This window comes from Microcaecilia unicolor, chromosome 11 (assembly GCF_901765095.1).
Source record: "Microcaecilia unicolor chromosome 11, aMicUni1.1, whole genome shotgun sequence".
Taxonomy (NCBI): Eukaryota; Metazoa; Chordata; class Amphibia; order Gymnophiona; family Siphonopidae; genus Microcaecilia; species Microcaecilia unicolor.
In genome coordinates, this window is record NC_044041.1 from 202,264,416 (window position 1) to 202,391,295 (window position 126,880).

The 126,880-nt window shown below is 43.9% G+C and overlaps 1 protein-coding gene across 3 annotated transcripts; it reads right to left on the reverse strand.

Annotated features, from left to right (window-relative positions):
* Positions 1-10,907: 10,907 nt before the first annotated feature.
* LOC115479927 (angiopoietin-2-like) lies at positions 10,908-87,213 on the reverse strand. Of its 3 annotated transcripts, none has more exons than XM_030218258.1 (9): positions 86,819-87,213; positions 53,264-53,419; positions 52,045-52,166; positions 40,558-40,790; positions 38,206-38,309; positions 33,783-33,884; positions 20,781-20,947; positions 16,939-17,069; positions 10,908-12,743 (listed from the first exon to the last, which is right to left on the reverse strand). In XM_030218258.1, the coding sequence occupies exons 1-9, from the start codon at positions 87,107-87,109 to the stop codon at positions 12,583-12,585; spliced, it is 1,467 nt and encodes a 488-aa protein (XP_030074118.1). In that variant the 5' UTR covers positions 87,110-87,213; the 3' UTR covers positions 10,908-12,582. The 3 variants fall into 3 exon arrangements, with proteins under 3 accessions (XP_030074118.1, XP_030074117.1, XP_030074120.1); XM_030218257.1 differs by having other exon boundaries at positions 10,909-12,743; positions 38,206-38,330; positions 86,819-87,212; XM_030218260.1 differs by lacking the exon at positions 86,819-87,213 and adding an exon at positions 65,958-65,974 and having other exon boundaries at positions 10,909-12,743; positions 38,206-38,330.
* Positions 87,214-126,880: the final 39,667 nt, after the last annotated feature.

Here is a 126,880-nt window from a genome sequence, read left to right on the forward strand (position 1 = left end):
CAGGTCTTTGACCCTTTCAAACTTTGGTTCCCAAAGTTGTCTAAGGCTCAGTCCAAATCTGAGCCTTAAGGTGGCCCTGACACTGTGAGGGAGTATGCTTAAGAAAAAGGGTACAGGCATCCCTTAGACCCTCACAGGTCAATTATTTGACCCTTTCAAACTTTGGTTCCCAAAGTTGTCTAAGGCTCAGTCCAAATCTGAGCCTTAAGGTGGCCCTGACACTGTGAGGGAGTATGCTTAAGAAAAAGGGTACAGGCATCCTTTAGACCCTCACAGGTCAATTATTTGACCCTTTCAAACTTTGGTTCCCAAAGTTGTCTAAGGCTCAGTCCAAATCTGAGCCTTAAGGTGGCTCTGACACTGTGAGGGAGTATGCTTAAGAAAAAGGGTACAGGCATCCTTTAGACCCTCACAGGTCAATTATTTGACCCTTTCAAACTTTGGTTCCCAAAGTTGTCTAAGGTTCAGTCCAAATCTGAGCCTTAAGGTGGCCCTGACACTGTGAGGGAGTATGCTTAAGAAAAAGGGTACAGGCATCCTTTAGTCCCTCACAGGTCAATTATTTGATCCTTTCAAACTTTGGTTCCCAAAGTTGTCTAAGGCTCAGTCCAAATCTGAGCCTTAAGGTGGCCCTGACACTGTGAGGGAGTATGCTTAAGAAAAAGGGTACAGGCATCCTTTAGACCCTCACAGGTCAATTATTTGACCCTTTCAAACTTTGGTTCCCAAAGTTGTCTAAGGCTCAGTCCAAATCTGAGCCTTAAGGTGGCTCTGACACTGTGAGGGAGTATGCTTAAGAAAAAGGGTACAGGCATCCTTTAGACCCTCACAGGTCAATTATTTGACCCTTTCAAACTTTGGTTCCCAAAGTTGTCTAAGGCTCAGTCCAAATCTGAGCCTTAAGGTGGCTCTGACACTGTGAGGGAGTATGCTTAAGAAAAAGGGTACAGGCATCCTTTAGACCTTCACAGGTCAATTATTTGACCCTTTCAAACTTTGGTTCCCAAAGTTGTCTAAGGCTCAGTCTAAATCTGAGCCTTAAGGTGGCCCTGACACTGTGAGGGAGTATGCTTAAGAAAAAGGGTACAGGCATCCTTTAGACCCTCACAGGTCAATTATTTGACCCTTTCAAACTTTGGTTCCCAAAGTTGTATACGGCTCAGTCCAAGTCTGCCTGTAGGTATAATTCAGTGTGCAGAGATCTGAAGCAAGTTCAGATCTGAGGACTCCTACCAAAGGCTTCTTTCTGTAAGATAACCAGAGTGAGAGCAGCTTGTGCAGCTACAGCCCTAGCTGGGACAGGTTCAGATTAAGCTGGAAGTCCCAAGAAGCAGGAGATGAAGCCAGGGAAAATAAGGAGTATGATAATTGAGAAATAGTTTTCTTTAAAATCCTGATTAGAAACAGGCTAAGATATAATCATTGTCTGTCCTCCAGTAGCTGGAAAGGATATCACCAGTGAGCTTAAAGAATGTTTTTTTGGGTGCCGAGCTGTTTTCTCTGTGTGGGGATAAACAAAAGCCCTTTTTCCGAGGACTTACTCTCAGTGTTCATGGTTGAAACGTTTGCCACATGAACATCAATAACAGGCCTTCTCCATCTCTCAGGATGGTTTCCTTCACACTGACTTCAGGACTTTTAGAGGAAATGGTGGGTGGCGAGGGGAGTCATCACTTCATGGAGGGTTTCTATATCAGCGTAACGCGCATGGGCTTTAAAAAGTTCATTTATTGACTATTGCTCCAGTCTCTGTGTGTCTATTCACATCTGAATTATCCTAAGCTCAGCTGTGTACATTCAACACAATTATTCATTTACAAATCAAGCTGTTCTTGTAAGAAGTCAGAATCCTTCAGGAGGTGTGATCAGATGTAAGCCTTAAATGCATCTCTTTTTGAATGGCAGTTACTGTTTTATCTTCTCACCATACTGACAATAATAACTGATTTAGAGAAGTCATCCCATGCACGGTGTTGTTAATGGGAATCTACATTCACTGAGAGACATCATCCCATGTACAGTGTTAATATGAACCTGTACTCATTGAGAGAAAATGGATTTGGCTTTGAGGAAACCTCCTGCCTGTTCTGTGGCCTAAAGCCAGGTGCTGATCTTGGGCAATGGATTCTTTGAGGGAACTCCTGGAACTGAGTTCTAACTGTGAGGTCCTGTTTGCTTTCAGCATTCTCATATGTTAATAATTTTAGCTGACACCAGCACCAAGGAGTGGCCTAGTGGTTAGGGTGGTGGACTTTGGTCCTGAGGAACTGAGTTCGATTCCCCACTTCAGGCACAGGCAGCTCCTTGTGACTCTGGGCAAGTCACTTAACCCTCCATTGCCCCATGTAAGCCGCATTGAGCCTGCCGTGAGTGGGAAAGCGCAGGGTACAAATGTAACAAAAATAAAATAGATACTATTGGAGATTCTACATGGAATGTTGCTACTATTGGAGATTCTACATGGAATGTTGCTATTCCACTTGAACAAAGAAAAGAAGCAACAAAGAAGGAGGAAGATAACATCTATGCAGCCTTAACCCTTGTTCCTGAGGAAAGTGATTGAAACCCCGTGGAGTCGGGCAGTTCCAGGGGAAGGCAACTGATAAATGTTTTAACAAGGCAAGACAGTTCTGCCTGGGAGGCAAGAACTCAAAAGATAAGTGCACAGTTTTCACCTAGTATATACTATTTTAAAAGTTACAAGTGATTTTATAGCACTGTGGTGATTGGGATGCATAAAAAAATGAGCATATGTTGCTCTCCCCAAAAAATTGTCAGAGTTACCCAATGAAAGAAGTGCTATGCCACTTTTTAGCAGCATTATTGACTGCAGTTACAGTGGTTTATATCTGAGGGTACTCTATACATATAAATTATAGATCTGCCACATTATACTGGTGTGAACTGTTTTGCTAGCACTTTCTTGAAGTTGGTGGCTAAGAGTCCTGGTTTGTGTATACAAGCTATTCCACTAGCAACATTCCATGTAGAAGGCTGCGCAGGCTTCTGTTTCTGTGAGTCTGACGTCCTGCACGTACGTGCAGGACGTCAGACTCACAGAAGCAGAAGCCTGCGCGGCCACATTGGTGATCTGCAAGGGCCGACTTCTACATGGAATGTTGCTAGTGGAATAGCAACATTCCATGTAGAATCTCAAATAGTAGCAACAGTGGAGGAGTGGCCTAGTGGTTAGGGTGGTGGACTTTGGTCCTGAGGAACTGAGTTTGATTCCCGGCACAGGCAGCTCCTTGTGACTCTGGGCAAGTCACTTAACCCTCCATTGCCTGCCGCATTGAGCCTGCCATGAGTGGGAAAGCGCAGGGTACAAATGTAATAAACAAAAAAAAAACAAAGACCAACCTCTTACGCCTTCTTTCTGTACAGAGTCGTGGGGGGAGGCGGGGCTAGTGCTGGGCAGACTTATACGGTCTGTGCCCTGACAATGGCAGATACAAATCAAGGTAAGGTATACACAAAAAGTAGCACACGTGAAATTATCTTGTTGGGCGGACTGTGCAGGTCTTTTTCTGCTGTCATCTACTATGTTACTTGTTATGGGATAAATTGTCCCCAAGTGTTTTCAGCGCACATTGGTTCTGTGGTAATGAGATAACTTCCTCTTAATGAAAATCCTGTGTTTCTTTTAGCTATGATAGATACAGGACTGTAAATATGGACATAGGTAATATTTGTCCACATTTATTTCATTAATATATGCTGGAATCGGAGATTTTGAGATGAGCAAATCTACCGTCAAGTAAGAAATAAAGCTCAGAAAACACTGCACGGTTTTAAGACCACTATCAATACTCTAGGGAAAGAAATAATTTCAGCATATTAATAGTCATTCTAACAGTTCTGGAGACTGAGAAGGTAGGGACGGAGCGAGATGGGTCTTTACGCAGTTTGCAGACTGACATTACAACGGGATTTAAGAGTCAGCAAGTTAATACATGTTCTAGATTCTCTGTGGAGCACTACTTGACTTTGATTAATAATATGAAGAACCAGGCAACCCCTGTAGAGAAACCACAGTGAAGGAGAAGCAGCCAAAGGCTTTGTTGAATGTTAACACTCCTCTTAATGGGGTCATGGCTGCTGCCTGTACTTCATTATACAGTAAACGACACACAAAATACTCCTGGAACAGGGACCAAACTATTTTCTGATTCCCAGAGTTCACGTTTTGGCAAAGGTGCTCTCTGGTGAACTTATGAGATTTTGAGTTTCCCGGTAACTCTCACCCGACGTTTTCTCCTTTCACCCCCTCACCTTCGGTCCACCCCCACCACAGCCTCCTGCTTTCCCAGATGAAAGTAGGAAATGTTATTGCACTGAAACTGGGAGAAATATGATTCGATTCGGTTACAAACGCCTTTCAGGTTAGAGCTCAGCTAGGAGTTCATCAGAGACTTTCATCAGGTCTACGCCCTGATCGTGACTGAATAAATATGGATGGGCTTGAGTGTAAATATTAAGGGGCTTCAACGTTAGCTTCAGAACGTTTAGTACAAGAACAGTGCTGGGCAGACTTCTACAGTCTGTGCCCTGAGAATGGCAAGGACAAATCAAACTTGGGTATACATATAAAGTATCACATAACATGTAAATGAATTTATCTTGTTGGACAGACTGGATGGACCGTACAGGTCTTTATCTGCCGTCATTTACTATATTACTATGTTACAATGTTACTCTTTGGGGTTCTACATGGAATGTTGCTACTAATTGGGATTCTGGAGTCTTGTAACTCTTTAGGATTCCAGAATCTTCAGAACTTTTCGTACAAGAACAGTGCTGGGAAGACTTCTACGGTCTGTGCCCTGAGAATGGCAAGGACAAATCAAACTTGAGTATATATATAAACTATTGCATATCAAGTAAAATGAGTTTATCTTGTTGGGCAGACTGGATAGAGGTCTTTATCTGCCGTCATTTACTGTTACTCTTTGGGGTTCTACATGGAATGTTGCTACTAATTGGGATTCCAGAATCTTCAGAACCTTCAGTACAAGAACAGTGCTGGTCATACTTCTACGGTCTGTGCCCTGAGAATGGCAAGGACAAATCAGTTTCGGGTATAAAGTATCACATACCATGTAAAATGAGCTTATCTTGTTGGGCAGACTGGATGGACCGTACAGGTCTTTATCTGTCGTCATTTACTACACGTTACTATGTTACTTTCTTGAGATATTTTTGTCTTGATGGAACCTGCTCCCATGTCAAGAATGCCATTGTATACAACCCAAACGTCAGGAGTGGGCAGTATTTTGCTTCTTAAAAAATAGGATGTCTGAAATTGTATTGTGTGTTGGAACTTTCTAACACATCTGATAGTATTTTAAGAAACTTTTATTAAACTTTTAGCCTTTACAGTCTTCTGTGTGCGTGAGTGATTCTGAGGAAGGCAGTTGATCCAAACAGACCCCACATTACCCATAAAGGGTAAGAATCCATGTGGAGCAGATGTTTGTTTGGAAAATGATAAAAATTTAAATAAAAATCAAGAAAAAATGGGATGAACTGATGTAATTTTTATATTTTTTTTACATTGCAGTGGGATTTTTAAACATTCTGGCAGGGTTCAGAGAGAAAGAGAGAGAGAAGCGTCAATTTGGAAAAAAGGAGATGCGAGTTCTCCTGTAAACACTGTTTGGCTGCAACCTCAGCCTGATAGAGAGAAAATCAAATGTATTAAAAGAATAATGTTTATTCTCGTGGAAATAACCCTCTGAGTTTAATAGTCTGCAAGATCAGACCTTCACTGCATCACACAAAGAGCAATCTCTGGAGAGCTGCCAGAAATCTGTTAAGGTACCGCAACGAGTCCAAAAACAAGATATTCGGATGGTTCCAGCCTATTTCACCCCCCCCCCCCCCCACCTCCTTCCCATCAGAGGCCACATGCAGACCCCCAGATAAACCCCAGTATTGTTTCTAAGGCTTTGATGGATGTTTTTGAAGGAGAACGAGCCAAATTTTCCCCAAGTGAGTGATGTAGTATAAAGGAATCATTTCAAATTATTTTTCAAACAAAAAGAAAAGACAGAGCCTTGCAGTAGAAGAGCCAGTATAGACTGTTTAAGAAGTAAGGTTTTGTTCCTTGGGTTGGAGATGAAGATGGGGCTTTAGTTTTGCCACTGAGACAGGGTTGTAGATTATTCATGGTTTATATGTTCAGTAGTAAAAGAGGCCCGTTTCAGAGCAAATGAAACGGGCGCTAGCAAGGTTTTCGTCGCCACCCCCCTCCCTCCCTGGCCAACCCCTTTGTTGTTCTGCCATTGCTCCGCCCCCAACGTCATGATGTTTGACACGAGGGCGGGGCCCGGAGCGATTTCCACCCCGCCTCCCTCCCTCCCTGCCAACCCCTTTCGTTGTTGTGCCATTGCTCCGCCCTCGAGGGCAGGGCCTGGAGCGATTTTGGTGGCTTTACCACCACGAACCTTCGAACCTTTTTGAAGGAAGTCAGGGCTTGGCTTCACTGACATCAGTGTCCTCAGAACATTGAGGGTGAGTTTTATTATAGTAGATAACTTTTGATTTGTATTTGATTATGCTGTGAATTATAATTTTTATTGCTCTTTCTAACTTGATGTGTCCAGTTCTTTTGGATTAGGATACTATAGATATGTGAAGTGAAATGAAATTTTACTCTGGAATTAAATGTGGCTGTTATCAGTGCTGTCTACATTTGTTTTGCTGGCCTCATGTGATAAAAGTATCTGCACACCCTTTGACCTGTTGCATCCCTAGAGTGAGTATTTATCACAGGGTCATGCCCTCAGAGGTAAATAGTGAAGGATTTTTAGGAACCAGCTATAATGAAACATCTGGATTTGAGTAATGTGAGTTGGAGGGTGATTGGCCTGGGTAGATTTCTTGTGTACTGGTTTCAGCTCTTTCTGCAGAGACCAAAGGAAGGAAAGTTAACTTACATTTTGAACCCACTAGGGGCAGAGAAAGTATTTGCATATATAATATACGTAAACCACTTTGGTTGTACCCGTTAAATACAATCTCACCCTTAAATAGAGGAAGAATCAGCTTGTGTGGTCTGGAAAGTTCATGTCCTCTAATTTCAAATTGTGTTGGTCTGTTAAAGGGTGTCCCAGTCTGCAAACATTTCCATTATAAATATAGTTATCCAACAGACAGAAAAATCATCACTGGAACACATGAGCCAGCTGCCTCATCAGCACTTCTGATGTTGAATGCCATTTAAAAGTATTAAATGTCCTCACATGGTTATTGGACAGAAAGCAGAGGGTAGGGTTAAATGTCCATTTCTCTCAATGGAGGAGGGTGAATAGTGGAGTGCCACAGGGATCTGTACTGAGACCGGTGCTATTTACCATATTTATAAATGATCTGGAAATCGGAACGACGAGTGAGGTGATTAAACTTGCAGATGACACAAAACTATTCAAGGTTGTTAAAACACATGTGAACTGTGAAATATTGCAGGAAGACCTTAGGAAATTTGAAGACTGGGCATCCAGACGGCAGATGAAATTTAATGTGGACAAATGCAAAGTGACGCACATTGGGAAGAATAATCCGAATCATAGTTACCTGATGCTAGGGTCCACCTTGGGTGTCAGCACCCAATAAAAAGATCTAGACGTTGCATTGGCAGCCAAAAAAAGCAAACAGGTTTTGAATTATCTTGTACAATCCTGTAGACATATTCTTCATGGAAAGGGCGACAGATACATGGAAGAGTCCCCTGGAGACAGGATCAGACCCAGGGCAAGCACAGAGGAACTTCGGTTGTGAAGAAGGAAAGGTGAATCTGGAGATCAAGTGGACCTACCAAATGGTCCTTATGGGTTTTTCTTTGCTGTCATATTCTGGCTGTGGGTTGTAATGCCAACACTACTCAACTTTAAAAGAGAGTGAAAAGTAACATTGATAATGTTTCACTTTCTGCTCACATTTTGGTTCCCCTTAATAATACCATGTATGGCATAACCATGTTGCAGGCTTCCACCTTGGCCAGTGGCATCCTGAAGAAAATCTTCAACAATGCAGAGCATGTGTGAGAGTCAAGCAAGTTCATATTACAGTCGAAATGCCACTGCTGGAGCCCCTCAGGACACAGAGAAGAAGCTGTTATTTATTCTAAAGACAGTGAAGAAGCCGAGAAAGCAAAGCACAAAAATGGCATCTGGAACATTTGACTTCCAATGCCTAACATATGTTTGTGACAGATTCTTGAAATTCTGGACATGTGCTTCAACCACCAATCAGTTCTGAAGGAAAGTGCTCCCATCATGAACTAATGTCATCAAACTGAAATAATCCTGTACTTGTTAAGGGTTTAACACCAAACTGACTCCAAGTACTTGCCCAGTCGTAGTCCCTTCCTTATCTTTTACCTCTGCAGCAGCAAGACCTTGGCTGGCCTTGAAACTTGACCTAAGTTTCAAGGTCAGCCAAGCTTGCTAGATCAAGGTGAGAAACTGTAGCTACAACACTTTGGACCTCAGCTCTTGCTCTTCAGTGCTCAAAAACACAGTATCATGCACCTATCTTGCAAAAGTCATCACTTGCACATCCCGTTGACACAAGCACAGGTATCCTAACTAGAACCCTCTATGCGACTCCCCTGTCCTGACTTTTCTTACAAATATCATCAGCCATACGTCGGTCTCCCAACAATGATCATCATGCTTCATATTACCTACCAATGATTTTAATCTGCTTTATGGAGTAACTTCTCTGACCAGGATCTGTCTGCAGATAACCTATGTTCAAGGAATTGAAATTGAAAGAAAAATAAACAACAGCTCAGTGTTCAAAACCATTTATATGGATAAGTGCTATTTGCTGAGGCTATCTGGTAATATTCCAGGAGTGGAAGAGTGGCCTAATGGTAGTGCAACAGGTTGTGGACCTGGGGAACTGGGCTGGATTCATCACAGCAGCTGAGCAACCAACTCATATGACACAGGGCCATTTCTACTTTTTCATTTCCCATCCCCAGGATTATGGGAATTGTAGTCCTTGGTTTCGGTTTCATTAAGAAGGATTATGGAGCTCTTTTACTAATGATTAGCACGTTATCTGCCACAGGGTCCATTTGATTCCTACGAACCCTGCTGCAATTAACATGCACTAATCATTGGTAAAAGACCCCCTATATTCCCATATACCCCAAGATAAGGCCCAAATAAAAAAAACTGGCCTCACATCACATGGCTGGACCAAGGTCAAGTAGCAGAAGGTATGTGGGGCTTTCGTACTTGTCATATTACCAGAGACGTTGTGCAGTTGTGTGGAAAAGAGAAGCTCTTCCATGTTGTTGGGCTTGGTACAAGGAGAAAGACACCCACCAAAGGTGGAGGTATACTCAATCCCTACGATAATCAGTCAAGCAGGAAAAATAACAAGGGAGACATAATATCTTTATTGCAAGATACCAAAACGACTCGACACTGCTGCTGTGTTTCGGCACCGGAGCACCTGCCTCAGGAGTCTGATGGTCTTATCGGATGATGTTTTCTTGTTTCTGGTTGTTTAATGCAAGTTGTATTGGTATCTTGCAATCAAGATTTGGACTCATAGATATGTCTCCCTCGCTGTTTGGAAAGAGCCAGCTTGTCTTACTCCTTTTTCCTGTTGAACTTGGTATACCTCATTTTGTGTCCTCCAAATCTGGTGTGAGAGGTTGAAGGACAGTCACTGTAGCCTATTAGGGCCACAATAAGCAGATTCCTCATTGTGTCCTGGGAGGACAGATCACACTATGGACTAAGGACAAAGAGTCAAGCTCACTGGAAGGCAGACAGTGCAGGGGCATAGCCAGACAACAGATTGTGGGTGGGCCTAGGCAAGAAGTGGGTGGGCACCAAGTGTTCCCCCCCCACCACCACCACCACCACTATTACCACCACCACCAAAAAAAATATCTAAGCGGGCAGGAAAATGCTTCTTTCCACCTTGGCAGTCTGCAAAGGCATGCGCTGAAAACTGAGCATGCGCAGGTTCCGGTATCATTGAGAGTAGCGCTTTTATTACCATTAGGCGGACGTCTTCAGCTGGCGGAGCTTGAGATCCCCACCAGCAACTGATAAACGTGTGCTACTGTTGGGTGGGCCTAAGCCCTAAGTGGGTGGGCCCTGGCCCACCCAGGCCCACCTGTGGCTACGCCACTGAGACACTGGCACACGAAGCTCATACACCCCATTCTCACTCCCACTGTCAGCTTTTTGCTTTTCTTTTTTTCAAATTCCCCAGGTTGTGCCTAATTAATTTTATGAAGAATCCTGTGTGTTCAGACATCTCATTCTACTGTTACTGTTACTCAAGAGCCGGTTTGCAAAAAAGCTCGGAATCCTGCCTTTATGGCAATCCCAGAGAAAATGGACACTAAGCTGTAGCTATTTCTTCTGTGCTCTCTCCTCTGTCATTTCCTGAGCTTAGAGCACTACTATTCCAAAAATGCATGAACTGGTCAGGAGTTGTTTCAACAAACGTAAATGTTTATTTAACACAGTGCGTGTCCTGATTTATATAGAGATCAACGATGGATGGAGGGGAGGGGAGGGCCTCACTCTATTTCCACTCACTTTCTGCCACACCAGAGTTCATTTATGTGGAAATTCTGGGGCTTCCTTGTCACCTTCACACAACAGGCTTCCCCCCTAGTGCACAGTTCAGTAAAGATAGTCGAAGAATGGCAAAATTCTGGGGATCATATGCAGCTCTATGAAATTCTCCAGTTCACTGAGAATAAGAGAACACAGTAGAGCAAAGATTATAATAAAACGAAAGAAATGACATATCCTATGGTATGTTTTAAAAAAATAGAATATAAGGTGATACCTTTTTATCGAACTAACTTAATCCTTTTTTTGATTAGCTTCCAGAGGTTAAAACCTCCTTCCTCAAGTCATTTCATTTTTAAAACAGGAAACCAGAAAAATTCCAGAAATTTCCAGAGGGGGTGGGGTTTCATTGTCATAAGTAATTTGCACTATTCTTAGTAAGCAAGCTCTCCATAAGAATGGCACATGATAATAAACAAAAGAATACTCGAAACAAACCAATTTTTTTAATGTGCAACCCCTAGGGAATAAAAACCTGGAGCTGAGAGTCCTGCAGTCTCAGGATCCATCGCTCAGTACTGAGCTGACACCATCATGTGATGATGTCACCTCTATGTGACTGCCCTTATCCTGCTTGTCCATGGAGAAATTCAGGTAAATCTATGCATTGATGTTTTGATGATAGGAAGGTCGATGTCTCCCCTCACAGAACAATCTGTGGAGAAAGTGTTCCGCTATCTAACGAGTGATGACACACTGGCCCAATTTCAGAACGATTCACACGGCTGCTTCCTCCTGCCCTCCTAGTCCATAATTTTTAATGATTGCAGGATTCTACTCAACACACTAGGATTGCAATTATTTCGCAAAGAACAGAGCCCAGTAGATACTGGAGGCAGTGAAATGATTATTCATTTAAACATCATAATCACAATATACAATTCTGATACCTGTAACATTTTCACGTGAATGATTTTCTATTTCATGGGGAAAATCTTGCCAAACGATTATCTTTTCACATTTTGTTAATTTTGAATATTATTTCTCAGTGGGGTTGTTTGAAATGATTTTGAAGTTGTCAGATGATGAGGGCAGTCACTTCACTGTTTAAACCCACATGATTAGGTAGCTGTATCTAAGGTAGAAGTAAGAAAGATTCTTGCAGAATTGTTGATAGATCTAGGTTTTATTGTCTGGATGGTATTCCTCCAAGAATGGTTTTTTTTTAAAGTGCATAAAAATAGCATGAATTTTTTTTAAAAACCTGCATAATTGTTAGCAGTTCTTTCCACAGTGTGTATCAGCTTCTGGACACTTGATAACTACGAGGACCTTACAGAAAGAGCCTGGGTTCGTCTGAGTAAGTTCATCCTAGCCTGGCTGTTATACTTGGGGAAATCTAATAAATGTCCAACTAGTGAAACCAAATGTAGTGTCCCAAGAATCTTCTTTCTTTATGAAATCCTGAAATCCAAACCAATTGTTTTGCTCCTTCTTCGTTAAGTCACTGAAGTGTGTCATTCTTGAATACACTCCAAGACTCCAGTATGTTCACATCCTAGCATTAAGCTTCCAGAAAACCCAACAGACCTTCTGATAAGCTCCAAGAAGCACAGGAGGATATAGATTTAGGAAATTGCTTATTTTTCCTTTGTCCTATCTACTTCTTCAGTTCAACAAAAAGATAAAGTTGTCAAGCAACATGACAAGAGAGGATTTACCTCCATAATGAGTCTGTCTGGCCAGCTTAGCACCCATCAACAGTGGTAAAGAGAAGTCAACTTGGTCTATGGAGTACAAAGACCTAACTCTAGAAAGTCACAGGGCAAAGCTCAAGCCCAGGGCAATTTGGCAACTCATAGACCTCTCTAGCCCCAGTATTCCACAAGCCGGAATTCCTTTTGAGAGGTCCAAATGCCGAACCATTTGCTGTTTGCTGGTTCTTCTGTTTCTGTTTTTAACTAAAACAATGCCCCTTTGAGTTCTGGTCAGAGACTTTGGTGATGTCACTCTTAGCCCACAGCACCTCCTAGGGGTCAGCAGGCCTAATCATCATGCTGACAGCCTTGAGACCATGAGTAGGTCCTTTCCAGTAGTGCCACTTAATTCCATTGTATTTGATGGTACTGAGACCACCAGGATAGTAAATTCCATTCAGGTTGGAGGGGCCACAAGCCTCAAACCACCAACCTACAAAAGAGAGGAGAAAGGGTATATTACTGCAGGAAGTCTAACAAAATAAAACATGGAAAAGAAAATAAGATGATACCTTTTTTATTGGACATAACTTAATACATTTCTTGATTAGCTTTCGAAGGTTGCCCTTCTTCCTCAGATCGGAAATAAGCAAATGTGCTAGCTGACAGTGTATATAAGTGAAAACATTCAAGCATTACTATGACAGTAAAATAGATACTATTGGAGATTCTACATAGAATGTTGCTACTATTGGACATTCTACATGGAATGTTGCTATTCCACTAGCAACATTCCTGCGCAGGCTTCTGTTTCTGTGAGTCTGACGTCCTGCACGTACGTGCAGGACGTCAGACTCACAGAAGCAGAAGCCTGCGCGGCCACATTGGTGATCTACAAGGGCCGACTTCTACATGGAATGTTGCTACTATTGGAGATTCTGTTGCTACTATTGGAGATTCTACATGGAATGTTGCTACTATTGGAGATTCTACATGGAATGTTGCTATTCCACTAGCAACATTCCATGTAGAAGGCTGCGCAGGCTTCTGTTTCTGTGAGTCTGACGTCCTGCACGGAATGTTGCTATTCCACTAGCAACATTCCTGCGCAGGCTTCTGTTTCTGTGAGTCTGACTCACAGAAGCAGAAGCCTGCGCGGCCACATTGGTGATCTACAAGGGCCGACTTCTACATGGAATGTTGCTACTATTGGAGATTCTGTTGCTACTATTGGAGATTCTACATGGAATGTTGCTACTATTGGAGATTCTACATGGAATGTTGCTATTCCACTAGCAACATTCCATGTAGAAGGCTGCGCAGGCTTCTGTTTCTGTGAGTCTGACGTCCTGCACGGAATGTTGCTATTCCACTAGCAACATTCCTGCGCAGGCTTCTGTTTCTGTGAGTCTGACTCACAGAAGCAGAAGCCTGCGCGGCCACATTGGTGATCTACAAGGGCCGACTTCTACATGGAATGTTGCTACTATTGGAGATTCTGTTGCTACTATTGGAGATTCTACATGGAATGTTGCTACTATTGGAGATTCTACATGGAATGTTGCTATTCCACTAGCAACATTCCATGTAGAAGGCTGCGCAGGCTTCTGTTTCTGTGAGTCTGACGTCCTGCACGGAATGTTGCTATTCCACTAGCAACATTCCTGCGCAGGCTTCTGTTTCTGTGAGTCTGACTCACAGAAGCAGAAGCCTGCGCGGCCACATTGGTGATCTACAAGGGCCGACTTCTACATGGAATGTTGCTACTATTGGAGATTCTGTTGCTACTATTGGAGATTCTACATGGAATGTTGCTACTATTGGAGATTCTACATGGAATGTTGCTATTCCACTAGCAACATTCCATGTAGAAGGCTGCGCAGGCTTCTGTTTCTGTGAGTCTGACGTCCTGCACGTACGTGCAGGACATCAGACTCACAGAAGCAGAAGCCTGCGCGGCCACATTGGTGATCTGCAAGGGCCGACTTCTACATGGAATGTTGCTAGTGGAATAGCAACATTCCATGTAGAATCTATAGAAATAAAACATGGAAAAGAAAATAAGATGATACCTTTTTTATTGGACATAATACATTTCTTGATTAGCTTTTGAAGGTTGCCCTTCGTCAGATCGGAAATAAGCAAATGTGTTAGCAGGAAGTCTGAAAGTGAGAAGCTAAACTCCCAGAGGAGTATGACTATAACTCTTAGTGCCATTTAAGTTCTCCTATCTTTTAGTTATATCATGGGCCTTCCCAAGTGATGGTGGGATCTAGGGGGGGGGGGGGGGGGGATTAAGTCTAGGAAGCAAAGTTGAACAGACAAATAGGAGGTTTAATCTAGTAAGGGTTTGTCTGACCGTTTGCAGACAATGAAAGGGAAGCCCGTACTAAATTACTGTAGACATTTTTTTTTGCCAAAATATTATTGAAAAATTAACCCTGTAGATTGAACAAAAATGGATGAGTTACTATAACTGAAATATAACGGTGTCTTGCAAACAAGGATGAACACAAGTGGGAAACTGAAATAAGATTTGTGTTTAACAAGGGAAGGGATTGGGGATTTGGCTCAGGCTTTTTTTTGTCAGTTGTAGCTCAAGGCAGGGGCTTAGCCAGACCTTGCCAGGAGGGGGGGCCAGAGCCCGAGATGGGGGGGCACTGTTAAGCCGCCTCCCCCCCTCCGGCAACCCCCCTTCCCCCGCTCAATCGCGCCGACACTCTTAAACTCCCCCCCCCTCCCGCCACCAACCCTCCCTCACCATCGCCGCCAGCCCCGCTACCGCATGATTTACCTTGATTGCTGGCGGGGATGCCCAAACCCCGCCAGCCAAGAGTGTTCTTCAGCGCTGGAGTTAGTAAACTCCGGCGCCTTCATTCAAGAAAGTTCGTCTGAAGGATCAGCTGGTTTTGACGCCTTACGTCCTGCACCGTGCATGTAGCCCCGTGCAGGACGTAAATGCGTCAAAACCAGCTGAAATTTCAGACGAACTTCCTTGAATGAGGGCGCCGGAGTTTACTAACTCCAGCGCTGAAGAACACTCTTGGCTGGCGGGGTTTGGGCATCCCCGCCAGCAATCAAGGTAAATCATGCGGTAGCGGGGCTGGCGGCGATGGTGGGGGAGGGTTGGTGGCAGGAGGGGGGTCGTCGGCAGGGGGCCAGGGGTGAATCTGCGGGGGCCCGGGCCCCCTCAGGCCCCACGTAGCTACGCCACTGGCTCAAGGTGAGTTACGTTCAGGTACATTAGATTGGTGCTTCTGAATCCAGTCCCTGGGGCATACCCAGCCAGGGTTTTCAAGATATCCACAATGAATATTGTAGTGGTCAGGAGGAGGGAGGGGAAAAAGACGTGAAGGGGCATAATCGAACGGAAACGTCTATCTCCATGGGCGTTTATCTCCGAGAACGGGTCCGTGAAGGGGCGGACCGAATTTTCGAAAAACATGGACGTTTATCTTTTTTTGAGCTGGGCGTTTTTGTTTTTCAGCGATAATGGAAACCGAAAGCGCCCAGCTCAAAAACGAATAACTCCAAGACATTTATTCGTGGGAGGGGCCAGGATTCGTAGTGCACTGGTCCCCCTCACATGCCAGGACACCAACCGGTCACCCTAGGGGGCACTTTCACAAAAAAAAAAAAAAAGGTAAAACAGCTCCCAGGTGCATAGCACCCTTCCCTTGGGTGTTGAGCCCCCCAAATCCCCCTCAAAACCCACTGCCCACAAGTCTACACCATTACTATAGCCCTAAGGGGTGAAGGGGGGCACCTACATGTGGGTACAGTGGGTTTGGGGGGTTGGACGACTAATAAGCATTAAGCAGCACAATTGTAACAGGTAGGGGAGGGATGGGCCTGGGTCCACCTGCCTGAAGTCCACTGCACCCCCTAATAACTGCTCCATTGACCTGCATACTGCTGCCAGGGAGGTGGGTATGACATTTGAGGGTGAAAATAAACAGTTGTGAAACGTCATATTTTGTGGTGGGAGGGGGTTAGTGACCACTGGGAGAGTCAGGGGAGGTCATCCCCGATTCCCTCCAGTGGTCATCTGGTCATTTAGGGCACTTTTTGGGGCCATATTCGTGGAAAAACAGGGTCCAGGAAAAGTGCCCTAAATTCTCGCTAAAAACGCATATTTTTTTTCCATTATCGGCGAAAGGCGCCCATCTCTGATCGCCCGATAACCACACCCCAGTTCCGCCTTCACCACACCTTCGACACGCCCCCATAAACTTTGTCCACATCCGCGACGGAGTGCAGTTGAAAACGTCCAAATTTGGCTTTTGATTATACCGCTTTATTTGTTTTTGTGAGACAAACGTCTATCTCCCGATTTGGGTCACAATATAGGCGTTTTTCTATTTCGATTATAAGCAGGACAGTGACTGAGTTTTCCCTTCCTCAGAGATGTATTCCACAATATGCATGAGAGACCAAGGAGGCAGTGTATGCAGATCTATTCATGCATATTCATTGTGGATATCCTGAAAGCCCGACTGGCTGGGAATGCCTCGAGGACTGGATTGAGAAACACTATCTCTGGAGGGTTTACAATCTGTTTGTATCTCAGGCAATGCCCAAGATCACAAGGAGCAGCAATGAGTTGCTTGTGGTGTGGCACCATCCGAAAGGAAGTGTCTTTAAGCCCCACCTCCATCCTACCCTGCTCTTCCTCCCTTCTACCTTACCTCCTGTTGCCATCTGGGAACATCTGCAGCTGCATTTGTCATTATCGGCATCCTTGGTACTGAAGTCAGTTCCTGATGGGCTGAAGCTGCTTGTCCTTCCTGCTGTTCCACTGTATCCTTGCACATGGAGCCTGTTAGGAACCAGACATGATCAATGAGACACATTTGACGGTAGGTCTGTGATTGATATCACAGAAAAAGATCCATGACAGTGCAGTCTACAAGATAAAGGGAACCCTGACTTCTTGTCTTTGGATAAGAGGAGACGTTTCTCTGGGGGAAGGCAGAAGATAGAAGCAGATTTAGGCCTTCTCTCCCTTGCCCCTCCGCCATCTCTAAATCTTATCCTGGTTGCCAGAGTTTACCAGTGTGCACATCTGCAGAGAGAAACTTGAGTCATATTTATTTGGATTTTGCTCACACTTTTTTCAGTAGTAGCTCAAGGTGAATTGCATTCAGGTACCACTGGGTAGTTCTCTGTCCCTGGAGGGCTCACAATCTAATTTTGTACTTGAGGCAATGGAGGGTTAACTGACTTGCCCAAGACCACAAAGAGCAGCAGTGGGATTTGAACCAACCACTTTGGGATGTCAAGACTGATTCTCTGACCACTAGGCTACTCCTTCACTTCAATAAAAGTCCTACCACTTCATTTCACCTTTATCAGAATTTGTATTAATGTGGATGAATTGCTCTAACATCTGAAATGTTTCCAGATAAAGGTGAATATGAGAATTTGGGAGTTACAGTTCAGTTATCCCACCTCTTCCTGCTCCATCAAAAGTGGAGTGATATGATCCCATTTCCGTGCACCTTTAAGAAGCCTGATGTTCATATACTGCAACAATCGAAGATGACGAATTTTAGTAAAACAAATACCTTTTAACAAAGAATTACAATAGTCTGTATTACTCAAAGCTGTAGAAATAATGATTAGTCTCAGAGCATCAGTAGTAAAAAGAGACCTAACAGACCTGATCGTGCATAATTTAACCGGACAGAAGAAGTTCCTGGTCAGTTAAATCACCTATGTGGGGCTATCCAGGAACACACAGTGGTGTTTAATCGGATAATTCTGCTGACTATCCTCTCTAGTTGCCTGTGCCAAAACTGGCTGTCTTGTTGGTGGTCTGGAGATAGAGTCAGAGCAGGGTCAGCACTTATGCAGTTCAGCTATTAACCGCATAAAGTAACCAGACCATAAAACACAGTCCTATCTTTGTCCAGTTTCACCTATCTGGTTAAAGGCTGAATATTGGCCTAGCTAGGTAAGTGTCAGCTGTCCACTCATACTCGGATAGTCAGTGCTGATGACTGGACATGCCTGGCATTGAATATCTGTATATAAAGCCACCAGTGTCTAAAGAAATCACTCAGCAATGCCGGATGAATATTTACTCCTCTGTTTCTTAGATGTCTGGGTATTTATCTTGGAAGGGGGCAAACAAGCACTTGCTGTATACATTACCCCAGCAGAGAGCGGAGCAGCAGATACCTCACAAGGCTGCATTGCATTCCGAAGGCAAGAGCACTCAATTCCCCAGTGCAGAGCTGGAAAAAAAGCAATATTCTTTCAGGGAGAATGGAATAAAGATTTCTGCAATATTTAAGGAGCAACTTCACCGGAGATCAGCTGCTCCTATTGCTTGTGGAAGGTTCTCTGTTTTGGATGTGATTCAGAATGACCAGCCTTGCGTTCGGTGCATGGACATTTCCCCGACAGGGTCACAGAGCAACCAGCAAGGTCCCCAGGACCCAAGATCGCAGGAGTCCCTGTGTTCCAGATGCAGCTCCCTCACTGCCCCTGTCTCACATCAGCAGTTTGAAATATTTCAAGAGTGTGTACATTTCTTGGAAAGCATCATGACTTCAAGTTTCTGGTTTCTGTCCAACAAATGTCACTCTTGGGTCTCATTAGAGAAGCTGCTCTGCTTGTAAAATGCATTTTGGAGAACAAGCCTGAAATTGCCAAGGGGATCTCTGAAGCTTATCTAATCCCAAACACCACATAAAATCACATTTATTGTCATTTCCAGACCACCTAACTAATTGAGGGTCATGAGAAACAGAACAAGCAGGTGTGTTTAATAACTGTTATCTCTTTGCATGCTGGGACTTTGGTAGAGATTTCTTAATTCTGGAAAAGACTCTGTTACATCTACCATATTGTACTGGTGCTGCAAAGAAAGAAAGAAAAACTTATGTTCAGCCATGCTGTTTGGCCGAAAGCAGCTGGTCACCCAAAAATGTAGTTTTTTACTTTTCTCATTTTAGCATAAGGGAAATTAGTTTGTCTTCTGAACACATTTCTGTCCACGTACACCCCTCTCTCCTGTAGAACCGTAAAATCCTGTCTTGTAACTAGAGTGAGTAACGTGATACTGCGTTAACAGGCGCTAGTGCCGTTAGTGCGTTATTTTACTGCAGGTCCGGTTTTAAGCAATGGGGCTTAACAGGCGTTAATGGCACTTGCATGTGTTGACATGCTAACGCACCTCAGTAGCTCTAGGCTTTAGTTTGAAATCAGACCAAACCCCTGCACCACCAAATCTCAATCACAAGAACAAAGGAACCAGTTTTCCTACAACTGCTGACATCACTGATCAGGGAAATCAAGGCAGCAAAATAACGTATAAAGTCATCTCCTGTGCCACAATCCAGTCCTTTTGTGGCTGAGTAATTCTTCAGCTTTAAACAAGCAATGATAGCGGGTGACCGAGCAGCCACTAAAGCCTACACATTATGGCAGGACCACTGAGAGACTGGGCCCAGGCTGCTGCGCCCCCGGCCCCCCCAGGACTGCAGCTGTCACCCCCCCCCCCAGACCGCTGCGTAGCCAGACTGCAAAAATGGAGGGGGGCAGATCAGTACTTCTGACGTATCAGACAAGCATTATAGCCATATATAGAATCCAGGGGTAGGTCCGCCTGCTTGTGGCACCGAGTCTAGTCTTGGTTGTTGCCAGCTGGCCTGACACTGCTCAGCTACAGGTACCACGGGTGGCCTTGAGTAGGAAATGTTAAGAGATGAAAAAGAAAAGCAGTGGGCACTGGGGACGGAGGATGGAGTAGCAGAAAAGACGTTGATTAAGATATGGGTTCTACTGCTTTCGTGACACAACTCTTCATTCCACAGGAACAAGGGAGAAATGGCAAAACAACCATTCCAACCCACAGATCCCTTTCCAAATGCAGCACCGCTGGTGGAACAATGGTCAACAACGAGATCTTATTAGAGGACTTGTGAAGCTGACATGGCTCCCGTCTCCTGTTTCTATTGTGCCAGTGATGGCTTGTTTGGAAGTAGAGGGAGGAACAGCGTTCCCTGCATTGTAAGCATTCAGCTGTTGGGCTGCCAGACACAGATCGCTGCTTGGGTGGTACCAGCTCCTTTGTACTTTGTGGCATGTTGTTTGTTGGCCTGGGGCAGATTAAGAGCATTGCGTCATTGTTGGCATCTCTGGCGATATAATCCATCAGTGGAAAATGTGCACAAGATTAAAGCAACAGGGCCAACAGAAAGGCCGATTACACCTCATAATTGTGAATTTTAATATATTGTGTACATCAGTGGTTCCCCAACCTGGTCCTGGAGGCACCCCAGACAGTCAGGTTTTTAGGATATCCACAATGAATATTCATTATGCAAATCTCCCTCATGAATATTCATTGTGGATATCCTGAAAACCTGACTGACTGGGGTGCCTCCAGGACCAGGTTTGGGAACCACTGGTGTACACGAATGGCACAGAACATTTGAAGCTGTTTGTAAGAGTTTCCTCATTCTGTGCCCACAGTAAGAAATTTGGAAAACAGGGATCAGGTTACATCTGTGCGACTCACCGGTAATTTTGCTCTTCACTGCCTACGGAAAACTGGTCATAGTGTGAGTAAGCTTCTTGGTTCTCCCAGTCCTTCAGCTGGATCCGAAGATTGTACGTGCCCTGCGAAGTTAACTTGTGAACATACTCGTTTCCCAGCCAGTATTCTCCTGAAGGGGAGCCGAAACCCTGCAAAGGACAAACACATCACAGCCGGTAAGAAGCAGGGTTCTGGGGTAGCTCCGGGGACATGCTGAGCCGGGCCTGGTTTTACCCCAGGCCATCTATGAGTTTGTAGTTCTGGATTTCCTGTGATGAGTACGACCTACTGGACAATTCGATGTTTCTAATGAGCGTGAAAACAGAACTGACTCATGGGCTGAAATAATAGGGTGTTGTAGGCTTTGTGTACCGCTTCTGTGCACAACTGATGCACAATCATGTGTAACAGAAATCGTCCTGATAAACCATAGTGAACTCTCATCTCAACTCTTTTTGAGCTAGGAGTTTGCTGTGGTTTCACAGGAAGATTACTGTTATGCACTGGATCCACATCTGTGCGTATTAACCTTTTGATACTGTCAAATGTTTTATGCCTGCTGCAGGCATCTGCCAAAAAGTGAGCCATGAACAGCTTTCTGAGCTTTGTTTAATAAATAAATTATTTCACCGTACTACAGTTTCCTGTTTGGCCATCCTGGTGTCTGCTGACCAGGTTGTATTCCCCGGGATTCTATATATCACGCCACGATTTCCACACAGAAGTCGAAGTGTATTCCATAACAACGTGCATAACTTAATTAGTTAACAAGCTAATCAGTGCTGATAATTGGATGTTAACAACCAATTATCAGCACTAATTGGCATTAATTAGAATTTACAAGCACTACTTGCTAAGCGTATTCTGTAACGTGGTGTGAGTAAATATAAGTTGCATAGTTGAAAAGTGGGTGTGGTTATGGGCGTGGGCATGGAATGGACAGGTCATGGGCTGTTATAGAATACACCCGCTCCGCACCTAATTTAGGCGTTGGGATGTACACAAGGTTTTACTTGACATAATTGACCGCAACTAAATTTAGTCAATTGGACTGGTGCTCAGTGTATTCTATAAACCACGCGGCTTATTCTATGAAGTACGCCTAAGCGAATTTCATTTTGGTGCCAAATTTTTGGATGCTAGTCCCTTGTCTTTTAATGACCAATATTTGGTCCAACAGAGCATCAGCAACTAGAGAGCTTTGGTGCAGGGCTGATCTGCATTCACCAGGTAGACTGGGATGTATTCGTACCATGCACCATATACATTCTATAGATACACAGAGACCAGAAAGTCTGGCTCTTCTCCCAAGCCTTTAATTCATAGGGCGACTGGCTATACACTCATTCTGCACCTGGACTAGTTTGATACACCCACTGTAACTTAGAGCAGCTCCTTATATCTTGATCAACTTTACAAAGAATTTCTCTTGAATTAGCCACCCATCTATTTATCCCAATTGACTCTGTACCACCCATCTTGTTCCCATCATATATCTGCTCTTGGTCCCTCAGCTATATGGTAAACTGTATTGTAGAAAAACATTGGCATCATATCCATGTTAGTTGAATGTTCTAATGCATACTTATTAGATATTTAATTAATATTATGTTGACATTGTATTATATATCTCTTATTTGGATTTCAGTGCTGTTAAATGTGTATATTTTTGATCTAGTTTCATGGTAGTCCTATTACTAGGTTTTAATTTGCTGTTCTCATGTTTACCTCATTTATGTTTATATGTAGTCATTTTTACTATTGTTATTCTGTTAACAAAATTGTAGGTTTTATGTTAAACTCTGCCAGCTGTAGACCGCCTTGGGTGAATCTCTTCATAAAGGGAGTTAATAAATCCCAATAAATAAATAAAACCTATAGGTTTCAGAGACAGGGAATTTCTTCCTCTTTGCTTTAAAAATGTTGAACTGGTTGTACCCAAAGGGGTAAAAAAAAAAATAGCTTAAGGACTCTTAAAACCAGCTAGTAGTAACTAATGTTAATGGAGCTGTTCCTATAAAAAGTGCAGATTCATTTGCCATGTTTCTGTTTACCGCCCTGTTTTTGGCATGTGGCACACTGTGACCAGGACTGAATGTTCTTTGCTGATGTTGACTTTTCTTGGTCACGATTTATGTTCTACATTTCCCATTGGTCATTAGAATGTAGTGAAGGCTCGGCCACTTGGATCTGATTGTAATTATTTTGCAAAGACAATGAGGCATATTTTCAAAGCACTTTGGGAGGCTAAGTTCCATAGGTTTCTATGGAACTTTGGGAGGCTAAGTGCTTTGAAAATGAGCCTGATAGTCTATGAAATCCACTTTCACCAAACTCATCTTAAGTAGAGGGGTGTGGTAGCTGTGTTAGTCCACTCTTAAAGGTTATCAATAGAAATCAAACAAAATAAAACATGGAAAAGAAAATAAGATGATACCTTTTTTATTGGACATAACTTAATACATTTCTTGATTAGCTTTGATGTCCCCATGCATACCCCCACCCTCCCACTCTGTCAGACTGTCAAAGTAATGCTTTGATGTTTTTCTTATATATATTATCTGCTAACACATTTGCTTATTTCCGATCTGAGGAAGAAGGGCAACCTTCGAAAGCTAATCAAGAAATGTATTAAGTTATGTCCAATAAAAAAGGTATCATCTTATTTTCTTTTCCATGTTTTATTTTGTTTGATTTCTATTGGTAACCAAACTCATCAAAACAGCTCTTGCTTATTAAAGCCACGGACACAGAAGGAAAGAAGTGCCATGTCCCACCAGAGAGTGGTCTTATTAGACTAACACATGGGTGATAAAATGTCTGAGGGAACTTCTCTCATTTCAATTACAATTGCTTATATAGTTATACATAGGGATTTATTTTCTCCAAAGTATTCTATCAACATCAGCTTTCCCCAGTTGTAAGGGATAAACCCAGTGACCTACGGTTCACTTTGCTAAGTACTCCAGATGACATCTCATAAATGATTTATCCAGGGAAATTATCACTTCCTTTTTCTACTCTCTGCACCCTAATATTCCCCTGGCTCTGGACACTGCCTTATCACAATTGTTCTGAGTGCCTCAAATATGATCCCTTTCCTGGTATGGAACACATTAGTATTTCACCCGCACTCATGAATTTTGGCACCTGAATGTACAGCTTTACATTGCTTTTGCATTAAAATCTAACTGCCAAATTCTTGACCATTTCCCATGCTTTGCCAGGTCACCGATACTATAATTTCATGCTACATCTGGGATGTTAATATCAACTGCATAAAGAGAGCTTTCCTTTTAATGCTTCTGAAGTATCAAATATTGAGCAGAATGATCCCTGAGATGCTTCACTGGTAACCTGCTGGTTGCAGGATGCATTTTTACTGTGGTAGCCCCTCCCAGAACTAATCCCTCAGACACTTCCCTAATAACCCCATTCCTTGGAGCGGAATCCACTTATTTCACATGCCAGAATCAGTCAGTAATTTGCTTGCTTTTATGAAATGTATCCAGTAGCTTCTTGACCTAGTCCCTTGTAAAGAGTCCCATGTTGGTACCACATGGTTAGAACCACCACATGTGCATTTTGGGGTGTTCGTCAAAGAGGGGACCCACTTTTTATTTATTTATTGCATTTGTATCCCACATTTTCAAACCTATTTGCAGGCTCAATGTGGCTTACATAGTTTTGTTATGACATTGTCATTTCAGGATATCAGATACAATTATTAGTATGCAGAGATTGAGTAAGGAAGGAAGGAAGTAATTAGGGTTAGGTATAGAAGGTGGACTTTCATAACTGGGTAGTTTGGCGAGGTAGATTGTGAGGCTATAGGTTCTCTTTGTAGGCCTTGTTGAAGAAAAATGTCTTCAGAGTTTTGCGAAAGTTAGTTATTTCGTTGATTGTTTTCAGGTCAGCAACACTGAAGTGGTGATATGCAAAGATAGCATAGATCAATTCAAAATCTTTTCTTTTGGGGGGGCGGGGCACAATTTTCTGCTAGATGACAGGAAGCACTGAGGTTCCATTGATGAGACTGTATTTAGCCGGAAAAAGCTTAAGGCATCCCTTGTACAATTGCTTGGCCTGGTCGGGTTTACTATGAACATATCAAGATGTCTTTTGGCAGTTTCTATATAACGTAAGTGAAAGAGAGCTAAGTACACACGTTGCCTATTTAGTGGCTATCAATTGAAGCCACTTAAAAAAATACTATTTACAATAACGTATCAAAGTCTAGACATCAAGAATCCAAGACACTGCTTAATATCCATTTCCTCGCTGTTCATTTTATTACAGCACATTAGTCAGCCAACAGCTCTGCAACTTCCAAACAAATCTCCAACATGCACTGAGGGTTAGTTAGTTTGAATGCTACAGTAAACCATAAAAGGAAAACATGGCATCTTAATCCATCCTCCAGCTCTAAAAGTAAATCAGAAAAAAATCTTGCTCCAATTAAGTTCATTTATTAATTACTGGCACCTACAAAGCCAGGCTTACAAGAGATAATTCGGGGCCTCAATCAGGCATATTTTCAAAGCACTTAGCCTTCCAAAGTTCCATAGGTTTCTATGGAACTTTGGAAGGCTAAGTGCTTTGAAAATATGCCTCAATGGGATCTCTGCACTCTGACAGCAGGTCAGAAAAAGTTGACATTATACAGAATTCAAATCATAGGAAATGTCACCCACGTGTAACACATGGTCCCAGCACGATCCATTACTAGAATTCATCAAAACAGTGGGAATCCAAAGATATCCAGGTCAGCATTCAAAACCGCTTACGTGGCTAACAGCAAAAGTTGATTTCAGTTAACAGATACATTTTGGCCACACTCAACACGTGGCCAAAATGTATCCATTTAGATTTAGTAGACACCAGGCGTGTTCTCGTGGCAGGGCCAAAATTTATACCAATACCTGAGATATTCAGCTGCTCCCCATGCAAATGTATCTGTTTGAGGGTACAGGAATGGCAGCAATGGCATAAAAGGGACACACAAGCACAGAGAGGGTCAAAAGTACAAAGTAAAGTCCAGAAAACAAAAAGAAGAACCAAGAGCCTTCAAAATCGGGACACAATTCCTTTAATTATATGACTTGAGAAACAATCTTCCAGTGGTGACCCGACCCAGGCCGTGTTTCGGAGCACAGCACCTGCGTCAGGGGTCAAATTCGTTGTGACATCTAATGGATTCAACCTGCAGCAATGAAACTTATTCTCATGCACATTACTGAGTTGCTTCTCGGTGCGTCCAGAGCTCAGACTGTCCCCTTTGTTCAATCGGATAAGTCATCTGTTTAAGTTTTGGATTGCATATTCAGCGGCCCTGCCTAAGTGTACAGGGCTGATCAATACCAGGCCAAAAAGATAAGTGGATAAATCATCTGATTATCTTTATATCTTTGAATATCCATAGTCTAAAATTATAACTGAGATTTTGTGCATGTTTTAATGTTAATCATTGAGTAGTATATAAATTAAATAAATAAATACACATAATTATATACCAGAAAATCTTTGCAACACCATAAAATTGAAAGTTTTGAGAAAAACAGCAGCTAGAAATGCAAAGGACTTACAAAGGACTCCACAATGCAATAAAATTAAATATAAAACATTTCACACTGCTGGTTTCTCATTTCAAAGTACCAAAAGATGGAACTCACTACCTAAACAATTAAGGCACGTGGAGGGGCATAATCGAACGGGGCGCCCAAGTTTTCCTGAGGGTGTCCTCGCAGGACATCCCTGCGAAGGGGCGGGGAAACCTGTATTATCGAAACAAGATGGGCAGCCATCTTTCGTTTCAATAATACGGTCGGGGAAGCCCAAATCTCAACATTTAGGTCAACCTTAGAGATGGTCAACATAAATGTTGAGATGGTCAACCTTAGAGATGGTCGTCCCCGGTTTTCAGCGATAATGGAAACCGAGGACGCCCATCTCAAAAATGACCAAATCCAACTCATTTGGTCATGGGAGGAGCCAGCATTCATAGTGCACTGGTCCCCCTGACATGCCAGGACACCAACTGGGCACCCTAGGGGGCACTGCAGTGGACTAACTGATGCACTAACTGAACGAGAAAAGCCCTTACTACTACTACTATTTAGCATTTCTATAGCGCTACAAGGCGTACGCAGCGCTGCACAAACATAGAAGAAAGACAGTCCCTGCTCAAAGAGCTTACAATCTAATAGACAAGAAATAAAGTAAGCAAATCAAATCAATTAATGTGTACAGGAAGGAGGAGAGGAGGGTAGGTGGAGGCGAGTGGTTACAAGTGGTTACGAGTCAAAAGCAATGTTAAAGAGGTGGGCTTTCAGTCTAGATTCCCTTAGCAATTTGGAAAGGAACGGGCATGCATGAAGGAAATCGCATGCAAATGAGCTGCTCGCTGTTAGCTCATTTGCACATGATTTCCTTCCTAAGGAGGGGAAGCCAGTGCAGTGCAGCCAAGTTTTATGTGTGGCTGCTCTGCGCATGCCAAAGACGGTTTCATACACGCAGACAAGCTGTGTGTATAATAGCCGTCTACAACCTTAAATAAATTGCCGTCTACAACCTTAAAAAAGCACAAGTCCAGGTGAAAATGTCCAAGTGCTTGTCAGGGATGTCTTTTTTTTTTTTTTTGAGTATGGGTGAAGGACATCCAAGTGTTGGGTGCCTATGCTATGCCTCTGGCCAGGCAGCTGAAGGATGTCCAAGTGTTGGGTGCATCTGAAATGTGGATGTTTCTGTGAGAAGGACACCCATGCCTTTGCTATGCCTCTGACACCCCCTTTATTTATTTGGATTTTGGATCACTAGTAGCAGCAGTGGGATTTGAACTGGCCACCTCTAGATTGCAAGACCTGTGCTCTAACCACTAGGCCACTCCTTCACTCCACTCCCTTGAAATTTGGCTGTCCCTATTGGGGGGGGGCAGTTCAGGACATCCAAAATGTTTGAAAGAAGGACGTCCACGCCTTTGCTATGCCTCCGCTGACCCCCCCCCCCCCCCCCCACGGACCTGCATACTGCTGCGATGGACCTGAGTATGATATTTGAGACTGGCAAAAAAAGTTTTTAAAGTTGTTTTTTTCAGGGTGGGAGGGGGTTAATCACCACTGGGGGAGTCAGGGGAGGTCATCCCTGATTCCCTCCGGTGGTCATCTGGTCAGTTCAGGCACCTTTTTGAGGCTTGGTCGTAAGAAAAAATGGACCAAGTAAAGTCGGCCAAATGCGCGGCAGGGACACCCTTCTTTTTTCCATTATTGCTTGAGGACGCCCATCTGTTAGGCACACCCCAGTCCCACCTTTGCTATGCCTCCGACACGCCCCCGGGAACTTTGGTCATCCCCGCGACGGGAAGCAGTTGGGGACGCCCAAAATCGGCTTTCAATTATGCCGATTTGGGCGACCCTGAGAGAAGGAAGCCCATCTCCCGATTTGTGTCGAAAGATGGGCGCCCTTCTCTTTCAAAAATAAGCCTGATAATATCTCTCCTTTCGTAAACTGTTAAAAACACATTTGTAAAATCGACTACAGTCGATGGAAGAAACCAACCTAACATCTAATTCCACAAAATATAAAATTCATCATCTTATTGCTTTTCATTTCAAGTTTCAATGTTTCCTCAATTATTTTGCTTCTAATCTGGATACTTTGAATTCTATATATCATACGTTCAATGAAATCTAGAAACTTTATTAGTAATTGACTCTGTTCAATGTAAACCACATAGAATCTGATCTAGTTTTGGGATAATGCGGGATATAAATGTCATAAATAAATAATAATTAATACATAATGGTGTCAGAAGTGTCGTCACTCTGGTAATTTTCTCTCTCATTTTGCTACATAGGAGTTTGTATTATCTGTAGGCCACAGATGAACTTGGGTGGGCCTCCTCAGCCCACCCAATTTGGACTTAGACCCATCCACAATTGTGGCACTATTGCTGTGGTTGGTAGGGATCCACAAACCCTGCCAGCCAGGGGCGTAGCCAGACAGCAGATTTTGGGTGGGCCTAGACAAGAAGTGGGCGGGCACCAAATGTTCTCTCCCCCACACCAAAAAAAATATCTCAGCTGGTGGGAAAATGCTTCTCTCCAGTCTCCACCTTGGTAGTCTGCAGCAGGCATGCGCAGAAAACTGAGCAGGCGAAGGTGCCAGTATTGTGGAGAGCAGCACTTTCATTACCATGTGCTACTGTTGGATGGGCCTGAGCCCTAAGTGGATGGGCCCCGGCCCACCCAGGCCCACCTGTGGCTACGCCACTGCTGCCAGCTAAAGACTTCTTCCTCCTCGAGCAGTCAGCACTCTTCCAAACAGCAGCCAGCAGCGCTTGCAATCTGATGTCAACACCAACACTGGCCCCTCTGCCCATGTTCAGTTTTTGCTCTACCAGCAGAAGCAGCAGCAGCTCAAGGCAAGTGCTGCCAACTGCCATTATGGAAGAGTACTGGCTGCCCGAGGAGGAGAAAGTCTTCAGCTGGCGGGATTGGAGATCCCCGCTAGCTCAGGTATTTAACATTTTGGGTTTGTGGGAGGGGGGGGGGAAGGGGTGGAGAGCAGAAAGTGGAGCGGGACTGGGGTGGCGAATTCCGTGCCCTTGGGCTCAGTCAGGCCCACCCAAAATCGACTCTCTGGCCATGCCCTGTTTAAACACCTCCAGAATATTCTCTTTCATAGAGTTGAGACTGGATGGAACATAGCGTCTGGCATTCTGATTCTGAAGCAGAAAGAATACAGAGCCCCAGTGACCATTTGCCCTGTAATTACGCTGCTGAGGACAACTTTATGAACCACCAGGATGGTCTGTACTTTGCAACAATTTATATTCATCTTAATCTGATAAGAGATAAAGATAACCCCATTGAATAAATAATTCAAATAGGCTATATTTGGATTTTTTTTTATTCAACAAGAAGATTCAACAGTAAGCATCCCTGTGAGAAAACGGATGCGAACCAGCGACAGCTCCTCAAGCAGAAATAACTTACTTTTGATCAGTCTCTCACTCTGTCCTTCTGAAATTTTTATCCATTCTTTGATATTGAACAGTTTGAATGTCATATTTGAAGGATTCCTCATACGAGTAGCTCATCTTGGGGTGCTTTTATTAGCTGTGCTACAAAATGGACAGCGCTAATCCCAGCGCGGGCCTTTCCCATTTGCTGAGGCCACTTTTAGCACAGCTGAAAAATGGCCCCTTTTCCCATTATTCCCATTAATGGCCACAAACTAATTTCTCCATTAGCACATGAGCACATGCCGACACCCTATTTTCTAGGCGGTAAGGGCTCACACACTGGTTAGCATGCACCGATGTAGCTGCGCAAACTGATTAGGGCAGAACACACCTACTCTCTGCCCTCAGACACATCCCTAGTGCTAAAAAATAAATTCTATTTTTTAGCACGTGGGAAGTGTACGCCAATTCCAAAACTACCACAGGATGCCTGAGTGCAGTGATGATCCTAGGTCGGCTGCCACCTAGGGTGGATCGGATGTGCACCCCCCCCCCCCCCCCGGTGTATTTTTAGCTGTTGGGAGCAGCCGCACGGCTCTCGGCTCCGCTGGCTCCCTGCTCCCTTTGCCCCGGAACAGCCGCAGCTGCTCTCTGCACCTCCCCCCAGCAGCGTGCACTTGGGACGGACAACCCCCACCGCCCCGCCCTTGGTACGCCGCCCCGCGGTAATTCTTTTAACCACAGTAAGCATGAATTAGTGCTTACTGCAGCTTAATGAAAGGGCCCATCGTGTCTTGCCACATTTCAGTACGGTTAGGTTGGTGCTTTGACTTGGACAATCCAAGGCACAAAATCTCTTCTGCCGTTCTTTAATTAATTAAATAATTTTGGTGCATTTGTACCCCACACTTTCCCACATAAGCAGGCGCAATGTGGCTTACATAAATCAAGAGTATACAATTCAATATACAGATGGCACAGAAACAGAATGTGAAAGGAGGGGAAGGTACACGGGATGACATGGGGAAATGACAGGGGTGAAGAGCCAACAAGTGGTAGAGGTTAAACAGAGGTTGAGCCAGGGGAATAAGCCTTGGCGAATAAGAAGGTCTTCAAGGACTTCTTGAACTGCTGATGGTCAGCAAGCTCCTTAAGCTGTCGTGGCAGGACGTTCCAGGATTGTGTGCTGATGAAGGGGAATGACGAAGCATAAAGAGTCTTGTATTTCACATGCCTATAGGTGGGGTAATGTAGTTGGAGGTAAGTCCTTGCAGAGCTCTGGGCATTTCTGGAGGGCAGATCGATTAGAATAAGCATGTACTCAGGGGCTTCACCATAGATGATCTTGTGTGCAAGTGAACAGATTTTAAATGTAATACGGTCCTTGACAGGGAGCCAGTGCAGTTGAAAATTAATAGATTTACTTCAATTTTTAGGACCATTGTCTGCTGCATGACCGACTTTTGGCTCAGCATCGCCTAACAGATTGATGGTCTGGAGGTCTTCTCTAGATTTTTCTGATATAAATCAGAATTAGTACTTCCATCAATGATGACAAGCTGTCCGGTGTTGAAGGGAAAAGCTGCTGCACACCATGACACCCCCAATGTAAGATGCCCTCAGCAAATGTGCTAATGGCTCTCTCTACAGATCATTGATGAGACATCACTTGAAGGATTATGGGCCAATTCTGGAGGCTATACGTCTAGTTGTGTCCCTACCCTGCCCCTCATGGGCAAAATTTCTTCCTACTTGAACTTTAATTCCTGAAGCACAGGCTCTTCTTGGTTGTCATCAAAAAATGGTGGTAGAGTTTCATTTTTGACTTATTTGCTTGGAGACCATTAATCCAGAAGTCTTGTTGCTCACCCAGCTGCTCTTTGGTGAAACCAGCCAAGTCAGGCAACAATGTTCTTTTTAGCAAGCAATGGTTTCTTTCTAGCTTCTCCTCCTTTGGACACCATCCCCATTTAGGTTTCTTTCATGATAGTTGACCTATGAACCTTTACATCTGTTGTGGCAAGAGAAGCTCATAGATCCCTAAATCTTAGTCTGAGCTTCTCAGTAACTCAGTGGATGATTTTCTGATTTGCTTTTGGGGTGATTTTGGCAGGATGATGAACGTTCCTGGGAACGGTCACTTTAATTTTAAAGTATTTCCTTTTCTAGTCTATCAGACAGTGGTTGGATGGAGCCCCAAATATTTAGAAATGATCTTGTAACCCTGCCCAGACAGCTGAGCACTAACATTTTCATAGGTCATGTAAAGTTTCTTTTGATCATTGCCAACATTTATTGCGAAGAGCAGACGCAAACCCTTTTGAACCTTTATATAGAACAGTCTGCCCAAATTCTGTTTACTTGTTACCCAATTATTTGAGCACTTAGTCAATTAGGAAACTAGGGGTTCACTCAACTATTTCACACATTAATTCTGAATTAGTCTTAATGTTCCTACTTTGTACATTATTGTGACTAAAGAAAAAGAATTGTTTAATTTATACGCATTTTATTGCATAAGAAAAGACTGGTTTCAATTAAACAAGGGTATCGTGGTAACAAACTTGCAAGTCTCATTATTAGACTTAGGGCTCATGAACTTTTTTCTCAGCACTCTATGAATATGAAGCCTAGAACCTAATATTTACAAAGTCACTTTTGCTTTAGGCAGGGTTTGTTTTGCTGATTTCACTGGAAGTTGGTGTGTCTTCCTCTGGGAGGGTCATATTTGTCATTCGTGGCCTCATCTCTACTGTAAGCACAAGTCCTCTCCCTGCTCCACTTGCTGTGAAAACATTTTCTTTGCCCTTCCGTAATTCAAATTTCAGTGCCAGGTTTAAGTTCTTACAAGATATAAACACACACAGGTGTAATAACACTGGCATAACATAACATTACATGGAATCCAGTGCAGAAAAATCTATTCTCTACCGCATGTCCCTGCCATATTGAATAGGGCCAGTGTTAAACATGCTGTGGCCCAGGACAGACATTTGGGAGCGTCCCCAAAGCCCACCAACAGGCTGATGTCTTCCAGCTTCATCCAGGTTTGGGGCTTCCTACAGTATGGGGGTCCAGGGCACTTGCACCTCTCACTGCTACTTCTTGGGACCTTGGGCAAGTCACTTAACCTTTCATTGCCTCAGGTACAAAATTAAATTGTGAACCCTCAACAGACCAGAAAATTCCTACTGTATCTGAATATAAGTCACCTTGAGCTGCTACCGAAAAAGCTATGAGTCAAATTAAAATAAATTAAATAAAAATAAATGAATAATGCTCTTTGATAGCTTGCTGCAAATGCAAAACTCCAATGAAACATAGAAAATGACAGCAGATAAAGAGCATATGGTCTGTTCAGTCTGCCTATCCATGCAAACTGCTAATCTCTACCATCTTTTCCTCAGCCATAGAGGTCCTCTGTGCCTGTTCCATGCTTTCTTGAATTCAGATTCTGCCCATATCTCACCCACCTCTGCTTCCTTTTATCTGGTGATAATGCTGGTGACTTCAGCTTGTGACATCCTGGGTCACAATCCAGAGAAACAGCCAGCTATAGTTCAGTTACTAAACCAGCAGTCACTGGTGCAATAAGAAATTGAATCCTGACAGCAGGGCCAGAAGCAAAACATCAAAAGGACCCCAGAGCAAGGGGATCCATCTCAGAAGACAGAGGGACAGCTACAAGGGGACCCTTGTCCTGCAGAGTTTGTGTCATAACCTGACAGTGAAATCTGATACCCTTGCTAAAAGGGAGAAGTAATTTTGTGATTAGAGCACTGGACATGCAATCTACAGGTGCCTGGTTCAAATCCCACCGCTACACCTTGTGATCTTGGATATGTCATTTAATCCTTCGTTGCCTCAAATGCGTAATTAGATTGTGAGCCTGGCAAGGAAATACTCAGTGTACCTGAATATGTCACATTGAGCTACTGAAAAAATATTAGCAAAATCCAAATTAATAGATAAATAGAATCCCGGGGGCAAACAGCATCTCTTTCCCCCCCTAGCTCTCTTACCATTTTATATTCCTTCCAGGTGCGGTGGAAGTCCACAGTTCCATCGCTTCGGTGCTGGATGACAGTCCAACCTCCCCCACTGGACTCCATATTGCAGAATGCCTTTGAAAATAATAAGACAGCCAGTGTGAGCAACGACACCTCACTACAATATATCCAGTCACCACAGACATCAAGTTATTGGCCCGGGTTATCATGCACAGATACTCTGATAACGTTATATTATCATGTAATCCTACATCACCAGGGATGTGATTCTCTAGCCCCTCACTATGACTCGTATCTGAGTGGGAATCACACTGGTATGTTCCACCAGTCATAGTAACTTTCCCAACATTATAATTATGTAGCTTAACAAGCCAATCAGCATTGTTAACAGCACTTAAACAAGAAATAACGAGCACTAATTGACAATAATTAGAATTTCAACGCACAAATCAATAAGCGTATTCTGTAATGCGCTGCACCTAAATTTTAATGCATGCAGGATAAAAAGGGGCATGATTGTAGGCGGGGAAATGGGCATTTTGTGGGCTTTCTAAAATTTACAAGCGTAATTATAAAATACTAGGAAAAAATGCCCGTTTCTGAGCGGAATGAAACAGGCGCTAGCAAAGGGCCCCCTCCCTCCGTCCCTTGAAGCTACTTGCCTTGTTCGCTGTGGCCCGTTTCGGCCCTCGAGTGTCAATAGCTCCGCCCTCGACGTCATGACGTTTTGACGCGTCATGACGTTTTGACGCGAGGGCGGTGCAGACACTCCAGGGCACACCGGATATCTCGGGCGCCTCAACTTCCGTGGAGGCTTCAGAACGTTGGGGTTGCCTTTTATATATATAGTTATGGCTCAGTGCGCCTAAATCTACACCACGTTTTCTTTGGTATAAATGGATGCGAGTACTTTTAGGCGCTGACATGCCAACTACGCATATTCTATATCTAAGCACTGCTTATAGACTACGCCTATGCAGAAATGTTTTCCGTGCAGGTTTTTTAGGTGCCATATATAGAAACCCCCCTAAATGCTAAGAAGCCCCACCACTGCCCCCCCCAGCCATCACCGCCGCCGCATTGGACCCGCCTGCCGATGACCCCCTTGAACCCCCCCTCCCGCCACCAACCCTCCCCCGCCGTCGCCGCCTGCCCCGCTGCATCAGATACCTCGTTTGCTGCAGCCGAAGACAGTCTTCTTCAGTTCAGCGCCAGAGTAGCGCCTTCGTTCAACAAAGTTCCTGCTGTGATCAGCTGGTTCTGACGCCTTACGTCCTGATGCGGCGGCAGGGCGGACGGCGACGGCGGGTTGGTGGCGGGAGGGGGGGTTCAAGGGGATCCTCTGCAGGGGGGGGCCAGGGCCAAATCTACGGGGGCGCAGGCCCCCTCAGGCCCCATGTAGCTACGCCGCTGGCGCACCTTAGTTAAAGGACCCCAAAGTTCCACGGTGATAATGCCATATTTATATTTAACACTGATGATTTTGTTACTTTGTACTTTTGAATTATGATTTAAATAAGGGGAGTAAGGGAGCTGCTTAGACCTTTCCAGCATTATCTGGATATTATCGGGATGGTTCGGGAGCACAGCGCGGACAGAGGCAAACTTTTTCCAGGCCTTTGTATTTCAGTCTTCTGACTGCTGCAAAATGTCCTTAGCTTTGGAAAGACGTATTTGAATACATTTAAGAAATTATTGAAGCATCTTTTCGTGATGGTGTTCGGTACATGAAGAGACATAAGTACATAAGTATTGCCACACTGGGACAGACCAAAGGTCCATCAAGCCCAACTTCCTGTTTCCAACAGTGGTCAATCCAGGTCATAAATACCTGACAAGATCCCCAAAAAGCTCAATACATTTTATGATGCTTATCCCAGAAATAAGCAGTGGATTTTCCCCAAGTCAATTTAATAATAGTCTATGGACGTTTCCTTTAGAACGCCATCCAGACTTTTTTTTAAACCTCGCTAAGCTAACCGCCTTTACCAGTAACAGTTTGTTAGCAAGGCTGCGGAGTAAGGAAGTTAATATGATTGTTTAATGGAACTTTGAATTGAATACAACTGTGTGTTGTTTATGTAATTTTTATTGTGAGTGGTTTGTTTATGTAATCCACCTTGGATAACAACTACTACTACTACTACTACTTAACATTTCTAGAGCGCTACTAGGGTTACGCAGCGCTGTACAAATTAATAACTAAGGACGGTCCCTGCTCAGAAGAGCTTACAATCTAAAGGACGAAATGTCAAGTTGGGGTAGTCTAGATTTCCTGAGTACAGGTGTTGTGATTAGGTGCCGAAAGCGACATTGAAGAGGTGGGCTTTGAGCAATGATTTGAAGATGGGTAGGGAGGGGGCCTGGCGTATGTGCTCAGGGAGTTTGTTCCAAGCATGGGATGAGGCGAGGCAGAAAGGGCGGAGCCTAGAGTTGGTGGTGGTGGAGAAGGGTACTGAAAGGAGGGATAGAAATAAATGAATTCATTAAAAAAAATTTACTAATATTGTTTGGTTAATCTCATTAAACTCTGTGCTGAACTTAACTATACAATATTTTAGACTAGAAAATTCAACGGCCTGAGTTCCAGTCCCAGAGTTCTGCCTTTTTTCTTGTGGGCTTTGCTGTGACTGGTTACAGTTGTAAGCCCCAGGAATATCTTCCCCAAGTAGACTGCCTGAGCTCTAAAGAAGAATAATTATCATTCTTTCAGCTTTACAGTTTACGTTGTTATCACTTTTCCCTGCTTATGTAAACTACTAAATCCCATTTCTGCAATTTTTCCCTCCCACTCCTTCACATTCCTGTTCTCGTGTCATATGTTTTAAGTAAGACTCATTATTTTAAAAAATGTTTTGTTTGTTTGAAAATAAAAACCTGCTCTAATTAAGAAACCATTTAAATAGACAGACAGATGGAGTGATACAATTTTTATACCTGCCCTTCAAGCATAATACACATCAAAGCAGTTTACAATGAACAAAAGAAAACAAAAACATATAAGGAAAAAGTTGCACTCGAACCTCTAATTCTAGAAACTTGCACACCCAACTTGCCGTGCAAGGCTGGGTTCTATAAATGGTGCTCAAAAGTGGGCACTGAAATAAATTGGCATTCAATGCAATTCTCTATAAAGGGCACACGCGCAATGCTGACCCTGTGCCTACCTTTGGGTGACAGACTTACACCTGCTGAGACTTGGTGTAAACGTCGTTGGGCCCATTATTCTGTAACAACGCATGCAACGTTTGGATTGCCTCTGACACACCCTTGTCCCTCCACTGGCCATGCCCCCTTTTGAGCTGTGCATGATGGGATTTGGGTGCCTGGAGTGCAGGACGTCAGACTCACAGAAACGGAAGCCTGCGCGACCGTGTTGCTGATCTGCAAGGGCAGGCTTTTACATGGAATGTTGCTAGTGGAATTGCAAAATTCCATGTAGAATCTCAAATAGTAGCAAAAGAATCTCAATAGTAACAACATTCCATGTAGAATCTCCAATAGTAGCAACATTCCATGTAGAATCTCAAATAGGGAAAGGGAAATGGGACTTGATATACCACCTTTCTGTGGGTTTTCCAACTACATTCAAAGCGGTTTACATATATTCAGGTACTTATTTTGTACCAGGGGCAATGGAGGGTTAAGTGACTTGCCCAGAGTCAGGAGGAGCTGCAGTGGGAATCAACTCAGTTCCCCAGGATCAAAGTCCATTGCACTAACCACTAGGCTACTCCTCCACTCATTCCGCCAATAAGAGCCAACCTCATCAGTGATGTCACAATGGCTTGATTGCCCAATACAGTTCCCCAGGATCAAAGTCCACTGCACTAACCACTAGGCTACTCCTCCACTCACTCCACCAATAAGAGCCAACCTCATCAGTGATGTCACAATGGCTTGATTGCCCAATACAGTTCCCCAGGATCAAAGTCTGCTGCACTAACCACTAGGCTACGCCTCCACTCATTCCACCAATAAGAGCCAACCTCATCAGTGATGTCACAATGGCTTGATTGCCCAATACAGTTCCCCAGGATCAAAATCCACTGCACTAACCACTAGGCTACCCCTCAATTAAGGGTGGATTGGTGAGAGCAATATGTATGTTTTGATTGTAATTTGCCTTAGATACCAGACTTATGCCTGCTGAAACCTGGTGGAAATGCTGGCACCCAAGTTAGGTGCCCTGAGGTGTCCTTTTACCAAGCTGCAGGAAAAAGAGCCCTGTGCTAGTGGCAGGGGCCATTTTTCCCCGCGCACCAGGGCCCTTTTTACCGCAGCAGGTAAAAAGACCGCAGGAACACATGGCCATGCAACAAGGAGCCCTCACCACCCATTGAGGTGGTGATAATGGCTCCCACGCATACCTGGCGGTAACTGGGCAACAGAAAGAAGAAACATCTGCCGTTGGAAAAGCCCTTTTAAAACTTACCTTCACATTCTCAGTTGAGTTTGGAAATTGCAGTGTGTAGACCCCACTGGTGGTCACTCCAGATTTATAGATTTCCGCACAGTCTTTGAATGTGACCTGCTTTTCTGTGGAGACAGCAGAGATCTCTGTGAAGAAAGATGAGTAGAGCATTGGAAGATACTCATATTTTCCACCTGAACGTGCTTCTGAATATCTCATGCATTGTCAGATTCCTACAGCTATCCTGATAAGAGTTTCCTCCATTTTCATCCGCTAGTCAAAGCCTAAACCAATGTCAAAGTGTTCTGCACATTCACTTCCTTAATCTGGACTCTGCTCATTCCAAAATAGTGCAAATTTTATTACTCATGGCTCAAAGGAGCAACAGAAACCCAGTCACAATGAGATAGCAATGCCTACTGGCCAGACTCTAGGAGCACACGTACCAGATTTCTGCCCAAGTCCATTATGCACAAAAGATTTTAGAAAATAACACAGTGTGTGATCCCCGGCTAGATGGGAAGTGGAGAGGACTAAAACTAGCTAAACCCCCATGTTTGCAAATGAAGCCTCACAGCACTGTTGGTCCAGTAGGACATGGAGCCCTGCACTCGGTAATGTTTTCTCAGGATACTGGGTGAGACTGAGGATTGGAATAAAGGGCGAAGCTCTTCAGAAGGTCACATGAAATGAGAAGATCTTAAGTCAACTGCCATTGGGCAAACGCCCAGGTCATGAACCCCCAAATGCTATAAATGGTGCCCCATTAGGTGTGGCCTTGGGCTTGTGGTTATAAAATGGCTTATGGTTGAATGAAATTTGTTATTCCACCTTCCTGAGACATAACAAGGCGATACACAAAATAGGGTCAGTTAACTATATCAATTAATTTGTTTAATTGATGATAACTATTAATAATTGGCCTTAACAAGTGCTGATTTGGAACAAATTTGCAGCTATGTGTGAGACTGATCTGTGTCCTATAAACAGCGCCTCATTTTTATAGCACACAATTCCAAAGGGGGCATGGCCAGGGGAGGAAATGGGTGGGTCAGGGGCATGTCTATCATTTAGGCACAGTTTTATAGAATACTTTCATTTACACCAGCCTCCTGGCATCAATGCTTGCATCTAAAGTTAGGTGTAAAATGTAGACTAAACCTAGTCTCACAGAAACAGAAGCCTGCGCGGCCGCATTGGTGATCTGCAAGGGCAGGCTTCTACATAGAATGTTGCTAGTGGAGGAGTAGCCTAGTGGTTAATGCGGCGGACTTTGATCCTGGGGAACTGAGTTCGATTTCCCACTGCAACTCCTTGTGACTCTGGGCAAGTCACTTAACCCTCCATTGGCCCCGGTACAAAATAAGTACCTGAATATATGTAAACCACTTTGAATGTAGTTGCAAAAACCTCACAAAGGCGGTAGATCAAGTCCCATTTCCCTTCCCTTTCCCCTTAATTATTTGTTTGCCCTTCAGATAGTCTAAATCCCTGGTTACTTACTGCTTAATGCTTGCATCTAAAGTTAGGTGTAAAATGCAGACTAAACCCAGACTCACAGAAACAGAAGCTTGCGCAGCTGCGTTGCTGATCTGCAAGGGCAGGCTTCTACATGGAATGTTGCTAGTGGAATAGCAACATTCCTTGTAGAATCTCAAATAGTAGCAACAGAATCTCAGATAGTAGCAACATTCCATGTAGAATCTCAAATAGTAGCACCAGAATCTCAAACAGTAGCCACATTCCATGTAGAATCTCAAATAGTAGCAACAGAATCTCCAATAGTAGCAACATTCCATGCGGAACTGCTGCAACGTCTAACTTTAGGTGCCATTTACTGAATCTACCCCTAAACCCACAATCACAACATAATGTGGCACACTGGTAATCAGTCTTAGCAGATAGGTCAAGGATTAAGTGGATAGGAGATTGGCCACCTTTAGAGAAGCCCAAATATGGACAACCTTCAAGCACTGTTTGGAAGGACACTTTGGGAAACGTATAGTGAAAGAGGGGGTGAGACTAGTGGCGTGTTTTGATCTGGATGGTTCAATCCAAAAAGCCAGAGAGTTGGGCACAATTAAGAGACACCTAGGGGATGCTACTGGCCCTCAGCTGCCGATTCAGGGAAAGTGAAAGGGGACGGGACTTGATGTACCACCGTTCTGTATTTACAATCAAAGCAGTTTATATATATTAAAAACCGGTACTATGGATAGCGGAGCTGCAGTAGGAATTGAACCACGTTTCCCGGCCACTGCAGTAACCACTAGGCTACTCCTCCACAGATTAGCCATGTATAAACCTTTCACTACCACCAAACACATGTGCTAAAATATTAGACAGCAGCAAACAGAAATGCCTGATACTAACGGTTGTACTGGGAGACCAGGTTGACTAGTTGGGACACGGTTTCCATCAGCAAGGTCTGCTGCTTCTGGAGAAGGGTGTTGTTGAGAGTAGCTGTGTTTAGCTGTTGCTCCAGATCCACAATGATCTCGTTTTGTTTGGATACTAAGTCCTGCATTTCCAGCTTCTCGGCTTTGATCCCTTGAAGTTCCTCCTCATGTTTGCCCTCCAGGTCCAAGACCTTCTTCTCCAGGAAACTAAGGAAAGAATAAGAGTAGGACAGCAGTAATAAAAAGACCCAAATTGTTCATGGTACTGAATAGGGAGAGGGGCTTTTCCTCCTGCAGAGCAAAAGGAAATGGAAGATGACCCCTGCCTAAGAATGGTAAAATTAAATGAGTCAAAAAGTTCACAGACCTCTGGAGGTGGAAGCTTTTGTGCTTCCTTAAACAATGTTTAAATAGTCTAATGTCTGCCTATTAAGGGGTTTCATTTGTGTCGTGCTGACATTGTGTTTATCAGATCTGAGTGATATAAATGTTCTTCCAGGCTGCCTGTTATTTTGTATCAGTTCTATTCCATTGACATGTATCATATTTCTGTTACAAGATGGTTCTACTGTACTGTTTCAATGTGTTTCGTTCACCTCATGTGACAGACAATGCCATAAACAGCTCTAACATTTAAACTTCTATCTGCCTATATTACACCGAAGCGCATTCTGTAAATATGTAGTGCGTATTTGCAAGGGGGAGGGGGGTACACATGGCTCCAACAATAAGGAGAAATTAACAATCTGAGAACACAAGCAAATAAATATTCAGAAACAAAAAAATCAACTTGAAATCCACAGATTTAAAATTATTATTCAAAAAGATACGTTTTAACAATTTCCTAAAAGAAAACTAAGAAGGAACTGACCTCAAGTTCAAAGGTAGTTTCTTCCATACTTTAACCCCGACAGAAGGAAAAGGTCACCTCAAAATAATAGCCTTGAATTGGATATTTTTTTTATAGAAGAAAAACCTAACTTCAAAGCCCTTAAGAATCCTAATTTCCTGCCCACAGATGGGAATATCAGCAACTCACTCAAACCCTCAGCATTCAATCCAAATACTGACTTTCAAATCAAAGAATTTTAAAATTGATACATTTACATAATCGGCAGCAAGTGATAATCTTGAAAAATGGAAAATACACTTTCAAACCGTCCAATACCACTAATCAGTCTGATAGCCGTGTTCTGCATCAGTTGTAGACACTTTAACTGATAAAAGTGTTAGATTGGAAGAATCATATATTAAGTTTCACAAACTTCTAAAAACACGTCTATTTCAGAATACATTTGAAAGTAATCTGGGATGAAAAAGGGGAACATGGGCAGAATTGAATATGCAGTACCAAATCATATGTTTGCTATATAAACTTGTTATGAATGGATTGTCCACTGATGTTTTTACTTTTTAGAATGGATGTTTTTAGCTTGCTGTGCTTTCCTATCATAGTAACATAATAGATGACGGCAGAAAAAGACCTGCACGATCCATCCAGTCTGCCCAAGAAGATAAATTCATATGTGCTACTTTTTTTTTATTTGTACTGTCCTCTTCAGTGCACACACCGTATAAGTTTGGCCAGCCCTATCCCCGCCTCCCAACCACCAACCCCGCCTCCCGACCACCAGCTCTGGCACAGACCGTATAAGTCTGCCCAGCACTCTCCCTGCCACCCACCACCGGCTCTGGCACAGACCGTATAAGTCTGCCAAGCACTATCCCTGCCTCCCAACCAACAGTCCCGCCTCCCACCACCGGCTCTGGCACAGACCATATAAGTCTGCCCAGCACTATCCCCGCCTCCCAACCACCAACCCCGCCTCCCGACCACCAGCTCTGGCACAGACCGTATAAGTCTGCCCAGCACTATCCCTGCCACCCACCACCGGCTCTGGCACAGACCGTATAAGTCTGCCCAGCACTATCCCTGCCTCCCAACCAACAGTCCCGCCTCCCACCACCGGCTCTGGCACAGACCATATAAGTCTGCCCAGCACTATCCCCGCCTCCCAACCACCAACCCTGCCTCCCGACCACCAGCTCTGGCACAGACCGTATAAGTCTGCCCAGCACTATCCCCGCCTCCCAACCACCAGCCCCGCCTCCCAACCACCAGCTCTGGCACAGACCGTATAAGTCTGCCCAGCACTATCCCCGCCTCCCAACCACCAGCCCCGCCTCCCAACCACCAGCTCTGGCACAGACTCTATAAGTCTGCCCAGCACTAGCCCCGCCTCCCAACCACCAGCTCTGCCACCCATTCTATCAAATTAATGGAGTTTTTATATGTTATTTTAAATTTTGATATTTTATTGTTTAAGATGTAAACCGTTCTGGTTTGTGTATGCAATAAGAAACGGTATAGAAAATAAATAAATGATAAGCTGAAATCTGAAAATAGAGAGAATTGCAGTAGCTATACTTCTAAAATCGGTCACATTTAAGAGCTTCCATTTACACCTGGATGTTAGCGATGTCGATGCACTTGTTCTGTAATGGAAGCTAGGCATCTGGGTTCTTTTATATTGTAGAATAGACTCCCATCACACAGCCTAAATAACAGCTTCCCAAAATGGGGTCACGACCTAGGTGGGCTCTGCATAACTGCATCGTTATTTTGCATCTCCAGGAGGTGGGGGGGGTGGGGTCACACAATTTTACTTGGCTGCAATCCAGAGGCGTAGCTAGGGGGGCATCGGGGGAGCGGCTGCTCCCCCAAACAGACTTCCGCCGGTGCTTGCGCCTATTTTTTTACGTGATCTGTCGCATTTAAAATATGCGCCGGTGCTGTCGGCGATTCGCTCTCTGCTTCCCCCGTGCTTTCTACCTGGCTACATTTTTCTTGCAATCATGAGGTCATAGCCACAAAAAGCTGGGGGAAAACTGGCCTAAATGGAGGTGTCTAGTTACAGAGTTACCCCATTACCACTGCTCCCTCTAAGCAGAGTGGGAGTCCTCCAATTATAATCCTACCAGTGGGGGGAGCTGTTTCAATTTCACATTTTCAAAATTGAGGTGCAGGCAAGCTCTGCAGCACTCCAGAAAACCTGTCTATCTTCAGTTCTTGAAAACACAATATTGAAGCAGCGTCCCCCCCCCCCCCCCCCCACCGGCAGCAATGCAGTTGGAGGACTCTTGCTCAGCTTAGAGGGAACAGCGCCCCCTACTGTATGTGTGATTATATTTGCTCAGTTTTCCATAGTTATGCTCATAACACAATTGTAAGTTTTATATCAAGCTGTACCTGAATACACTGCCTTGGGTGGTTAATAAATACCAATAAATAAATAAAATCTTCCCAGAAACCTCATACACAGCACAATCTGAAGAGCAAGGTAGACATGATTTCCTGAGGAATTTTTGTATTCAGTACATAGAGAGCTAATTGTTGATGGACAGGTGGTTCACATACTCATTTGAATAGGACTGGTTGATATTAGTAACATAGTAACATAGTAGATGACAGCAGAAAAAGACCTGCACGGTCCATCCAGTCTGCCCAACAAGATAAGCTCATATGTGCTACTTTTTGTGTATACCCTACTTTGATTTGTACCTGTCCTCTTCAGGGCACAGACCGTATAAGTCTGCCCAGCACTATCCCCGCCTCCCAACCACCCACTGGCGTACCAAGAGGGGGGGGGCGGTCCGCCCCGGGTGCACGCCGCTGGGGGGTGCCGCGGCGCGCGCCTGGCTACGAGTTCGCTATCTTCGCTCGTTCGCTGCAGCTCCCTCTGCCCCGGAACAGGTTACTTCCTGTTCTGGGGCAGAGGGAGCTGCAGTGAACAAGCGAAGTTAGCAAACTTTTCGGAGCCGACAGGGGTGGTCATTTCGCCGGGGGGGGGGGGGGGTGCATCGGCGATCCGCCCCAGGTGCCATCCAGGCTAGGAACGCCACTGCAACCACCAGTCCCGCCTCCCACCATCTAGTGTTGGTCATTTTAGCAAAAAGACCCTGCAGTGACCATGGACTGCGGGTAGAATTAACCTCTCACACCTGTCATGGTGGTCCATCAAAGTCAGAGCAGAAGTACATTTCTGGGTCACTGTAGCAATAAAACTTTCTCATCCCAGATACTAAGCAGAGGAACGTTTACTGCCACAAGCCAGGTCATTAAAGTTCAGAGATACTCGGACACTGTGGACAAGTTTGCACTGCTAACGCTCGCTCGTGTTTGGGCTGTAATCTTCTCTCTGCATTTGTTTTCTGGAGAAACTGAAACTTCTGTTTCCAACACTATCCACCTGAACCTTTCACAAGCACTAACCTCTGTCAAACTAAAAGTGGAATTTCTTGTTTTACGGACATGGATTTCCTCACATCATCCCTTTTAAATCTGTGGTCATACCATGAGGCTCTTTTCTGATGGAAAGTCCCTAAAATTACATTTCACACTGTTTGCACCCAAAAATTGCCTTAGAAGTAATAAAAATCCAGAATGAGGCATCTCTCCTGTGAAAAAGGTTTGCATCATTTTGCTGGTCATTCACTGTGACAAGTTTCCCTTGTGAACACATCCGCATCTGGTCTTGTTGGAAACTAAAACCTTAGGTTATTCTACTCTCTGTATAACTGAATTTTATTAAACACTAGTAAAACATGCCCGTTTCTTGCGGCAATGAAACGGGCGCTAGAACGGTTTCCTTCCGGACCTCCCCCCCCCTTCGTACTCACTCCGTCGGTGTTCATCCGCCATTGTTGCTGACCTCGGCACGCCACTTTCAATCTGCTGTCATTGCTCCGCCCTCGACGTCATCACGTTTGACGCGAGGGCGGGGCCCCAACACAGTGTTTTCCGTGGCTTCACCACCACGAAGGCTTCGAACCGGAAGGAAGTGCCCGGAGGACCTGACAGTGACGTCAGTGTCCTCAGAACGTTGAGGGTGAGTTTTATTATATAGGATTTTATTTATTTATTTATTCTGTGGTTTAGCTGTGAAAGTGGAAGTGTATTTATGACAAACAGGAGACACCAGTCTTTACATGTCAGGTTCTTTACTGGGAACATAAAAAAAGAATAGTAGACTGAGATCCCATACGCCAGCGTTTCCCAAACTGCGCGCCGCAGTGACCTCTCTGGGGTGCTGCGGCAAATCCCAACCTCCCTCCCGCCCGAACCGCTACTGCACACAGCAGCGCGGCAGCGGCAGAAAAACGACGACAAAAAAAGCAAGCACAAGACTGCAGCAGCCTTCAACACGTGCTGTCGGCTCTGCCGGTCCTCTGCCCCTGGAACTGGAAGTTGACGTCAGCTGGGGCAGAGGACCGGCAGAGCCAACAGCACACGCCTGAAGGCTGCTGCGGGCTGCGGCCAATGGGGACAGGAAGTAGACGGCGTTTGGGACTCAGAGGTGACTGCTAAGGAGGTTCGATGAAAACAGGAGAAGGATGAAGTCAAAAAATTGACACTTAATAGGTCAGTAGTCTCCGTTTCCATTCCCATTCAGAAAAAGCAAGCAAACTTATGAGCTGCTGCATCCGAGCTGTCATTCTTTATTGTTGGTAGCATTTTTTATTTAATCTCACTTATATTTTTAAACATGCTGGCTTGTGCAGCATACAGATGTACAAAGACTACTACTACTTATCATTTCTAGTCGTACGCAGCGCTGTACACTTGAATATGAAGAGACAGTCCCTGCTCGACAAAGAGGAAGTATAATAACAGAATAACGTTTCATAGGTAGAATAGTAATTTGTTATAAATCAGTGTTGTTATTTGGAGGGGCTGGTTACAGGGACACCCTAGCACTGATATAATTGTGGCTGGAGGGTGGGGTGGAGATCTGTGTGGCTGGGGGGGGGGTCAGACGTTGGGGTGTGCTGCAAAAAGTTGCTCGGACACGAAGGGTACCGTGAAATGAAAAGGTCTGGGAGCCACTGCCATACACCGTGAGAATAAACAGCAAACAACTTTTCATAACAACCGGGAATTACATCATGCCATTATTTTTCTTAACATCGCTTTAGCATGACCTATATAATACTTGCAAGCTAGCTGATGTGTTCTTCCACTCCCTGAGACTTCACATCAGATACCTCTTCTGTCTGCATTTTCTCTTTCATGGGAAATGACGAAGATCTTAGTGGTTCATTGAGTTACATTTGACTCATCCAGAGATTTGAACCTCTATAGCTTGGAAGCTTCAAGCCCTGGCAATTCGCCTTGCCCAAAGTCCTAACACGTCAAATAAAACCAGCCCGGAGTTTCCAAGGAGCCAGAAAATAGATCTTTATGAGCTTACCCTAGTGTGGTGCTTCCTTTGCATGTCCACGTTTCCAGCACTGGACTCTGAACTTTAAGGACTTGGTCCGTCTCTGGTTTTATCGGGAGAAAGCTGGGATTACAGAGGTCCAATAAGATCAGAATGAAAAAAACTAGCAAAAATGCTGCAAGTGACGCAATGATCGTTGGACTAGATGGGAATCATCTTTTGCTTTCATTCTCTTCATTACACTAACAAGATTGTATTGAGGAAAGTATTGCTAGGAAAAGCTTTACTGACATGGGAGTCAAGTTCATTCCATAAAGCGTAGCTCCTCCACCTGTCTGTCCAGAGATCTGCTGGGATTAATATATCGATCGCAATATTTTCCCTGCTAGAAATACAGAACCAGGGCTATTTAAATAGACTAGAATACATTCTATATTGTAATTATTGAGGGTAAAGTACATGCAGGAGTTACTCGCTGATTACATGCATATTTATTGAGAATAATGACATTTACCTGTCTATGTGCCAAAATTCAACCAAGAGCTATTCTGTAAATATGCAAATATTTTACAACTAGAGGTACACATGGGTGGAGTCTGGGCTGAGCATGGGCGGGGCTCACACTATGCTATAAGTTACAATGTATCACCAGCACTAGCTCTAGGCACATTTAAGGCAATTAAGCAACTATTCTATACAGGAAAGTAGACACCTATATTCCTTTACAGAATAGGCTTCTACGGGTGCTCAGTTTGTGAATTACTCCCTTGAAGTTGGCATCCTTTACCTGTGTAGGGAGATTTGGGGCCAATTTTATAACAGGGGAGCTAAAATAAAGTGCAAAAGTGCTCATTTGGGGGGTAATTTTATAGTCGTTGTCGTATACGTGACCACAGCCTGGTGCCAGAACAGGGATCCCCGATGGCGGCAGTCTGATGGCTGTTGATCTCAGTGTTCCTTAGTTCCCAAGAGTTTTGCCTTTTCATGGGAAAGCGCAAAGGGGAAATGTAGGTCTTTTCTTCGGTGACCCCAGTTCCTCCTGGATCTCTTTGTGGAATTCTGTGAGCTCCAGGACGGATATTCCAGTTGAGGAAGCAGGTGCCTTTTTATTGAATTGTCCTATTTGTGAGCTATAAAACTTCAGATTAGTTTATTAGACCTTTTCTGATACGTAAGGTGGTAAGTTTAATGATTCACACAAGAACAGGCGTGTGGAGCAAAAAGACTGATACATATTCTGCAAAGGAGATGACTCAAGGACCATGTGAGTTTCTCAGCGGACATTACAGAAAGTTCAGGACAAATATATTCCACGTATTAGAAAAAAGGGAAAAAAGACTAAACGTCAGCCGGCGTGGCTAAACAGTAAGATAAAGGAAATCATTAGAGCCAAAAAACAATCCTTCAGAAAGTGGAGAAGAGAACCAACTGAAAGTAACAGGATAGATCATAAGGAATGCCAAGCCAAATGCAAAGCGGAGATAAGGAGGGCAAAAAAGGACTTTGAGAAGAAATTAGCGTTGGAAGCAAAAATACATAGTAAAAACTTTTTTAGATACATTAAAAGCAGGAAACCGGCCAAAGAGTCGGTTGGGCCGCTGGACGAAAATGGTGTTAAAGGGGCGATCAAGGAGGACAAAGCCGTAGCGGAGAAATTAAATGAATTCTTTGCTTCGGTCTTCACCGAGGAGGATTTGGGGGGGACACCGGTGCCGGAAAGAATATTTGAAGCGGGGGAGTCGGAGAAACTAAACAAATTCTCTGTAACCTTGGAGGATGTAATGGGTCAGTTCAGCAAGCTGAAGAGTAGTAAATCACCGGGACCTGATGGTATTCATCCCAGAGTATTAATAGAACTAAAAAATGAACTTGCGGAGCTACTGTTAGAAATATGCAATCTGTCCCTAAAATCGAGTGTAATACCGGAAGACTGGAGGGTAGCCAATGTTACTCCGATTTTTAAGAAAGGTTCCAGAGGAGATCCGGGAAATTATAGACCGGTGAGTCTGACGTCGGTGCCGGGCAAGATGGTGGAGGCTATTATTAAGAATAAAATTGCAGAGCATATACAAAAACATGGACTGATGAGACAAAGTCAGCACGGATTTAGTGAAGGGAAGTCTTGCCTCACCAATCTAATGCATTTTTTTGAGGGGGTAAGCAAACATGTGGACAATGGGGAGCCGGTTGATATTGTATATCTGGATTTTCAGAAGGCGTTTGACAAAGTGCCGCACGAAAGACTCCTGAAGAAATTGCAGAGTCATGGAATCGGAGGTAGGGTATTATTATGGATTAAGAACTGGTTGAAAGATAGGAAGCAGAGAGTAGGATTGCGTGGCCAGTATTCTCAGTGGAGGAGGGTAGTTAGTGGGGTCCCGCAGGGGTCTGTGCTGGGTCCGTTGCTTTTTAATGTATTTATAAATGACCTAGAGATGGGAATAACTAGTGAGGTAATTAAATTCGCCGATGACACAAAATTATTCAGGGTCGTCAAGTCGCAGGAGGAATGTGAACGATTACAGGAGGACCTTGCGAGACTGGGAGAATGGGCGTGCAAGTGGCAGATGAAGTTCAATGTTGACAAGTGCAAAGTGATGCATGTGGGTAAGAGGAACCCGAATTATAGCTACGTCTTGCAAGGTTCCGCGTTAGGAGTTACAGATCAAGAAAGGGATCTGGGTGTCGTCGTCGATGATACGCTGAAACCTTCTGCTCAGTGTGCTGCTGCGGCTAGGAAAGCAAATAGAATGTTGGGTGTTATTAGGAAGGGTATGGAGTCCAGGTGTGCGGATGTTATAATGCCGTTGTATCGCTCCATGGTGCGACCGCACCTGGAGTATTGTGTTCAGTACTGGTCTCCGTATCTCAAAAAAGATATAGTAGAATTGGAAAAGGTACAGCGAAGGGCGACGAAAATGATAGTGGGGATGGGACGACTTTCCTATGAAGAGAGGCTGAGAAGGCTAGGGCTTTTCAGCTTGGAGAAGAGACGGCTGAGGGGAGATATGATAGAAGTGTATAAAATAATGAGTGGAATGGATCGGGTGGATGTGAAGCGACTGTTCACGCTATCCAAAAATACTAGGACTAGAGGGCATGAGTTGAAGCTACAGTGTGGTAAATTTAAAACGAATCGGAGAAAATTTTTCTTCACCCAACGTGTAATTAGACTCTGGAATTCATTGCCGGAGAACGTGGTACGGGCGGTTAGCTTGACGGAGTTTAAAAAGGGGTTAGATAGATTCCTAAAGGACAAGTCCATAGACCGCTATTAAATGGACTGGAAAAATTCCTCATTTTTAGGTATAACTTGTCTGGAATGTTTTTACGTTTGGGGAGCGTGCCAGGTGCCCTTGACCTGGATTGGCCACTGTCGGTGACAGGATGCTGGGCTAGATGGACCTTTGGTCTTTCCCAGTATGGCACTACTTATGTACTTATGTACTTATGTAAAGGTAACTACCAGAGATTTCCTAACACTGGTGTCAAGAAGCAACCTAGACAAGAGAAGACTGCATTTCTACTTCTTGCAACAAGTAGCTTCTGAAGTCCTATTTAGGGTTTATACTGATTGCTTACACTTTCAGGAGGAATATCTCAGATCTTTTAAAGAAAAGTTAAGAATAAAACAAACTTTTCAAAGTCAGACTCTGGCACCCAGTAAAGGAAATGGGTGATGGGCTGGGATTTTGTCATGCCTCGAGGATTTTTAATCCTGGAATTTAGATCAAATCCACAGCCACTCAGATGAACACAAATTAGTTAATTTCATGATCCTGAGGCCGCCCAACAGAAAACGGGAGGAGTAAAACCATTGAACCCAGGGCCGGTCTTAGCAAGTGCGGGGCCCTGTGCAGACCAATTTGGTGGGGCCCCACCCTAGCTCCACCCCATTGATAAGATTATTCCATTTTTAGAACATTTTTTTATAAAGACAAATGAAGCTAAACTTGTACAAAAACACTGATTGAAATAATAAGCACAATGCTATCATCATGAAACCTCCCCTCCCCCGAAATTATTCAGTTCAAGTCCACTACATTTAGTAGTTCCAATTCTCATAACAAAGGAGAAAATAAGGAAAAATTTTAAGAAAAGATCCAGCACAGTGCTACAGTGTACAAGGTATGCCAGGAATGCTTTATGTGCCTATGGCTGGAGAGAGGTTGAGTGACTCGATACGGTCCGGGTCGGAGCGGAGGCACGAGGCAGAGTTGAGGCACGCTGAGCGGGGCCCCCTTAGGCGCGGGGCCCTATGCGGCCGCCTTGGTCGCCTCTGCCTAAGACCGGCCCTGATTGAACCTTTCCTAGCAAATTTTAAGGCATGTTTTTTTGCTTTTGAGAAGATTAATTTGATCATGAGGATTCAGGGTTTCCTTAATTCTAAAATGCAGCCCCTTCCCTATCACCACAGCAGAAATTAAAAAAAAAAAAACGTAGGGAATTCTCTGGGGTGCGTCAAATTGCTCAGGCTTTGTCTAAGTTTTTGACACCAAAAAAGGGAGGGCCTAAGGTTATTCTTTCACGAACCACAGATGAGCAGAGATTATACAGATCATCTATTTTCTTCTGAAGTACAATAATGCTCCATTTATTCTGAAAGCTCACTCATTACTGAGAGACCAATGAATCACAATTATTTGACAGAGTGTATCATCACCTGTTTTCATAAAAATTGCTGCCCGCAGCATCCCTGCATCAACAGCACACACTGTATATAATCCAGCAGCTGTCACTATGGTAAACACCTTCCCTGTGAAACTTAATAACCAGGTGAATCAGAGGGATTAATATAACGCTTAGAAAAGAGAAATATGAAAGGTATCTTGATAACTTCCTCTCTGTATCCTTTACTAACTTGTTTACACAGTTTTTAAGAGGATGACATTTTGTAGGACAAGGGAAAAGAAAGTATATTTCTTTTCTTCTCCCCATCATCACAATGCATAAGTAGATAAAGCAACATCTAGTCAGAGAGAGCAGCCTAGCAGAAGAGATTTGAGTGTTGGGAGATTTGATTGGTTGGTATGATTGAAGACCCCCCAAAAAATAAAAAAAATCTTGAGCTTCTTCCTAGGGAAAATTTACCAAAATTTGCTGTCACAGGTTTAAACTTTCAAGTGAAAGATTTAAAAAAAACCTTTGAGGAGAAGGGTCACGGGTTTGGATTTGAGGGGTTTTCTGCAAACCAACTCTTTCCTCCCTCATCCACCCCCACTCCTCCAAATTAAACTTACTTGTTCTTTTCATGCAGTTTATTGATTTCCTGTGTCTGTACCAATAACTGTTTCTCCAGTTTGTTTGTAGACAAGGAATGTTCCAACAGTTGAATTTCTAGCCTGGAAGTCTGGTTGAGAACCTGTTAAAAAAAAAAAAACCAAACGGTGTAAGGGAAGGAGCTTGTTTGTCAAAACTCAAGTGTTGAGTTTGGGAACTGTTCTTTACCCATCCTCAGCAGGCAAGCCCAGGCACTAGGGAAGGGTCCCTAGGCCCAGGAGAGCCAAAGGTTTAGGAGAAGAGGCCAATTTGTATAGTGGAATTGTTTCATACTACTGTCTAGGAAGAAGAAAGATGAAGATTCACTGGAGAAGAGAACTACATGAATAAGACCAGAAGAATAGTTACAGGATTTGGGATCTTTCTACATGTTGGAGATCTGGAGTGTACTGATCTCCAACACAGCTACGTTTTCCTTTTTTTCTATAAGTTGAACTATACCAGGGAATCCCCCTCAATTTTTTTTTTAATTTTCCTGCTGAAGTTCTTTACTAGTGAAACATTTGTTTGAACAACCAACCTAGTGAGCTTGGATTTTTGCTTCTCTGACTTTATCTGGTTTGCTGGAATCCACAAAATCAGATCTATGGAAAAGAACTTTTCTCCTCTGTCCAACAAGGACCCAAGGGTACGAAGGAGCAATATCGTCACCTATACCCTGTGCCATGAGGAAGAGGTGCCTCAGGGGGGTGGGGGTGGGAGCCATTTTCTAACAGCCCACATTAGACCAAAGGTCGCAGTTATTTTTAAGCTGTGGATTTTGCTCCAATTTTCAAAGTGAAAGTATATGTAAATACGGTTAAGTGCCGCTGAACACCTGCTCTCAGCCTGGTCAACATGGTTTAACTGGGCAGGAGCTTCTCCTATCCAGTTTAAAACATGCTAATTATCAACCTCATAGATTTATTGGGGAAAAAACCTTGCCCATTTTTGAAAATACAAACTCCTTAAGTGGAAGCCCCTTCCCAGCCCTGCCTCAGGAATATCTCTTCTCACTGCAGTTAAAGTTATATGTGGGGTGGCGTTACAAGCATCCGTCCACCTGGAGGCAAGGAAGGCACTGAATTAGGAAATTGCATTCCCTGTAAGCAATGGCTAAACAAGCTCAAGTCCGATCGTCAGACATCTCATCATCGTAATCATCAGCCAGACTTTGGAAGAGGTTCCTGTAGGAATTACCTGTGTTTCTACGTTGGTGAGTTTACGGGTTTGTTCAGCAGTCTGGGTAAGCAGACTGGTGCCAATTTCCAACATGGCCGCCGTCTGGTTCTGCACTGCATTACGCTGGATTTCAGCCATCTCAGTCTTTACGTTATCTTGGATGTAGCTTTCCAACTGCAGCAAAGTAATCAGAGGAGAAATGTCAGTTTACAAGTGGATGGTCATTCATTCGATCACACTGTTCTGATGTAAGGAAAGAGGGTGATGGAGAACAGTAAAGCCCAAGATCCAGCGGTCAACGTATCTCTGAGGTCTTTTTCTCCAATTTAACTGATTAATGTTGACTTTATCGTCTAGCTCAAGAGCTTAGTTACCTTAACAGCAGGGTTTTTTATCGTTGATTAGTTTTTCTGCTGTTGATTCATTGTTGGTGTTATTTGAAGAAAAAAAAAAAAATTGGTCCAGTACACATATGTTTTGTAGGTACCAGCTATAAGTGACTTGGAGGGTGTAGCTCGGATCTGGTGTTTGGATCATTGCAAGACAGCAGGGAAATCTGAGACCACTAAGCACTGAACCGTATCATGCTCAATCTTGCACATCTTTGCTTAACGTTTATTGGTTTAGCAACTTAAAGGGCATTATTCAGCCAGCGGTTGTGAGAGTATTTTTAGCTTCCACTAACATTATTCCTGGATCTTCAATGCCGGCCCATATCCAGGCATCGGCATTAAGTATCTAGGTTTACAGGGTCGGCTGTCTCTTATGTGGCTATAGATAGGACTGACTTTTATGCGATCTGATTTGACTTCTAAACTTAGGACCCTGTTTACTAAGGTGCGCTAGCATATTTTGCGCATGCTAACCGCGTAGACGCCCAGAGGAATATTGGGCGTATTGGACGTGCGCAGGTCCATTTTTCAGTGCACCTGCAAAAAAGGCCTTTTTGGGGGGCCGAAAATGGACGTGCGGCAAAATAAAAATTGACTTAGCGGTAAGGTCTCAGCTCGTACGGGACGCACATAAAAAATGAAACTACCACCCAGGCCAGGCGGTAGTTCCGAATTAGTACGCATTGGGCGCACTTAAGCAGTTACACGGCTTAGTAAAAGGGCCCCTAAAAACGCTAATGCGTCTCTAGCGTGGCTTAGTAAACAGAACCCTTAGAAAGTTAAGTGCCCGTAACCAAATAAGTGCAAACTCCTCCCCCGGACCACCCACAAAATAGCCAGCTTTGAGTTTAGCAGTCAGTGGTGATATCCATGGATAGTATCAACCCCTTAGATTTTAAGCCCTCCAGGGACAGGAAAATACCTAGTGGACCTGAACATTCAGCTTGAGCTACTAAAAAATGAGTGAGCAAAATCCTATCTCCCTGCCCTAACTCTGAGTTGTGCAAACCCAAACATTTGGCTCAGCAGTTGCAGTACCACTGGGCTGAAACTCAAAATCCTGTACATAGAATCAAATGAAGAAGAGCTGCTAACTTACATCTGCTCACCTTGAAACCCAACCAACAAAAATAACTTACTGTGTAAGCATTGTCCTACAAGCTTTGTCCTACAAGCGCTGCGTTATGTTTGTACAGCGCTGCGTATGCCTTGTAGCGCTATAGAAATGCTAAATAGTAGTAGTAGTAGTAATAATCCCAAAGTTCAGTTTAGAATGGTCCAGAACGTACTGGACAGATCTGCTTCTCCAAACAAAAATGCACTGAGGAAACCTGCTTCTGAGAGTTTAGCTGCCCATTTTTGGGAATAAAAATCACCCGCCGGCCACTCTCAGAGGCAGGTAACTGGGTTGATGAACCTTTAGTTTAACCCACTGTGGCACATCTTATGTTCTTATGGATTTACGTTAGGACTAGGCTCAAAAGCTTGAGCTTGAATTTGTTCTGCTCCCCTCAGGGGAAAATTTGACTAAGTTTTCCGTTTGGCTAGATTAAGACATCGTCTCCCAGCCTGGATCCGTGTCTACCTTTTACACTAGTCTTTTTCTGATTCTGCCATACATCAGCTGGGGGAACCTCTGACCTCCTCTTTGGCTGAAGATATTTATGATTCAAGCTTAAAGCTTCCTAAAGTATCATCTGGACTCTACATTATGCTGTAAGCATTGACCTCTTTTGGACTTTCCATATTTAGCCATTAAGATCTGCATGCATTGATTCCACTGCATGCTGCAGTGCTAATTTCTCAGATGCACATTCATCGGGTATATCACGGAAACCTGACTGGATGGATGGTCAACTGCAGAATAACATTATGCTGTATGTATTGCAGGATGTCCGTATGCATAATCTAGTTAAAATTAAATCTACTATACCGCACGTAAAATGTCTCCCTTACTTTATTTCTGGTGTCTGGAAGCCCAAGGACTCAGCCCTGTGTATTTCGTGTTGCAATCTCCCTTTCTGTTTACACTGCGCTGTCATTCTCCATCTGTATAAAGAACTTTTGTTTTCCTTTAGTAGAAATCCAGCTTCTGCTGCTGTTGTGATGGGGTGATACATCTTGTTTAATCAGTGCCCTTTTCTGTAAATATTGCTCTTTCTTTGTTGCTTATGCAGATACACAGAGCCATAAGCAGGATAAGCAAGACAGGCAGGAAAGAAAGGAATTTATTTTGCTTCCTGGCTATTCCTGATTTTAACTTCAGTTTTGAAGCAGTTCACGCTGGCTTTCAGGAGCCCAGTGCAGGCAATCTTTGTGCATTAAATATCCTGTCTCAAGGTGCACCACTTCTTCCCATTACAAATAGTAAAAGTGCCCCTGATGCAGGCAGCCCAGCTGCCGAAACAAGCTGGGTGATGACTAAGACACCTTTGTAGGAGGACCACGCATAACACACCTCATCAGGGCCGCCGAGAGGAGGGGGGCAGGGGGGACAAAATTCCCCGGGCCTCCAAGGGGGGCCCGGCGCCGCAGCCCACCCGCCCTCCGTCGTCGACCGCCTGCCACCGGGCCGGGCCCCCTGCATTGAAATCACAGCGTCTCGGTGATTTCACATGGAGGTGAAAGCGCTGCAGGCAGCAGCAGATCGCCGGGCCTCCTTCCCTCCCTGTGTCCCGCCCTCGTCTGATGTAACTTCCGTGAGGGCGGGACACAGGGAGGGAAGGAGGCCCGAAGGGAGGCGACCTGCTGCTGCCTGCAGTGCTTTCACATGGAGGTGAGAGACGCTGTGATTTCAATGCAGGGGCCCGGCCTGGTTGCAGAGGGAGGGGGAGCGGGGGCGGCCTTGCCCCGGGCCTGGCCCAGTCTCTCGGCGGCCCTGCACCTCATCACTAAAGATTGCTTCTTAAATAAACTCTTTATTTATCAGCCACAAATTGGCTCTTCTGGCTGCTTTTGTTTCCTGACTATAAGACTCAGGAACCATTTGTACGTTAGAAGGTACTGAACTGCGCCCTGTGGTTCTGTAAGAGGGTCATTTACTAAGTGGCAGTAAGCCCAACACAGGCTTACCGCTCACTAAACAGGAAGTGCTGCCGGGCTACCGCAGCAGCCTGGCAGTATTTCCCACCACCAGCATGTGCCATTTTCAGGTGTTTACCCAGTGGTAATCGGACAGTGCCACTGTTGGAATGTAATTGTATTTTTACATGCATTGCCTGTCACCTATTATTTCTCTGTGATTACTCTGTGACCTCTGATGTAAATTACTTAGAGAGGTCACACAGCTATGCAACTTCCTGTGGGGGTTAGATGCAGCACATGCAGCACATGGAGCACATGGAGCTCATGATCTCTCCTAACCTGAGAGGATCTATGGTGGTGTGAGCATCCATTACCATCTAAGCACATGGAAGGAGCTGATAATACAAATGTATAGTAATATGTATATATAAGCCTGTCTGATTATAATCTAACTACAAACTGTGAGTAAACAGATGTTTTGTTACTTCAACTTTAAAGTGACTCAGCAGTGAATTATTCAGGGGTGAATGAGAGAGAGATGAAGAAAGAAATTAACATTTCTAAAGCTGAAGCTGTGTGTACTAAAATCTGCTAATTATTTACTACAAATAATCCAACAAAAGGGTTATGGGCCCAGGGCCAGGAATTGAAAAAGAAGAGAAATATTACCAGGCAGAAAAAAAGGCCACATTTTTCTCTTAAGTTTTAAAGGAAAGATTCAGTCTGTCTCTCTCTCCCCCCACACAGCAGACAGAAGGCTAAGAAAATGGCTGAGGGAAGAAATTCACCATTGTTCTATTCTCTCAAGGTGCCTAAATTAACTGAGTTTAATTATCGGCAGTGGGAATTAAGATTCATATGTCTCCTTCGAGCAAAAAGATTAGATATATGCTTAGACCAAGACAGAACAGCTGAAAATATGGCTGAATGGGACAGTGCAAACTATTATGTGAAGTGCATGCTTTTGGAAGCTCTCTCAGAGAAACAAGCCATATTAGTGGAGGGAAAAGATACACCAAAGGACATTTTATATAAACTGAGAACTATGTATGCAACTACATATGCAAAGCAGCAACCAATTTGGTTGGCAGAGTTGAATGAAACCAAATTAAGGGATAAAAGTAAATGTAATGATCACATTATGCATCTTATGTCTTCATTTCAAAAGCTAGAACTTTCTGGAATTCCCATGTGTGATGCATTGAAAAGAGCATTTCTTTTTACCTCACTATCAAAGAAGTTTGATGTTTTTAGGTCTGTAAATGAGGCCATTGAAGGGCAATCTTTTGAACAGGCAACATCAAAACTAAGGCAGGAATGCATAATAAATGATTCTGAGGAGATGTGTTCTCAAAGCAAGTCAGAGAGAAATGAAACAAATTTCTTGGCAAAGAACAGAGGAAGGCGGAGCTATGGGAAAACTCCACCCAAGGGCAAGCTGATTTGCTACTCATGTGGAAAGGAGGGACATGTATCTAAATGGTGTAAGGAAACACAAAACACTCCCTCTAGCTCACCTAAGCCAATGGAACTAAAGAATTTTCAAACCAGGAAATGTATGAAGGACAAAGATAAACACAAGGGCTTTCTAATGGCAGAAAAATCTTTGACTATGGTAAATAATAATTCAAATGAAAGTACTTGGATTTTGGATTCAGGGAGCACATGCCATTTAACCAATTGTAAGGATTTCTTTCAGGAAATGTGTCCAGAGGAAGGTATTCTTAAAACTGCAAACGCAGGGACTGCTAAGATCCAAGCAAAAGGTATTGGATTCTTAAAATGCAAAGTGTCTAATGAAGTTAAAGAAATTCCTGTAAGTGATGTTTTGTATATTCCCCAAGCAGTTTGCAATATGCTTAGTGTATCTACATTAGATAAGAAGGGATTTGTGATTCATTTTGAAAACAGTAAGTGCACAATCTCTAAAAATGATGAAGTGTATGCTGAAGCTTTTATGCATAATGATGTTTATAAACTGAGCATTTCAGGTGAAGCCTCACATATGGCGCAAGTAAGGAAGAATGATGGTAAATGTAGTCTGGAAATCTGGCACCGCCGCCTGGGACATCGTGATTCTAAGGTGATCCAGGATCTTTACAGTAAGCAACTGGCCACCGGCATTCAGATAAGTGCAGATGCTGGTAAAATGGAGAAATGCATAGACTGTGTTACTCAAAAAGGTGTGAGACCCTCATTTCCTGCATACACAGGAAATAGGAGTAATAAAGTACTGGACTTAATACACAGTGACTTATGTGGACCGTTTAATATCCCATCATTGGGAAATAACAGATTTGTGCTAATATTCTTGGATGATTTCTCTAGATACTGTGTGGCCTATTTGCTGAAAGAAAAAAGTCAAGTCACAGACATGCTGAAGAAATACGTAACCATGGTGAGCAATAAATTTGAAAGAAAACCAAAGGTTCTTCAGACCGACAATGGTGGTGAGTTCACTTCACAAAGCATGCGCACATTTCTAGAACAAGAAGGCATTCAGCATATCACAACAGTAGCTTATACACCAGAGCAAAATTCTGTTGCAGAGAGAAAATTTAGGTCACTTGTGGAAATGACCAGATGTATGCTGTCAGATAGCAATCTCCCTAAAAGACTATGGGGGGAAGCCATTCTCACAGCAGTGTACCTACAAAATAGAATGCCAACTAAAGGCGCTGAGCGCACACCACATGAGACATGGCATGGTAGGAAGCCAAACCTGTCACACATAAGAACATTTGGAAGTACAGCATATGCTCATGTACCAAAGCAAAGAAGGCATAAGCTGGATTCCACAACAGAAAGGGGCATTTTAGTTGGCTATGCTCCAGGACACAAAGGATATAGAATTTTGAATCTGAAAACTGGCATTGTTGGCATAAGACATGTTACATATTTTGATGAAAACAAAAGGGTTGATAAAGGCTGGATTATCCCAGATGAGCCTTATCATCCAGAATATGAAACTAGAACCATAATAGACATGCCAGTGTATATAAATGCCATACCAAGGCAGATGTCTGAAAGCAACTCACCTGTATCTAACGAGGAACAGGCAGAGGAAGCAGACACAGAAAGGATCATTGAAGAAGACAGTACAGTTGGAGAAGGGGAATCAATTGGAGAAGAACTCTCAGATTTAGAGGATGCGGAAAGGTCGGACCAACCTGTAGTCAGACGCTCATCCAGGGAAAACAAAGGTGTTCCACCCCCAAGACTGTCTTACCTAACAAAGTCAGCAGAAGCTCAAGAGCCCTTAACATGGGATGAGATTGAGAAAATGTCAGCAGAAGAAGCTGCTGAATGGCGTAAAGCTGCACAGGAAGAAATTGATGCATTGGATAAAAATAATACTTGGATTCTTACAAAATTACCTCCTGGCAAGAAAGCTATAGGATGCAAATGGGTATTCAAGTTAAAAAGGAATGCACAAGGAAAAGTGGAAAGGTATAAAGCCAGATTAGTCGCAAAGGGATATCTTCAAAAATATGGAGAAGATTTTGATGAAGTGTTTGCACCTGTAGTGAAACACACGACAATAAGAACACTTCTGAGCATTGCAGTCTCAAAAGGCATGCAAGTCAACCACATTGATGTGAAAACAGCGTTCCTTCATGGAGAAATAACTGAAGACTTGTACATGGAACAACCAACAGGTTTCATAAATACAAAACAAAGACAGCTAGTGTGTAAATTAAACAAAGGTCTTTATGGATTAAAGCAAAGTGCAAAATGTTGGAATGATAAATTGCATGAAATATTGACAAATTTAGAATTTAAGCAAGGTGAAGCAGATAAATGCTTGTACACTAGGTGCACAAATGGACAATATGCATACATTTTAGCTTTTGTTGATGATCTGCTCATTGCAAGCAAAAGTGAGCAAGAGTACAAGGACATTGTAAAGTGTTTAAACCTCAATGTTGAGATAAAAGAACTTGGTAATGTGTCATACTATCTTGGTATAGAAATTGAGAAACAAAATGATGGTTCTTATCTTCTAAGCCAGAAGCAGAAAATAAATGAGCTTATTGAAAGTTTAGGTATGCAAGATGCCCAAGTTGTAAGCACTCCCATGATCACTGATTTTCTGAAGGATGAAACAGTAAGAGAACCTTTACCAGATAACATCCAATATAGATCAGCCATAGGTAAGCTTTTATATCTAGCTACCACATACAGGGCTGATATAGCAAATGCAGTAGGAATTTTGAGCAGAAGGGTCAGCTCACCTACCAAATCAGATTGGACTGCAGTTAAAAGGATGGTAAGGTATTTAAAGGGTACCATTGATTGTAAATTAAAGATTTCAGCCAATAGTAATCCAAAACTAATATGTTACTGTGATTCAGATTGGGCAGGGGATCATTCTAATTATAAATCCACAAGTGGATATGTGTTTATGTATGGAAATGTACAAATTTCATGGGCCAGTCATAAACAAAGTATTGTGAGTTTGTCTTCTACAGAAGCTGAATACGTGGCCGTATCGGAAGCGTGCAGAGAACTGATGTGGATTGAAAAACTTTTGCTGGATTTCGGAATAGCTGAACAGAGACCAATCCAGATAATGGAAGATAATCAGAGCTGCATCCGACTGTCACAGAATGACAAGGTTCAGTCATGCACCAAGCACATCGCAACGAAATACCACAACGTGCGAGAGTTGGTGAAAGAAGGGGTCATCAGTCTACAATATTGTCACACCAGTGAGATGACAGCTGACATCATGACCAAACCGTTACCCAGAGAACATTTTGTGAATCTGCGTATAAAGCTTGGACTTTGTATGAATAAATAATTGCATGACAGTTATGCATGAGAAGGGGTTTGTTGGAATGTAATTGTATTTTTACATGCATTGCCTGTCACCTATTATTTCTCTGTGATTACTCTGTGACCTCTGATGTAAATTACTTAGAGAGGTCACACAGCTATGCAACTTCCTGTGGGGGTTAGATGCAGCACATGCAGCACATGGAGCACATGGAGCTCATGATCTCTCCTAACCTGAGAGGATCTATGGTGGTGTGAGCATCCATTACCATCTAAGCACATGGAAGGAGCTGATAATACAAATGTATAGTAATATGTATATATAAGCCTGTCTGATTATAATCTAACTACAAACTGTGAGTAAACAGATGTTTTGTTACTTCAACTTTAAAGTGACTCAGCAGTGAATTATTCAGGGGTGAATGAGAGAGAGATGAAGAAAGAAATTAACATTTCTAAAGCTGAAGCTGTGTGTACTAAAATCTGCTAATTATTTACTACAAATAATCCAACAGCCACGTCCTGCCTAGTTAGGGTTACCATATTTTGTCCCCCAAAAAGGAGCACATGCCCCGCCCCCTTTCACATCTGTCCCGTCCCTTACACACCCCACCCCACCCCCTTTCACGCCCTTGCTCCGCCACATCACATTTTCCCCTCCCCCCTGTCACACACCCCGTCACTCCCCCTCCCCGTCACCCCCCTTCCCCATTTGTCTCAAAATCCGGACAAGCGGGCAGATTGCTAGCCTCCCCTCCCCTTACTTACTACTGCCCTGGTGGTCTAGTGACCTCTTTGGGGCAGGAAAGAGCCCCCTCTTTCCTGCCCATAGCGCTGCCCTGCATGCATCCTTCCTGTTCGTGATCTCGGCGCCGATTCAAAATGGTCGCCGAGAGTTGAAGTTTCGCGAGGTCACTTCAACTCTCGGCGGCCATTTTGAATCGGCACCGAGATCACGAACAGGAAGGATGCATGCAGGGCAGCGCTCCGGGCAGGAAAAAGGGGGCTCTTTCCTGCCCCAAAGAGGTCACTAGACCACCAGGGCAGTAGTAAGTAAGGGGAGGGGAGGCTAGCAATCTGCCCGCTTGTCCGGATTTTGAGACAAATGGGCAGGCTGGCGGGCTGTCCTATAGGATGGCCCGCCCACCAGCCTGCCCGTTTGTCCAGAAATCCGGACAAACGGGCAGATTGCTAACCTCCCCTCCCCTTACTTACTACTGCCCTGGTGGTCTAGTGACCTCTTTGGGGCACGAAAGAGCCCCCTCTTTCCTGCCCGGAGTGCTGCCCTGCATGCATCCTTCCTGTTCGTGATCTCGGTGCCGATTCAAAATGGCCGCCGAGAGTTGAAGTGAAGCGGTAAGCCTGTGTTTGTCCAGAAATCCGGACAAACGGGCAGATTGGCAAAACCCACCTAGTTGCCTGGACATGTCCTCAAAAAGAGGACATGTCCAGGTAAATCCAGACATATGGTAACCCTATGCCTAGTTATTACCGGGTTAGTGTGGGAGCCCTTACTGCCACCTCAATTAAGGCATATTTTTTAGAATGCACTTAGGTGAAATTCATTTCAGTGCTGAATATTACAGGCATGAGATATAAAATCTAGTCCATAATACAGAGTCCTGTTGATATCAACATAGATTATGTTGAATAGGGTGCTGGAGATATTTCTGCAGCTAGTAAGGTACACACTTCTTGCAATGAAATACTACACATAAATTACTCAGTCAACTAATATCTACATTTCTCATTGGTGACTTCATGTCTGGTTGATTTGTGGTCTGCTGCTAAGAGGATGTGGTTATATCAGATGTCTACATTAGGAAAGCATTGACCTTTCACCTTTGACCATAACCACCGGTTTGCAAGAGTGAAACGGACATTTTCCAGTAATTTAATCATTTCATTTAACACAAAACAAGACACACATTTAGTGTAAAGGGCATGAACTGAATCCAAAATCCCTACCCTTCCCAGATCATGGTAGGCTGGTTGGGCTGAAAGACCAGAAATATCTTAAATCCAATTATATCTGTGTTGGTTTGAGGTGTTAGAAGCAAAGATAGTAATAAAATTCAAGAAGGTATGGAAACTTCAAAAGGAGCACCAAAAATGAAAAAAGGCCTTATAAACTAACCAATTTATATAGGCAAAAGCTTTCGAGGACAAGACTCCACTGTGCTTACCCTATCTCAGGATGCATAGTGGAGCTTTCACTGTAGTGAAAAGAAGCCAGAGATGAACAGTGGCCTATGGAATGGCCAACAGAAGAAACTTGGCAGGCTGAATGGATTCTGATACTGTATTCATATGTTGGTGGGTAGCAGAGTTACCAACTGGCCAGTTTTAGGAGAGACAGTCCCTTTTGTTTGGTACAATTAATGGATTCCCCCCATTCTCCATTTTGAAAGTTCTTTGACTCCAGTACATTTCAGTGAGAGGTTCAACATCTCTCCCCTTTCCTCTTCAGATCTGCTTCTTAACTTCCAGGCTTCCACATATTGGCAATGGAGATACTACCTGTTCACATCCGATCTCTCCAACCCACACTAGGGCAAAGTTCTCCCTAAGCATAATGGGAGAAGACACAAAAGCAAGAACTACTGAACTCTATGGTAGAAAATCCTCATCAAAGGTTGTATCAAATTCATATCATTCCTAACTGGTAGACCGTTCATGCTAACATCTTGGAAGGCTTCAGAGATGCCTGAGAATTGACAAGGAATGAATTTATTTTCTTACCACTGAATATTACATTGGTAACCGGCCATTTCTGTGGGATGAAGTCTCATGCAAAAGTCCACTAGGAATGATTATTTATACATTTTTTAAGGGCAATGTGTGCCTCCCCTCCCCCATGCCCCAGTCAAGCTGATGATCATAGCTGGAGTTGGCTAAATCACCAAAGGAGAAAGCATAAAAGCTTCCCCAGTCAGAAGGCTTAAAAACAAACAAACCGGACAGCAGGGTTGAAAAATACACAAGTCAAGACAGCAAAAAAAAAAAAAAAAGCAGAAAGAGGCCCTCAAGACTGGAACAATGTAGAGATATTTAATGCCAAAATGTGCACGGTACCTGACTGTACACCACTTCAATAACCTTCCGGCTTGCAGGTGTCTTATATACAGTGCATTTTTTCTAGCAAAAAAGGTGCCGGTACTCAAATGCCAGGCCATCCTTCAGGGGTGGGGTGATCACTGAGTGACCCACCCCACAATGGCCAGGCTCCCTGCAACCAGTCACAGAATCTATGACAAGGCAGAATTGGTGTGTAGAGCCTGAGCTCTTTCATTAAAACCTGGGGTCCATCATGGGTCAATTTTAGCAGACAACAGAAAAGGTGCCGGTACTCAGTACCCCCAAGTACCCCCTCAAAAAAAGCCCTGCCCTTTAGGATTCCAGAATCTTGCTATTCTTTGGGGTTCTACATGGATTGTTGCTACTATTTGAGTTTCTGCATGGAATCTCGTTACTCTCTAGGATTCCAGAATCTTGCTATTCTTTGGGGTTCCACATGGAATGTTGTTACTTTTTGAAATTCTGCTTGGAATCTTGTTACTCTTTAGCAGTGCGTTTTTTCTAGCGAAAAAGGTGCCGGTACTCAAATGCTAGGCCACCCTTCAGAGGTGGGGTGATCACTGAGCGACCCACCTCACAATAGCCAGGCCTCCTGCAACCAGTCACAGAATCTATGACAAGGCAGAATTGGTGTGTAGAGCCTGAGCTCTTTCATTAAAACTTGGGGACCATGGGTCAATTTTAGTAGACAATGGAAAAGGTGCCGGTACTCAGTACCCCCGAGTACCCCCTCAAAAAAAGCCCTGCTTATATATTTAGGTACAGTAGGTATTTTTCTGTTTTTGGAGGGCTCACAATTGGGGAAAAAAAACAGCTAAAGTGAGATTTGAACCCAGGTACCTTGGTTTACCATCCACTGCCCCAGCCACTTGCTGCCTGCTGGGTTATCAATGCCTTTAATACCTGAAGCTGTCATAGAGCCTGGTATCCCCTTTCAGTTTCATTTTCAGGGGAGAGGGAGGGAGACATTAACCACTGGGGGGACTAAGGAGGTGTAATGCTTTTAATCCCCCTAGTAGACAGCTACTCAATCAGAGCCTCCTGTAGCCCCACCCAAAACATGCCCATTACATAGTAACATAGTAACATAGTAGATGACGGCAGAAAAAGACCTGCACGGTCCATCCAGTCTGCCCAACAAGACAACTCATGTGTGCTACTTTTGTGTATACCCTACTTTGATTTGTACCTGTGCTCTTCAGGGCACAGACCGTATAAGTCTGCCCAGCACTAGCCCCGCCTCCCAACCACCGGCTCTGGCATAGACCGTATAAGTCTGCCCAGCACTATCCCCGCCTCCCACCACCGGCTCTGGCACAGACAGTATAAGTCTGCCCAGCGCTATCCCCGCCTCCCAACCTCCAGCCCCGCCTCCCACTACCGGCTCTGCTATCCAATCTCGGTTAAGCATTACACGCCCACTTGCTATTTAGACTTACGGCAGTGTCGGACTTCCAAATCCTGCCTTTGCAAAATTGGGATTTGGATGTTTCAAGCTCAAGGACATCCACGTGCTTTGACAATAGGCGTCATGGTCTCTGGTAATATACAAGCGCTAACATTCTTAGGAATTCTGTACGTCAGCAGCTTGCTAGTTAACAGAAAGCAGAAACATAAATTGCACATCAAAACCAAAATGGTAGATGAAGCAGAAGCTTAAAGGGTTTTGCTATAAAATGAATACTTTCTATTTAAACCGTAAATTGTGTCTGTAATAATTTATGTTACTTGTTAAACATTGCCTTAAAATGGCGGTGGGGATTGATAGCCATAATCATTTTGAGCTTGGCATTTCCTGTTTGCGAACGACTAGCTGAGTTAACTGCCAGGGGCTGTACCTCGGGTCTTCTACACTTTGTGGAGGATTAGCTGCCAGGAAATGCCCTCCCCTGTGGGCCATTACTGCTTGACTATTAGCCCTCATAATCTATTCTCAAGGCCAGCAGATACATACCACTGGAAGCACATTAATAAAATCGTTTGGAGCAGAATCCAGGCTTTTGATTTATAACCCTTGGAAGCTGTTCTGAAGCCAAATTATTACTTTTAACCTCTACAACAGTGTGCTGTAAACTTTCAAACAAAGAAAAGATGTCTTTTAACGGACAGCTGTAGGTCTTGTAGCTTGTTTCACCCGTCCACCTATTTCCTTTTTTCCTATCAAAATTTTTTCTTTTTTAACCTCTTATGCCCACTCTATCTATGCCCAGTCCCTGAGTGTTGTTTTTACGGTTTGCCCCTGTCTATAACCCCTTCCCCCTCAAATATGGTTACAAATCGTAAACCACTTTGGTGCGCTTTCCGCTAATAAACTTGAACTTGGACGTGATGAAACTTTACATATAGTGTTTACTGAGAATGAGCAGTTCAGAAAGACTAGAACATGCCAAATGGCACAGGGAGGGTTAACTGTAGAGCAGGAAAGCTGGGAGGAGCAGATGTGGCACTGATCTTACAACAACTATACATGTACTTATGTTCTGTCATAACATGGTAAGGGGTATGTTTACATAGTAACATAGTAGATGACGGCAGAAAAAGACCTGCACGGTCCATCCAGTCTGCCCAACAAGGTAAACTCATATGTGCTAGTTTTTTGTGTCTACCTCACCTTAATTTGTACCTGTCTTTTTCAGGGCACAGACCGTATAAGTCTGCCCAGCACTATCCCCGCCTCCCAACCACCAGCCCCGCCTCCCACCACCGGCTCTTGGACAGACCGTATAAGTCTACCCAGCACTATCCCCGCCTCCCAACCACCAGCCCTGGCACAGACCGTATAAGTCTGCCCAGCACTAGCCCCGCCTCCCAACCGTCTCTGCCACCCATTCAAGGCTAAGCTCCTGAGGATCCCTTCCTTCTGAACAGGATTCCTTTGTGTTTATCCCACACATGTTTGAATTCCGTTACCATTTTCCTCTCCACCACCTCCCGCGGGAGGGCATTCCAAGCATCCACCACCCTCTCCGTGAAAAAATACTTCCTGACATTTTTCTTAAGTCTGCCCCCCTTCAATCTCATTTCATGCCCTCTCGTTCTACCGCCTTCCCATCTCCGGAAAAGGTTCGTTTGCGGATTAATACCTTTCAAATATTTGAATGTCTGTATCATATCACCCCTGTTTCTCCTTTCCTCCAGGGTATACATGTTCAGGTCATCAAGTCTCTCCTCATACGTCTTGGAACGCAAATCCCTTACCATTCTCGTAGCTTTTCTTTGCACCGCTTCAATTCTTTTTACATCCTTAGCAAGATACGGCCTCCAGAACTGAACACAATACTCCAGGTGGGGCCTCACCAACGACTTATACAGGGGCATCAACACCCCCTTTCTTCTGCTGGTCACACCTCTCTCTATACAGCCTAACAACCTTCTAGCTACGGCCACCGCCTTGTCACACTGTTTCGTCGCCTTCAGATCCTCAGATACTATCACCCCAAGATCCCTCTCCCCGTCCGTACCTAGCAGACTCTCCTCGCCTAACACATACGCCTCCTGTGGATTTCTACTCCCTAAGTGCATCACTTTGCATTTCTTCGCATTGAATTTTAATTGCCAAACCTTAGACACGTTAGCATTTTTAATGCACCTTTAAAGTTAGCACATAAGCATTGCCATACTGGGAAAAGACCAAGGGTCCATCAAGCCCAGCATCCTGTCTCTGACAGCAGCCAATCCAGGCTTCAAGAACCTGGAGCGTAATCTATGTTCCTAAATTTATGTGCGTATTAATTCCTAAATTAGGAGCAAAAATAATCAAGAAACTTCAGACGGCCCAGAACACGGCAGCTAGACTCATATTCGGTAAACCAAAATATGAGAGTGCTAAACCCCTGTGAGAAAAGCTGCATTGGCTCCCTATTAAAGAACGCATCACGTTTAAAATATGTACCCTAGTCCACAAAATCATTCATGGAGATGCTCCAGCCTACATGTCAGACCTGAAAGACTTACCGCCTAGGAATGCTACGACATCATTCCGCGCATTCCTCAACCTTCATTTCCCCAACTGTAAAGGGCTAAAATACAAACTAATGCACGCGTCAACCTTTTCCTACTTGAGCACACAATTCTGGAATGCACTGCCGCGCAACTTAAAAATCGATCTATGAACCAACTAACTTCCGCAAACTATTGAAGACCCATCTCTTTGACAAGGCATACCAGAAAGACCAACAAATATGAACTCCTTCATACATACCCAGAATTGTCTTTCTATGTGTTAGTTATATTAACATCACGCTTTATCATTATCATGTTACCCAAGATCCTTCTGTAACACTAAATGTCTATTTCCTTATACATTTCCACTACTCATGATGTATTGTAAGCCACATTGAGCCTGCAAAGAGGTGGGAAAATGTGGGATACTAATGCAATAAATAAATAACTAAAAAATTTAGGAGCATAGATTACTCTTGTAATTTAGGAATGTAAATTTAAGAGAGTAATTTTAGGAACATAACCTTCATAGAAAAAGGTCCTTAATGTTTAATACAACTTGATATGCCAGAAAGCAGTTTACAATACCAGGAAACTCTGGCACAAAATTCCTTCTGCTCTGAGTCACATGTAACTTTCTGCATGTACTGTGCTGGTAAAACTCAGTGAATATGTGTGTATTTTATTACAAAAGAAAGAAAAGGAATAGGGTGTATAATTATAGTACAGGAAGAGGCCGTCACTGGATGCCCACCGGAAGGGTGGAAGGCCAGATTTTAGGACTCAGGCTGTAAAAATACCAGCTAGGTTTAAAAATCTATGACTGGCTGAGCATGGACTTGCTTTTCTTGCAAGTTAATATGTGTTCTACCCTAAGATCTATCCACTGGAATAGTGGCAGGCCAAGCAACATAGCTTTGTACAGCTGAAAAGTACTGACTTGGCCAAAATGACAAGCAAATGAATTAATATCTGAGAATCTGCAGAAAGCAGGTCAGAACAATGGGTCTTGACACTAACTGACACAACTTTGTAATAGAAGATAGCACCTGTAATGAAAGCAAGATGGATAAAATGTAGAAAAAGTGTGGATTTTAAAATGGAGCTTATTTTAGGTATCAAATGATACAGAGATCATAAGATGATATGAAAGATATTGTAAAAGGCTGAGGTGAAACTGGTATCTCAATAGAAACCGCAGCTTGCTCCAGAAGAACATGTTGACATAACTGCAATATGTGCCAATGTGTTGAAATAGAAAATGTGGGTGCAGATGCACAGATGTCCGGATGCGAGAAAAGGTGATCTCAGAAATAGAGAAATCTTTAACCGCACCATAGACTTCTATTGACAGTATTGGGTATATAAGGAGGGAAAATCTGCCTTAGTTTCGAAATCCTCCCCAACGCCTTCTCGGACGGCAAAGCGCTGTGCAACTGAACTCAGAATCTGCCTGATGCCTGTATGAAACTGAGAACTGTATTTGAGCAGAACTGTTCATCTGTAATTTGTATCAACTTGAAGACTTGTCCTTGGGTAAGAAATAAAATGTACTTTTCTTCTAAACCTAAGTTTGTCCTAGTTTCTATCTCTTCATCACTTTTCATATATTCTACAAACTGATCTACACAGACACACTTGATATTCTTTCTGTATATAAAAGATTGGTTAATCCTAATAGAATACATGTGGGAACATAAATGGCCCAGAATACACTTAGATCCAGAAAGACAGAAAGCAGTAGCTATGGGAATTAGTTTCCAATTACAGCTCCTAATGGCAGCGCAGAACAGACCCCCTTGGGATTGGGTGACAATGGAGGTAAGAGAAACCATACAGAACCTGTTATATGAACTGAATACCTTTACTCCTCCATGTAGATGAGTCAGAAGAGGTCTAGAGAAGGGCCATTTTAACAAGGGATAAAACAAACAGCATTTCAATAAAATCCAACCAAGGCTCTCAAAAAAGAATATATTTATTAAAACATCAGTTGTAGCAAATTCAGTATTAATTGCAGTACCCAAGGTCTTATTACAATATTCAAAGACTTGACAAATTAAAGGCAGGTCACAATTTAAGGGCACAACTTTTAGGATCTTAGCTTTTGGTCAATTTTCAACTGAAAACAGGGGGACAATTTTAGGGGCCTAAGTTATGTGCTTAAATTTAAGAGTTTTTTTTTTTTTTTTTAATATCAGACCCCCATTTCATAGGCCTCTCAGTTTAAGAACATAAAGCCCTAATCAGTTTTGAAAGGGGACAATTTAAGTTTCCAACTCTCAAAATTAGGCACCTAAACCATTTGAAAATCAGTCCATCTTCACAGTCAGATATCACTAATAGGAAGTTCATGCTGGCCTAGCAGAGAATAGGTTAAGCGTGAACATTAGGAAAGGCCTGGACTGCTCTCAAAATGTGAAGAGATGTCAGTGCAGCCATATCACAAGGGTGGAAGAGAAGATAAGAGTCTCTTATCTCTCTTATCTGCACCCTTCTCCTCCACTGCTAACTCCAGACTCCGTTCCTTTTATCTTGCTGCACCATATGCCTGGAATAGACTTCCTGAGCCAGTAAGTTGAGCTCCATTTCTGGCCGTCTTCAAATCTAAGCTAAAAGCCCACCTTTTTGATGCTGCTTTTAACTCCTAACCCTTATTCACAACCCTTATTTTATCATCTTCACTTTAATATTCCCTTATCTCTTGTTTGTCCTGTTCGTCTGTCCTAATTAGATTGTAAGCTCTGTGGAGCAGGGACTGTCTCTTCATGCTCAAGTGTACAGCACTGCTTACTTCTAGTAGTGCTATAGAAATGATAAGTAGTAGTAGTAGTTTTTGGGATTCCGGAATCTTGCTACTCTTTGTCCTTATCCCTTATTTGTCCTGTTTGTCTGTCCTGATCAGGTTGTAAGCTCTGTGGAGCAGGGACTGTCTCTTCATGTTCATGTGTACAGCGCTGCGTACGTCTAGTAGTGCTACAGAAATGATAAGTAGTAGTCTTTGGGATTCTAGAATCTTGCTACTCTTTGTCCTTATCCCTTATTTGTCCTGTTTGTCTGTCCTAATTAGATTGTAAGCTCTGTCGAGCAGGGACTGTCTCTTCATGTTCAAGTGTACAGCGCTGCATATGTCTAGTAGCACTATAGAAATGATAAGTAGTAGTAGTGTTTGGGATTCCAGAATCTTGCTACTCTTTGGGATTCCGGAATCTTGCTACTGTTGGGATTCTGTGCAGAATCTTGCTACTCTTTGGGATTCTAGAATCTTGCTACTCTTTGTCCTTATCCCTTATTTGTCCTGTTTGTCTGTCCTAATTAGATTGTAAGCTCTGTGGAGCAGGGACTGTCCCTTCATGTTCAAGTGTATAGCGCTGCGTACGTCTAGTAGTGCTATAGAAATGATAAGTAGTAGTAATAGAGTCTCTTGCGGATTGTGGAGGGCAATTTTACCAAGTTTACAAAACACATTTACTAGAAACCTAGAAATTCTTAAGTGTTTCATGTGGAATTAAATAAATATCTACAGTGTGGAAGTTTGTTTAAACATGGACAAATTGTGTATGTAATGAGGAATGAAGGATCACTCTGCCAGTGAATGAACAGTGTCCTGTGAAACCCCAAACTATTTCTTAAAGCTTGAGGAGTAGAGGAGGCGCCTAATGGTTAGTGATCGGCCTGAGAAACAGGGGCGCTGGATTTGATTCCCGCCTCTTCCCAGCTTTTTTCTTCACTTGACTGGTCTTAGTTTAATTTATTATGGAATCTATAAGGGAAATACTGTCATATGATTTACAATTATTAAGTAAAAGTCAGAGTACAGAGGAAAGATATCTACAAATCAGTTTAGCAGAGAAAACAGCAGAGGATTACTGTAAATGCCAGACTCCCGTTCCAACGTCCAGCCAAAGATCGGTGAATAAAAATGTCTTCAGGTTTTTCTGGAACTGTGGGTATGATGACTCTACTTATAGGAAAGTGGGGAAGTGATTCCAAAGAGAGGGACCTGCAGTACTAAAAACAGAGTTGTGGACGGAATCTAGATGGATATGTCTGAAGGAAGGTATCACTAGCGAATGCTGTTGTGATGATCTCAGTAGACAGGATGAAGAGCAGGATATCAGGAAATGAGACAATGGATTTGGTAGGCCCAATTGCATGCATAACTTAATTAACAAGCCAATTAGCGCCAATAATTGGTACTTTACAACCAATTAGCAGAATTGGTTTTAATTAGAATTTATGCACACAACTTTCCAGGCATATTCTAGAACATGGGTGTGTGTAAATTCTAATGCCTGCAGCCGAAAAGGGGGTGTGGCCATGGGCGTGGAACGGCTGGATCATGGGTGCTTCAAAAGACTATGCACACTACTATGGAATACACCTGATCTGCGCCTAACAGGTGCAGGTATTTAGACCTGGTTTTAGGTGGCCTAAGAACAGCATGTGAGCTTATTCTACAAACTACACCTAACTTTAAGCATAGTTTATAGGATTGCGCTAAGCGCATGGTTTTAGGGCGCCGATTTTTAAGATGCCATTTATAGAATTTGGCCGAGTGTGAAAAGAAGAAACTCTGCGATTTGTTTTCAGTCTGCTGATTGTTACTTTCATCTTGTTTTTCTGTTGTTTGACAGGTTAAACAATCATTCTCTATTTAACCCATCCCACTCATGATTTTATGAACTATCACCAGTGGCGTTCCTAGGGGGGCTGACACCCGGGGCGGATCGCCAATGCACCCTGCCCCCTGGGTGCAGCGCCCCCCCCCGGAACAGCGCAATACCCCCCCGGCGAAAGAACCCCCCCAGGTGCACGCCGCTGGGGGGGGGGGGTGCCTTGCGCCTGCCGGCTCTTCGTTTTCATGCTCCCTCTGCCCCGGAACAGGAAGTAACCTGTTCCGGGGCAAAGGGAGCATGAAAACAAAGAGCCGACAGGCGCGCAGCACCCCCCCCAGCGGCGTGCACCCGGGACGGACCGCACCCACCGCCCTTGGTACGCCACTGACTATCACATCCCCCTCTCAGTTGTCCCTTGAAAGCTGAAGAGCCCTAACCTGTTTAGACTTTCACAGTGGCATGCCAAAGGCAGGGCGGTGGGGGCGGTCCTCCCAGCGTGCATGCTACAGGAGGGGTGCAGGGAGCAGCCCCATGGCTGTCAGATCCGCCAGTTCCCTGCTCCCTCTTCTGTTACTTCCTGTTCTGGGGCACAGGGAGCAGGGAACCAGCGGAGCCGACAGCCGTGTGGCTGCTCCCAGCACCCCAGCAGGCAAGAAGAATGTACCGGGGGGGGGGGGGCTTGGAGGTGATTTTCTGGGGTGGATGCTGCACCCAGGGGACGACGACGACACTGCACCTGGGGGAGAGGATGCACAGCAGCGATCAGCCCCAGGTGGCAGCCGACCAAGGAACGCCACTGGTCTTTGATCATAAGGGAGGTGCTCCATCCCCTTCTTTGTCACCCTCCTCTGAACATTTTCTAGTAGCCCTATATCCTTTTTGAGATGAGATGACCAGAACGGCACATAACACTGAAGGACCAGATGTGCCAGTGTTCTCCACCGAGTTTGCAGGTGCGGTTTTGAAATGGAATTGCGCCTTGCACAGCTTCACTTGGAAAACTGATGCAAAGTCCATGGTAAAAAGCGCCCACAGATGTTGCAGCTACATGGGCAGCATGGGAATTACCCCCAAAGTGCCTCGGGTGGTCTCATGGTCTTTTTAGGCAAAGGCCAATGCCACAGTGTGAGCTTTTCGGCTTTTCGCAAAAAACTTAAAAAAAAAAACATTTCTGTACGAGGAATTCCTGCAGATGGATGTAACTTAGCATCAAAGGACAGCAATCTGGAAAAGCCACCCGGATCATGTTTCCGCACACCCTACCCAAGATAAGATAACACGTCCACTTAGCTTATCGCACCCTATATTCCGTACACGTATAACCGAACGCTCAAGTTAGCCTCCTCATCCTGTGCTCGTATATTTGATTATTGTATTTCTGATTAACTTAATGTAAGCCACACAGAACTGAGTCCTCGTCTCGGACGTGTGTGGGATATAAATCCACATAAAGTAAAGTAAGGCTTAGTTTCTTTCCTGCCAATATGAATCCCTCCAAATCCCTAAGAAGCTCATATTTGGCAGCTCTTGAGAATACTATTTTGTGTTTAGATTAGGGGCCATTTAATTGTTACATGGTGGCAAACAGGTAGCCAAGTGTGCAAAAAAAAAATTAAAACTTTTGGCCGGACATGTATAAATTTTGTCCAAATGACGGGGGAGGGGGGGGGGGGAAGATTCTGCTTTGAAGCCTGAAATAGTAACTGTGTTTCGCCTGAGAGGGAAGCAAGTTATCTGTGACAGCCTGCGAGAGAGTTTTCATCATGGCACCATGTCATTTGATTGTGACACATTGTTACAACAGTCTCTCAGTCACCTCCTGTCAGGAATTACAAACTCTTTGCCAGCAGGGCCAACTTCCTGCTTCCACACATGCCAGGTATGGAATGTCAGATCCTAGACAGCTAACTGACTTGAAGCGGCTTAGCAATCTTTCAGAATCAGTGAGCTTTCCTAAATAAAATAGCCCTGTGCACAAGTTACTATTTATTTAATGAGCGCAGCTAAATGAAACCCAGCAAGAGATGGAGATTCTTATGGTTTAATACAGTGTGGAGCAGTGATCGGACAGCTTAGGCAGGGGGGGACAAAATTGCCTGGGCCCGGGCCTCCAAGGGGGGCCCGGCGCCAGGGTCAGGCCGCCGGCGCTGCAGTTCCCGGTCTCTCCTGCCTGCCTCCTTGGCTCCGGGCCCCCTGCATTCGAAGCGGCAGTCACAGAGCTCCTCTCTTCTGGCCTTCCCTCCCTGTGTCCCGCCCTCGCGGAAACCGGAAGTTACATCAGACAAGGGCGGGACATAGGGAGGGAAGGCCAGAAGAGAGCAGATCTGCAACTGCCGGTTCGAATGCAGGGGGCCCGGAGCCATGGAGGCAGGCAAGTGAGACCGGGGACTGCAGCGGCGAGGGGGCGGAGGCGGGGCGCCCTTGCCCCGGGTGTGGCCTAGTCTCTCAGTGGCCCTGAGCTTAGGACCTGTGGTCTAGGAGCAAAAACACTGAAATATAATTTAGGTGAGGCTCAATGATATGAGTTCAAACCCCAGTGATTCTTTTTGTGACCTGGGCAAATCATTTTCAGCTTCCAGCAGCTCAGTTTACCCAATAGAAATTGCATTTTATTTATTACATTTGTATCCCACATTTTCCCACCTATTTGCAGGCTCAATCTGGCTTACATAGTACCGGAGAGGCCTTTGCAGGCTCCGGTGTGAAGAAATACAGGGTGATGTTGTGGTAAGATAAAGTTCATGTGGCACAGACACATTAGGGAATCGGAGAACGGAAGAGTTGTGTTATGTCCATTTCATACGTTAGGTAACATTAGGTAACATTAAATCTCCTTCAGCACTTAAACTACAGAGCCAGAGGACAGTATAAGCAAGAAAATCTTTCCAAACTGCTCTAATCTGTGCTGTGAACCCCACAATGTATTCAACTTTATCTTATAAATAATGTGGAGAAACAAGGCTCCAGGGGAGATCCGGAAAATTATAGACCGGTGAGTCTGACGTCGGTGCCGGGGAAAATGGTAGAGGCTATTATTAAAAACAAAATTACAGAGCACATCTGAGGACATGGATTACTGAGACCGAGTCAGCACGGCTTTTGTGTGGGGAAATCTTGCCTGACCAATTTACTTCAATTCTTTGAAGGAGTAAACAAACATGTGGACAAAGGGGAGCCGGTTGATATTGTGTATCTGGATTTTCAAAAGGCTAAGACTAAGAAAGACTAAGGAGGCTAGGGCTATTCAGCTTGGAGAAGAGACGGTTGAGGGGAGACATGATAGAGGTATATAAAATAATGAGTGGAGTGGAACAGGTGGATGTGAAGCGTCTGTTCACACTTTCCAAAAATACTAGGACTAGGGGGCATGCGATTAAACTACAGTGTAGTAAATTTGAAACAAATCGGAGAAAATTTTTCTTCACCCAACGTGTAATTAAACTCTGGAATTCATTGCCGGAAAATGTGGTGAAGGCGGTTAGCTTAGCAGAGTTTAAAAAGGGGTTGGACGGTTTCCTAAAGGACAAGTCCATAAACCGCTACTAAACGGACTTGGAAAAATCCACAATTCCAGGAATAACATGTATAGAATGTTTGTACGTTTGGGAAGCTTGCCAGATGCCCTTGGCCTGGATTGGCGGCTGTTGTGGACAAGATGCTGGGCTCGATGGACCCTTGGTCTTTTCCCAGTATGGCATTACTTATGTACTTACATGTACTCACAGAAATATATACACCATATGTCTTTGTGTTTTACTACTGCCCTTTAAGCTTCCCATTGTCTCCTTCCAATGTTTCAATGTTGATGTCCCATTGTTACATTCCTAACGATTATTCGATGGTCTCGCATAACCTGTACAATGTAACCCATAACCAAGTTGTACAATTGTATTTCCATTATTCATATCTTATTGTAAGCCACACTGAACCCGCAAAGAGGTGGGAAAATGTGGGATACAAATGCAATAAATAAAATAAATATTTATGTAAGACCTTGGCCAAACAGAAATCGCCACTATGTACGGAGAATAGTGATAGTTTTAATCATTGGGCAAAAAAAAAAAAAAACTCTCCACACAATGTGTTTCAAAACAACTTATAGTAGTTTACAAAGACACAAAAGGAAAAACAAAACAAAACACCATGGCACAACGCTCTTGTCAATAGCTTAAGTCAGTGGTTCCCAAACCCTGGTCCTGGAGGTAACCCAGCCAGTCGGGTTTTCAGGATACCCACAATGAATATTCATGAGAGAGATTTCCATGCACTGCCTCCACTGCATACAATTCTCTCTCATGAATATTCATTGTGGATCTCCACTGGCTGGGGTGCCTTCAGGGCTAGGTTTGGGAACCAACAGCTTAAGTCACACAGCTGCCCTTACTTAAGGAAAAAATATCACAAAAACCCTTAGCTTTGGAAGATTCAGCCAGAAAGGGGCAGGGTGAACAATCCAATCCCAACAGGGGTTCCCTGTTTTGCTGCCATCCGGGGAAACAAAGACATATTCCCCTGCAGCCCACCCCGAGGTGCATTGCCTAGTGTATGGAAATTGCAAGGCCTGTTGTTTGAACAGAAACCATTGCAGTTCCAGTGCAGAGACCATGGCTTTGCCACCCACCAGAATAGGCTGCATGCTGCTGTCACACATCACAACTTCACCTAAACTTCCGGAAAACTAACCTGTTCAAAAAGGCATACCTTACCGACCCAACTGAAATGCCTGTACCCTTCAACACAACGAAACCAAAGCTCGTAATGGACATATAATAACTCTCTCTCTCTACGATTCCCTAATGTGTCTGTACACACGAACCTTATTCTACCACAACATTACTGTATTTGTTCATACCGGAATTGGCGAACGCCTTTACGGTACTGCAAATAGGAGGGGAAATGTGGGAGACAAATGTAACAAATAAATAAAATAAATATAATATCTGTCAGTGCAGAGAGAGACCTGGAAACAGTACAGATCATTGTGTGGAGAACCTGGAATGTTTATGTTGTTTATTCAATTTGTTATACTGCATATACCGTGCATGATGGATCTAAGAGGTGTTCAGTTAAAATAAACAAAAAATATAATAAAAGGAAAGGAACTCCATCAAATAGATAGGACAGGTAAACATTTATTAAAAGAGATAGAAATAAGTACAGAAGTATCGCCACACTGGGACAGACCAAAGGTCCATCGAGCCCAGCATCCTGTTTCCAACAGTGGCCAATCCAGGTCACAAGTACCTGGCAGAAAAACAAAGAATAGCAACATCCCATGTAGAACCCCAAAGAGCAGCAAGAGTCTAGAATTCTAAAGAATAACAAGATTCCATACAGAATTTCAAAGTGTAGCAACATTCCATGTAGAACCCCAAAGACTAGCAAGATTCCATGTAGAATCCCAAGTACATAAGTACATAAGTATTGCCGTACTGGGACAGACCAAAGGTCCATCAAGCCTAGCATCCTGTTTCCAACAGTGGCCAATCCAGGTCACAAATACCTGGCAAGATCCCCAAAAAGTTCAATACATTTTATGCTGCTTATCCCAGAAATAAGCAGTGGATTTTCCCCAAGTCAATTTAATAATGGTCTACGGCTTCCTTTAGAAAGCCGCCTAGACCTTTTTTAAATCCCGCTAAGCTAACTGCCTTTACCTCATTCTCTGGCAACAAATTCCAGAGTTTAATTACACATTGAGTGAAGAAAAATGTTCTCTGATTCATATTAGGTTTACTACTTTGTAGCTTCATCGCATGCAAACAACCAGGGAGCAGACACCTAGAGACCTCGGCTTCACAAGATAAAGTTAACAGGTTCCCAGCAGTCAAAGGAGAATTACCATGTCTGAGAACAAAGTTTTCATTAAAGCCTTAAATTTGGGAAAGAAGATTTCACCGCAAATAGGAGTCAGGAGTCTGGGGACCAAATAAGAGAAAGACAATTGACGCGTAGACTCATAAAGACATTGCTTGGGCCTGGGGAGAACGAGTCAATTGGCATCCAGAGAACAAAGATTATGCAAAGGAGTGTAAGGAATGGTTAGAGCCAAGAGATAAGAAGGGAACCCCTTGTGATAAGCCCCATGGGCAAGAGAAAGTATCTTAAACAAAACCCGATATTTAATGAGTAACCAATGCAAGCGGGTAACAAGAGGGATGACATGATCAAATCTTTTTGCCCTACAAAGAAAGAACGTTGCACGATTTTGTGGTGTCTCTTAAGACCTAGATCTTGGGGGAAATAGCTCTCTGAGGAATGATCAATAAATCTTCTTGAAGCATCAAGTTTGTTTTCCCTTGTCTCTGGAGTCCGCGGTCCTTTTCCCACTACTTTTTTACTTTTACTAGACTTCGTGGGATTGCAGAGTTCTCCACCCAGGTGGATTTCCTCTGGATAGCTAATACCAGCATAAAGAAATATCTGTTCCAAAAATACAAGAATAAAGATGATACTCTCCGGCAACTTGAGGCAACTGGTGGAGGACATTAGATGAACCCAAGTTCTGGAACATGGCTTAACACTTGAACAGGTGCCAGTGGTACTTGGATAATGTTACCAATTACGTTGCTGCTGTTTAACATTTCTTTTGCTTTCCACATAGAGTTACACTTGACTGGTTGAGTTATTTTGTTATTCTGGGTCACTCACGGGTCTCTCCATCTTCATTCTGTTGTAATCCTAATTTTTCTTGAAAGAAAATGCAGAGTCTAGAATATCGTCTGTCAAGTTTTGGCAACTTGAGTGGCTTGAAATGCTTCGATACTGGCTGGGGTGTATATTTCACTATTGTCCGGCAGTCTATTTTAGCAGGATGTTGCTATGCCCTCCTCCTCCTCCTCCTCCTCCTCAGTGCTTGGTTAATACAGGGTTCTAAAAGATTAATCAAACCGTTCCATCTGTTAAAAGTTCGTAGCATAGTTTACCTGAGAGCAGGTACGACTGAAAGAAAATTCTAAACAAGTGTTCAGTGGATTTAATGCTATTGATCATTAATCATACCAAGACCACAGAGACCCAATTAAAAGCAGACGCTGATTCGATGATGGAGGTTCTAAGGTCACAATGGAATCTTCAGCACTTGACAAAGAAGACATGAAACAATTTCAGATTTTAAAAAATCTATGCATGAAAAGAGGAAATACAACCAGGGATGGGATTAGTTGTGGATGGCTCTGGCAAGTACCAACTAACTTTTGATGCATCCACTGATGAGTCATGGAATGATGGGCCTCCATGGAATGACTGTTCAAACATGTCCGTTCTAGGCCGAATTCCATGCCATGCGAGAGGCAGGTCAGGCTTCGACACCAACAACAGACAGCTCCGGAGGAAATACAGCTGGAGCAGACAGTGGATTTCAAGGCACCAAGCAATGTGCCTACACCAGAGCACATCACCGAGGTAAATGTTCTGCAGGAGACTGAGGGAAATGCAAGAGGAGTGTGCAGCTCGAACATTTTCTGGTTGTGTCATTTCCCATGTCACTTATGGGAAAGTTTGTTTTGCTCAGTGGTGGGGAGGGGTGGGTTGGCATTTTTAAATTATGGGAGTGATGTCGTTAAGAGCGTGCGCTCTTCGTTCATAGTGTGCCCTCTCTGTAAATAGTGTCTACTCTTCATGAATACTGCATCCTCTTCGCAAATAGTGTACAGTCTAAGGAGGCCGGCAAGGTGCATAGCGAGCAGTCATACATAACATGGTGGCTGCCACGCGTTAGCTCACGCTGTCCTCCTCTTCCGGCTTCCCCAGCAGGCAGGAGTGACGTCATGGGAATCCTGACGGGCATTGGTGGGGATGCCGGAAGAGGGTGGCATTGCAGCGCTGTGACACGAAATAGGAAATAAAGAGCAGACGAGGAGGCAGGGGGAGCCTCTTTGGTGGTAAGCAGTGGATTCGTTTCCCATCCCTCTCTCCTTTCACACTCCCCGGGGTTGCATGGGCACTTGGTGTATCTCTAGTTAGTTCAAACTGTTAGGCTTATCACAGGTGTACAATACAAACCGTAAGTAATTTTATTGTTATAGCAATTATTCATACAAACTGTTAATTTATTGCGCTATTATGTTACTATAGTAATTGCTATGTTCTATGCTATGGTAGGCCAGGTGGACTCTTTGTTAGTTATCTTCCTCTAAGATCGCTGACCATAATTCCTCAACATTGTCACAGCGGTGGAGGGCACCTGAGCCTAGGAATTACTGGAGGTGCTGGAACAGCAGGCGAAAAGGAGTCGGCCGTCTCAGGCAAGGGGACAGATACACTCACTGGTGACAGACTAAGCATGTAGCTGGCTCTACGCGGCAGGTGGAATGCTGGTCTGGGGTGCAGTCCAAAAGCAGATGGACACACGGCCACGCTGTGGGTGGAGTTATGGCTGCCCACCACGTGGAACAGTGAGCCATGCTCCCTAGCTGGAAAGGCATGGCGGGGAACGGAAACCTCTACAATGCAGAGCTCAAGGTTCAGGTGCTTCCTAGGGTTTTGTTTAATGTGATTCAATAAAGCCGTGGCCTTCTATTCCCAAAAGAAAATTTGTTTCATGCTTTGTCATTGTGTGCCCTAGGTGTGAGGACAGGGGGGGGAGGGGCGGGAGTATGTTCAGCCTGCCTATGTTATTCTGCATAGTGCACCCTCTTTGCAACTAGCGTGCACTCTTTCAGAAGAGTATGCATTATCAAACATAAATGGCAAGTGACCGACTCACCTGCAAATGCGCAGTAGAGACTCCCCTCCCCCGCCACCACTCCCGCCCCCCCCCCCTCCGCCCTGCACTGACCTGACAGCGCCTCTCACCTCCGTGTGGAAGCGCTGTCAGGTCGGTGCAGGGGGCCCGGCACGGAGGGGGGAGAGAGCAGCGGCGAGGAAGGTAGCTGGAAATCGCGCCCATTTTAACGGGCTTAACGGCTAGTTAACAACATATTAAAAAAACTTGACATTTCATGTTTTGTTGAGAATGGCATGCAATGGCATAAGGAATGTTGTAGACATGTCATTTTAAACTAATGCAGATCCCGAAACGTAACATTATACAGTGTGACAGCTGATATAGGAAAGGCATTCTACATGCAGGGAATGGGAGGGAGTACATGGTAAATATTTCTCATGCTCTCATGTATTCAGGCCACTTCTATCAAGGCTTACAGTGATCTTCACCAGTAAGAAGCTCCTACTGAAGAGCTGACTTGGCAAATCACTTGCCTTGCAGAGCCTCTCAGGAAGTAAAAAAGACAAAATCTGGCTGCCTGACAGAGAAGCAGGCAGACAAATCCTTAGGAGACTGTCAGCTACCTTCCAGATTCCAAGGTTTCTAACTCAAAATTTCAACAAAGCAGAATAAGACAGGAGGTCTGGCACATCCAAGCATGTCCCGGGGTGACCTGCCGCTTCTGGGAGCTCTCTTCTCCTCCTCACTAAGTATTCGCCTTAAAAGAGAAATGTCAAAATATAGCTGCTGCATTTTAACACTTGTAAGCACTGATTAGCATCAGAGTCCTGGCTACAGTATCTGACTCTCAGCTCTTAGTCTTAAAAGTAATCCTCTACTAACGCCAAAACTTTCAGGCCTATGCTAACCCGTCCTTCCCTCTCCGTATTACTTCTGTTCAGTATGTGCAACATCTCATTGGCACCAGTTAGATCCCAAAATCCCACTGCATCCTCTGGTCTGACTGTGAGATACACGGTAAAACTGCAAGTTCCGCTCATGCTCCTTCTCCTTTCAGCTCAGCTGTGAAAAACTACTTTTGCTCACTATCAAAATGTGTTGTTAAATCCCAGCCCGTGATTCCATGTGATATTGTCGTGAGTTCTGTTTATTTAACTTGCAGAGAGAAATGGAAGAAGAGACCATAATTCTATAAACTTGTGTGCACAATTGTACACTTAAGGCCAGATTCCGTAAATGATGCAAAACTGGGTTTAAAAAAAAGGTTTGGACAAGTTCCTGGAGGAAAAGTCCATAGTTTGTGATTGAGATGGACATGAGGGAAGCCAGTGCTTGCCATGGGATTGGTAGCATGGAATGTTGGTATTTTTTGGGACTGTATATGGAATGTTGTTATTATGTGAGGTTCTGGAATGTTGCTACTCTTTTGGGATTTTGCAAAGTACTTCTGACCTGGATTGGCCACTGCTGGAAGCAGGGCTAGGTGGACCATTGGTCTGGCCCAGTATAGCTATTCTTATCTTCTACTAGCTTAGCACAGATCTCGTCACTGATCTTGGATGCTGTATTTACACCTGCTCGACTTAGCCACAGATATGACGATATTCTGCATCATTGCGCCTAACATCTGAGAATACCCCCTGATCTGCCCATTCTTCTCTCATAGCTGCGCGCCTTTTGAGTTGCGTGCTATAAAATGTAGGCACGGATGTTATAGAAAGGTGGCTAGGGCAGTTGTGCATGCAAATTCAAATTGTTGCCAATTAATTGCAAGTATTGATTACCGATGCCTCGTTAACTAATTAATTTGTGCATGCAACTGCCTTGGGTGCCCATTTTTGAGCAACCTATATAGAATTCGGGGATTAGTGCGCAAACAGAAAAAAGAAATGCAGACAGCTAGACCAACAAAAGATTTTTTTTTTCCGGGGAGGAGTATTTTATTCCTGACATTGTTTAGAATTGCCAGTTCAAGGTGATAATAAAATGCTATAAAATATTGTCAGTTGCATGTGTAAACTTAATATGATAATGTAGGTGGAGCTAGTACAGTGCTTTTTCTATGCATTTTAAGAGTGGGAAGGGTAAATTGTGTAATGGTAGCTGTTAACAGGATTATCTAAAACCCTGTCTCACAAATTATATGAATCCAAGTTCTATCACCCCTGGAGCTGACAAGCAAGGAAAGTAAAGGTTATTTATTTACAAGCAAGTAAAACAATCATAAGTGGAACTATGAATAACTAAAAGTAAAAGACAGATGTTCTTATCTGAAAATTAATCAGAGTGAATGCACCCAACCCTGGACCAGGCTCTGAATTTTCCCCTGGGTTGTAGAAAATATAAAGATAGCAGATATCAGGGATAGTTTTGGAGGGGGGTGGGGGCAGTGCAACCAAGGCAACTGCCCTTGACCCTCTGGTTGAAGAGAGTCCCAAGCCAGCCTGAATCTGAAGAACGCACAGCTTGATAGTGGGCTTTGGGATTCCCTCCCATTCCCAAATTTCTGCCCTAAACCCCAGCAGAATCCAACACCAGCTCTCACAGATGTACATTCCAAAAAATGATATATTCTACTTACTAAACAGAAAATAAACTTATTTTTTTTACCTTTGTTGCCTGGTCATTTTATTTTAATTGTATTAGTCCCAGTCTCTTGTTTCCACTTTCCTCTGTCTTCTCTTAACTCTGGCCAGTGTTTCTTGTCCACTGACATTTCTTCTTTCTCCACGTACATCATCTAACTTCCCTCTCTGCCCCTATCATCCTCCCATGTTCAGCATCTCCCTTCTCTGTGTCCCTATCTTCCTCTATCCAGCAACTTCTTCTTTGAGTCCATATCCCTCCCCCTGTGTCTAACATAGCCTCTCTGTATCCCTATCCCCCCATTATCCAGCTTCACCCCTCTGTGTCCCTGCCCCTCCTGTTCAGCATCATCCTTGCTTCCCTATTCCCCCATGTCGATATCACCCCTTTGTGTCCCTATTCTCCCCCCCCCCATCATGTCCTATATCACCCAAATCCCTGTCCTTCATGTCCATGACCCTCCATGTGTCCAGTATTACTCTCTGTGTTCCTTTACCTATGTTCCCCCCATACCCAGCATCTCCTTTCTGTGTGTCCCTATCACTCCCTGGGTCCAACTTCTCCCCTCTCTCTGCCCAACATGGTCCAGAATCTTTCCCATCTTTCTCCCAGCCCCCATGTGGTCCAGCATCTCTATCTCTCTCCTCTCTTCCCCTCCTCTCCTCCCATCTAGCATATCCCACTTTGGCATCTCTCCTTTCCCTCTCCCCCACCCCCAGGGTCCAGCATCTCTCTGTCCTTCTCCCCAATGCAGTTCTTGCATTTCTTCTGCCTCCTTACCTGGCTCCAGCACCTCTCTCTCTAACCTTTCTCCCCCCCCCCCCCCCCCACAGATGCAGTGCCTCGTCTTTCTGCACCTCCCCAAGAGTCCAGTATCTCTCCCTCCCCTCCTTCCCTCCCCTCTCCATGAGTCCAGAACTGCTCTCTCTCACTCCCCCAGCACTCACCGAAGCAGCACCTCTCTCTTCTGCCCTTCTCCTGTGACTCCACACCTCTCTCTCTTCCTTCCACCCCCGCAGGTCATTCAACCCTCAGCTTTTCATGGTACCGGTAGCAAGCTGGGGCTTCCCTCTGCTGCATCCCACCCCCTCTGATGTAACTTCCTATTTATGCACGGGCAGGATGAAGCAGAGGGAAAGTTTCCTGCACCAGCCCAATCAACATATTATCACTACTGTTGCCCTAAAGAGGTGAGATTTGAAGGACCTGGGTGGGGGGAAGAAAGAGCCCCCAGAGTGGGGGAGGCACCTCAGAATGTTCAGAAAATGGGTCTCCTTGGTGGAATTTATCGAATTCCATCTTCTGTTTGCACTTTGATTCTCCCCTACTAGCAAGCTCCATTGTAGTACAATACAAAAGTCGGTCAATCAAACGCCGGACCTAATGAAACATGACCGGGAAGCACCTTCAGTATATGGCCACGTGCCTTTAGGAAGTGATCTCTAATTATAGTGAGAACTAACAGAAATGCATGAGCCTCCCCACCCAGCAACCTCCCACCCACTGGAAAACGGGTCTGAATTGAGCAAGTGCAGTGCCTGACAGATTAGGAAAGACCGCCGTGTAATAAATTGCTTTTCTACCCGGGTGGCAAGGGATATAAATACATCACCACCTTTTACTGACATCATCTGCAGCTGGAGTTTATGTTTGAAATCTCAGAGCTTTGTGTTGTATAATAAGCCTTTGACAGAAAAGCTCTGTCTGGGTGTCCAGTTCTCTCAAGGAATTCGTTCTGCTGCTGGGTTCGGTGGTACCATTTCAAACGACTGCTTGTAACCTAACCTTTCCCGGTTAGGAGTTACGCGTGCAAATAGTCTTATTGTGCGTAAGCGGATTTTTGTCTTCTTAAAACTGTGCCTGGAAAGTTTGTCACTGAAGTGCTGTGTTTAAGGGCGCAACGTGATAAGCCTGTGGGGTGTTAACAGCTGTCATTTGGAAAAAAAGGGTAAAATGACCAGATCCCGACACCGTTTAGGCGGGTACCTGGTGCTTGAAGGGGAATTTGGGGGTTGTTGTTTTTTTTTTCTGAGTTCGAAAGTCTTTCCAACAAGATGCACACGAACAGCTATGGAAGACAAAATTCTCCCGATACTGCGATAAATCTTCGCGTTACTTCAATGGAAGCAGCGCTTTAAATGACCTTTTGATCCTGCATTTCCCTGAGACCAAGGACAAATGAACTCTGCGCTATGTACCTGTTCCCTTCTGGCACGAGAACAGCCTGGGCGCTTTATTTCTACAACTTTTATTTACCACTTAGTGGAGCGGATCGTTTTTGCATTAAACAGAAATTCTTTATAGCCAGTGACCAATACACATTTGGCAACGTGATGACCCCCCCAGAATTCCTAAACAGAAGAAGAAAACAAGTATCTTTCACCACTGAGGAGAACTAAAGTGTTCTGAAGGAGTCTCTGCATCTGGATGACCATTTCCTGCTCTCTCTCTCTCTGTCCAGCTTTCCCTAACTCCTGCCTCTTACCTTCTGCAGCCACTGGGTGTTGTTGTCCATCAGGCTCTCCAGCTGCTGCAGCCTCTTGCTGGGCCACTTGGGCTCCGCCGGGAGGGGCGAATCCCTCTGCAGGGAGTTTGACACCTGCAAATCGGCAGAGGGCTGACAGTTTTGGATTTCGGGGAGCAGGAAGGTGTAGCTGCAAGGTCCGTGCTGCACCCGGTGTTGGTGCTTCTCTGCTTTGTCCAAGCCTTTGGGGTGGGAGCTGAGCCCCGGGATGATAAGGCTGAAAAGCAGCGTTAAAATACTGCCCAGCAACATGATTAGCAAAATCTAGCTGCTCCTTCCTGTGAAGCCTCAATTGCTTCCTATACCTCTCTGGCCCATGCTGTCCCAACAGCTACACGAGTTTGGATTTTAGCAGCTCCTCCTTCTCTGGCCCTCCCCTTTGCTGGAACAGTTCCCAGAACTCTTTGAGAAGGGCTTTGTCTATTAAACAGTTCAGTCGAGCTCCATTTCAGGAGATAACTAAACCACAAGAATGCATTTCAGCCCTCACACAGGTCTCGAAGTTTATCTCAATCTGCTTGCACATCCTCTTCGGTGCTGAGCATGAATTCATCACCCAGATTAAACACACACAAAAAAAATCCAGATGCTTTCTGGCCGACAGGGGGAGTGAAAATAATAGACCAGGCACAAAACATCTGCTCAGCCATGCTGGATTTTGGTTTGCTACTCGTGCAGCACGAAGCAACATTAAAATGAGGCCATTAAGCAACACTTTTTTTTCAGTTTAAGAAATTTGGCAGGAAACAATGACCACCATTTAGCATAAACCAGTTTCATAAGCTTTATGGGCAGGACCGATTTCAACATAGGCAACTGCCTAGAGCACCAACTTTTGAAAGCACTAAATAGGCTACACAGGACCCTGATTCCACTTGCTTTAGGACCAGGCTGTATGGCAGGGATGGACATCAACCTCAAGAGCACCCACAACCCAGTCAGGTTTTCAAGATTTCCACGATGTACACATTTATATATTTATAAATGATTTAGAGATGGGAGTAACTAGCGAGGTAATTAAATTTGCCGATGACACCAAGTTATTCAAAGTCGTTAACTCGCGACAGGATTGTGAAAAATTACAAGAGGACCTTACGAGACTGGGAGACTGGGTGGCTAAATGGCAGATGACGTTTAATGTGAGCAAGTGCAAGGTGATGCATGTGGGAAAAAAGAACCCGAATTATAGCTACGTCATGCAAGGTTCCACGTTAGGAGTTACGGACCAAGAAAGGGATCTGGGTGTCGTCGTCGATAACACACTGAAACCTTCTGCTGAGTGTGCTGCTGCGGCTAGGAAAGCGAATAGAATGTTGGGTATTATTAGGAAAGGTATGGAAAACAGGTGTGAGGATGTTATAATGCCGTTGTATCGCTCTATGGTGCGACCGCACCTTGAGTATTGTGTTCAATTCTGGTCGCCGCATCTCAAGAAAGATATAGTAGAATTGGAAAAGGTGCAGCGAAGGGCGACTAAAATGATAGCGGGGATGGGACGACTTCCCTATAAAGAAAGACTAAGGAGGCTAGGGCTATTCAGCTTGGAGAAGAGACGGCTGAGGGGAGACATGATAGAGGTATATAAAATAATGAGTGGAGTGGAATAGGTGGATGTGAAGCGTCTGTTCACGCTTTCCAAAAATACTAGGACTAGGGGGCATGCGATGAAACTACAGTGTAGTAAATTTAAAACAAATCGGAGAAAAGTTTTCTTCACCCAACGTGTAATTAAACTCTGGAATTCATTGCCGGAAAATGTGGTGAAGGCGGTTAGCTTAGCAGAGTTTAAAAAGGGGTTGGACGGTTTCCTAAAGGACAAGTCCATAAACCGCTACTAAACGGACTTGGAAAAATCCAAAATCCCAGGAATAACATGTATAGAATGTTTGTACGTTTGGGAAGCTTGCCAGGTGCCCTTAGTCTGGATTGGCCGCTGTCGTGGACAAGATGCTGGGCTCGATTGACCCTTGGTCTTTTCCCAGTATGGCATTACTTATGTACTTATGAAGCGGTACATGCAAATCAATCTCATGCATATTCATGGACCATGGTTGCCCACCCCTGCTCTTTGATATAGGGGATAGGGAATGTGATTTGATATACTGCCTTTCTGTGGTTACAGTCGAAGCGGTTTACAATATTATATTTTATACCTGGGGCAATGGTGAGTTAAGTGACTTGCCCAGAGTCACAAGGAGCCACAGTGGGAATCAAATCTGCTTCTAAGGCCACTTCTATAGAAACAACCATATCACAGTAATAATTATCACAAATTGTTAAAAGGACATCACTGATAGAAAAAAATGAGACTTCTGGGTTTCCTGCATGTGACTGTTCTGTGACCTTTACTCATATACTCAGTTTACTGATTAAAACTCACTTTTCTCTCATTGGGTAAGAAGCAGCTGAGGGGAGACATGATAGAGGTCTATAAAATAATGAGTGGAGTGGAACAGGTAGACGTGAATCGTTTGCTTACTCTTTCCAAAAATACTAGGACAAGGGGGCATGCGATGAAGCTACAAAGTAGTAAATTTAAAGCAAATTGGAGAAAATTTGTCTTCACTCAACATGTAAAATTAAACTCTGGAATTCATTGCCAGAGATTGTGGTAAAAGTAGTTAGCTTAGCGGGGTTTAAAAAAAGGTTTGGACGGCTTCCTAAAGGAAAAGTCCATAGACCATTATTAAAATGGACTTGGGGAAAATCCACTGCTTATTTCTGGAATAAGCAGCATAAAACGTATTGAACTTTTTCGAGATCTTGCCAGGTATTTCTGACCTGGATTGGCCACTGTTGGAAACAGGATGCTGGGCTTGATGGACCTTTGGTCTGTCCTAGTGTAGCAATACTTATGTACTTATGTAAGCTAGGTATGATTCTTTCAGACAGTAGGAAGCAGGAATTTCTATTTTCTAATGATAGCTGTGCAAGAATCAAATCCTGTGTACAAGTTGTGGATACTGCCAGTCAGCACAGCAGAGGTGGGCTCTGAGTTCCAGAAGAGTCTCCCATTAATTCTCTTTAAGTGCATTCTGCCTTTTCCCTATGATTTCTACATGCCGCACACTATAAGGGAATGTTTGTGATGTCCTTGAAGAGACACAGTATGCAGATGAGTGGAAGATGTGCTCCTTTCATCTTTTCTTACAAACCTGAGCTTCCCTACTAAAGTGCTGTGATATCTGGAACTGTCTGCTGAACTGGCTTATTCTGTCTGAACTGGCTACAAATTAGTCAACACTGACCAGCTTAATGGGGAAAGCCAGATTCAGGCAAGGATAGTTTGTAGAGCATCAGGGTCAGAGGGCACGTGCCGGGCGATAAGAATTCATCACTCTGAGGAACACACACAAAGATGGGGGCCGAAGAACGTTCGGATGGCAGATAAGGGCCAAAATGGCCTATCTAGTCTGCCCAGTTGAGAATCTTCCACTTTAAGTAGCTACACATGTGGGAGTAAATTCTCAAAAGATCACAGAAATTTACACACCAAAATGATGTGTGAATTCTAGAACGGCAGGTGTGCGTGCAACAGTCATTCTAGAATCCTAGCGTAAGTCCACAAACTAGCGCAAATACTTACACCAGCTCGATGGCTGCTGGAAATACTCACGTCTAACTGTAGGCACATGTGTAAATGATAATATTATAAAATCCACGGCTGACACCCCCATGCCCCTCCCCAGTCCATGCCCTCTTGAAGTTGGGTGCTCTGGAATTTGAGCGCAGAACTTATAGAATAGTGACTAAGGGCAGTTACGCACCTAACAGGTAATTGGTTTCAATTAGCGCCAATTAAGACTAATTATAGCCAATCACTGGTTGTTAGCTCCAATTAACAGCCAATTATTGAATTAAGTTATGCGTGCTAATGGCCTTATTCTATCTTCACTCACAAATTTGCTCACTAGAAATTTGAGCGTGCAAAATGCTCATGTTGTGAGACATAATTGAATAAAAAATTAAAGATTTAAACAAAGAAATTTAGTCATGCAAGTTTATAGAATTAGGGGGGTGCTGGGTATGTTCAGAACAGGGTACTTATACGAATTTCGAAAAACACACCTATTGTATAAAGACAGCATAAGTAGGATGTACTTTTGTGTAATAAACTCCCAGGACTATCCCCAGTAGCTTTCACAAAATACATCAGCTCAAGGTAGATGCAACTGTGAGCATGTATTTGATAGCTTGCAGCTTCGTCCCTGCTTTGCCCAATCACCCCCCCCCCCCCCCACCAGGATTGCTTGCACATGGGTCATGTAAGAGCCCACATGCTCCTCGAGGCATGCACAATTTTTTATTAGCCATGTTCTGGGTTAAAGCATGGTTTACAAGCAGAAAATGCTTGAGAAAATTCTCTCTATAAATTCCCGCTTGCACCTTGACACCAGCTCCACCCTCCGTCTTATCTTTCCCCAGATTTCTAACATATTCAGTGTTTTAACTGGGAGGCAGATGCTCCTGGCTGGTTCAATCACCTGTGTCGGACTGTCCACTGATATTTAGTGGCACTTACTGAATATCCCTTCTAAATGCCTAAGCTAAAACTGGTCTCCAAAAGAATGTTTAATGCTATGTGGAGGCTCCGGTGCATAAGGTATTTCCTTACCAGAGATCTGTTCCATACACTTGTGCATTGGCTCGTCCTCTCCCACCTGGATTATTGCAGTGGAATTTATGCGGGCTGCAAGGTCTCTTTACTGAAAAAGTTCCAAACAGTCCAGAACACTGCCGCGAGACTTTCTGGGAGAGCATCGTTTTGCGCCTGCCGAGCCCCTGCGCTTCAGACTCCATTGACTACCTGTACGGGAGCGTATTATTTTTAAACTCTGCTCCTTAACCCACAAAATCATCTATGGGCTTGCTCCGGACTATATGCTCCCCTTGATTGACCTTCCACCCAGGAATGCCACTCCAGCAGCACGGTCTTACCTCCATCTACACTTCCCAAACTGTAAGGGTGTCAAGTATAAGAAGATTTTCACCTCTTCTTTCCGCTACTGGTGCCCCAAATACTGGAATGCTCTCCTGCAGCACCTCAAAACGCAAGTGGACCACATCCTCTTCAAGAAGTTGCTGAAGACTTACTCCTTTGCTAAAACGTTACTCCCCAATTTACTCTGCTGAATGATGTACCCTTCATGATCTTCACCCTGCTTAGTTTCCCATTGTCAGCTACTGCTCCCTCTGTCTATTCTTTGTCCTCTTTGCAATATTTTCTTACATTGTAAATTTTCATAATTTTCTGTGAGCCACATTGTGCCTGCACGAGTGGGAAAATGTGGGATACAAATGAACCATAAATAAATAAATATATTGTGGGTGGTCTGTGGTTGGAGTTCGGGCAGAGTCAGCACGTATGTGGTTAGGTGCCAATATTCAGTAATTAGCCGCATAAGGTAACCGGACAAATTGGACCACATGAAACACAGCCCTATCTTTGTCCAGTGTCACTTATCTGGTTAAGGGTTGAATATTGGACTTAATCAGACAAGTACCAGACATCTGCACGTACTCGGGGATTCAATGCTGGTTCCCTGGTGTAGAACATAAAAACGTAAGAGTAGCCATACTGAGTCGGACCAATGGTCCAACTAGCCCAGTATCCTGTTTTCCAAACAATGGCCAAGCCAGGTCACAAGTACCTGGCAGAAACCCAAATCGTGGCATCACTTCATGCAACCAATCCCAGGGCAAGCGGTTGCTTCCCCATGTCCATCTCAATAGTAGACTATGGACTTTTCCTCCAGGAACTTGTCCAAACTTTTTTTTAAAACCCAGATACACTAAACGCTGTTACCACATCCTCCAGCAAAGAGTTCCAGAGCTTAACTATTCGTTGAGTGAAAAAATATTTCCTCCTACTTGTTTTAAAAGTATTTCCATGTATCTTCCTCAAGTGTCCCCTAGTCTTTTGGAACCAGTAAAAAATCGATTTACTTCTACTCGTTCTACATCACTCAGGATTTTGTAGACCTCAATCATATCACCCCTCATCCGTCTCTTTTCCAAGCAGAAGAGCCCTAACCTCTACAGCCTTTTGTCATTTGACGGGAGTTCCATCCCCTTTTTCACTTTGGTCGCTCTTCCTTGAATCTTTTCTAATTCCGCTATATCTTTTTTGAGATACAGCGACCAGAACCAAACAGTACTCAAGGTGAGGTCGCACCATGGAAAGATACAAGACAGTGGCGTTCCTAGGGGGGGCGGACACCTGGGGTGGCGCCCCGCCCCACGGGTGCAGCGCCCCCCCCCCCACGATGCAGCACGGACCCCCCCTGCGAAAGACCCCCCCCACGAAAGAGCCCCCCCAGGTGCATGCCGCTGAGGGGGGGGGGGGGTGCCGCAGTGCGCACCTGCTGCAAGTTTACTAACTTTGCTCGTTCGCTGCAGCTCCCTCTGCCCCGGAACAGGAAGTAACCTGTTCCGGGGCAGAGGGAGCTGCAGCAAACGAGAGAAGTTAGCGAACTCTCGCAGCAGGCGCGCACCACGGCACCCCCCCAGCGGCGTGCACCCGGGGCAGACCGCCCCCCCCCCCTTGGTACGCCACTGATACAAGGGCATTATAGTATTTTCAGTCTTATTCACCATCCCTTTCCTAATAATTCCTAGCATCCTGTTTGCTTTTTTGACCGCCGTCGCACATTGAGAAGATTTCAGCATAATGTCTACAACAACTCTTAAATCTTTTTCTTGGTTTTGCTGACCCCCAAGGTGGACTCTAGCATCAGGTAACTATGATTTGGATTATTCTTTCCAATGTGCATCTCTTTGCATTTGCCCAGTCTTCCAATTTCCTAAGGTCTTCCTGCAATATTTCACAGTCCGCATGTGTTTTAACAATCTTGAATCTGTTTTGTGCAAATTTAATCACCTCACTCATCATTCTGATTTCCATATCTCGCTGCTGCTAGCTGGATAGTCACCCCATAGCAGTGGCACATTTATGCAAGGTGCACATACTGATAAAGGAGATGGGACGACTTCCCTATGAGGAAAGGCTAAAGCGGCTAGGGCTCTTCAGCTTGGAGAAAAGGCGGCTGAGGGGAGACATGATAGGTCTATAAAATAATGTGTGGAGTTCAATGGGGAGATGTGAAGCGTCTGTTCACGCTTTGCAAGAATACTAGGACTAGGGGGCATGCGATGAAGCTACAATGTAGTAAATTTAAAACGAATCAGAGAAAAACTTTCTTCACTCAACGTGTAATTAAACTCTGGAATTCGTTGCCAGAGAATGTGGTAAAGGCGGTTAGCTTAGCAGAGTTTAAAAAAAGGTTTGGACGGCTTCCTAAAGGAAAAGTCCATAGACCATTATTAAATTGGACTTGGGGAAAATCCACTATTTTTGGGAAAAGCAGCATAAAATGTTTTGTACTTTTTTGGGATCTTGCCAGGTACTTGTGACCTGGATTGGCCACTGTTGGAAACAGGATGCTGGGCTTGATGGACCTTTGGTCTGTCCCGGTATGGCAATACTTATATACTTATGTATTTGGGATTCTGAATGGAATCTTGCTACTCTTTGGGGTTCTACTTGGAATGTTGTTACACTTTGAAATTCTGCGTGGAATCTTGTTATTCTTTAGAATTCTAGAATCTTGCTACTCTTTGGGGTTCTGCATGGAATGTTGCTATTCTTTGTTTTTCTGCCAGGTACTTGTGACCTGGATTGGCCACTGTTGGAAACAGGATGCTAGGCTTGATGGACCTTTGGTCTGTCCCAGTATGGCAATACTTATGTACTTATGAGTATTCACCCTCTATCAGACCCACCCTCCCTCCCCGCCTGTGCCTTAAAATCATCCCTGCTCCAGTCTTCACCCAGGCAGCGACAGCGACAGCGACAGTGGCACTCATACACTGCCTGGGACCTGCACTGGGACTTTCTCTTTGAACTGCCCCGCCCCTTCTGATGGAACTTCCTGTTTTGTAAAGGGCAGAACATTGCAGAGAGAAATTCCCGGTGCAGGCCTCAGGCAGCTTTTCAGTGCCGCTGCAGCTGCCTGGGCAAAGACTGGAGTGGAGGTGATTTTAAGGTTCTGGGGGGAGGATGCAGAGGCATGGGACACAGGGGGATGGGAGATGGGTAGTACGGCAGATGCACTCCCTGTTAAAAATTCCTGACTATGCTGCTGTCCCATATTAGTAAATGATGGCAGATCTGTATTGTCCATCTAGCCTGTCCAACAAGATATTGTACCTGCATCTCTCTATCCTTCTGCACCCTTTTAACACCTCTACCCTCCAAATGTCTTAAATAATCATGTGCAAAATCTGCCCGTGAAAGCCTCTAACACCTCCATAACTAGGGACATTTCAGGCTTTACCATCATCAACTTTAAAGTCTACGTTAAGGATGAAATGACACCCAACAGCCAAGGGGAGGGACTGGCCTTTCTTAGAATCCCTTGGCCCCCTCTTCCCTTCCTTGTAAACTCTGTTATTTCACAACAGTCACTAACACAATGCAGATTTAGACTTTTCTACCTCCAGCTGCCAAAAACACATCCTAGAGATTAATTCTGTCCCTTCTTGACTTTGGAAGAGCAGATTTCTACGTGTCATGGTCCTTGCAGTTCTGCTGTTCTGCTTTTGAGCAGTTTGAAACAAACACAACCAAGAATGTGTCTGGCTTTGGAGATTCTCAACCAGATGATTTGTAGACGGAACAACCGTGGTGATTCAAATGTTATGCTAGCCAGACCTGTTATTTTGGGTGGGCCCCGAGTTAACCCAGGTGGGCTCTTCCCACCCTCACCCTTGTCCATACATACAATTTTTTGGTTACATTTTCCCTCTGCCCCTACTATCATCTTGCTTCTCCTCCCCCCCTCCCCGGCCGGCAAACGTCCCCCTCCCCCCGGCCGGCATCCATTCCTCTCTTCCCTTCCCCTCCCCCCCTCCGGCATCTACTCCTCTCTCCCTCCCTGGTCTACCTCCAAGCCGTCATCTGCAGTTATTTCAATAAGCAGCATGTGCCAACCTTGTAGGCTTCCCTCTACCGCATCGTGAAGAAACAGGAAATTATGTCATTGAAGGCGGGACGCGGTAGAGGGAAGCCTGCACGGCTGGTGCAGGTTGATTACAGGAATCGCTATCGGCAATAGCTCAAAGGTAGATGGGGGCGGGGGTAGGGAATTTTGAGAGAGACGGACAGCTGCCAAGAGGGTGAGAGAGAGATTTGTGAGGCACCGCCAGTGAGGTGCTTTGGGGGCCACTAGACTGGGTGGGCCTGAGGTAAGAATGGGTGGGCCTGTAGCTACGTCACTGATGCTGTCAGGACAGCATTCATTGGCTTTTTATGGACCTTGAGAAAGTGGTGTCATCTCTTGAAATGTACACATGTAGTAAGCCTGCCACTAACAAGGATGCTTTTAAAATTGTGTAGTACATATGTGTACCTTTAGCCTCAGAAGCAGATATTCAGACACAGTGGGTATCACCTCATGTCTGAAAATCAGCTGACATGTGTACAATGCTAGTTAGGCCCAGTGGCAAGGAAAGCTTGGTTTCCACCCGGGATGGAGCACTCCCCCCTCATCTAGGCACATCACCCCCCCCCCCTCACCCTCCCTCCTCCAAGCAAGGGGGTGCACTGAGCAGTTGCATGGCTAGCGGCTCTGCCAGTCCCCCGCCCCCTCTGACATCAACTTCCTGTTCTGGGCCAGGTGACCGGCAGAGCCAATCAAGGAGGTTTGATTGAGAACAGGAGATGACATGACATTGAAAAGTTGAAGCCACTTAGGTTAGTCTGTGTTTCCCCTCTCTGGCGCAGCTGTCGTTTTGCATATACTTAAAACAAAGCAAGCAAACCTATGAGCTGCTGCATCCACGTTGTCGTTCATTATTGTTGGTAGCAGTTTTATTTAATCTCACTTATATTTTCAAACATGCCAGCTTGTGCAGCATTCGGATGTACACAGAGGAAATATAACAGTGGAATAACTTTTCATAGGTAGAGTAGTAATTTGTTGTAAATCATAATCAGTGTGCCATTTGGAGAGGCTGGTTATAGAGACACCCTAGCACATGTTATATTCATGCAGACATTTTTTTGTTTTCTTCTGGTAAAGGGCTACTAAAACAGACACCATGTTATGAGAATTATGTTATGAGAATCAGGTGCTCAACCTTCAGAGTTTCTATTTACTTATTTATGACATTTATATCCTATATCAAACATGGGAGCATTTAAAATCTTTTTTTTCTCCTGTGCCTAGATTGAAAGAGAAAGATGGTTTGTGGGAACTTGCTCCTTTTGTTTTTGGAATGCAGTGGTATATTATAAAAATGCACTTAATATTGTTTATTACTACTATTTAAAAGAGAGATATTCAATAATGAGGGCAGAGCTACCTTCATGCAGAAGTCCAGAATCAGTCTAAATGTGCCAACGTTTTCCAGTTCTATGATATATATTTATTTCTTCTTCAAGTCATTTTTCAACAGCATTTTCTCAGTTATTACTTAAATGTGAACACAATTATAATGTTAATTCATAGGTTTTGGATGTTACTGAATTCTACTGTATTTCTAGTTTTGGCACAATATAAGTAATCATAAGGACAAAATATAAGAAAACCAATGGACTGCATTAGGGGCTTATAGCCCATTTAGTTATGTTTAAACACATGAGAGATCTGCATGAAAGAAAGTATTTATTTTTATTATTTTGACTTATGAAAAATCACTTGTCCCTGAAACATTCTCACAACAGAATAATCCATTTGTACAAAGGAGATGAGGTGAAGATGTGATTCCATTATGCCCCAATGAAAGGAGAGTTTAATTTTAATCCAATCTTTATAACACCAGGCTTCCCAAGGCAGATTACAACAGTTAAGATGAACCCATCAGCAAACAGGATATCCTCACTGAAATTTGGCCATGTATTACTGTATTGTATACAACAGTGTAGAAAAATGAGCACAAAATACAGCTTTTATTAGTGCTGTTTCCTCCAGCTACAATAATTTTTGAAGCTGTTTTAGTGATATTCAGTTCTGATTTCATAATATTTATATGTACACATGGGAACCTTTCAAATAAATTAAAAAAAGCTGTCAAATAAGTTAAAAAAAATCTTTAGTCCACGTTTTAAGGCACTGCCTATCCAACTGGAACAGCTTTTGACTTTTTTACAGATGGACCACGCATAGGCAGTTCATTATTTCTAATAATCTTTTACTATTGCTTTCAATAGCATTTGCTATTGTTTTGGGTGAACCAGTGACCCCGCCTACTTCCAGCAAGCTCCGCCTACTGCATTCAACCCACATAATGGGCCAGATAGCCTCGTACCGCCTCCTGTTCTCAATCTATCCTCCGTAGAGCCAACAGCTGCACGACTGCTCAGTTTACCCCCTTGCTTCCTGCACCTGGGGCGGACCGCACCCACTGCCCCGCCCTTGGTACGCCTCTTAAAAACATTCCCACGGCCACAAAATGGAAGAAAACCCTATGACACAGCAGGCTCACTGTTGAAATGTATGCCACATCTAACACGGCTTAAGCTAGATGGAGGATTTCAGGCCTTTTTTGGGAAATGCTCTGAACAAGGGAGCTTGTAGCCCCAAAGGAGTTAACACCTCTCAGTCATATCAGAAGTCTGCATCTTAATAAAGTCTTGTCTATGGCCTTGCGGATGGCAGGCAGTTTGTCCTTTATGAAAGCTGGCTACAGTTAGTACATGCAGAAAAGCCGATTATTCACGGCAGTCACGCTGTCTGTACAAACTTGTCTTGGAAGCTTTGCATTTGCACTAGTTCTGCTGTAATGACAAGCTTTTCATAAGACTATGACCGTCGTGTTTTAAAGCATAGTACACAGGAGGATACGTGTAATTGTAGTTAATACTAGGGAATGGCTATGCATTGGGAAAATGTTCGTTTTGTGCCATCCTGTCATTTACGTTATCTCCCTCACATACACACACACATTTAATAGTGGTCAAAAGTTTCTCCGAAATAGGATTATTCGTTGATTCCTATTAGTGGTTTACCTGTAATGTTGTGGTTTTGCTCAGATTTTGCAGATAATTTCCTATGTGCAATGTTTATATTGTTCGTGAAAATTCTATTAAAAAATGTTTACCACCACTGGCTGGTGGAGGAGTAGCCTAATGGCTAGTGCAGTGGACTTTGATCCTGGGGAACTGAGTTCGATTTCCCACTGCAGCTCCTTGTGACTGTGGGCAAGTCACTTAACCCTCCATTGCCCCTGGTAGAAAATAAGGACCTGAATATATGTAAACCGCTTTGAATGTAGTTGCAAAAACCTCAAAAAGGCAGTACATCAAGCCCCATTTCCCTTTCCCCCTTTCCCTTATGACATCACAATATCAGAAGTGAGCCAAGTATCGGGCAATCAAGCCATTGTGACATCACTGATGAGGTTGGCTCTTATTGGTGGAGGAGTGGAGGAGTGGCCTAGTGGTTAGTGCAGTGGACTTTGATCCTGGGGAACCGGGTTCGATTCCCACTGCAGCTCCTTGTGACTCTGGGCAAGTCACTTAACCCTCCATTGCCCCTGGTACAAAATAAGTACCTGAGCATATGTAAACCGCTTTGAATGTAGTTGCAAAAACCTCAGAAAGGTGGCATATCAAGTGCCATTAACAAGATTCCATGCACAATCTCAAAGAGTAACAACATTCCATGTAGAACCCCAAAGAATAGCAAGATTCCAGAATCCCAAGGAGTGGAAGAGTAGCCTAGTGGTTGCTACTATTTGAGATTCTAGATGGAATGTGGCTACTATTGGAGATTCTAGATGGAATGTTGCTACTAGGAGATTCTGTTGCTACTATTTGAGATTCTACATGGAATGTTGCTACTATTGGAGATTCTGTTGCTACTATTTGAGATTCTACATGGAATGTTGGCGACTGTTTGAGATTCTGTTGCTACTATTGGAGATTCTACATAGAATGTTGCTATTCCACTAGCAACATTCCATGTAGAAGCCTGCCCTTGCAGATCAGCAACGCGGCCGCACAGAAACAGAAGCCTGTGCGGCCGCGTTGCTGATCTGCAAGGGCAGGCTTCTACATGGAATGTTGCTAGTGGAGGAGTAGCCTAGTGGTTAGTGCAGCGGACTCTGGTTCTGGGGAACTGGGTTCAATTCCCACTACAGCTCCATGTGATTCTGGGCAAGTCACTTAACCCTCCATTGCCCCAGGTACAAATAAGGACTTGAATATATGTAAACCGCTTTGAATGTAGTTGCAAAAACCTCAGAAAGACAGTATATCAAGTCCCATTTCCCCTTCCCCCTTCCCCTACACACAGAAAAGCTTTAGCCGGTGTTAAAAAGAACATAAGCATATTTCAGAAAGGTTTTGTGTCATCTTGGATACAAAATGATACAAAGCAATATACCACATATCAGTGATGGTTTCATGTCATTGTAAAATGACAGCACATCCCCAATGAAACCTCAATTATTTGCCTGTGCCTTATAAAAATCTGATGTAGGAGACCAAGGGAAGATTGTGACTTTTTCACCTTGGGCAATGAAAGGAATGCGTTGGTCTCACCTGTTTAATGGCAGTCTTCGCTATTGTTTTCTGGAATGTTATCTGGATTATTCCGTATGGTTTGAAATGTCACGACCTTCAGTTTGTTTTGTTTGTTTGCTAACTTCCAAACCAGACCACCTAACATGTCTCCATCCTATGTGGAAAGATTGATTCCGTGGGAGAGAGGAGAGGTCACTCTTCATTCTGGCTCATTCAGCCTGAAACCCTGCTACAGTGCCAAATTTGAATTTGGTTGCTGTTGATACAGAAGGGAACACCTGCCAGAGGGTGCTAAATTAGGAAACCCAATTAGCTTCCCCAAAGCCTTCTATTGCTAACAACTTTCAGGCTCACTGGACTTGGGATGGATCTGAACTGGTGACCCAGATGTGAAAGGTTGTTTCCCTGGGTCAGCCAACAATTCCTGGTCTTGTTTATTTGTATTCTAGCTTTCAATTGATTGAAGAGTCTTTTCAAACTTGACCAAATCAAAAGTTAACCAGGTTGAAATACTCCTATATGGAGAACGAAAATATGTTTTTCTTTATGTTTCCACTTCCTTCCTTAGACAGTAGCAGAGGGAGACACAACTCTCTGATACAAATTATGTCAAGTTACATACAAAGACTAGGGGACACTGGAGGAAGTTACATGGAAATACTTTTAAAACAAATAGGAGGAAATACTTTTTCACTCAACGGATAGTTATGCTCTGGAACTCTTTGCCGGAGGAGGTGGTAACAGCAGTTTACATATCTGGATGTAAAAAAAGGTTTGGACAAATTCCTGGAGGAAAAGTCCATAGTCTGCTATTGAGACAGACATGGGAAGCAACTGCTTGCCCTAGATTCTGCATGGAATCTTGTCACAGTTTAGGATTCCAGAATCTTGCTGTTCTTTGGGGTTCTACATGGAATGTTGCCATTCTGAGATTCTGCATGGAATCTTGTCACTCTTTAGGATTCCAGAATCTTGCTATTCTTTGGGGTTCTACATAGAATGTTGCTACTCTTTGAGATTCTGCATGGAATCTTGTCACTCTTTAGGATTCCAGAATCTTGCTATTATTTGGGGTTCCACATGGAATCTTCTCACTCTTTAGGATTCCAGAAACTTGCTATTCTTTGGGGTTCTACATGGAATGTTGCTACTATTTGGGTTTCTGCATGGAATCTTGTCACTCTTTAGGATTCCAGAATCTTGCTATTCTTTGGGGTTCTACATGGAATGTCGCTACTCTTTGAGTTTCTGCATGGAATCTTGTCACTCTTTAGGATTCCAGAATCTTGCTATTCTTTGGGGTTCAACATGGCGTGTTGCCACGATTTGGGTTTCTGCCAGGTACCTGTGACCTAGCTTGGCCACTGTTTGGAAAACAGGATACTGGGCTAGATGGACCATTAGTCTGACCCAGTATGGCTACTCTTATGTTCTTATGTTTATTAAAGATACTTTCTCTCAGGGTACTATCTCCGAATGATCTTCTTTTGTGTATATCTTGACAGGAATGAACTCCACTCAGCTAGGATCGGGTCTGATCTCAGTTTCTCAGATTTGCTGCTAGTGTCCACCTTAAAAGTTATGTTGTACCGTAAACAATCGCATTCTTGAGTTCATAAAGTGCAATTTGTACAGGGAGTGCTTGGAAAATCATTTATTCCAGGCAGTGGCACACACTACAATGGAGACTATTTCTGTATCTTTCTGTCTTATTTTTTGGTCTCCGACTGCATGTTTTGGTACTCAGTGATTTCCTGTCTTTCCAAACATAGCAGAGAATAATCATTCCCCCTTCTTGTCTTGAGTATTATATATTACAACAAGATGTTCATGAAGCGAATTCAACTTGGACAAGATTTATGTTGAAAATGTCTTGAGAATAGCCTCAACCATTGTGCTCTTGCTTGTTTTTCGCTCTTGAACCAATGGGTTACTTTTGATGTTAGACAGTAAAATCTAAGCAGCATCTAGTGCATAAAACTTATATATTCCCAGGATGTATCAAAGAAACAAATCATGGTGAAAACCAGAAACCGAAGCAGACCAAAATTCAAATGATCTCCCAATGCAAATTGAAATTACTCAATGAGAAATTGGATTCTATGAAGGAATCAGCTTTTTTTTCTTAGCTCTCAACTCATTGAATTCTCTCCCAAACAACCTTAGGACTGAGGTCTGATTAGATCGTTTTAAGAAAGGATTAAAAATGTACTTTTTAAAGTTAGCTTTCTTGGATTCATAACTGGGCTCGTTGTGTAATGTATGTAAAGAACTATTGATTATTTAGGAAATTCTTGAAAACTTTTCTATTATGGAAGTTTTTTTCACTCCCTAAAAGTAGTAGCAATCTTCATTTTATTAAGAACTTTTGAAAACTTGATATTTTTAGTTTATTTTATCTAGAAGTCTTTTTGATCTGCCTGTATGTCTATGTTTTATTTTCTGTTTTCCTGAGTGTTGACTCAGTAAGAATTGGTTTGTAATTCACCTGTACAGGTAAAGGCAGAATTTAAGTTTTTTTTAATGTAATATGTTAGTGAATTTTTTTTTAAATGTCTCTATTGATGAAAACAGAAAGTAGGCACATACAATGAGGAAAGAAAAATCTCTCTTAGAAGTACGATACATCACAAAGAAATGATCTGACAAATGTGTGATAAGGAATTAACAAACCCAACCGAAAAAACAACATCAAGGGTAGATATACCCCCACTAGTAGGAATACCAAGTAAAAACTAACAGTGTACATGGCCACCTCTTTATATCCCACATTACACCATCATCAACACCCACATTCACGAGTATCCACCGTGAACAGTCACTGCATCCACTCCAACCTCTTATCCCCGATCATACAAGTATCGTGTTACTTACCTCATCTGTCTGCTAGTCAATAATGTTGAGGGGAAAGTTTTATAAACTATTTTCTGTATGTGCTTCATAAGAAAAAGGGTTCTCTGTGTGTGGACAGTAGTATATATGTGATGGGTAGGTGTTTCTGGTAAGTGTAGTTTGGGCAGTGCAAGGGTTAAATTGCAGTGTATGAGCATTTCTTAACTACATGAGTAGGTGTGTAGAGGAGTGTGGTAGCCGTGTTAGTCCACTCTTAAGGTTATCAATAGAAATCAAACAAAATAAAACATGGAAAAGAAAATAAGGTGATACCTTTTTTATTGGACATAACTTAATACATTTCTTGATTAGCTTTCGAAGGTTGCCCTTCTTCCTCAGATCGGAAATAAGCAAATGTGCTAGCTGACAGTGTATATAAGTGAAAACATTCAAGCATTACTATGACAGTCTTATTTCCGATCTGACGAAGAAGGGCAACCTTCGAAAGCTAATCAAGAAATGTATTAAGTTATGTCCAATAAAAAAGGTATCATCTTATCCATGTTTTATTTTGTTTGATTTCTATTGATAACCTTAAGAGTGGACTAACACGGCTACCACACTCCTCTTCGTCAGATGGGAAATAAGCAAATGTGCTAGCTGACAGTGTATATAAGTGAAAACATTCAAGCATTACTATGACAGTCTGACAGGGTGGGAGGAGGGTGATGAGTAGGTGTGTAGAATGCATGCAGAAATTGAGCATATGGAGCAGGTGTAGACTTGTGTGTTTGGGTTTGTATGCTCTTGGAGTTGGTTCCACAATAGTTAGTGTGGCCATTTCTGATTGATCCATTTTAGTGAATATTTGTATTTTAACTTGGGCGCCATCTTTTTTTCTGTGTGTGTGTGTGTAGAGTCACCATATTGAATTGGTATTGCTGAAGTTATAAGCAAGTATGTATTTTTGCTGTAAATGCACCATGCTTTTTTTTTTAATTGTGTTTGGATGTTTAAACTGAGGTTTTTCTTTTTTTTTTTTTAGAACTTTAAGACATTGCAACCTGCAGCAGAGCCAGCGCTCGAAACGCGATCACGTTGGTGCTCACTTTGCTCCATTTTCAGATAAGTTTTCTGTGCATTACATATATGAACACACCGTTTAAATAAGTCTGTACATTGGACCGATAACGGCCTTCACAGAAGGCCCATGAGTGTGCTGATTTGCTGTTGTCACTCTGGATTTGAACTTGCCTGTTTTTCAGCAAAAGAGATAAAGTGCTTACTTGCTGATTTGAGTAGGTGTTTATGTAAGGTTGTGCTTTTCTATAAAGGGACCTTTTGGGATTATTAACTGAGGCACCCTGTTATGGTTGAGCCAGGAGCCCAGTGTGAACCGGTGGATGACTGAACCAAGATCCCATTGTGCACTGCATGATTGTACCTGGAGTATGTGTGACAACGACCTAGACTACATCTCCCGCCTCATTTTCCCCTGCTTATCCCCTGTTCTATCTCTTTCGCCTCATCAACCCCTCCCCCAATGCTCACCTACCCTTACTTACACCTCTCCTACTCCCTTCACTCTTGCCCATTCCCCTCCGCCTCATCTACCCTCCAATTGCTCACTTACCCTTGCTCATACTTCTCCTACTCCCTTCACTCTTGCCCATTCCCCTCCGCCTCATCTACCCTCCAACTGCTCACCTACCCTTACTCACACCTCTCCTACTCCCTTCACTCTTGCCCATTCCCCTCCGCCTCATCTACCCTCCAATTGCTCACTTACCCTTGCTCATACTTCTCCTACTCCCTTCACTCTTGCCCATTCCCCTCCGCCTCATCTACCCTCCAACTGCTCACTTACCCTTACTCACACCTCTCCTACTCCCTTCACTCTTGCCCATTCCCCTCCGCCTCATCTACCCTCCAACTGCTCACTTACCCTTACTCACACCTCTCCTACTCCCTTCACTCTTGCCCATTCCCCTTCGCCTCATCTACCCTCCAATTGCTCACTTACCCTTGCTCATACTTCTCCTACTCCCTTCACTCTTGCCCATTCCCCTCCGCCTCATCTACCCTCCAACTGCTCACCTACCCTTACTTACACCTCTCCTACTCCCTTCACTCTTGCCCATTCCCCTCCGCCTCATCTACCCTCCAACTGCTCACCTACCCTTACTTACACCTCTCCTACTCCCTTCACTCTTGCCCATTCCCCTCCGCCTCATCTACCCTCCAATTGCTCACTTACCCTTGCTCATACTTCTCCTACTCCCCTCATCCCTGCATTTCTACATTCCTATTTCTTTTATTACTCTGATAATACTCAACTTATTTCTCTCCACCAATACTTTGTAATCCCAATTACTATGTAAGCCGCATTGAACCTGCTTTGAGTGGGAAAGCGCGGGGTACAAATGTAATAAATAATAATAATAATATAATTACTCCCTATAAAAGAATCTGTCAAGGCATCCCAGGCGGTTATATTTCTTGGTTTGGCAAGCACGAGTGTTGAAAATGTGCCAGGTTAAATGTTACGGGATGGCTGACAATTGAAATCAGTATTTTTGGAGATGTCAAAGATTCAGATATTATGGCTATTGGAACGGAGAACTATATCCCGTGGATACACATCATAAAACTGTACATTATGGTCAAGCATAGTGCAGATGTTTCTGGTTTGTCTCATGCTCCTGTTTTATATAAACTGGTGCATCTTCCTTTCTTGACTGTATGCAGACCATTTTTAAGTTGAAAAGGTTCATCATATGGGGGGTTAATATTCAGCTGGTGATGGTCAGCGTTTCTTTAAACATTGGCTGAATTACACCTGGGTTTTCAATGCCAACTTCTCTCCAGATATTGAGACTGACCCCCAAATGTTATATAGTGTGACCAAAATTGCGCACGCAAATCCAGTCGTATTCTGTTTTGCACGCACAACTTAATTGGCTTAACAAGCCAATCAGCAGAGCCAATTGGCACTTAACGAACAATTATTGACACTACTTGGCTTTAATTAGAATTTACACGCACAACTTTCTAAGCATATTGTATACAGTGATGTGCGTAAATTCTAAGATGCAGATCTGAAAAGGGGGCGTGGCCATGGGAGGGGCATTGGCAGGTTGTGGGCATTCCTTACACTTATGCGCAGTGTTATACAATATGCCTGTTCCACGCAGGGCCGCCGAGAGGGGGGGCAAAATTCCCCCTGCTGGGCCTCCAAGGGGGGCCCGGCGCCGCAGTCCCACCCGCCCTCCATCGTCGACCATCTGCTACCGGGCCGGGCCCCCTGCATTGAAATCACAGCGCCTTTCACCTCCGTGTGAAAGCTCTGCAGGCAGCAGGGCAGCAGATCGCCTCCCTTCGGGCCTCCTTCCCTCCCTGTGTCCCGCCCTCATCTGACATAACTTCCGCAAGGGCAGGACACAGGGAGTGAAGGAGGCCTGAAGGGAGGTGATCTGCTGCCTGCAGCGCTTTCACACGGAGATGAGAGGCGCTGTGATTTCAATGCAGGGGGTGGACGGTGGCGGACGGAGGGGGGCGGGTGGAGGTGGGGAGCGGCGGTGGTAGCGACCCCAGGGGGCGAAGGGGTGGCCTGGCCCTGGGGACAGCCTTGCCCCAGGCCTGGCCCAGTCTCTCGGCGGCCCTGGTTCTGCACGTAACTTAGGCATGGGTATTTACACCAGCTTTTAGTTGTCGTACATGGCCGTGACTAAATATAGTCTCAGGAAATGGGCACTGGGCATCCTCTATAAACTATGCCTAAGTTTAGGTGTATTCTATAAGCCATGCCTAAGTTTAGGTGTAGTTTATAGAACATGATGATGCATTTTGGGTCCTTTCATTGATGTACAAAGAGTAAATTTTTAAGACACGATTAAGTTCTAACAAATGCACAACCCCATTGGGTTTTTTTTTTACTCCCTTCATTGTACACAAAAAGGTTGAGGCAGGAACCACCTCTGCCTAGGGTTCTAGGTCATCAAGCTGAAATAAATACAGTTCTCTAGGGGCAGCATCAAGGGATCTAGGGGATAAGGCTGCCATGAGAGTCAAGTTTCTCTCCCAGTAAAAGAACCACAAAAGCCATCAGGGGACCGAGCCATTTGGTTGAAACTACAAAGCCTTTTTCGTAACTGATAGTGCTTTTTGAGCAATTGAATAACTCCCCAATGCTCAACCGTAAAAAGATGCACAGGATACGCACGTTGTTTGACTGAAAGCAAGGGGGAACATGCCTGGTGCATGTGCATAAGAGTTTTGCAATAAGCGCAGCTCTTGTACAAATACGCCAGGCAAACTCAGAAGCAAAGCACATATCGGCACTGCTCTTCTGTGCCTTTAAATATAAACTTTTCAACATTTTTTTTCACTTGGAAAGCTTATATTTAAGCGCAGAAAACAGGCACCAATGTGTGTTTTCACTTTGGGTTTGCTCTGACTCGCACACATTCGTCTCTCACTACCAGCGCTTAGAGGCTTGCACAGGCTTCCTTCTGCTTTCAACTTAAATAAAAACCAGGTTTTAAAGCAAAAATCAGGGGAAATCCTCTCTTCAAACACCCCAATGTCTGCTCCAAGCTGCTGTTATTTTTTCAGTGGTAAGGTGGCTTTGTTTTGTGCACTGCTCTCTGATCATTGGGAGGGAATAGGAAATGACCTCATTAACATCCATTTGACTACATTTGCATGCTATTTGCATTAATCTTTGGCATGCACATTGCTTCCTGCGTCAAACTAGCTTCCATGTTTGCCGGTGCACAATGTTCAAAGGCCCTTGCTGCAGAGAACAATGAGCTCACCCCAGATCAGTGCAAGTAGCATGCTAATATATGCAAATCCATGCAAATGGGCTCATTTTCTATTCCCCCTGATGCTCGGAAAACTGCGCCCTTACATCAGCTTGGAGCTGGCATTAGGTGTCTGCTGAGAACAAATTGGTTGATTCTCCAGAGTTAAAAAAAAAAAAATCCTGACCTGTTGAGCCAAAGGACTTGCATATTCCACTGTGTCCTTCAAACATCCCTCTCCCCAGGCAGTAAGAAGAATTGCTTAGGGTGAGCACAAAACTTTTACAGAGAAGCCATCAAACTGCCATTTTTACTCCAAGAAAACCTTTGTAGAGCATCCGCCAAGTTTTTTGAGCTCAGCAGTGCTGATTCCTTTGCAGGTATGGGAGAGGTTCTCTGCTGAAAGCAATATATTCCTGCTCCCTGGTTTCACTTGGACACTGGGGGGAGGACCTCCTGCACGCACTCCCCTGTTCAACCTGTCCCCTCTTGTACGCATGTGCTGGGTACGTTCCCCCTCCTTACTTCCTAAAGCCCAGCGCTAACAGCATGTGTAAAATTTGGATGCCATTAGTGTTGAGCATTGGGGCGTTATTTTCCGGCGCTGTTGTGGTGTTATTTTCCAGCGCTGTTTTGTACAGTGCCAGACTTTTGAGCATTGGCCCTCAGTAGGACTTTGCTGTCAAAGACAGGCTGGATTCAGAGATACGCCTGATCTAATTATGTAAAGCAGGGTTTGTCTGCACAGACAGACAGAAGAAATGAAACGTTCTTCATTTATTCCTTAATGGGTTTAGTTCACACCAACAATGAAAGAAATAATTCAGAGAGGTAAAAGGGGATTATAACAATGAAACTACTTAAGTAAGTTGATTTGTCGTCCCTAGAATCCTGAGGAAACACAGGAAGAAATTGACCCTGTGGCCAGTAAATGAACACCCTAAGTATATCATTGATTTCCATTGCTTCTTGGAGATGTGCTTTGTGTTCCCTAAATACAGAGTCAGCTGAAAAACTACATAAAAGGTTCTGAAAAGCCTTCATGACCTCTGTGTATTTATCAATTCACTGTTAATGCATCTGAGGTTTAGAAAGCTGATCACCTTTGATCCATTTACTTAGGCTGGAATTCATCCTCGAGGATCATGAATCATCGGCCCCTAAATCATGAAAAGCTCTGGATTATGTATCTACAATTGCAAAATTCAGAGACTCTGGCATATGTGCCAAGCTGTATTCAGTCTATAAGGTCAAAATTTTGCTCCAAATTTAGGGGGAAATTCTTTATATGGCGCTGAACAGTAGGCATTACTTCCATGTTGAATTTTTGGCATGCCCGTCTTGCCCAGTATCCTGCTTCCAAAAGTGGTCAATCCAGGTCACAAGTACCTGGCAGAAACCAAATTGGTAGTAACATTCCGTGATACCAATCCAGGGGCAAGCAGTGGCTTCTGCCATGTCCATCTCAATAACAGACTATGGACTTTTCCTCCAGGAACTTGTTCAAACCTTTTTAAAACCCAGATATATTAACCACTGTTACTACATCCTCCAGCAGCGAGTTCCAGAGATTAACTATTCTTTGAATGAAAAAATATTTCTTCCTACTTGTTTTAATTTCATTAAGTGTCCCCTGCACTTTGTACTTCTTGAGAGAGTGAAAAATCAATTTGCTTCTAATCGTTCTACATCACTCAGGATTTTATGGACCTCAATCATACCTCCCCTCATCCATCTCTTTTCCAAGCTGAAGAGCCCTAACCTCTTTTTCCTTTCCTCATATGGGAGAAGTTCTTTAGTGCACAACTGCTAGGGAAGTGTGGACACGGGAGGGGCATTCATGGACTGGGGACATACCCAGCACTTACGCGCTAAGGTTATAACTACAAGAGGGTGTAAATATAAGAACATAAGAATAGCCATACTGGGTCAGACCGATGGTCCATTTAGCCCAGTATCCTGCTTTCAACAGTGGCCAATCCAGGTCACAAGTACCGGCAGAAACCCAAATAGTAGCAACATTCCGGAATCCCAAAGAGTAGCAACATTCCGGAATCCCAAAGAGTAACAACATTCCATGCTACCAATCCCAAGACAAGTAGTGGCTTCTCCCTTGTCCGTCTCAGTAACAGACTATGGACCTTTCCTCCAGGAACTTGTCCAACCCTTTTATAAACCCAGATACACTAACCACTGTTACCACATCCTTCGGCAACAAGTTCTAGAGTATAATTAATCCTTGAGTGAAAAAATATTTCCTCCTATTTGTTTTAAAAATATTTCCATGTAATTTCATAGAGTGTCCCCTGGCCATTATACTTTTTGAAAAAGTGAAAAAATTGATTATTTTCTACCTCAGGATTTGGTGCCTGCCAAATTCACAATTACTGCCCGGCTCACATGCTAGCTGGGTGGTGGCGCTGATTTGGCACGCGCTGTATGTGCGTAGGCCCTCCTGTGCCTTTGCAAAAGGACTCCTTAGCTTAGACGACAGCTCAGGGGCATAGCCAGACTTCAGCGGGAGGGGGGTCCAGTGCCCGAGGTGAGGGGGGCACGTTTTAGCTCCCCCGGCTCCGCTGCCCCCCTGCCGCCGCCGCTGCCACCACCACCAACAACAACAAATTTGACCCCCCCCCCCCGCCGATGACCCTCTCAACCCCCCTCCCGCCAACAACCCTCTTGACCCCCTCCCCCCCTCTCACTACCAACCCGCCGCCGCCATCGCCTACCTTTGCTGGCAGGGGACCCCAATCCCCACCAGCCGAGGTCCTCTTCTTCCTGTGCAAGGCTTTGTTCTGTTTCTGACGTGTGCAGGACGTCAGACTCACAGAAACAGAACGAAGCCTTGCAGATCAGCCAGCAAGGTCCTCTTCTTCTGGCGCAAGGCGTTGTTCTGTTTCTGTGAGTCTGACGTCCTGCACACGTCAGAAACAGAACGAAACCTTGCTTGGGAAGAAGAGGACCTCGGCTGGCTGATCTGCAAGGCTTCGTTCTGTTTCTGTGAGTCTTAGGGGTCCTTTTACTAAGGTGGGCCAACAAGTGGCATGCGCTGGTGAAGACCTGTATTGGACGCACACAGGTTCATTTTTCAGTGCACCTGCAAAAAAGGCCTTTTTTGGGGGCCGAAAATGGACGTGCGGCAAAATTAAAATTAGTATGCGTCCATTTTGGGCCTGATTTTTTTTATTACATTTGTACCCTGTGCTTTCCCACTCATGGCAGGCTCAATGCAGCTTACATGGGGCAATGGAGGATTAAGTAACTTGCCCCGAGTCAGTTCCCCAGGACCAGAGTCCACCACCCTAACCACTAGGCCACTCCTCCACTGTTGCTACTATTTGAGATTCTACATGGAATGTTGCTATTACACTAGCAACATTCCATGTAGAAGTCGGCCCTTGCAGATCACCAATGTGGCCGCGCAGGCTTCTACATGGAATGTTGCTAGTGGAATAGCAACATTCCATGTAGAATCTCCAATAGTAGCAACATTCCATGTAGAATCTCCAATAGTATCTATTTTATTTTTGTTACATTTGTACCCTGCGCTTTCCCACTCATGGCAGGCTCAATGCGGCTTACATGGGACAATGGAGGGTTAAGTGACTTGCCCAGAGTCACAAGGAGCTGCTTGTGCCTGAAGTGGGAATCAAACTCAGTTCCTCAGTTCCCCAGGACCAAAGTCCTGAGACCTTAGCGCCACCCATTGACTTAGCGGTAAGGTCTCACGTGTTAGCTGGGCAGTAATCATCAGCTCGCATACAATGGCAATGACCGCCTGGTTAGCACCGCATGCCGGAAATTTTCCAGCGTGCTTAAAAAATGAAATTACCGGCCGGGCCATGTGGTAGCCGGTCTTTAATTCTGAACTGGCACGCATTGGGTGTGCGTAGGCGCCTACACAGTTTAGTAAAAGGGCCCCTTAGATTTTTGTGGTTCATTTAAAATATTTAGGAACAGGAGGTGGTAAACATAAAATTTTAAAAGGGTAAATTCTAAACATCAGCAAGAAAACTGGTGTAAACAGGTAAAAAAAAAATGTTTCTGAAGACATAGTAAATATATTTAGTGAACAACTTTAATGACAGGTTAAATAGTCCATGACACAAACTAAGTCCAGCACCACCAAGGCTTAGAGCTGCCTGCCATCAATTTCCGACAGAAGATAAAAGCACTGGGTGATAACCACTGGGCAAGAATTCTATCATTTCTGGTAACAAAGCTCTGCTTATCACATGTGTTCGAAAGAGCTGTCAAGAGTCCATCAAGAGCCTGATCTCAAATGCCAAGACCCCGAATTTGAGCTGACAGTGTTCCAATCTCTTCCCAGTCCTTCCTAGCATGCTAGTGATATCACTACTATATTCATCCATGGATGCTGCACTGGGAAAACAGACTTCAGTGACACATCAGTGCTGGATAAATTGTGAATTCTCTAAACCTAAGTCGCTCATATGTTGGTAAAACAAAAAAAAAATCGGAAAAAAAGAAAACTCTTGTTGGCTAAGGGAAATCTTGTAAATTAAGACAATATGTCTTTCATGGCTCTTAAAATACAAACACCCTCTGCCTTATGATAAGGAGGTGATCTCTAGCAGACTGTTGGCAACACAAATCCATTCTTGCCGACCAACTTCGGTTGCCTAGAAAATGTTCTTCTGGCAGTGGAAGTCTTTCATTTCTTCAGTCTCGCAATGCTGAATGATTCACAACCTCCCCAAGGATTTTGGGCGCAATATTTATTTACTGATGCAAAACATAGGAACAGGTTTGGGAATTAGCAAAGAGCGCAGATTTGCCATTGCTAAATACATAACAAGTGAACCTTCTGTTTTCCTTCCCTTTTCCAATGCTCGGCACTCCCTCTCCCCCACCTCCCCACCAGCCCTGCCTCACACAACTCCCCTTTGGAACTCCAACTGCATCACTCATTTTGGTTACACAGTTCATTATTCTTTAGACCAATATTAAGCTGCCAAAGTCAGCATTTTTTAAACACCATCCATGGCAGCCAAAATAGCATTGAAATATAAAGCTCCGTAATTCAGATCATAGCTAACGCTGAATATCTCAATACAGCAGCCAATGGCCAAACTAAGCGGGTAGCCACGATAGTCAAGCTCTATCCAGATACTGCAGCTAAGGGGATGAAGCTAGAGGAGCAATGTTTCTGTCTTAACTTTATCTAGATACTTATAGGGTGGTCAGTAATCATTTTCAGCGGTTCTATGCAGATAAGAACAGGGATAGAACACAGAGGAGGAGAGAAAGGGGAACTGGGTATTGCGTTATACATGAGAACTTGTGTACATATTCTCACGAGATGGCAGAGGACTGGAGAGGAAGAGCATAGAATGGGGTTTGGATATAGAGTGATATCCTGCAAAGTAGTGGCATAGCCATGGGGGGCCTTGGGTTCTGGGCCCCCCCCCCCAAGGTCTGCTGGTTTGGCTGGCAGGGGTCCCCAAGCCCTGCCAGTAGAAGCTTTCCTGTGGCAATATTTGCTGCCACGCTGCCCACCCTGCCTTCCCCCTCCCCCGTGTGCATGCTCGTTTTTAGTGAAATTGAGCATCCACTAGCTATTTGCATGCTCAATTTCACTAAAAACAAGCATGCACACTGGAGTGGGAAAGCAGGGATGTGAGGCAAAATGTGTCGTCGTCCCCCACTTTGGGCTCATGCCCCCTCCCAGATCGAGGTCTGGCTACGCCTCTGCTGCTTAGTGTTAGTTTCTACTTATGGAAGCTGGAACATGTCTTTAGCAGCGTAGGCCAGAATAACCAGGCAGGGCCAACTTGTTTTTATCTGTCATTGTGTGTGTATATATATATATATATATATATAAAACACTTCAAAAAATGTAAAAGTGAATTATACATGAACACTGCAATGGACTTTAAGCAGGGTGCAAAGACCAAATCCTAAAGAAACTACAAATAGCACAAAGCACAGAATCATATTAGGAAAAAACTATCAATTTGATGGAATTCTTTTATGGTTTTTGTTTTTATATTATGTTTTTTTATACTGATATTGTAAACTGTTCTGTTTTGTGCATACAGTTTGTAACGGTATAGTAAATGACTAAATGGTAAACGATATTTGAAAATAATGGTCCCCCCGTTCATAGAGAGGAATATTAGAGGTTAAAGGTTAATATAATAAATAAGCTGGAAAATGACTAAATGCTGTCTTTACTAGATGCAGGGAACTGTTATTAGACAGGGAAGTGAATGCGATGTATGCAGATGTCTGAGCATGCAGATGACGTACAGAATAATGTATGATAGTTCCACATTCCTATGAATGTTTGATTTTTACTGGAACCACTAGCAGTTTTGGAAAATACCCTGAATCCCCTAAACTTGCAGATGTAAGCAGAATCTAGCCAATGATTTTTCAAAGCTTGTGTCCAATGATTTGTGATGGAACCAGTTAATTTATGACTTAATGCATTCTTAACAAAAGAGCAGAGGACCTGAGGGATTTTGAGATAGTTCTGGGTGAACTCACTGTCATTGTGGGACCCACACTCTTTCCCAAAGGCCTTTGATCTATATATTTTTAATTTATTTGTGGTGTGTGTGGGGATTTGTTTTCTTTGGCCTCCTGGAGATTGAAGGAAAGAGCCGGGTATTTAACCTGCCCTAATGGGGTCTTAGGCAATCAATATGAAAAAGCTAGCCCCTTAATTCAAAAACTACTCTGGCTACCAATCAAAGCACGCATATCTTTCAAAATCTGCTCCCTGGCGTAACAAATAATCTTTCGCCTCACACTAGGCTACATGACCAGCCTAATAGACCAACCAATCCGCAATGCAACTAACTCAGCGAGATCCTACCTCACCCTCCATTTCCCAAGATGCAAAGGCCTGAAATACAAATCAACACATGCTACAGGTTTCTCATACATTTGCACAAAACTGGAGTAAATTACCGAAAGACCTAAAATTCATGGTCAACTATCTAATCTTTCGAAAACATCTGAAAGCCCATCAAACATATAAAGGGCGAGTGACCGTACTCACTCGCAAATGCGCAGTAGAGACTTCCCTCTCTGCCCCACCCCCGCTTCAATACGTGATGATGGGGGCGGGACAGAGAGGGAAGTCTCTACTGGCATGCTGCAGACGTCGGAACCGCTCCCCCTTCCCCCTCCCCCGGAGTCGCCGCCGCCCCTCCATCTGGTCCAAGCACTGTGAACTTACATCAGCACGCAGCAGCAGGCACATCAGCAAAGCTGCCGTCGGGCTTCCTTCTCTGCCTTTGTCCCGCCCTCGCCGACGTTATGTCACACGAGGGCGGGACACAGGCAGAGAAGGAAGCCCGCCCTGACGGCAGCTTTGCTGATGTGCCTGCTGCTGCGTGCTGATGTAAGTTTACAGTGCTGCTCGGGCCAGGTGGAGGGGCAGCGGCAGCGACTCTGGGGGGGGGGGCTCAGAACCCCCCCCCCATTCCAAAAGTAGCCTGTTTTCACGGGCTTAACGGCTAGTTTATTCAGAAAAGTCCCCTGACAAACCAACTTAGCAACTCAGGGCTCCTATAAAAACAACATGACCAGGACAATGGACAGAGAGATGACGAGTCTTACCTATCTATATATATAAAACTCACCCTCAACATTCTGAAGTCAGTGACATCAGTGAAGCCAAGCCCTGACTTCCCTCAAAAAGGTTCGAAGGTTCGTAGTGGTGAAGCCACCAAAATCACTCCGGGCCCCGCCCTCGAGGGCGGAGCAATGGCAGAACAACGAAGGGGTTGGCAGGGAGGGAGGGAGGGAGGCGGGGGGGTGGGAAATCGCTACGGGCCCCGCCCTCATGTCAAACATCATGACGTTGAGGGCGGAGCAATGCCACAACAACGAAGGGGTTGGCGGGGGGGGGGGTGTTGCCGACGAAAACCTTGCTAGCGCCCGTTTCATTTGCTCAGAAACGGGCCTCTTTTACTAGTAGTAAATATAAAACTTTCTTTACTCGACAAATATAAGAAAACTGTCACACCTCACTATTTTATATAAATATATTCGGCAAAACTAAATATGAAAGCGCTAAGCCCCTACGAGAAAAACTACACTGGCTCCTACTTAAGGAATGCATCACTTTCAAAATCTGCTCCCTAGTTCATAAAATCATTCACGGAGATGCACCAGCCTACATGTCAGACCTGATAGACTTACCACCCAGGAATGCCAAAAAAATCATCCCGCACATTCCTTGATCTGCACTTCCCTAACCGCAAAGGTCTAAAATACAAATTAATGCACGCGTCAAACTTTACCTACTTAAGCACACAGATGTGGAACGCACTACCGCGCAACTTGAAAACGATCAGCGAACTAATGAACTTCCGCAAACTACTGAAGACACATCTCTTCGACAAGGCTTACCACAAAGATCAACCTATGTGAATACACATAACAATATATGCTTGTTATACCGTTATCATGTTTTATCATTATCATGCTGTCCAAGATCATTCTGTAACAATAATTGTCTATTTTTAATGTACTTCCACTACTCATGATGTATTGTAAGCCACATTGAACCTACCAACAGGAGGGAAAATGTGGGCTACAAATGCAGAAATAAAATAAAACACTTCAAATGAAAAACATGGGAGGAAAAAGCCTCAACAAAGATTCAATGTAATTCAATTTGTCATCATCGGCATAAAAACCCTCTCAAATGTTCAAAGGGAGAGTAATCACACAACTTCTCACAGCGAAGATATAGCAGAGCACTTAACTGACTATAGAAAAACCTTCTTGTGAATACCCATGACGCACAGTGCTCTGTCATATCTTCACTATGATATAACAAAAGAGAGGGAACGAAGTACAAACTAAAGTCCAAACAAAAAAACAGCACCACGGGCCTTTAAAAACGGAACTCAGTTCTTTAATGAATGAGCCTTGACAAAAAGACCCGACATGGGTCGTGTTTCGGTGACTAGCACCTGCGTCAGGGGTCACAGTGATGACGTGGAAAACTTGGGGAATAACTTGAATATATTCCTCTACAATATATTATTTCTTACCCCACGTCTCATATAGTAAAAGCTACAAAGCAACAAGGCACTTTCACTTTTGAGAGCACAGCTTTTCATCCGTTTGGATACAGAAAGTGAAAGTGCCTTGTTGCTTTGTAGCTTTTACTATATGAGACGTGGGGTAAGAAATAATATATTGTAGAGGAATATGTTTGCGGTTATATCTTTACTATGACCCATATCACAGAAATAACTTTATATATATATATTCATTTATTGCAAAGATTAGAACTGATTCAACTATTAGCGGACTCAAAGCAGCGCACAGAACAGAATAATTAACCAGCACAATAGTCATAAATCAGTAAGGTTAAAAAATAAATCAAGGGTTAGAAGAAGCTGATGGGTATCAAACCAGGTCTTAGTAAAGCACAAATAGTCAAGGCATCATTGACTATCAACAGAGAAGACCTAACCATTGGGATAATGGGTTGAGAGAATCATAAACAAGGAAATCAACTGAGGCGTACAAATATTACTTGTACAGAATTCAGTACAGCCCCCCAAGAACAGATGTCTGAGAACAAGCCCCGTACTTTGTAAGGGTTACAATGGAAGCTGTGGGCTAACCTGGATAAGTTTGATGAAAGAGCCAACTCTTTATCGGTTGATGAAGCGTCAAAGTGTCGAGTCCGGCCTCTCTCAAGATTATTCCAGAGCTTATGAATAAAAAAGGTCAAAACTCACCTGCAGTATCTAGTCAACATGGAGCTCTAAGCTACAGAGCTGCCGCATTTTCACATCTGAATCTGCAAGATTTAGAGGCCTTGGTCATATAAAGGCAAGGCTGATATTCAGAAGGCTTGCCAGGTACTTTAACAATTACCTGGACAAATCTTCCCACTTCAAATTCCCAGTCTCCACCGTCTCCTGACTTCTAAATTTTGTCCTGCCACCACATTGGTCAGAAAAAAATTATCCGATTGAGCAGAAACATTATTTGAGTAGTGTGGAGGAGTGGCCTAGTGGTTAGAGCACCAGCCTTGACATCCAGAGGTGGCCGGTTCAAATGCTGCTGCTGCTCCTTGTGATCTTGGGCAAGTCACTTAACCCTCCATTGCCTCACATACAAACTTAAATTGTGAGCCTGAATGTAACTCACCTTGAGCTACTACTGAAAAAGGTGTAAGCAAAATCCAAAAGACATAAATTTGAGGAATGGCAGAGAGATGCTCTGTATGTTTACTTGGATAACTTGATCTGGTTATGTTGAGTGATGGGATTTATCGGGTTAAGTCTGCTGAATATCCAGTTACAGCTAGTTGGATAAATTATCCAGAGGACTTTGGTCTGCTGAATATTTACCTCTTAGGGGCCCTTTAACTAAGCCGCGTAAGCATCTACGTGTGCCAAAATGGAGTTATTGCCCAGCTACCACGTGGGTCTTGTGGTGATGTCATTATTAGTGCGTGTCTGATACGCGCATATGAAAAATAATTTTTATTTTTGGGCGTGCATATTGGACGTGCACCAAGTGGCATTTGACGCTCGTAGGTCACCACCTGGTTACCACGTGAGTCTTTACCACTAGGTCAATGGTTGGCGGTAAGGTCTCAAACCAAAAAATAGATGCGTGCCAATTTTCATTTTGCCGCACGTCCATTTTCTGCAAAAATTGTTAAAAGGGCCTTTTTTACAGGTGTGCTGAAAAATGATTCTGCGTGCGCCCAAAACATGCGCCTACACTACTGCAGCCCATTTTTCAGCGCACCTTAGTAAAAGGACCCCTATGTGATTTAAAGGCAATGCAGTGGGCCTTAAACTGAGCCCTGTAGAAGACTGGAAGCCAGTGTTGGCTCATGACGTCTATGCCAATGTGGTCCCTATAGCAGCAGTGAGACAGTGCCACAGCTTCTGCACATTTTTAGCAGTTTTGAAAGAGACCCACAGACACATTCCTTCATGTTTTCCCAATTCTAGTAAGAACATGCATGCCTGCTCTATTACTCACCTAATGGATTCCACACATTTCAGACTGAAATCTACAAGCAATCTGCAGACCTTGCAAATGAAACAAACGGGGACCATGTTCTCCTGTCTCTGGAGCTGTTACACTGGCTCTTCATTAAGGAGGTTGTTTCAGAAAAGAGAGCCTACACATTTTTGGAAAACGAAAATACTTAAGTCATAAAGTCAGGGAGAAAGAGAAGTACGACTCATAGGAGCCAACTATTCAAAATGATTGGGAGTGCTGAATTTTTTTTTTTTTTTAACAGGTGGTGCATTACCCCTCCTTCGTCCCCCTTCCTCCCCTGTCCTCTCCCCCTCCCCCTCCCCAGTCCTCCCTCTCATCCTTCCCCCTCCCTCTCCTCCAAGTTCCAGGCCCCCTCCCTCTCCTCCGAGTTCCAGGCCCCCCTCCCTCCGAGTTCCAGGCAGCATCTCCCTCCCTCCAAGTTCCAGGTGCCCCTCTCCTCCGAGTTCCAGGCCCCCCTCCCTCCGAGTTCCAGGTCCCCCTCCCTCCAAGTTCCAGGCCCCCCTCCCTCCCTCCGAGTGCCAGTCCCAATCCCAGCCCTACCTCTTCTCCAACAACAGTCCTCCGTCGGTCCACCCTTGCCTTCCTGCGTACCGCCTAGAATTTTAAAAGTCATCTTACCTCGGGATCCCGGCGGCAGCATTGAAAGGTGAGCAGGCTCGGCACTTCAGCCTTCCCTTCTCTCTCAGCTCTGGTCCCGCCCTTGCGGAAACAGGAAATGAGGGCGGGACCAGAGCTGAGAGAGAAGGTTCTAGGTGTGGTTTACAGAATATGCCTAGGCGGAAATAATTTTGGTGCCAATTATAGAATCTAATCCTGCGTGTCAATTAGAGGATGCTAGACTGGTGCAAGTGCTCACACCTAACTGCATCTACTCTATATTATATATGAAGAAGACCTGGGCGCACCCTTGACTTGCGCGTTCCCCTCACCAGGCCACACCCCCTCGCAGTTACACTGGGGCCCTTTTACTAAGCTGAGTAGGTGCCTACGCAAGCACCAATGTGCGCCAATCTAGAACTACCACCCGACTACCACGTGGCCCGGTCGGTAATTTCATTTTTGTACGCGTGTCCATTACGCACACCGGAAAATTTCTGGCATGTGGCGCTAACCAGGCGGTAATCAGCAGTGTATGTACGCTGACAATTACTGCCTGGTTAATGCGTGAGACTTTACTGCTAAGTCAATGCGTGGCGGTAAGGTCTCAGGCCCAAAATGGACGCGCGTCAATTTTCATTTTGCCACACGTCCATTTTTGACAAAAAAAGGCCTTTTTTGCAGGTGCGTTGAAAAATGGACCTGTGCACATCCAATACACATGTCTACACCAGTGAAGGCCATTTTTCAGAGCAGCTTAGTGAAAGGACCCCCTCTCTGTGTACTTTCACACACATTTTATATACTAGTTGGTGCCAATTAACACTAATTAATGCTACTTATTGCTAGTTATGATTTTTTATTTATTTATTTTTGCACATTTATATCCCACTTTTTTCCACAGGGATGCAGACTCAAAGTGGCTTACAGTGTTGTACAAATACAGTTACAGGAAACAGGAGTGAAGGAAAAGAGTTAGAAGAAACCGGGAAAGGGAAGAGAGACTATCTGAAGATGTCAGTCAGAGATAGGCTGGTCTGGCAGCTCAGAGTAGCTAGGACAACTGTCTGCATGGCGAAATACCCATCCAGACCAGGAGAAAGAAGCAGGCCACGAATAGAATTGGGGAAGGCTGGAAAAGGTGTGAACGCATTGAGCCTGCCATGAGTGGGAAAGCGCGGGGTACAAATGTAACAAAACAAAACAAAGAGGCTGGACTGGCCAAGCCAGAACAACATGGTGCAAGTTGCGTTGAAAACTGCTTCGGTATTGACCACCAGCACCCTAAACGAGTGGAGCAACGACCAGGAGACGAGGTGCTAGAGGCCCAACGGCGCTGTAGCGATGAACAATGGCTGGTGAACGAGCTGAGTACCAGAAGCAGGAGTGGCCCGGAGAGATGAAACGGGAACCGAGGGAGGTCCAGCTGGAGGTCGGCAATCTTGGGAGAAAGAGCAGGGAAGTTGTAGCCAGGACCGGTCAGACCACAGTTGGTCGGCAGCTGGTCTGCGGAACCGCAGCAACGAGCAGATCCGACTAGACAGACGGTAACCCACAGCGCCCCGGTCCAAAACAGGCACACAGGTCCTGTAAGGAGCCGATCCACGGCCAAGCGTGATCAATTATTAGCTCGTTCTTTTATTGTTACGCACGTAGCTGACCTTATTTTAGAACTTGTCTAGATTTTAAGCTCTGTCGAGCAGGGACTGTCTCGTACGTGTTTAGGGAACAACGCTGCGAACGTCTGGTAGTGCTATAGAAATGATAAGTAGTAACTTGCGCGAGCAACTTTGTGCGCTCAGCTTTATAGAATGACGGTGTTACTGCACGCACCCTTTAAATTTGCACGCTATTTGCAGATAATGCATGCTCTTTTAGACAGCGCACGCATGCACAATAGTTTACTGGTTAACATGTGCGTGTGCATCAGGAAAAGAGCACACCCTGTCCCCCAAATTCTAGAAACAGTGCCTAAGGTTGGGCACACGAATATGGGTCCAGTTGCAACATAATTAAATAATTGCCCGTAATTTGGCACATAATTATAGAGATAAGTACCCATAATTGGCCTTAGCAAGCACTAATCGGAACTATTCAGCAGTTGAACATAACTGACTTATGTCATTATTCTGTTAACTGAAGTCCAGTTGCTCAAAACTCTGGTGCTGTGCTAAACAGCACCAAAAAAACAAACAAACAAACAAACAAACAAACCATGCCACAACAGTACAGGGAAGGAACAACCTAATGCTCATCACTAATGGCAGGCAAATTTAGACACGTCTTTTCATAGACTTGAAGAAGATACCAGGGTTATAATATCTAAGGCTGGAAATTAATGATGGATGGTGGATGGGCATAATGCCTTTTTTCTTGTTTTTCCTTTTATTTCCTTATAAACCTCCCTGATTTATTAGACAGCCCCCTCAAATTTCGTGGTCTGAGGAAGGGACAAAGATGAAATTACTTAAATTTACTTCTATGATTAATCTCTATATAAGAGTACTGTATATACATTGACAAATATTTTGATTACTTTTGATCTCTGAGTTACATGTAACAAGTTTATTGCTTGTGTAAATATTATAAACGCATAAGTAAAAAATAATACAAAAAAAATTTAGACGCGTCGCTAGTGTTGCACATCAGGGACTTCTATGGGAGGATTGTGCCTGGGAATGCGCTCAAGAGCTGTGCGTGCCCAGAACGCCAAAGAGAAGGAGGAGGAAGAGGTGTTCACAGGGTTCTTTGCACCCCAGTCTGAAGGTGCGAACTGGAAAAGAGAACCCCAATTTGCTACTGGAGAAAGGGCTTTTTTTTTTTACTTATATTAATGTGGCCACATACAGTCATCAATAATGCTGTTCCTTGTAAAAATATATCTTTCCACAGAGACTGTGAAACAGAAAGCACTTTAAAAAAAAAAAAACTGGCGCAGAAACTTTGAAAACCGAAGATTTGACTTGTTCTGTTTGCAAATTTATTTTAGGGAAACATAAATGGAAAGCAAACTAATCTCAGCACGTAGCAGAACTGCGGGTAACTGAAAGGCAATGGGATTACAGCACAAGTCACCTGCCCAGACACCCTAACGCCAGCTCTGAGCTCGCCTAGGTTTTACAGTGGAAAAAGCGCCCTTGTTTTGGCCCGCTGCCCGCTGAACGTTGTGGAAGAATAAATAAAGACCTCATCAGCGTGCATTTAAGCTCATTTGTTCACGTTCTCATGCACGCTCAATTTCATTAAAACGAGTATTTGCTTGAGGGAGGGGCAAAGCAGGGCTTGGGAACCCCCGCCAGCCAATCCAGCAGACCTTGGGGACTCTGAACCCAAATTGGGGGACCCAGGCCCCCATGGCCCCCCCATGGCTACACCGCTGGTAGAAGGTACCTCCTCTGTGTTATCAAGAAGCTGTAAATTATAATATGAAGATCTCTTTGCTCTTATACGACAGATTTTCTTAATGTTCTTTTTTTTTCCTTCTAGGAAGGAAGTTTTTCTGAGCTTTTCAGTATTGATTTCTCCTTTATAATGTACTAAATCTAGACTGCAGGAGAGACAAAATATAATTACTTGATTTGTGTTCTGTTATTTTCCTGTCGCTCTTTTTGTGTTCTAATATTTCCGTACAAGATTTTTCTTGGAATGTTATAAAAAATTTTTCAATAAAGATAACATTTTTAAAAAGAAGAAGCCGAGTCCTTGGGACTCAGAAGGTGAAGGCATTTCGAAGCCTCCTACCTAGGCCTGATTAGATCATCACCCGTACGGGAATGATTAAGCAATTCAGCAAATCTTAATTATGAATCACTCAGGGTGGGTCCAGAACCTGGTAAGAGATGAGCTGGGATGGTTTTATGGTTTGTATGAAGTATAATCCTCTTTGGGAAGGCAGGAAATCATGTAAAAAAGTTAATATATAAGTAAGTACAGCATAAAAGCACATTTTAGCATATTTTCTCAAGGGAAAAAGACATGGGATAGTGTAGTGATATTTCTGCTTGTGTGTGTGTGTACACATAGGAGCCAACTTTTCAAAATTATTGGGGGTGCTAAGCCCAGTGGAAATAACCCCTCCCTGGACACATACAAGGAATTTTCTCAATATTGGGGGTGCTCAAGCACCCACAGCACCCACAGAGTCGGCTCCTATGTGTGTGCACAGGGGCCAAGCAAGAGTTACTTTGGGGGTCTCCCTTCCTCTTTAGGTTTGCTTGTGGCTTTGGTACCCAAGATAGTCCAAATCTTGCCTTACCCTCAATAACTTTTGCGTTCAGTGGTTTATCTGCAAACAGTATGTGTTAGGGGGTTTAAGAGAACCCACACAGTAATATTTTTGGATCCAGTCACATGTGTGAATGGTTACTTAGTAACACAGTAAATGACGGCAGATAAAGACCTTACGGTCCACCCAGTCTGTCCAACAAGATAAACTCATTTTACATGGTATGTGTTACTTTATATATATATCCGAGTTTGATTCATCCTTGTCATTCTCAGGGCACAGACCGTAGAGGTCTGCCCAGCATTGTTCTTGTAGGTGATGTCGAAGCCCCTTAAAATTTACACTCAAGCCCATCCCTATCTATTCAGTCATGATCAGGGCATAGACCGTAGAAGTCTGCCCAGCACAGGTTTTGCTTCCCAATTACCGGCATCGCCACCTAATCTCCGCTAAGATTCCGTGGATCCATTCCTTCTAAACAGGATTCTTTTGTGTTTATCCCATGCGCGTTTGAATTCCATTACCATTTTCATCTCCACCACCTCCCGCAGGAGGGCATTCCACATATCCACCACCCTCTCCGTGAAAAAAATTCTTCCTGTACACCATTTTGATGTTTTGAACGAAAAGGTGTTTATCAAGCTTAATAAACATTAAACGTTATGGAGACCAGGCTGCAGGGAAGTTTGTTGTGAAATGCTGGAATGAAAACCCACCCATTACTAATCTTATACTTTCACAGTAGTTTTCCTTGGAGGTTCACAATCAAAGCCCATCCATGTGGGCTAGAGCCAGCAAGAATGCCCAGAACCACACCGCAGCATATGCCTTTCCTTGCCAGGCATCAAATTGCTGCCCGCCTTAGTTTTCTTTCTGATGTGTCTACTAGGCAAGATGTCTGTCCATAGAAACCGAATAGGGAAAGCAAAGCCATCTTAATCAGAATTGTTTGATTTCTGGAAGGAGTTAAATTTCTGAGACTATTCAGTAGAATCTTGATAGAACACAATTTGGGCTCCAGGGTGCAGGGAGAGAGAGAGAACATAAGAACATAAGTGGCCATATTGGGACAAACCGAAGGTCCATCAAGCCCAGCATCCTGTTTCCAACAGTGGCCAATCCAGGTTACAAATACCTGACAAGATCCCAAAACAGTACAGTACATTTTTTGCTGCTTATTCTAGAAACAAGCAGTGAATTTTCCCCCTCTTAATAATGGCTTATGGACTTTTCTTTTAGAAAGCTATCCAGACTTTTTTTTTTAAACCCTGCTAAGCTAACTGCTTTTACCACACTCTCTGGCAATGAATTCCAGAGTTTGTTTACACATTGTGTGAATAAATATTTTCTCTGATTTGTTTTAAATGTACTACTTAGTAGCTTCATTGTGTGCCCCCTAGTCCAAGATTTTGCGCTCTGCAGATGGAACACACAACTGACAAATTTTCCTTTGAATGGGTCTCTCTCCCACTGAGCTCTTCACTCTCCAGTCCTGTCCCACTCCCTGCAGTTTTTCCTTTGTGAGAGAAGGAAAGAGAGCCTCAGAGGCAATGGTACAAAGTACTTTCATACTAAATGCCTTATTGTTTTAAGGAGCTCAAATTGCTCCTCCATTCTGTAGGATATTTTGTTTATAAATTAAATGGCAGAAACATAATGCCTGTGGCAGATTAAGCAGCCAGGGGCCATTTCCTATGGTAACACAAGAATGCCCCCCCCCCCCCCCCCCCCCCCAGTACCACAGATTGGATTTCTTCCAACAGACAATGATGGGTTACATAAAGCTTGGGAAACATTTTCAGGGGAGGAATTTGCAACACTTTGGAATCATAGACACGAGACACTTAAAAACCTGATGTCCATTTAGGGAACAATTTTTCAAACAAATATTGTATTGGAAAAGCAATAAATATCAATAACTACTAAAAATAATTTTGCCCTACAGATTAGGAAAGGAGATACTAATCTCTGGTTAATTAACTTATTAAAGTGAGCCTCAACTGCTCGGGGAAAGTCATAGAGCTTTACTAAGTACAACCCCTTATGATAGACTGTAAAAACAATAGAGGAAAACAACTCCTACAAAAGGAGAAAAAAACACTAAATAAAAAAGTAGTTACATGCAAACAATCCTTAACAGTTTTATCGCGCCATCACTCATATCTACATAATATGTAGGGGCAGTATTTAGCCACTGCCAGATGAATGAGACCCAGTGCCAACTCTTATCCAGGTACCAGCCAAAATATCTATGTCTGGGGCAGCCGTTGAGAGTTACCTGGATACTGCTGATATTACAGTTTATTCTAAATGTGATAACCACCATTAGGAAATACCGGCACAGCGGTTTACAATCGTCACAGTAGTTAAAAATCTAAAGTCTAATAAAGAGAAGGAAATGAACTACGAAATTCTAGCTCAACGTGACCTTGGCATGTCATTATCCATGCATGGCTGACTTCCCTACGAGGAAAGGCTGAGAAGGTTAGGGCTCTTCAGCTTGGAGAAAAGGCGGCTGAGGGGTGATATGATAGAAGTCTACGAGATAATGAGCGGAGTAGAGCGGACAGATGTGAAGCGATTGTTTACACTTTCAAACAATAATAGAACCAGGGGACACAAGATGAAGCTAGAATGTGGTAGATTTAAAACAAATAGGAGAAAGTTTTTCTTTACTCAGCGTGTAGTTGGACTCTGGAACTCGTTGCTGGAGAATGCAGTGACAGCAGCTGGCCTTACGCAATTTAAAGGGGGTTTGGACAGATTCCTGAGGGAAAAGTCCATTGAACATTATTAATTTTTTTGTGGGGTTGCCGGGTTCTTGAAGCCTGGATTGGCCGCTGTCGGAGACAGGATGCTGGGCTTGATGGACCCTTGGTCTTTTCCCAGTATGGCGGTGCTTATGTACTTATGCCACATCAATGGCAAGCACAAGTTACCTGCTTCAGAGCGCCTAAAATTAACGCACGTTAGGCAATTATGCTTAACTGTATTCTAAATACCGCACGTAA

Coding starts and splice junctions, on each gene's coding strand:
- LOC115479927 (XM_030218257.1), bottom strand. CDS start 87,109: ATGTTGCTGGGCAGTATTTTAACGCTGCTTTTCAGCCTTATCATCCCG. Junction 53,420..86,818: donor ACACCCAGTGGCTGCAGAAG/GTAAGAGGCAGG, acceptor ACTTTGCTGCAG/TTGGAAAGCTACATCCAAGA. Junction 20,948..33,782: donor CCTGGAAGGAATATAAAATG/GTAAGAGAGCTA, acceptor TGTCCTTTGCAG/GGTTTCGGCTCCCCTTCAGG.